This window comes from Pseudophryne corroboree, chromosome 4 (genome assembly GCF_028390025.1).
Source record: "Pseudophryne corroboree isolate aPseCor3 chromosome 4, aPseCor3.hap2, whole genome shotgun sequence".
NCBI classification, from domain to species: domain Eukaryota; kingdom Metazoa; phylum Chordata; class Amphibia; order Anura; family Myobatrachidae; genus Pseudophryne; species Pseudophryne corroboree.
Genome location: NC_086447.1, coordinates 294,769,787 through 294,913,965, shown reverse-complemented (window position 1 = coordinate 294,913,965; position 144,179 = coordinate 294,769,787). Strand labels below are relative to the sequence as shown.

The window sequence follows — 144,179 nt, the reverse complement described above, 5'->3', positions numbered from 1 at the left end:
GGTTATGCTTTGGAGGGGGGACCCCACGCCATTTTTTTTTATGATTTCACCGTTCCAGCATAAAAAAAAAAAAAAAAAAAAATATTTTAAAAAAATATATAAATAATATTTGTGCCTCCAAAAAAAAAAAAAAAAAAAAGTACCTAATCCCTTCTAATATAAATAGATCTGCTATTCCCCCCCAAAAAAACACAAAAAAAAATACATGTTTAAAAATGTTTTATTTGTTTTCACCCTCCAAAGTGTGGCGGATTGAAAATGACGAATTTGCTGTCTAAAAGCACTGCTGTCGAATTTCCAAACTTGAATTGAATATGCTTTGGTCGAATTGCAGCACTTGTATCATTGCAGAAAAGTCGAATTTGCAAAAAGTCGAATTTCAAAAAGTCGAATTTTGAAAGTCCGTTTTTTGGTCGGAAAGCACTGAATTGCATAGGCGATTTTTTTTTTTGGTCGAAAATGACCCGAAATTCGACAATTTCGGGAATTCGACCGCAATTGCATATACCCCATGAGCTCAGGGGCAAGCTACTACTTGCAGTGCTACACAAGCATGCAGTATCATTTAACAATTTTACCATAGCACCAACAGGCAGATATAAAAGGCAGGGGGTTCCAGTACTACTGATCATTGGGCCAGTAAACTCTGGCACTATCATTTTTTTTTTTTTTTTTGACTCCCACAGTAAAGGACTGGGCCCGATGCAGAGTAGGCTGGCCTATTAGAAATTAGTACATGAACACAATCACCCCACTACATAAGTAGCCCCCACAGTCATCCCATCAAATAGGCTATGCTCAATCCCCCCAGTAACACTAAGGCTGGGTACATATCAGACGATCGTGGTCAACAGGACGACAGATTTAACATCGGTTGCCTGTATACACAGAACGATATATAGTGTATAACGCTCGGTGGCCACATCCAGGACCATGCGTCGGATTGACACATCTGATGTGCAGAACATCAGACATGGCGATGATGAAGTCGGCAGGTGGGAGTGTGCAATCACAGGTACATATCATGCAATGTGTACAACATGTTGCTCCGATCCGTGGGATCGAACGACATATCGCCTGATGTGTACCCACCATAAGGGCTCTACCACACTTACCTTTTTCCTGACTCCTGAGCTGCATCCTGTAGGAAGCACTTTCCTACCTGCCTGCCTTACAGTTCTTTACACAAGAAGTGATAGCATGTATAGTGGAAAAAAGAAAGGTAAGGTGGGCGCTCAAAAATAGTATGGATACAGCTGCTGGTTTTGCAAATATGTTATTTAATTAATAAAAAAGTATTTTTCAATATCCGTATAATATCAATGTAAAATCAATACATACAATACAATGTAGGAACATTAAAATATTAGGCAGTACTGTCTTTTCAAAACCCGGACTCACTGGGTTTTTTTTTATGCAATGAATATTTGAAGCATATGTGAGCCGGCTATTAGTAACAACACGTGTGATAACAGCAAAGGCAGAGTTCGTTAGTAGTATTAGTATAACAGTCTCTGTTTAGTAAATAATAAGAATTTACTTACCGATAATTCTATTTCTCGGAGTCCGTAGTGGATGCTGGGGTTCCTGAAAGGACCATGGGGAATAGCGGCTCCGCAGGAGACAGGGCACAAAAGTAAAGCTTTCCGATCAGGTGGTGTGCACTGGCTCCTCCCCCTATGACCCTCCTCCAAGCCAGTTAGGTACTGTGCCCGGACGAGCGTACACAATAAGGGAGGAATTTTGAATCCCGGGTAAGACTCATACCAGCCACACCAATCACACCGTACAACTTGTGATCTAAACCCAGTTAACAGTATGATAACAGCGGAGCCTCTGAAAAGATGGCTCACAACAATAATAACCCGATTTTTGTAACTATGTACAAGTATTGCAGATAATCCGCACTTGGGATGGGCGCCCAGCATCCACTACGGACTCCGAGAAATAGAATTATCGGTAAGTAAATTCTTATTTTCTCTATCGTCCTAGTGGATGCTGGGGTTCCTGAAAGGACCATGGGGATTATACCAAAGCTCCCAAACGGGCGGGAGAGTGCGGATGACTCTGCAGCACTGAATGAGAGAACTCCAGGTCCTCCTTAGTCAGGGTATCAAATTTGTAGAATTTAGCAAACGTGTTTGCCCCTGACCAAGTAGCTGCTCGGCAAAGTTGTAAAGCCGAGACCCCTCGGGCAGCCGCCCAAGATGAGCCCACCTTCCTTGTGGAATGGGCATTTACATATTTTGGCTGTGGCAGGCCTGCCACAGAATGTGCAAGCTGAATTGTATTACACATCCAACTAGCAATAGTCTGCTTAGAAGCAAGAGCACCCAGTTTGTTGGGTGCCTACAGGATAACAGCAAGTCAGTTTTCCTGACTCCAGCCGTCCTGGAACATATTTTCAGGGCCCTGACAACATCTAGCAACTTGGAGTCCTCCAAGTCCCTAGTAGGTGCAAGGCACCACAATAAGCTGGTTCAGGTGAAACACTGACACCACCTTAGGGAGAGAACTGGGGACGAGTCCCAGCTCTGCCCTGTCCGAATGGACAAACAGATATGGGCTTTTTTGAGAAAAAACCACCAATTTGACACTCGCCTGGTCCAGGCCAGGGCCAAGAGCATGGTCACTTTTCATGTGAGATGCTTCAAATCCACAGATTTGACTGGTTTTAAACCAATGTGATTTGAGGAATCCCAGAACTACGTTGAGATCCCACAGTGCCACTGGAGGCACAAAAGGGGGTTGTATATGCAATACTCCCTTGACAAACTTCTGGACTTCAGGAACTGAAGCCAATTCTTTCTGGAAGAAAATCGACAGGGCCGAAATTTGAACCTTAATGGACCCCAATTTGAGGCCCATAGACACTCCTGTTTGCAGGAAATGCAGGAAACGACCGAGTTGAAATTTCTTTGTGGGGCCTTCCTGGCCTCACACCACGCAACATATTTTCGCCACATGTGGTGATAATGTTGTGCGGTCACCTCCTTTCTGGCTTTGACCAGGGTAGGAATGACCTCTTCCGGAATGCCTTTTTCCCTTAGGATCCGGCTTTCCACCGCCATGCCGACAAACGCAGCTGCGGTAAGTCTTGGAACAGACATGGTACTTGCTGAAGCAAGTCCCTTCTTAGCGGCAGAGGCCATAAGACCTCTGTAAGCATCTCTTGAAGTTCCGGGTACCAAGTCCTTCTTGGCCAATCCGGAGCCATGAGTATAGTTCTTACTCCTCTACGTCTTATAATTCTCAGCACCTTAGGTATGAGAAGCAGAGGAGGGAACACATACACCGACTGGTACACCCACGGTGTTACCAGAACGTCCACAGCTATTGCCTGAGGGTCTCTTGACCTGGCGCAATACCTGTCCCGTTTTTTGTTCAGACGGGACGGCATCATGTCCATCTTTGGTATTTCCCAACGGTTTACAATCATGTGGAAAAAAAAACTTCCCGATGAAGTTTCCACTCTCCCGGGTGGAGGTCGTGCCTGCTGAGGAAGTCTGCTTCCCAGTTTCCATTCCCGGGATGAAACACTGCTGACAGTGCTATCACATGATTTTCCGCCCAGCGAAAAGTCCTTGCAGTTTTTGCCATTGCCCTCCTGCTTCTTGTGTCGCCCTGTCTGTTTACGTGGGCGACTGCCGTGATGTTTTTCCCACTGGATCAATACCGGCTGACCTTGAAGCAGAGGTCTTGCTAAGCTTAGAGCATTATAAATTTACCCTTAGCTCCAGTATATTTATGTGGAGAAAAGTCTCCAGACTTGATCACACTCCCTGGAAATTTTTTCCTTGTGTGACTGCTCCCCAGCCTCTCGGGCTGGGCTCCGTGGTCACCAGCATCCAATCCTGAATGCCAAATCTGCGGCCCTCTAGAAGATGAGCACTCTATAACCACCACAGGAGAGACACCCTTGTCCTTGGATATAGGGTTATCCGCTGATGCATCTGAAGAAGCGATCCGGACCATTTGTCCAGCAGATCCCACTGAAAAGTTCTTGCGTGAAATCTGCCGAATGGAATTGCTTCGTAGGAAGCCACCATTTTTACCAGGACCCTTGTGCAATGATGCACTGTTTTTAGGAGGTTCCTGACTAGCTCGGATAACTCCCTGGCTTTCTCTTCCGGGAGAAACACCTTTTTCTGGACTGTGTCCAGAATCATCCCTAGGCACAGCAGACGTGTCGTCGGGATCAGCTGCGATTTTGGAATATTTAGAATCCACCCTTGCTGTTGTAGCAGTATCCTAGATAGTGCTACTCCGACCTCCAACTGTTCCCTGGACTATGCCCTTATCAGGAGATCGTCCAAGTAAGGGATAATTAAGACGCCTTTTCTTCGAAGAAGAATCATCATTTCGGCCATTACCTTGGTAAAGACCCGGGGTGCCGTGGACAATCCAAACGGCAGCGTCTGAAACTGATAGTGACAGTTCTGCACCACGAACCTGAGGTACCCTTAGTGAGAAGGGCAAATTTGGGACATAGAGGTAAGCATCCCTGATGTCCCAGGACACTATATAGTCCCCTTCTTCCTGGTTCGTTATCACTGCTCTGAGTGACTCCATCTTGATTTGAACCTTTGTAAGTGTTCAAAAAATTTTTTAGAATAAGTCTCACCTAGCCTTCTGGCTTCAGTACCACAATATAGTGTGGAATAATACCCCTTTTCTTGTAGTAGGAGGGGTAATTTAATTATCACCTGCTGGGAATACAGCTTGTGAATTTTTTCCCATACTGCCTCCTTGTCGGAGGGAGACCTTGGTAAAGCAGACTTCAGAAGCCTGCGAAGGGGAAACGTCTCGACATTCCAATCTGTACCCCTGGGATACTACTTGTAGGATCCAGGGGTCCTGTACGGTCTCAGCGCCATGCTGAGAACTTGTCAGAAGCGGTGGAACGCTTCTGTTCCTGGGAATGGGCTGCCTGCTGCAGTCTTCTTCCCTTTCCTCTATCCCTGGGCAGATATGATCTTATAGGGACGAAAGGACCGAGGCTGAAAAGACGGTGTCTTTTTCTGCAGAGATGTGACTTAGGGTAAAAACGGTGGATTTTCCAGCAGTTGCCGTGGCCACCAGGTCCGATGGACCGACCCCAAATAACTCCTCTTCCTTTATACGGCAATACACCTTTGTGCCGTTTGGAATCTGCATCACCTGACCACTGTCGTGTCCATAACATCTTCTGGCAGTTATGGACATCGCATTTACTCTTGATGCCAGAGTGCAAATATCCCTCTGTGTATCTCGCATATATAGAAATGCATCCTTTAAATGCTCTATAGTCAATAAAATACTGTCCCTGTCAAGGGTATCAATATTTTTAGTCAGGGAATCCGACCAAGCCACCCCAGCTCTGCACATCCAGGCTGAGGCGATCGCTAGTCGCAGTATAACACCAGTATGTGTGTATATACTTTTTATGATATTTTCCAGCCTCCCGTCAGCTGGTCCTTGAGGACGGCCCTATCTATAGACGGTACCGCCACTTGTTTTGATAAGCGTGTGAGCGCCTTATCCACCCTAAGGGGTGTTTCCCAACGCGCCCTAACTTCTGGCGGGAAAGGGTATACCGCCCATAATTTTCTATCGGGGGGAACCCACGCATCATCACACACTTTATTTAATTTATCTGATTCAGGAAAAACTATGGTAGTTTTTTCACATCCCACATAATACCCTCTTTTGTGGTACTTGTAGTATCAGAAATATGTAACACCTCCTTCATTGCCTTTAACGTGTGGCCCTAATAAGGAATACGTTTGTTTATTCACCGTCGACACTGGATTCAGTGTCCCTGTCTGTGTCTGTGTCGACCGACTAAAGTAAACGGGCGTTTTAAAACCCCTGACGGTGTTTTTGAGACGTCTGGACCGGTACTAATTGTTTGTCGGCCGTCTCATGTCGTCAACCGACCTTGCAGCGTGTTGACATTATCACGTAATTCCCTAAATAAGCCATCCATTCCGGTGTCGACTCCCTAGAGAGTGACATCACCATTACAGGCAATTGCTCCGCCTCCTCACCAACATCGTCCTCCTACATGTCGACACACACGTACCGACACACAGCACACACACAGGGAATGCTCTGATAGAGGACAGGACCCACTAGCCCTTTGGAGAGACAGAGGGAGAGTTTGCCAGCACACACCAAAAACGCTATAATTATATAGGGACAACCTTATATAAGTGTTTTCCCTTATAGCATCTTTTTTATATATTTCTAACGCCAAATTAGTGCCCCCCCTCTATGTTTTAACCCTGTTTCTGTAGTGCAGTGCAGGGGAGAGCCTGGGAGCCTTCCCTCCAGCCTTTCTGTGAGGGAAAATGGCGCTGTGTGCTGAGGAGATAGGCCCCGCCCCTTTTTCGGCGGCCTCGTCTCCCGCTCTTAACGGATTCTGGCAGGGGTTAAATATCTCCATATAGCCTCCGGAGGCTATATGTGAGGTATTTTTAGCCAAAATAGGTATTCATTTGCCTCCCAGGGCGCCCCCCTCCCAGCGCCCTGCACCCTCAGTGACTGCCGTGTGAAGTGTGCTGAGAGGAAAATGGCGCACAGCTGCAGTGCTGTGCGCTACCTTTAGAAGACTGAGGAGTCTTCTGCCGCCGATTCTGGACCTCTTCTTACTTCAGCATCTGCAAGGGGGCCGGCGGCAAGGCTCCGGTGACCATCCAGGCTGTACCTGTGATCGTCCCTCTGGAGCTGATGTCCAGTAGCCAAGAAGCCAATCCATCCTGCACGCAGGTGAGTTCACTTCTTCTCCCCTAAGTCCCTCGTTGCAGTGATCCTGTTGCCAGCAGGACTCACTGTAAAATAAAAAAACCTAAGCTAAACTTTTCTAAGCAGCTCTTTAGGAGAGCCACCTAGATTGCACCCTTCTCGGCCGGGCACAAAAATCTAACTGGCTTGGAGGAGGGTCATAGGGGGAGGAGCCAGTGCACACCACCTGATCGGAAAGCTTTACTTTTGTGCCCTGTCTCCTGCGGAGCCGCTATTCCCCATGGTCCTTTCAGGAACCCCAGCATCCACTAGGACGATAGAGAAATAAACAATACTTCACCACATTGCAGAATGCAGATGTTGGAATATCCTGCTGGAGAGATACTAATATAAGGTTTTGCTCATAAGAATTCACTGCCACCATGAGCTTTTTAGCCGTATGCTTTGATCTTTAGGTTAGACAGTCCCCACACTTCTATCAACGCGGTTGGCTTTCCCGCGCTGCGGTGGCTTCACACGGCCCAACAGTACCTTAGAGCTGGAAGGCAGGGTCCAATGGAATAAGTGGCACTGTGCATGGCCGTGTGCCGCGGCTGGAGGCTGTAGCTCAGTGTCCAGAGTAGCAGGGAACACTGGTTATGGTCGCGTATCGTGACTTCCGGGTTTGGGGCTTCTGGTTGCGTTTCACGGTTGTAATTCCGGTCTCTGGCGCGTTTCTCCGCCTATTGCAGTGGCGGTTTTGTCAGAGGTATAAGTATTGTTTATATTTACTAAACAGAGACTGTTATACTAATACTACTAGCCAACACTGCCTTTGCTGCTATAACACGTGTTATTAACAGCCGGCTCACATGCTTCAAATATTCATTGCATAAAAAAAAATCAGCGAGTCCACATTTTGAAAAGACAGTACTGTCTAGTATTTTAACGTTCCTACGTTGTATTGTATGTATTGATTTTAAAGTGATATTATACTGATATTGAAATACTTTTTTTTGTTAATTAAATAACATATTTGCTAAACCAGCAGCTGTATCCATACGCTGTTTGAGCGTCCACATTACCTTTATTTTTTCTAGTCATATTGGTGTATTTCCAGATCCCCTCTGTGTGGGCTGCCATTAGAAGTTTTATATAAAGATATTCATTACACATACTATAGTAGCGCCCACTGTTTTGTTTCTTGTTATAGTGGAAAGAGAGAGGGCTAAAGAGGGGCAGTCACACGCGGAGGGGAGACAGAAGGGATGCTGTCACATGCAGAGGTGAAAGAGGGGAACCGTACCAATGACCTATACAGTGGCATTAAGATTATTTTTTTCCAAGACTTGCAATCTGCACTTGTGAAGGCTGCGTTCTAAGGATGTCATTCCAAGAACAGAGTTAGAACTGGAGTTTCAAATGGATTTGGACTTCTGACTACTGTAGAACACTGCAGCTCAGGATCAGTATGTGCTATTACTTTATTTTCTCAAATGTGTCCTCACTCATGGTTACTTATGTCACCTTGATTATTTGGTTGGCACCATGTACTTCAGAGAGGGGCAGTCTTGTTCCGCGGCCCAGTCGCACTCAAACTGCTGGATGCGACAAGGCTGCACACTCAAGCAAGGGAGACGCTAGGCTTGTTGCAGTTAACGCCATTATTTTTTTTAACCTTTACCATAGTTTGTAGTAGTGCTGTCACCGCTGTTTCCTGCCTCTCTACTTTTCTTTCTTCCCCTACCACCTGAATGTAATACTTCTGCTAACTGTACACCCTGCCAGATGTAATCTACGCAGTGTGCCCCACATGGATGGTTCTTTCTTAAGCAGGATGCAGAACACATGAATCTATCCATTCTGTGCACATCATATTGCACGTTTCAGTCACCCCATATATATCTTTGTTTCTTGTATGGTTTATCTCACACATTGTAACCTTTGTAGTGCACCCAAGATAGCTGCATCACCTGGTACACCCGTGGGTGGGATGAAAAATACTTGGAACTGATCGTTATCTAAGGGTGCTGCTTCTAGCTTTAGTTCACTGCAACTTTCCCATTTTGTGTTCTCTCTGCTAGACACTGTTACACCCAGGGTAACCTATGTAGTGTGCCCAAAATGGCTGCCTCTCCTGGTACCTTTCATGGGTGGGTTATGTAAACTGTTATTTATTATTTAAAATGGTTGCACCAATCCTGCATTAAGTTCATTATGTAAATTATGTTCATTGTTTTTCGGTTTGTTTTCCTCTTGCTGTAATATTGAACCTCTGTGCTATGTTTTATGTTTTGCTTGTAAAGAGACTCCTGCTGGAAAAATAGGATTTTAATACCTACCGGTAAATCCTTTTCTCTTAGTCCGTAGAGGATATTGGGGTCACATCAAGAACCATGGGGTATAGACGGGATCCGCAGGAGACATGGGCACTTTAAGACTTTCAAATTGTGTGACCTCGCTCCTCCCTCTATGCCCCTCCTCCAGACTCCAGTTTAAGGAACTGTGTCCAGAGAGACGGACATTTCGAGGTAAGGATTTATTGTTAAACCACGGTGAGCATCTTACCAGCTCACACGTCAAGCATGCCGCAGAACATGGCATTCAACAGAACACAAGCCAACGGCATGAAGAATTTGCAGCAAAATTCTGACAAAAATTGTAACACAACCTGTGTGTAACCACAGCCAATAACTGCAGATACAGTACGCACTGGGACAGGCGCCCAGCATCCTTTACGGACTAAGAGAAAGGTAGGTATTAAAATCCTATTTTCTCATACGTCCTAGAGGATGCTGGGGTCACATCAAGAACCATGGGGTTTATACCAAAGCTCTAGAACGGGCGGGAGAGTGCGGATGACTCTGCAGCACCGATTGACCAAACATGAGGTCCTCATTAGCCAGGGTATCAAACTTGTAGAACTTCGCAAAGGTGTTTGAACCCGACCAAGTAGCTGCTCGGCAAAGTTGTAATGCCGAGACCCCCCGGGCAGCCGCCCAGGACGAGCCCACCTTCCTGGTAGAATGGGCCTTCACCGATTTCAGTAACGGCAATCCAGCCGTAGAATGAGCCTACTGAATCGTATGACAGATCCAGCGCGCAATAGACTGCTTGGAAGCAGGAGCCCCAATTTTATTGTGAGCATACAAGACAAACAGAACCTCTGTTTTCCTAAACCGAGTCGTCCTGGCGACATAAAACTTCAAAGCTCATACTACATCGAGAGGCTTTGATTTCAGCAAGGCGTCAGTAGCCACAGGTACCACAATAGTTTGGTTCAAGTGGAACGATGAAACCACTTTTGGCAGAAAACTGTTGACGAGTCCTCAATTCTGCTCTATCTTCATGGAAGATCAAATAAGGGCTCTTGTGAGACAAGGCCGCCAATTCAGACACCCACCGTGCGGATGCCAAAGCCAACAGCATGACCACTTTCCAAGTAAGGAATTTCAACTCTACCTCCTGTAAAGGTTCAAACCAATGAGATTGAAGGAACTGCAACACCACGTTAAGATCCCATGGTGCCACAGGGGGCACAAAAGGAGGTTGGATGTGCAATACGCCTTTCACGACGGTCTGAACTTCTGGAAGTGAGGCCAATTGTTTTGGAAGAAAACTGATCAAGCCGAAATTTTAACTTTTAATTGAGCCCAACTGTAGGCCCGCATCCACACCGGCTTGTAGTAAATGGAGAAAACGTCCTAACTGAAATTCTTCCATAGGAGTTTTCTTGGATTTACACCAAGACACGTATTTTCTCCAAATACGGTGGTAATGTTTAGACGTTACTCCTTTTCTGGCCTGAATAAGAGTAGGAATGACTTCCTTGGGATTACCCTTTCGGGCTAGGATCCGGCGTTCAACCTCCAAGCCGTCAAACTAAGTCGCGGTAAGTCTTGGAACACGCACGGCCCCTACTGTAACAGATCCTCCCTCAGAGGAAGAGGCCAGGGATCTCCTATGAGTAATTCCTGAAGATCTGGATACTAAGCCCTCCTTGGCCAATCTGAAACAATGAGGATCGCTTGAACCTTTGTTCTTCTTGTGATCTTTATCATTTTTGGAATGAGTGGAAGCATCGACCGAAATACCCATGGTGTCACTAGGGCATCCACTGCTATTGCTTGAGGGTCTCTCGACCTGGAACAATATCTCTGAAGCTTCTTGTTGAGACGAGACGCCATCATGTCTATTTGAGGAATTCCCCAAAGTCTTGTCACTTCTGTGAAGACCTCTTGATGGAGGCTCCATTCTCCTGGATGGAGATCGTGTCTGCTGAGGAAGTCTGCTTCCCCGTTGTCCACACTTGGAACGAACCTCGCTGACAGAGCGCTTGTATGTTTTTCCCCCCCAGCGGAAAATCCTTGTGGCTTCTGCCATTACTGCTCTGTGTTTTGTTTGTAGAAAACCGTTGTAAACGGCCCTTAACTCTAGACCGTTTATGTGGTGACAAGTTTCCTAACTTGACCATCTTCCTTGGAAGTTTTTCCCCCTGTGTGACTGCTCCCCAGCCTCGGAGGCATGCATCCGTGGTCACTAGGATCCAGTCCTGGATCCCAAACCTGCGCCCCTCTAGGAGGTGAGAATTGCGCAGCCACCCCAGGAGTGAGATTCTGGTCTTGGAAGACAGGATTATCCTCTGGTGTATGTGTAGGCGGGAGCCAGACCACTTGTCCAACAGGTCCCACTAGAACACCCTTGCATGGAACCTGCCAACTGAATGGCCTCTTAGGCCGCAACCATCTTTTCCAGCAACCGAATGTATTGATGGATTGACACTCTTGCTTGTCTGACCAGACTATGGATCTTCAGAGCCTTTTCCACCGGAAGAAAAAAAACTCTCTGTAGTTCTGTATCTAATATTATTCCCAAAACCGACAACCGCGTCGTTGGGACCGACAGTGGTTCTGGCAAGTTCATGAGCCAACCATGTTGTTGAAGAACTATCAGGGAGAGTGCCACATTTTGCACCAACTGATTTCTTGATCTCGCCGTTATCAGGAGACCGTCCCAGTACGGGATAATTGTGACTCCTTACTAGCGAAGGAGAACCATCATTACCGTCATCACCCTGGTGAAATTGGTAATGACAATCCTGAATTGTAAACTTCAGGTAAGCCTAATGCGGAGGAAAACCCGTAATTAGACCTCCTTTATCCTTTTTCCAGATTGGAGATCACTGCCCTGAGAGATTCCATCTTGGATTTAAATTTCTTTAAGTAGAATGAGGGATTTCAGATTTAGGATTGGTTTGACCAATCCGTCTTGTTTCGGGAGCACGAAGAGGCTTGAACAACAGCCTTCTCCCTATTGTGACAGGGGAAACCAGGACAATGACCTGATCCTGACACAACCCTTGTATTGCGTCGCACACTACCTCCCTGTCCGGAGGAGAATCGGTAAGGCCGATTTGAATAATCGGTGAGGGGAAACGTCTGGAAAACTCCAGTATGTACCCTTGGGACACTATTCTTAAAACCCACGGGTCCAAGTCCGTTCCAGGACTGACTGAAGAGTTTTAGACATGTCCCCACCTGTGTGGGCTCCCGCAAGAGAGTCCCAGCGTCATGCGGTGGATGTGGCAGAAACAGAGGATGATTTCTGCTCCTGTGATCTTGAAGAGGCTGCTGACCTCTTCCCGTTTCTCCTATCTCCACCTGGCCCGAAATGACTGCATCCGACAATGATGCGTCATCATCCGTTGTGAGGGAACATAGGGCAAGAAGGTAGACTTACCAGCAGCATCTGCCAAGATCGAATTAACTAGGCCATCACCAAACCAGGCTTCACCTTCATAGGGAAGAGACTCCATTTTTTCTCTGAGTCAGCATCAGCATTACATTGGTGAATCCACAACGCCCTCCTAGCCGAGACCGCCATGGAATTGGCCCGCGAACCCAAGTGTCTTATATCCCTTGCAGTTGCACGAAAGTATGCTGCAGTGTCCTTGATATGGCCCAACGTAAGGAGTATCCCATCTCTCCCCAGGGTATCTATATCGGATGACAAGGTAACCGACCATTTTTGAATACTACTACTCCCCCATGCGTATGTAATGGCAGGTCTAACTAACATACGTGTGGACACACAACTAGAATATAACGTAGTTTCTTGCATACGATACGTTGGCTTTGTAACAGGGCCCCGTGCAGAACAGGGGGTGACTCACATTTTATTCTATCCGCGACGGGAAAAGGATAAACAATCTGAATCATTTTGAGGATTTGAAATCATCTTGTCAGGGCTGACCCCGACTTTCTCAAACAGAGCGCTCAGCACATGAGAAGGAGGAACGTTACCTCAGCTTTCATTATAATTGATATATATATATATATATATATATATATATATACACACACACACACATACATACAAACCCTCATATATAGACCCTTTTGTCAGGAACAGCAGGGTCCTTAGTGACGTTAATACATTCTTCATGTACTGAATGCTATATATTTTTTTTTTTGTTATCTAATCAGGAAACATTACGATCGACAGAGGAAACAGTATCCGTGTCGATATCAGGGAGTAGCAACTGTGCAAAATAACCTTTTTTACGATCCCGAGGGAAATATAGCTATGAACATGACATCCTCCATATATATTTTTACGTCTGTGTCTGGGACACAGATTTATGCAACCTTACTAATTTATATATATATATATATATATATATATATATATATATATATATATATATATATATATATATATATATATATATATATATATATATATATATATTATATAGCCCTTATATGCAAATTTTTACCCAGTCAGATATTGGTTGTGCCGCCAGGGCCACCCACACATGTCTGTGTCCCCGCATACAGTTTTTTTTCTTGGGAAAAACATTAATCTACCGACATGTTGACACACATGTACCAAGTACCATCAGGAGTCGGCGTTGCCGGCTTTGTGGGAAGAGCACTCAGCCTCAGACCTGCCGACACACGTGTACCAAACACCCACCGACATTACACTGGGCAATAGGGGACATACCCACAGTAAAGTCTGTCAGGGAGACACAGAGGGAGTTTGCCAGCTCACAACCCAGTGCTCAATCCCGGTTCTGAAAACCTTATATAATGCCTCAGACCTGTAGCGCTTTTATAATTAACTTATATTGCACCAAACCAACTGTGCCCCCCCCCCCCCCCCCGTTTTTCACCCTGTTATATATACAGTAGTGTGAGGAAGGACCAGCTTCTCCACAGCTCTGAGGAGAGAAAATGGCACTGATGTGAGCTGAGGGCGCGCTTCAGCACCTCTATTTTTTTAATTATCTATACTGGCGGGGTCTGGAATTAAAACTCCCTGCCAGTCTGATATGAGGTCTATATGCAGGCCAGGGCGCCGCCGCCCCCCCCCCCCCCCCCCTGTGCCCTGCACCCTGTAGTGCCGCTGTGTGTGGGAGCATGGCGCGCAGCTTGCGATCGCTGTGCGGTACCTCAAACCCGTCACTGAACTCTTCTGATCTTCATCTACTCACCTGTCTTCTGACTTCTGGCTCTGCAAGGGGGGTGACGGCGGGCTCTGGGAATGAACCCCTAGGCGTACCTAGTGTTCCAAACCCTCAGGAGCTAATGGTGTCCTGTAGCCAAAGAAGCAGAGCCTTTAAACTCACAGAAGTAGGTCTGACTTCTCTCCCCTAAGTCCCACGAAGCAGGGAGACTGTTGCCAGCAGTTCTCTCTGAAAATAAAAAACCTAACATAAGTCTTTTCCGAGAAACTCAGTAGAGCTCCTCAGTGTGCATCTAGTCTGCCTGGGCACAGATTCTAAACTGGAGTCTGGAGGAGGGGCATAGAGGGAGGAGCCAGGTCACACCATTTGAAAGTCTTAAAGTGCCCATGTCTCCTGCGGATCCCGTCTATACCCCATGGTTCTTGATGTGACCCCAGCATCCTCTAGGACATATGAGAAATATACGTTATGGTAATAACTTACCGTTGATAACTGTATTTCTCCTAAATCCACAGGTTCCACAGGATAACAATGGGATATGATGAAGCGACAGCGGATTGGCACTAAACGATCACAAGCTTTCAGTCCTCCCAGGATGCAACGGGCCCGTCCATATATCCCCGCCCACTGGCTCAGGCAAATCAGTTGGATTCCAAAGCATTTAGGCAGGAGCATCATGTAGAGCCCTAATCAGGCGAGAAGAACACACATGCACACCCTTCCGTACAAGAAGGAATAGGTTTAGCGAGTAGAAAGATCCTCAAATCAGGTGCGTCAGGGTGGGATCCCTGTGGAACCTGTGGACTTATGAGAACAATGGGATTTCCCAAAGCAATTTAGTGGTGGGAACGCTCCTGATTAGACAGGAGAACCTTTCGCCCGAATTCAGAAACATGAGGCAAAATTTTCCAAGGAATAATGTCTAATGAATGTGTTAATGGAAGACCATGTGGCTGCCTTACATATCTGTTCTGCTGAAGCACCATTTTCTGCTGCCCATGAAGGACCTACTTTACGAGTAGAGTGAGCAGAGACATTATCCGGAACAGGGAGATCAGCTTGAGAATATGCTTCTGAAATCGTCATTCGAAGCCAACCTGCCAGCGTCTGTTTAGTAGCAGGCCATCCTCTCTTGTGAAATCCGTAGAGAATGAAGAGAATCTGTCTTTCTGATGGCACTGGTACGATCCACGTAGATCCTTAATGCCCGGACTACATCCAGCGACGCATCTCCCGCAGAAAGTCCCGATACCTGAAAAGTCTGGACTACAATTTCTTCATTAAGGAGGAATTTAGACACCACCTTCGGGAGATACCCAGATCTAGTTCTTAGAACTGCTTTATCTGGATAAAAAGTCAGAAAAGGAGAATGACAAGACAGCGCTCCTAAATCTGACACTCTTCTAGCTGATGCCATAGTCAGTAGAAAGAGAACTTCAGCTGTCAACCATTTAAGATCCACTTTATTAAGTGCTTCAAATGGAGCAACTTGAAGGGCTTTCAGGACTAAATTTAAGTCCCAAGGCAACAAAGGGAGGTTGAATGCGCAGCATTCCCTGGAAGAAAGTACGCACATCCTGTAAATTGGCAATTTTCTTTTGGAACCATACAGTCAATGCTGATACATGTACTCTCAAGAAAGCCACCTTCAAACCTTTATCCATTCCTGCCTGAAGGAAATCTAAGACTCTAGAAATTTGGAAAGATTTCGGGTCCATATTTCTTTCACTGCACCATGAATATAGGCCTACCATATTTGGTGATAAATGCGAGCCGAGGAGGGTTTCCTTGCTCTGAGCATTGTTTGAACTACCTGTTGTGAGAATCCTCTTGACTTCAAGATAGAGGTTTCAAGAGCCACGCCGTCAACTATAGTCGATCCAGATGCCTGTGGTAACAAGGACCCTGCATTAGTAGATCTGGACGTTTAGGGAGCAGAAGTGGAGCATCCATCGACATTTTCTGCAGATCTGTGTACCAATGCCTTCTGGGCCAAGCCGGAGCTATTACAATCACGGCACCCTTTGCTTCTTTTATCTTCCTCACCACCCTGGATAGCAGGATGATCGGAGGAAACAGATACGCTAGATGAAAATCCCATTTCACCGACAGGGCGTCCACATAGATCGCTCCGGGATCCTTTGTTCTTGACCCGTACACGGGTACTTTGTTGTTCAGACGGGACGCCATGAGATCTCGCTCTAGCAAACCCCACTTGTATACTAGAGTCTGAAAGACTTCCGGATGTAGAGCCCATTCGCTTGCTTGAATGGTGTGTCGACTGAGAAAGTCTGCTTCCCAGTTTAGGACTCCCAGAATGAATACTGCGGACAATGCTGGAAGATGGAGTTCTGCCCATTTTAGTATGTGCCTTGCCTCCTTCATTGCTGTTTTGACTGTGTGTTCCTCCCTGATGGTTGAGGTAAGCTACCGCTGTTACATTGTCCGAGCGGATCTGGACTGGTCTTCCTTGAAGAGTGTCCTTTGCCTGAATCAGTGCCATGTATATGGCCCAAAGTTCTAACAGATTTATTGGCAGGCAACTTTCTTCTGTGGTCCATTGTCCCTGGAACCATAATCTTCCGGACACCGCTCCCCAGCCCTGTTGTCAGGATCTCCCAATCTGATATCCAAAAGGGTCTCCCCTTGTCTAGATGGGATGTCTGTAGCCACCAGGCTAATGACGGTCTTACCTTGTGTTTCTTTATTGTCGGATGTATTCCATTCCATCTGGCCAGAATCAGACGCTGCAGAGGTCTTGAGTGGAATTGTGCATACTCCACCATGTCAAATGTTGACACCATCAAACCCATCAGTCGCATCGCTGCGTGGATTGAGATTGTTTGACTGTGTAACAACTCCTGAGTCCTTGACTTTACCTTGGCTATCTTCTGCCAAGGTAAAAATATTTTCTGCAGACTTGAATCCAGTACAACCCCCAAGTGAGTCATCCGTTGTGACGGAACTAAAGACGATTTTGCCCAATTTATGAGCCATCCGTGCCTCTGCAGACATGTTATTGTCTATTGGAGATGGTCCAAGAGCAATTCCTGTGCTAGAATTAACAGGTCGTCGAGGTACGGAAAAATTCTTATCCCCTGCTTGCGAAGATAAGCTGCCATAACCACCATGATCTTGGTAAACACTCTGGGTGCCATGGCTAACCCAAAAGGTAATGCCTGGAACTTAAGATGCTGCTGGAGGGTAGCGAACCTGAGAAAGCACTGATGGGACAGTGCTATAGGAACATGTAGGGAAGCATCCTGAATATCCAGGGATACCATATAATCCCCTGGTTCCATGGTCAAAACTATGGAGCGTAACGTCTCCATATGAAACCAAGGTACCCAAATGTATTTGTTCAGCATTTTGAGATTGAGAGTTGGCAGGAATGACCTATTTGGCTTCTGAACCAAAAACTGGTTGGAGTAAAACCCCTGTCCCCGCTGTGCAGGGGGTACTGGAATGATTACTCCTGACTGAAGCAAATTCTGAACTGCTTCTTGCAAAGCCCTGGCCTTCGTCTCTACCCGAGATGGGCTGGTGCAGAAGAACCTTGTAGGAGGATGCTTCTTGAACGGAAAAACATAACCCAGAGATACCACTTCTTGCACCCAGGCATCTGTTGTAGACTGCTGCCATATCTGTGCAAACTGAAGAAGTCGGCCCCCCACCATAGGGTCCCCCAGGAAGAGGCACGCACCATCAAACTGATGGCTTATTCTCTGGTTTTGAGGCTGGCATTCCCCATTGCTTTTTCACCTTACCAAATTTATTATACTGGGGCTGCTTACCATCACTTTTTCCTTTTGCTTTACCGTGTGACCCAAAGGGCCGAAAAGCGGGACCCTTACGTTTGGGGTTATATGTAAAAGGAAAATTTACCTTGTGCAGTGTTTCTCAGTGCTCTCTACCTGGTGCAAGTTTTCTCAGTGCTCTCTACCTGGTGCAGTGTGTCTCAGTGCTCTCTACCTGGTGCAGTGTGTATAACGTGTCCTGCCTGGCGCAAAGTGTAGAATGTGCTCTATCTGGCGCAATATGTATAACATGCTCTACCTGTCTCAGTGTGTATAGGAGGTTCTACCTGGTGCAGTGTGTATTAGATGCACTACTGTGTGGTGTAATGTGAATTGCCACTATTATGTGGCCATGCCCCTTCCCCACGAAAATTCCCCATGCCGGTCCTCACCACCTGGTACTATGGAGCCTTATTAAAGATGGATAATATGATGTGCTCCCTTAGATCTGGTGGATATAGTGGGGTACCTGCACGGCCACAGTGTCCACACCAGCGGCGCTGTCTGTCTCTGGAGACAGCAACGCGATTTAATGGCGGGTCCCACTCAGTGGACCCTCTTACCTCCTCCCTGAGTAGCAGCCACGATCTGCGGTGGTGTGCCTAGGAACTGGAGCGCCTCCACCGCAAGAACCCGGGAACAGAACCAGCGGGAGTATGCGACGCCGCTGGGGAGGTGATGGAGCCGCAGCACAGTATGTGACACCGACATATTAAGTGCTGAAGCCCTTGAAGCCTTCTAAAAAGCTTTTCAGGGCTGCTCCCTGTTAAGTAACCTGCTTATGCAGGCACCAACTCTAAAACTGAGATCACAGTGCCTGGAGGCGGGGTTATATAGAGGAGGCCCCGCAATGAATCCTGGGACAGTCTAAAGCTTTAGCCTGTTGGTGCCTCTGGATCAAAATCCATCTCTACACCCCAATGTTTTCCCTGTGCCTTCCTCATTGCTTTGTTACATAGCTTACCAGCCTATAAGTCAACTGGTAAAGTGACACCTAGATCCCATTTCCTCCTTAGTAGTTTCCATTATAGTGCCATTAATACTATTTTTCACCTTTGGGTTTTTGAGACCCAAGTGCATGATTTTGCATTTTTTTTATAATAATAATACATAATTATTATTACATTACAAAATATAAAGAAACCTGCTAATACATAATAAGCTTACCAATGAAGTAATCAACTCTGTGTCCCATCATGTTAGTTGATTTCGATGGACAATTGAAACGTAGGTACTTCGCAATTGCCTTTTCATCTTTGGTTGGCTCACCTACCTCCTGTGGGAGAACACAAAGACTCTAAGCATGTACATTTAGTTTTAAAGTCATACATTTCACCTTCAAATTGGCCTCAATTACCTGTATTAGCACATAGGAATGAGTGCTATGGTTAACATTGAAGAGGAGAAACCCATACAAGAAATATTTTATGAAGTCCAAGTAAAGAAACCAAAACTTACTTCTGGCTAACTGTAATACAACAAATAAAAAGCAATACTTTTACTAAAGTAAGCCTCAAATGGTGATTTCCATTATTAGAGCAACACAACACTCCTCACTTAACATTTAAAATTAGAATGGACAAGAAAAAATAAGATTTTACTTACCGATAAATCTATTTCTCGTAGTCCGTAGTGGATGCTGGGGACTCCGTCAGGACCATGGGGATTAGCGGCTCCGCAGGAGACAGGGCACAAAAGTAAAAGCTTTAGGATCAGGTGGTGTGCACTGGCTCCTCCCCCTATGACCCTCCTCCAAGCCTCAGTTAGGATACTGTGCCCGGACGAGCGTACACAATAAGGAAGGATTTTGAATCCCGGGTAAGACTCATACCAGCCACACCAATCACACTGTACAACCTGTGATCTGAACCCAGTTAACAGCATGATAACAGCGGAGCCTCTGAAAGATGGCTCACAACAATAATAACCCGATTTTTGTAACAATAACTATGTACAAGTATTGCAGACAATCCGCACTTGGGATGGGCGCCCAGCATCCACTACGGACTACGAGAAATAGATTTATCGGTAAGTAAAATCTTATTTTCTCTGACGTCCTAGTGGATGCTGGGGACTCCGTCAGGACCATGGGGATTATACCAAAGCTCCCAAACGGGCGGGAGAGTGCGGATGACTCTGCAGCACCGAATGAGAGAACTCCAGGTCCTCTTTAGCCAGGGTATCAAATTTGTAGAATTTTACAAACGTGTTCTCCCCCGACCACGTAGCTGCTCGGCAGAGTTGTAATGCCGAGACCCCTCGGGCAGCCGCCCAGGATGAGCCCACCTTCCTTGTGGAATGGGCCTTGACAGATTTAGGCTGTGGCAGGCCTGCCACAGAATGTGCAAGTTGAAATGTGCTACAAATCCAACGAGCAATCGTCTGCTTAGAAGCAAGAGCACCCAGTTTGTTGGGTGCATACAGGATAACAGCGAGTCAGTTTTCCTGACTCCAGCCGTCCTGGAAACCTATATTTTCAGGGCCCTGACAACATCTAGCAACTTGGAGTCCTCCAAGTCCCTAGTAGCCGCAGGTACCACAATAAGCTGGTTCAGGTGAAACGCTGACACCACCTTAGGAAGAAACTGGGGACGAGTCCGCAGCTCTGCCCTGTCCGAATGGACAATCAGATATGGCTTTTGTGAGACAAAGCCGCCAATTCTGACACTCGCCTGGCCGAGGCCAGGGCCAACAGCATGGTCACTTTTAATGTGAGATATTTCAAATCCACAGATTTGAGCGGTTTAAAATGTGATTTGAGGAATCCCAGAACTACGTTGAGATCCCACAGTGCCACTGGAGGCACAAAAAGGGGGTTGTATATGCAATACTCCCTTGACAAACTTCTGGACTTCAGGAACTGAAGCCAATTCTTTCTGGAAGAAAATTGACAGGGCCGAAATTTGAACCTTAATGGACCCCAATTTGAGGCCCATAGACACTCCTGTTTGCAGGAAATGCAGGAATCGACCGAGTTGAAATTTCTTCGTGGGGCCTTCCTGGCCTCACACCACGCAACATATTTTCGCCACATGTGGTGATAATGTTTTGCGGTCACCTCCTTCCTGGCTTTGACCAGGGTAGGAATGACCTCTTCCAGAATGCCTTTTTCCCTTAGGATCTGGCGTTCCACCGCCATGCCGTCAAACGCAGCCGCGGTAAGTCTTGGAACAGACCTGGTACTTGCTGAAGCAAGTCCCTTCTTAGCGGCAGAGGCCATGAGTCCTCTGTGAGCATTTCTGGAAGTTCCGGGTGCCACGTCCTTCTTGGCCAATCCGGAGCCACGAGTATAGTAGTGTTCACTCTAGGAATTTTTTAGGGCAGGGTGCTGATCACGGGTAGGGCACATTTTTCATTCGGGAGGGCACATTTTTCGTTCGGGAGGGCACATTTTTCAATTAGAAGGGCAAAATTAGGTACATACTATAATGCTTGGTCCTCCCATTCCCACATGATAAAGAATGGGCAGTGCGCGCCAAAGGCGAAAATTTAGGGGCGTTGTTTTTCGTGGGGTTAGGGGCATGGCCACATAATAGTGGCAATTCACATTACACCACACAATAGTGCAGCTAATACACACTGCACCAGGTAGAACCTCCTATACACACTGCGACAGGTAGAGCACGTTATACATATTGCGCCAGGCAGAGCACATTCTACACTTTGCGCCAGGCAGAGCACGTTATACACATTGCGCCAGGTAGAGAGCACTGAGACACACTGCACCAGGTAGAGAGCACTGAGACACACTGCACCAGGTAGAGAGCACTGAGACACACTGCACCAGGTAGAGAGCACTGAGACACACTGCACCAGGTAGAGAGCACCGAGAAACATTGCACCAGGTAGAGAGCACTGAGAAACATTGCACCAGGTAGAGAGCACCGAGAAACATTGCACCAGGTAGAGAGCACTGAGAAACATTGCACCAGGTAGAGAGCACCGAGAAACATTGCACCAGGTAGAGAGCACCGAGAAACATTGCACCAGGTAGAGAGCACCGAGAAACATTGCACCAGGTAGAGAGCACCGAGAAACATTGCACCAGGTAGAGAGCACTGAGAAACATTGCACCAGGTAGACAGCACCGAGAAACATTGCACCAGGTAGAGAGCACCGAGAAACATTGCACCAGGTAGAGAGCACCGAGAAACATTGCACCAGGTAGAGAGCACCGAGAAACATTGCACCAGGTAGAGAGCACCGAGAAACATTGCACCAGGTAGAGAGCACCGAGAAACATTGCACCAGGTAGAGAGCACCGAGAAACATTGCACCAGGTAGAGAGCACCGAGAAACATTGCACCAGGTAGAGAGCACCGAGAAACATTGCACCAGGTAGAGAGCACCGAGAAACATTGCACCAGGTAGAAAGCACTGAGACACATTGGAGGAGGAGGGGGGGGGGGTAGATGGTTCCGCACACACATAAGACAAGGGGTAGTGGGGCCACACACACAGGGGGTTGGGGGGGGCAGGAGGGCACAAGGTGTCACACACACGGGGGGGGCGCACAAACCAGGGTGAGGGGGGTAAAGTGTGCCACACACAAAGGCTGGGGGTAAATGGGGTCACATGCAGGGGGTGGGGGCAGGATATGGCAATGCATTAAAATACATGTTCATTACTTTGTGTGTATCTACTTACTCACACTCTGGCAGCTGAGGGTCACACTCCGGTAGATGGGTACGCTGGCCAGTGGCACTGGCTGGTGGGAGATGGGGGCTGCCCGCGGGTGTCTGGCCATGCACACAGAGAGGAGGGAGGGCTGGGTTTGCCTCGGCGGGAGAGGCAAACCCAGCCCTCCTGTCTCTCGCAGAGGAGGGGAGATGCGGCGGCTGACAACTAAGGACGGACGAGGTGGGCGGGCGGGACGGACGAGGTGGGCGGGACAGATGGGGCGGTACAGACGGGGCGGGCCGCGGAGGTCTCTGTCTCTCATGCAGGGAGACAGTGTGACTGTGATTAAGCACACTGGATTACTGCAGTAATGTGTCCGGTGGCTTGGCGGGGTCCGGCGGGCAGCAAAGTGCGGGGCGGGAGGGCGCACACAAATGGGCAGGGCGGCATTCAGGTGTCTAAAAAAGGGGCAGGGCGCAGCGCCCTGTGAAAGACACCTAGAGTGAACACTAGTATAGTTCTTACTCCTCTACGTCTTATAATTCTCAGTACCTTGGTTATGAGAAGCAGAGGAGGGACCACATACACCGACTGGTACACCCACGGTGTTACCAGAACGTCCACAGATATTGCTTGAGGGTCTCTTGACCTGGCGCAATACCTGTCCAGTTTTTTGTTCAGGCGGGACGCCATCATGTCCACCTTTGGTCTTTCCCAACGGTTCACAATCATGTGGAATACTTCCCGATGAAGTCCCCACTCTCCCGGGTGGAGGTCGTGCCTGCTGAGGAAGTCTGCTTCCCAGTTGTCCACTCCCGGAATGAACACTGCTGACAGTGCTATCACATGATTTTTCGCCCAGCGAAGAATCCTTGCAGTTTCTGCCATTGCCCTCCTGCTTCTTGTGCCGCCCTGTCTGTTTACGTGGGCGACTGCCGTGATGTTGTCCCACTGGATCAATACCGGCTGACCTTGAAGCAGAGGTCTTGCTAAGCTTAGAACATTGTAAATTGCCCTTAGCTCCAGTATATTTATGTGGAGAGAAGTCTCCAGACTTGATCACACTCCCTGGAAATTTTTTCCCTGTGTGACTGCTCCCCAGCCTCTCAGGCTGGCATCCGTGGTCACCAGGACCCAGTCCTGAATGCCGAATCTGCGGCCCTTTAGTAGATGAGCACTCTGCAGCCACCGCAGAAGAAACACCCTTGTCCTTGGAGACAGGGTTATCCGCTGATGCATCTGAAGATGCGATCCGGACCATTTTTCCAGCAGATCCCACTGAAAAGTTCTTGCGTGAAATCTACCGAATGGAATCGCTTCGTAAGAAGCCACCATTTTTCCCAGGACCCTTGTGCAATGATGCACTGACACTTTTCCTGGTTTTAGGAGGTTCCTGACTAGCTCGGATAACTCCCTGGCTTTCTTCTCCGGGAGAAACACCTTTTTCTGGACTGTGTCCAGAATCATCCCTGGGAACAGCAGACGTGTCGTCGGAAACAGCTGCGGTTTTGGAATATTTAGAATCCACCCGTGCTGTCGTAGAACTACTTGAGATAGTGCTACTCCGACCTCCAACTGTTCTCTGGACCTTGCCCCTATCAGGAGATCGTCCATTTTCTTTGAAGAAGAATCATCATTTCGGCCATTACCTTGGTAAGGACCCGGGGTGCCGTGGACAATCCAACCGGCAGCGTCTGAAACTGATAGTGACAGTTCTGTACCACGAACCTGAGGTACCCTTGGTGAGAAGGGCAAATTGGGACATGGAGGTAAGTATCCCTGATGTCCCGGGACACCATATAGTCCCCTTCTTCCTGGTTCGCTATCACTGCTCTGAGTGACTCCATCTTGATTTGAACCTTTGTATGTAAGTGTTCAACTATTTCAGATTTAGAATAGGTCTCACCGAGCCGTCGGGCTTCAGTACCACAATATATTGTGGAATAATACCCCTTTCCTTGTTGTAGGAGGGGTACTTTGATTATCACCTGCTGGGAATACAGCTTGTGAATTGTTTCCACTACTGCCTCCCTGTCGGAGGGAGACGTTGGTAAAGCTGACTTCAGGAACCTGCGAGGGGGAGACGTCTCGAATTTCCAATCTGTACCCCTGGGATACTACTTGTAGGATCCAGGGGTCCACTTGCGAGTGAGCCCACTGCGTGCTGAAACTCTTGAGACGACCCCCCCCACCGCACCCGAGTCCGCTTGTAAGGCCCCAGCGTCATGCTGAGGACTTGGCAGAAGCGGTGGAGGGCTTCTGTTTCTGGGAATGGGCTGCCTGCTGCAGTCTTCTTCCCTTTCCTCTATCCCATGGCAGATATGACTGGCCTTTTGCCCGCTTGCCCTTATGGGGACGAAAGGACTGAGGCTGAAAAGACGTTGTCTTTTTCTCCTTTATACGGCAATACTTCCATGTGCCGTTTGGAATCTGCATCACCTGACCACTGTCGTGTCCATAAACAACTTCTGGCAGATATGGACATCGCACTTACTCTTGATGCCAGAGTGCAAATATCCCTCTGTGCATCTCGCATATATAGAAATGCATCCTTTAAATGCTCTATAGTCAATAAAATACTGTCCCTGTCAAGGGTATCAATATTTTCAGTCAGGGAATCCGACCAAGCCACCCCAGCGCTGCACATCCAGGCTGAGGCGATCGCTGGTCGCAGTATAACACCAGTATGTGTGTATATACTTTTTAGGATATTTTCCAGCCTCCTATCAGCTGGCTCCTTGAGGGCGGCCCTACCTGGAGACGGTACCGCCACTTGTTTTGATAAGCGTGTGAGCGCCTTATCCACCCTAAGGGGTGTTTCCCAACGCGCCCTAACTTCTGGCGGGAAAGGGTATACCGCCAATAATTTTCTATCGGGGGAAACCCACGCATCATCACACACTTCATTTAATTTATCTGATTCAGGAAAAACTACAGGTAGTTTTTTCACACTCCACATAATACAAGTACCACAAAAAAGGGTATTATCAGAAATATGTAACACCTCCTTCATTGCCCTTAACAAGTAACGTGTGGCCCTAAAGGAAAATACGTTTGTTTCTTCACCGTCGACACTGGAGTCAGTGTCCGTGTCTGTGTCGACCGACTGAGGTAAAAGGACGTTTTAACGCCCCTGACGGTGTTTGAGACGCCTGGACAGGTACTAATTGGTTTGCCGGCCGTCTCATGTCGTCAACCGACCTTGCAGCGTGTTGACATTATCACGTAATTCCTTAAATAAGCCATCCATTCCGGTGTCGACTCCCTAGAGAGTGACATCACCATTACAGGCAATTGCTCCGCCTCCTCACCAACATCGTCCTCATACATGTCGACACACACGTACCGACACACAGCACACACACAGGGAATGCTCTGATAGAGGACAGGACCCCACTAGCCCTTTGGGGAGACAGAGGGAGAGTTTGCCAGCACACACCAAAAACGCTATAATTATACAGGGACAACCTTTATATAAGTGTTTTTCCCTTATAGCATTTTAATATATATAGTCATATCGCCAAATAAGTGCCCCCCCTCTCTGTTTTAACCCTGTTTCTGTAGTGCAGTGCAGGGGAGAGCCTGGGAGCCTTCCCACCAGCATTTCTGTGAGGGAAAATGGCGCTGTGTGCTGAGGAGAATAGGCCCCGCCCCCTTTTCGACGGGCTTCTTCTCCCGTTTTTCTGAGACCTGGCAGGGGTTAAATACATCCATATAGCCCCCAGGGGCTATATGTGATGTATTTTTAGCCAGAATAAGGTACTATCATTGCTGCCCAGGGCGCCCCCCCCCAGCGCCCTGCACCCTCAGTGACCGCTGCTATGAAGTGTGCTGACAACAATGGCGCACAGCTGCAGTGCTGTGCGCTACCTTATGAAGACTGAAAAGTCTTCTGCCGCCGGTTTCTGGACCTCTTCACTTTTCGGCATCTGCAAGGGGGTCGGCGGCGCGGCTCCGGGACGAACCCCAGGGTGAGACCTGTGTTCCGACTCCCTCTGGAGCTAATGGTGTCCAGTAGCCTAAGAAGCCAATCCATCCTGCACGCAGGTGAGTTCACTTCTCTCCCCTAAGTCCCTCGATGCAGTGAGCCTGTTGCCAGCAGGACTCACTGAAAATAAAAAACCTAACAAAACTTTTACTCTAAGCAGCTCTTTAGGAGAGCCACCTAGATTGCACCCTTCTCGGCCGGGCACAAAAATCTAACTGAGGCTTGGAGGAGGGTCATAGGGGGAGGAGCCAGTGCACACCACCTGATCCTAAAGCTTTTACTTTTGTGCCCTGTCTCCTGCGGAGCCGCTAATCCCCATGGTCCTGACGGAGTCCCCAGCATCCACTAGGACGTCAGAGAAAATCAGGGTCTCGCTATTGACAAAACTTTCTTTCCAGGATTTCTTTTCGTTTTACTTTTGTAGTGATGTATAAACCAGACTGTCTTGGTTTACCATAAGCCTTAAGATGTGGTTTTAACTGCCCCCCACCCCCTTTTATTTTAATAGGTTCTTGTTTTTCAAACGTTGATTAGTCGAACTGTTTTCAACAGACTAAATATAATGAAATGTTGATTAAAAATACACTGTTCGCTAATAGATGGATGCATACACTGTACACTCAATGTAAATGGTGCCATAGAAATCAATTTGTATTATTTTATTATGCATCCAAAGAACTCTAACAACGCATAAATGCAAAATCACCCTTAGGCTGGAGAAGCCATTACTGATGCCAGAGATCGCGTTAATGTCTCAGAAAACAGTTAGCCAAGCTACATACCAGCACTTGACTAATAGGCCCTACACACATGCCGATTTTCTGAAAGATATGAACGATCTCGTTCATAAATGAACGAGAACTCGTTCATATCTTTCAGTGTGGAGACTCCAGCGATGAACGATGCGCGGCCCCGCGCTCGTTCATCGCTGGTCTCCCGTCGGCTGTGCATGCAGGCCAATATGGACGATATTTGCCTGCACTTCAATGCAGCCGCGTGACGGGGGGAGTGAAGAAACTTCACTCTCCCCGTCACTGCCCCCCCCCGCCGCCGGGTCGCTCGTCGGCCGTATCCGCCGTCGGGCAGCTCGACGGCGGGTCGGCCAGTGAGTAGGGCCCTTGAGATCTACAGTAGGCAGACAAGGACAATATATGCAAACAAACACTCAGCAAAGTAAGCAATGAGTTGTCCAAAATAAGATTATTAATAAAAACAAAACGCCATGTATACTATAGGAAGGAGCATTTATAAAACACTGTGAGGAGATCAGGATAGGAGTGCCCTCTCCTTGGGTATATGGACACCTCAAAACAAATAGCAGCCAGAAAAACAGCACACCAGTCCAGTGTTTTCGTGCAATCTAGCCGTGGCTAGTTTTATTGTGCAGTACAAAAACAAAACCTAAAAATACATCCTAGCCTGTCTGGGTACTAACTAAACATCACAGATTCCCTCTCTAAAAGTGGCAGGACCTAATGCCCCTACCATAAACATATGCACAGTACTCGGTCAGTAAATCACAGGCCTGCTGCCTGTTTCTCCAGGTAGTGAGACCGTGAGCAAAGCCCTGACCCAGCTAATATCGGCCTCTTACAGGTGCAGGCACTAATTAGCCGGCTCTCAGGCTGAAGGACTGAAACCCCAAATTGGCTTTGTAGGTGGTGGAGCCCTGCTTTCTCTCACACACTCATACCCCCAGTACCCCTTATCCGGCTTGTCATAAAAGCCTCATCTCTAATCAAGCAGAACAGACAATTCCTGGGGGTTTAAATCACATAGGTCAAAAACCTGGGACAAACATATCTCTTGTGTATCACTTTACCAGTGCTTTTATCACGAACATGCACATAAATACACACAAAAACAGAGTAACCGAAAGTTAAAGGGCGACAAAGACCAGAATTTATAAACCCTGCATGGCTGCAAGTGCTATTTCTTTTTTTTTTCAAATGACACACTGTTGTCCATCCGTAAGGTGCTCCTCTTCTTCCAGTCAGAATCAGGAATGGAGCTGTGCTGAGTGGCATCATTATGAAATAATTATTTTGCAATACACAATTATAAAGGCTCTAAAGGTGTACTGCAAGACAATGACATAATAAATCTCTTCTCGTACAAAAGTACTACTGCGTGTGGGTTGAACATGTTATGTCGAAATTGCCCATATTGAAATGCCCAAATGAAATGTCAATATGTTAGAATATCGACATATAACCGTGGTGGCCCAGCAATGACTTGCCAGCTCCCAATGGCTGCATCGGTGTCTTCTATATCCTGGCTGTCATGTGTCTGCGACTTCTGGGTCAGACCTCCGATCCTCTGGTATTTCTCCCCTATCCCTAACACTTCCTCTGGTGCTTAAACCTAACCCCAACCACTCCCTGCAGCCTATCCCTAACCCTCCCACCCACAACTTAACCCTAGTGTCAATATTTCATCTGTCGACATTGCAGGAAAGTCAACACGTGTATGTTGACGTTTTAACATTGTCAACATTGTGTCATCATTGTGGTGCCCACGTTATTACTGTCGACCTTAAAACTACATCTCGTGTCTTAAGGTGGGTACACACGGAGAGATCCGTGCTTAATTTCTAAGCAATCGAGTCAAATTGCTTAGAAATTAAGCACAGATCTCTCGGTGTGTATGCCCCATAACGATAGCAATGTGTGGCCCAGCGTGTCACTATCACAGGTTCTAGATTGGCCTGCAAGTGGGCCACCTAATTAGATCGTTCACTTCACCGATGGGTGAAGGGAGCATCGTCGCACCCCCCTCCCACCCACACACACACACACACTCGCTCAGCGCAAACATCTCTGCCCGTGTGTACCCCCTCTTTACTATAGACAAGCACAAAGCATCAGTGGTCAAACAAACATGAAACAAAATGATTAAAAATGGTGTTTTCAAAATTTTTTACTGAGATTCTAATTTATAGCTTGAACTGTAAGGTTTTGTTTTTTATTTCAATTAGAATTTGACCTTGTTCAACTTCACATTCTGGTATTAAAAAATAAAATAAAATAAAAGGAAAACAAAAAAGGAAAATTATAAGGGAAATTACTCCGTTACAGCACCTGGTGTTTAATCTATGAAGTACACAAGTGTGATTGACATATCAGAGACCATGCTGCACAGGAAAGATTATGGCATATTTACTTCTTTCCTCTGTAGCAATGAAGCGCCATTCAAAGCAGAGTTATGTTTTTACTGCTCTATAATCCAAAAAAATTATCCAATCAACCAGAAACAACTGGTTTGTGTACTAAACCAGGAATTACTGGACCACTAACAGAGGAATGGTCTACCATTAAAGTTTTATTAGTTCTTTGTATTTACCTCCGCTGTGCTCCCTTAAAAAGTTGGAGTACTACAAAGCTCAGTGCTAGGTCCTCTGCTCTTCTGTATCTAAACCACTTCACTTGGAAAACCAATAGCAAACGACTTCAGCATCATTGCTATGCAGAGGATATCCACGTTTACTTATCCTCACACTCTGTGTAAGTTCATGTGTTACCGACCGCCTTTCTGCTATATTATCTTGCTGTCCTCCCACCACCTCAAGCTCAATATTTAATAAAAAACGAGCTAATAATACTCCCACCACTCAAAGAAATTACCGCTTACATCTCTACAATAGACCCTACCCCTCAAGCCTATTGCCTTTGTACATGTGCTTATCTACTTTTTCAATTTCCTTTCTGGAAGAAGCCCGGAGAGGAGATGATGCTGCCCACTACAGGGCGCAGGCCGGGCTCTCACATCATTAGAACAGGTCCACGGGGAGGGTTATTTAGCGAGACTCCATGTGATTATTTCCCAATCCCGCCCTCTTCGCTAGGAAGCAGGTTGGATGCAAGATGATATCTACCTACTCTTACGGGGGACTACCCAAAATTTTTTTAAATTAAATAGGAGTCTCTTGCAACTTCTGGGAGAGTAGAGCCTAGGTGTCATCCATGAATCTGAACAGTTCTTTACTTCTCACATTCAATCTTTCTCCAAATATGAACATATCTCACACAAAACAACGCAAAACATCAACTCATGCACTTATTATATCCATCATTGACTATTGCAATGGGATGCCGTCAGCATCCGGGCTGGCTGGATGCCAGCGGTCTAGTGGCCGACGCCGGAACACCGACTGCCGACATCCCGATGGTAACTATTGGGGTGAGGGTTAGGACTCGGGACTGTGGGGGGTGTTAGGGTTAAGCACTAGAAGGGGGTAGCCTTTGCCACCACCCCCCCCTGAGTCTTTGCCCTAGCAACCACTCTAGGCAGGTTAGTGTAGGGGGCAGGTAAATTAATTACCCAGCGTCCTGTCGTCATTCTAAAAGTCGGGGTGACGTGCCGGCATTGGATATCACACCCATTACAATAGCCTCCATACTGGTCTTCCCCTAAAAAGACTTACCACTAGAATCTATTTTGAATGCAGCTGCCAGACTGATTTTACTTGCAAAACGTTCTTCTGCTGCTACTCCGCTCTGTCGTTTCTTACATTGGCTGTCGGTAGCTTACCGAATCACTTGTACCCAGTCCCAGGAAGGGGATGCCCTTCCCTGCACAATATTCCTTTAGCCTCCAAATGTTATACAGCTCATTTCTAGCTGCATGATACCAGCACCCATCACTTATTTATACATTACTTCTTGGCCAGCTGGTGTCATGTATTCATACCAAAGTTGCCCCAGCTGGGATTATCAAATATATCCAAAGAGATGAAAACTCATGCTGATCATAATTACCTGAAGTCTCTATTGCTCCGCCATATCTGCCCCGACACAGGCTGTCTGGACGAAGTGGATGTGGAAGCGGAGCTTGTAAACAGGCATGTGCAGACACACTGCTTGTTCTCTGGGCATTTGGTTGTAGAAGACAACAAGCATAGCACACATAAAGTGACTTAATTTACATATATCATACAGTGCCCTGTAATTGGAGATACATATATCATACCTATACCGTGCACTGCCTTATGATAGGAGATTGGCTGCCGGCATCTTGTAGCAACCAATATCACACATTTTCTCTTACACTGAACAGATATGATGCGTGTAGATGGGATACCCCGAATCATTACCAAGAATTTAACTGCCCCCATAGGGACAGCAGCACTTTTACATGTTTGGCATTGAAAATAGAATTTAATTACCTACCGGTAAAATCCTTTTCTCGTAGAGGATACTGGGGTCCATTTAGTACCATGGGGTATAGACGGGTCCACTAGGAGCCATGGGCACTAAGTATTTGATAGTGTGGGCTGGCTCCTCCCTCTATGCCCCTCCTACCAGACTCAGTCTAGGAAACTGTTCTCGAGGAGACGGACACACTTCGAGAGAAGAATAGATAAGAATAGTGGTGAGATTCTGAACCAACACACACACACACACACACACACACACACACACACACCAAAAAGAAAGCCAGGCTAACCAAACTTGAAATAGGAACAGCAATGGCTGAACAAACATTTCTTAACCAAGTAACAGTGCAGGAAGAACGAAGCACTGGGTGAGCGCCCAGCATCCTCTACAGACCACAAGAAAAGGATTTACCGTAAGGTAATTAAAATCCAATTTCCTCTTACGTCCTAGAGGATACCGGGGTTCATTTAGTACCATGGGGATGTACCAAAGCTCCCAATCCGGGTGGGAGAGTGCAGAGGTTCCTGCAGAACTTGACCAAACTGAGGGTCCTCAGAGGCCAAAGTATCGAACTTGTAGAACTTAGCAAACGTGTTCGAACCTGACCAAGTAGCTGCTCGGCAGAGCTGTAAAGCCGAGACACCCCGGGCAGCCGCCCAGGAAGAACCCACCGACCTAGTAGAGTGGGACTGAACAGATTTTGGACACGGCAAACTTGCTGTGGAATAAGCATGCTGGATAGTAAGTCCGATCCAGCGTGCAATTGTCTGCTTTGAAGCAGGACACCCAATCTTACTGGGATCATAAAGAACAAATAGCGAGTCCGTCTTTCTGTGACGAGCTGTTCTTTTCACATACACCTTCAAAGCCCTCACAACATCCAAAGACTGAAGTAGCAGAGGTGTCGGTGACAACCGGAACCACAATAGGTTGGTTGATGTGAAACGCAGACACCACTTTAGGAAGAATTTGCTGACGAGTTCTGAGTTCAGCTCTGTCCTCATGGAAAATTAAATAGGGACTCTTGTGAGACAAAGCACCCATCTCCGACACACGTCTTGCTGAAGCCAAGGCCAACAGTGTGACGGTCTTCCACATAAGATATTTTACGTCCACCTCCTGTAACGGTTCAAACCAGTCCAATTGGAGGAACTGCAGCACCACATTGAGATCCCAAGGCACCGTGGGAGGCACAAAGGGAGGTTGGATGTGAAGAACACATTTCAAGAATGTCGGGACCTCAGGAAGAGAAGCCAACTGTTTCGGAAAGAAAATGGACAAGGTCGAAATTTGGACTTTTATGGAGCCCAGACGCAGGCCCACATCCACGCCTGCCTGCAGAAAAAGCAGGAAACATCCCAGATGAATTCCACCGCAGAATAATTTCTGCTCTCACACCAAGAGACGTATTTCTTCCAAATACGATGGTAATGCTTAGACGTTACCCCCTTCCTGGCTTGGAGCATAGTCAGGATAACCTTGTTAGGGATCCCTCTCCTGGCTAGAATCAGCCGTTCAACTTCTATGCCGTCAAACGTAGCCGTGGTAAGTCCTGATAGACGAATGGGCCCTACTGCAGAAGATACTCGCGAAGAGGTAGACGCCATGGATCTTCAAGGAGCATCTCCAGAAGGTCCACATACCAGGCCCTTCTTGGCCAGTACGGAGCAATGAGTGTTGCTTGAACCTTTTCTCTTTATATTCGTTTTAGAATTCTTGAGATCGGTGGAAGTGGAGGAAACACGTACACCATCTCATACACCCATGGAGTCGTCAGGGCGTCTATCACCACCGCCTATGGGTCTCTCGACCTGGAACAATACCGCCTGAGCATCTTGTTGAGACGAGAGGCCATCATGTCGATCTGTGGATATCCCCATCGACTTGTCAAGCACCTGAACACTTCCGGGTGGAGGCCCCACTCCCCCGGGTGCAGGTCGTGTCTGCTGAGGAAGTCTGCTTCCCAGTTGTCTACTCCCGGAATGAAGACCGCTGACAACGCCACAGCGTTTCCTTCTGCCCAGAGGAGAATTCTTGACACCTCTGACATTGATGCTCTGCTTTTCGTCTGCTGTCGGTTTATGTACGTTACTGCCGTCAAATTGTCCGACTGGACCTGAATTGCCCGATCTTGATGAAGATGCGAGGCCTGCAGAAGGGCGTTGTATATGGCCCTGAGTTCCAGAATGTTGATTGGAAGGATGACTTCCTGACTTGACCATTTTCCCTGAAACTGCACCCCCTGAGTGACTGCTGCTCAACCTCTGAGGCTTGAGTCTGTGGTTAACAGAATCCAGTTCTGAATTCCGAACCTCCATCCTGCGACGAAGTGAGAAGTCTGTAGCAACCCCAGAAGGGAGATCCTGGCCTTTGGCGACAGACGGATCCTCTGGTGCATGTGAAGATGCGATCCGGACCATTTGTCCAACAGATCGAGCTGGAAGGGTCTTGCGTGAAACCTTCTGTACTGAAGTGCGTCGTAAGAGGCCACCATTTTCCCCAGAAGACGAATGCACACATGCACAGACACCCGGGTTGGCTTCAGGACATCCCGAACCATCGATGGATTACCAATGCCTTTTCCAACGGAAGGAACACCTTTTGGGACTCAGTGTCCAGTATCATTCCCAGGAATGGAAGCCTCCATGTTGGCTCAAAGTGAGATTTCGGAAGGTTCCGAATCCACCGGTGATCCTGGAGGAGTTTGGTTGAGAGAGCAATGCTGTGCAGCAACATCTCCCTGGACGGCGCTTTTATCAGATCGTCCAGGTACGGAATTATATTCACTCCCTGTTTGCGGAGTAGAAACATCATCACTGCCATCACCTTGGTGAACACCCTCGGTGCCGTGGAGAGACCAAATGGCAGGGCCCGGAACTGGTACTGACAGTCCTGTAGTGCAAACCGGCGATTAGCCTGATGAGGTGGCCAGATCGGAATATGAAGGTACGCATCCTTGATATCCAGAGACACTAGGAATTCACCCTCCTCCAGACCTGATATCACTGTTCTCAGACTCCATCTTGAATTTGAACACCCGTAAGTATGGGTTCAAATATTTGAGGTTCAGAATAGGTCTTACTGAACCGTCCGGCTTCAGTACTACGAACAAGTTGGAATAGTATCCCTTGTTTAGTAGATGAGATGGAACTGGAACAATGACCTGAGTCTGTACCAGTTTTTGGATGGCTTGCTGTAAAGTTATACTTGTCTCTTGTGAAACTGGCAAGCCTTATTTGAAGAATCTGTGAGGTGGGAGTTTTTGGAACTCCAGTCTGTAACCCTGGGAAATAAGATTTATGACCCAGGAATCCTGGCACGAATTTGACCAGATCTGACTGAAGAATTGTAGTCGGGCTCCCACCTGACAGCCTTCCAGGCATTGAGGTCCACCGTTATGCTAAAATATTTGAGGAAGCAGAGCCTGAGCTCTGTTCCTGAGCACCTGCTGTTGCTGGTTTGCGTGGTTTACCTCTTGCGCCGCTGGAGGACGTAGAAGCACCTCTGGATTTGCCCTTGAATTAGCCGTCCAAAACGACTAACTTAGAAGCTGAGTAAGTATTCTTGGTTGGGGGGCTGAGGAAGGAAGATACGTAGACTTACCCGCAGTAGCTGTGGAGAACCATTTGTCTAATTCATCTCCAAACAAGGCATCTCCAGTGAATGGTAGGCCTTCCACGACCTTCCTGGAGTCCGCGTCAGCAGTCCACTGGCATAGCCACAAGCCCCTGCGTACAGACATTGCCATAGCGGTGGTGTGTGCGTTAAGCACGCCTATTTTCTTTATGGCTTCCACCATAAAGTTTGCAGAGTTCTGTATATGCTGCAGGAGTAAGACAACATCCCCCCCTTGATAAGTAATCTAACCCCTCAATTAGGTTACCTGACCATATAGCAATGGCTTTACTGATCCACGCACATGCAATAGTGGGTCTTTGAGCCACCCCCGCAGCAGTGTACAATGACTTGAGTGTAGTCTCAATTTTACGATCAGCCGTGTCTTTCAGGGAGCCTGCACCAGGAACAGGCAATACAATTTTACGTGACAGACTAGAGACTGATGCATCCACTATTGGTGGATTTTCCCATTTTTTCCTATCCTCCAGAGGAAAAGGAAAAGATGAGAGCAACCTTTTAGGCATTTGAAACTTCTTATCAGGATTAACCAATGGTTCTTCAAACAGGGTATTCAATTCCTTTGACACAGGAAAAGTGACTGAGGACTTCTTTTTTACATTAAAATAAGATTCCTCACACTCTTCAGACCTTATCGGGAATATGCAGAACATCTCTGATAGCCTCTTTAAGAGCCTCTATTCCCTGTGACAGAGCTGCATCCTCCCCCCTCGAGTTCACCTCCCCCTCCTCCATGTCTGACCTGTCAGAGTCAGATTGCAGGATATGGGCCAGAGATCGCTTTTGCGGACAAATAGGAGAGGATTGAGACGCTGTTTTGGGGACTGAGTCTCTGCTCATAAACTCATCCACAGTCTGTTTTAAGTATTGCGTCTCTCTCTCATTGCGGGACAATTTTGTAGAAAGAGTTGAGATCATTCCCTTAAGACAGGCATGTCCAAACTGCGGCCCTCCAGCTGTTGTGAAACTACATATCCCAGCATGCCCTGACACAGTTTTGCTGTCAGAGAATGCTAAAGCTGTGTCAGGGCATGCTGGGATGTGTAGTTTCTCAACAGCTGGAGGGCCGCAGTTTGGACATGCCTGCCTTAAGAGAATTAACCCATTCCGGTTCAGCCCTGTTAGTCTGTGAGCCCCAGGTGAAGAGGAACACTCTGTGGTACAAGAGAGACACTCTTTGCCTGACATAATGTAATGTGACAGCGCACACACACACACACACACACACACACACACACACACACAGGAAAGGTAAAGCCCAACTAACCCACAAAGAGTCCTTCAAGGAGAGTTGTTTGGAGTCAGCCCCCACTGCGCCCTTATCGCTAATGCCAAGCTTAGCCGGGTTGCAGACTAAATACTCGGGGACTTAGTACACTAATAGTCGCTCCCCCTCCCCTGCTATGACTCCCTGGTACCGCTGAGGTAATCTGGAGTCACACTGGTGGAGCTGCGCGTCCCTGTCAGTCAGCTTCTGTGTCCACTGCAGCGGGAAAATGGCGCTGGTGAGCTGCTGGATCCTCTCATAGTAAAGCCCTACCCCTTCAATGGCACGCTGTCTTCACACTTTTTTTATACTGGCTGAGAAATCTGGTGCTTAAGATGGAGAGAAAACCGTTTTAAGGCTGTTGTGCCAGTATGGGTACTGTGTACAGTGTACTGGGACGCAGTTTTGTACTGTGTCCGGAGACGCATTCCGCCCCGTGTAGAAGCTGTGCGTCTCCGTACCCTCATGCCACCATAATGGCCGGCAGCCCGCTAGCTGGGACGCCGGCTCAGTACTCACCACTCTTCATTCTTCTGGCTCTGTTAGGGGTGGCGACGTGCTGCGGGAATGTACGCTTGCCGTGGTGGGGCTTGCGAATAGTTCCCTGAGGAGCTCAGTGTCCTGTCAGCGGGGAACCCTTCAAGAGGTTGCCCCCCCTCCTAAGTCCCACGAAGCAGGCAGGCTGGTGCCAACCAGCCCTGCCTGAAAATAACAAACATAGAAAATAAATGCAGAAAACTCTTCAGGAGCTTCCTTCAGCGTGGGATAAGATAGAAAAAAAAAATGGATTCTCAAAATTAAATATTATGCCTACTCTCTAACCAACTGCATAGACAGAATGGAACGATCTGTTCAGTACGTTCCATCCTTCATTACCCTGCATGGCACAGCAAACGATATCTTCAGATTGACATGCATGTACGACCAACCTGAAGATGCGACATATGGCCCACGCGCTAGTGCGTGCATACTGGACAATGAGGACAATTTATTTTTCTAATCTGTAAGAAATCAACAAATTGCCCAAAATATCATCTAGTGTGTACCCAAGCTTCAGTCTATTTTTTTTTATTTTAACTAACAGGAAAACCAAGAATAAGGTTAATGTCATGTTTTCCATTACAAAGAGGAGTTTCAAAATTGGTACAACACTAAAAGTGAATGTATAATAACCAACCTAACTTTAAAAAACAATTAGCGTTTGATCGCAGCTTCGCTCGCGTGGATATCTGCTATTGCAAAGCGGAACTAATTTTACAAAGACCGTAGTGCCATCTAATATTGTATTATAATATTTTATATTGTACACGTTGACCACAAAATGTCTTTGCAAACAATATTTGTAGTTTTTCCTTCAGGGATCAACACAAAAATATGCTTGGGGCTACTAACTCGTGAACTGCCCATGGGAGAAGCAGCTGGTCTATATCTACAGCCCTGAACGTTTGCCCCTGCAACTTGTTGATCGTCATAACGAAGCAGACACTTACAGGAAACTGCAGGCACTTGAATTAAAAAGGAAAAATGTTGGGGTTAAGGGGAATACGTGGTATAAACACAGTCTCACCTGGACCACATCCTGCCTCAATTAGATTCCTCTGTAGAGCAGTCACTTTAAGGCGCCCTACACATTAGGCGATGTGCCGCCGAGGTGCCCGACGGCCGACCCGGCAGCAGGGGGGGGGGGGGGCAGTGACGGGGGGGGGAGTGAAGTTTCTTCACTCCCCCCGTCACCCGGCTACATAGACGTGCAGGCAAATATGGACGATCCCGGCTCCATAGACGTGCAGGCAAATATGGACGATTGCATGCACAGCCGACATTAATGAACGAGATCGTTCATATCGTGCAGTGATATCGGCATGTGTGTAGGGCCTATAAGTTGGGTTCTGATGCATAACTTGGCCAGAGTCAAGTTCCGCAGAAGCATGATCAGAACACCAACTTTCAAAGTGCTGTGTGTCAAGCTGTTTTTTCCATTATTGCTCCTCTCCTTAATGTCACATTGAGATCATATATACCTCAGTTTCTGTGTAGGCCACCAGGCTATACAGGATGTGGTCAAGTGACCGCTGCTCAGGATCCCGGCGGTCATCATGCAGACGCAGGGATCCCAAGCAATTAAATTGCCGGCAGACAGAATGCTGACCCACAGATTTCCACTTGTGGGTATCCACGACACCCATAAAGTGGGAATAGCACCTGTGGCGGGTTTGCTGTGCTCGCCATGCTGCGGACTCAGTGGCTCGCTGCAGGTTCTATTTCCACTCTGTGGGTGTCGTGGACACCCACGAGTGCGAATAGACCCTGTTAGCCAGGATTCTGGCTGGCAGCATTGTCAGTCATTGGGATTCCAGCGTTGGCATCCTGACCGCCAGGATCCCGATTGCAGGCAATGTAACAACATCCTACTGAGAGTGGTCATGGACCATGTGTAGCACAATGCTTGTAAAAACCATCCATCCGCTGAATGACCAGTTTTACTCATAACATTCACAGTTATAACAGGATATGATGTGGCGTTTCCAGTAGCAGAAGACTATTTACTCTTAGCACACTGTTATCGATGACGTCTGGGCAGTTCATAAACCAAGAGTAAACAAATGACAGCGAAACACAAATTTTAAACACATACGTCTCATGATTCTTTTCATGATCTAAATAACAAATTTCTACAGCACTACAGAAATTGGTTGCACTACATAAACATAAAATAATCAATGACTGACAATGGCTCAGAAAGTGAGGAACATTTTTAAAATGTACTGTACATCTGTTTTTAGAGTACATTTGTATATATATCGACTCGTACACACTTAAATATTTAAAGTAGCGCCTACAGTATACAGTATTTACATTTTAGCCACAAAAACCAGGTCCATATAATTATATCTATCACAATACCGCAGTAAATCATAAACTCTGGCACTATAAATTATTCCCAGTACACTATGGTGTATTTCTAGCACAGATATATATGTGAGGTAACATATTTCAGAACAAGGTAGCAGATTATACTGGGACACACAGGCACACACATGCAGATTATACTGGGACACACAGACACACACATGCTGCCATATATGTGTGGCATTCCCCATGCCCCTGCGATGTGTGCACACGCCTGCCAGTGGCTATCACCACCAGCAGCAGAGACCAGGCTGTAACATAAGTGTGTCTGAACCCACCACCCCCCAGCTGCCAGCACCCCGGGCACCGCACTGCCCCCTCTCCCCGCATCCTCCTCCAACAGGCAGCACACACACGCACACCGCACGGAGGGGGTGACAGCTGTTCCCAGGCACTGACCGGCACTCACCTCCCCCCATGCCACAGGGCAGCTGCAGCCATCCCTCCCCGGCCTCAGCACCGGATGCTCCGCGCAGCCACACAGGGGGAATCCCAGATCATGACCGGGGCCTCCTGCTCAGCCGTCCGCCATGGTGATAGGGGCAGCAGACATCTATACACTGCTTATAGGCCAGCCAGCCCCGCGTATACATGTCTCCGCTGCCCGTCCGGGGCTGTGACACGGGCGATCCCAGAGAGATACCCCCTTCTCCGAATCATAATTACCTGAATCCGCTTCTTCACTCTCCTCCGCTCCGCCATGTCTGCCCCGAGCCCGGCTGTCTGGTGACGTGGATGGGCGGGGCTAGCAGGCGGGCACGTGGCTGGAGGCTCGCATACCACACTGCACACACACACACACACAGACGCGCGCTCCCGGGGACTGGTGTTGTGTATCTGTACTGTAGTGTCCGGCTACAGGAGGGCTTAGGTACTCATCATCACATCATCTCACAGTTAAGGCTGGGGTACCACATATAGCCAGTGTATGTAGTATACTGTACATAATATACTGTAACACGTATCATACAAATCCCTGTGACTGGAGACACTTGTCAGGCAATGGCATATACAGTGCTCTGTAACTTGCGTTACATGTGTCACACGCATATATCAGAGAGTTAAAGGAATTAACAGTACAATATCAAAATAGGCCCTCATCATGACGAGTCCACATGGTAAGCCATAAAATCACAAGTAGTGTAATCGTATTTTCTCTTACGTCCTAGAGGATGCTGGGGTCCACATTAGTACCATGGGGTATAGACGGGTCTACTAGGTGCAACTGGCACTTAAAGAGTTTGAGAGTGTGGGCTGTCTCCTCCCTCTATGCCCCTCCTACCAGACTCAGTTTAGAATATGTGCCCGGAGGAGCCGGTAACAGCTAGAGGAGCTCCTAGAGCTTCTTTGGTTTTATTTTTTTATAAGAGTTAGTATAGGCACAGGGAGGCTGCTGGCAACAGCCTCCCTGCTTAATGAGACAGTTACCCCTTTTCCACTTACGAGCACGGGTCGCAGCCGGGAGCCTGACACGGGAGCTGCCCCCTGCTGCGACCCGTGCTCGGCCCCTTTCCCATCAGCAGTCACAACCCGGCATATGCCGGGTTGGTGACGCTTCTAGTGACGCGGCAGGGGCGGCGCAGGGAGATCACATGATCTCCCAGCGCCGCCCTTCCATACAGTGTAAACGGGAGCCGTGTCGCATCGACACGGCTCCCGTTTACACTACAACCCTACCCGGATCATTCCTGTGTCCTACCCAGGTAAATAGCCGGGTAGGATTCACGGATCACTTGATCCGGGTTTACCCTTTTCCACTTGCAAAAAACACGGGTAAATGCGCGCCCCCGTGCATTTACCTGTGTTTTTTGAGCTAGTGGAAAAGCGGGGTTTTGAGCCACTATCTCTGCTGACAGGATGCTGAGCTCCTTAGGGTGCTGATCGTTAGCCGCCCCAGGCGGCCGCTCACTCCCGCAGCATGCCGCCACCCCTTTACAGAGCCAGAAGATTCCGGTGGCGAGTGAGTCACCGGCCCCCTTGCAAGCGGGGAGCCGGTGTGAAGCTGGCGGCAACAGGGTGGGAGCGCAGTACTAACTGCGCTCCGTGGCTCAGCGGTACATAGTGCGGCACTTTGAGGGGCGCCCATAGCCAGCGCCTTTACCCTACACTGGTCGCATGGCTGTCAGGGAGCTCGGTAACACTGCCAGCGATAATCCTCAGGCCAGTATAAAGAAAGTGAAGAGCGGGAAGCAGCACCATGTTCAGGGGCGGAGCTTCTCAGAGCGGATCCAGCAGCATTCAGCGCCATTTTCCTGCCTGCAGTTCCTGTACACAGACGCTGACAGGGAGAGCTGTCCCTCCAAGAAACTCCAGCTATCCTGTGCGGTACCAGGGGGTTGTAGAAGGCGGAGGGGGGGCTGTGAAAATTCTGTGTAGTCTATTAAGGTACACAGTAAGCGCTGGGTAGTTGTGTTATATCTACTCAGGAAGCGCTGTGTGTGGGTTGGCTCCAATCTCTGTGTCTCTCTGTGGCATACTTGGGGAAACTGTCTGACATTTCCCTGTGTGTGTGGGTGTTTACTATCTCCCATAGCCATGTCTAGGGACTCTGGGGGTCATTCTGACCCGTTCGCTCGCGGCTTTTTATCGCAGCCGAGCGAACGGGTACCCACTGCGCCGTCGCCATAGTGCGCCGGCGCATGCCAGACGGCCGAAGGCCATAGCTGGGCTGCGATCCCCAGGCAGAGGTGGTCGCTGGGCGGGAGGGGGCGAGGCCGCCGTTTCGTGGGCGCGGTCCAGCCAACGCAGGCGTGGCCGGACCGTGCAGGGAGCGGCCAACAGCAGTTGCGTGACGTCATACGCAGCCGATGCGGGCCGGGGAGCGACGAGTAGCTCCCGGCCAGCACGCTAAAGCTGCGCTGGTCGGTAGCTACTCTTGAAGTGCAAAGGCATCGCGACTGTGCACTGCCTTTGCACTTCTGCTATGGCGGCACTGACATGCGGGGCGGACTAGCCCTGTGCTGGGCATCCCCCCGCATGTCAGTGTGACTGATTGTAGCTGTGCTAAATTTAGCACAGCTACGATCATCTCGGAATGTGGGCCTCTGTGTCATATGTTGCAGGGTATATTTCCTCTAAGGAAGAATCCATTCCATGTACACAGGAATGTAATGTCTTGTCTCAGATCCCTATTGTTAAGCCTGAGTGGTTAACCTCCATTAAGGGAATGATCTCTCAAATTTCTAATAGGGTAGCACATACTGAGACTGAAACTCAGGTGTTAAAGAAATCTATGGTAGTTTGGTCAGGTTCTGTTCCTATTCCGGCAAAATCCCTTAGCATGTTCCCACAGAAACGTGCACTTGCCCAGATTATGCAAGATGACACGGTTACCGACTCTGATACTGCAGACGGTGATGGGGACGTGCTAAGGGGGGCGGCATCCCTTGCAAAGGTGGTGCAGCTCATGATTGAGGCCATTAGAGATGTGTTAAACATTACTGACCCGCCACCTGAGCAGGTTGAGGAGGCTTACTTCACTGACAATAAGAAAGCCTTGCTGACCTTCCCTGCGTCTAAAGAATTTATACGTTATAAATACGTTATATTTGAAAAATCCTGGGAAAACCCGACGCAAAAATTCCAGATCACCAAAAGGGTTCTGGTTGCTTTTCCCTTCCCTGAGGAGGATAGAAAAAAATAGGAAAGCCCACCCATAGTTGACACATCAGTCTCCAGACTGTCAAAAAGGTGGTTTTACCTGCCCCTGGATCTACCGCGTTAAAAGAACCGGCTGATCGTAAGATTGACACTACGCTCAAATCCATATACACTGCTTCAGGTGTGGCGTTAAGGCCCACTATTGCCTGTGCATGGATTTCTAAAGCCATAGTAAAGTGGTCAGGCACATTACTAGAGGATTTGGATACAATGGATAGAAGTGACATTGAATTGTTTTTACGTAACATACAGGATTCTGCAGGGTTCATGGTGGAATCCATGAAGGACTTGGGTATGCTGACTGCACGGATATCTTCCATGTTGGTCGCAGCTCGCAGGGGACTCTGGCTACGCCAATGGTCTGCAGACGCGGAATCCAGGAGAAGTGTGGAGAACCTACCCTACACAGGTCAGGCTTTATTTGGATTTCCACGGCAACCGCGGGTAGGTCTCCTTTCCTTCCCTTTGCTACACCTTACATGAAGAAACCATTTTCTTCATCTGCGTCGCAGGCCTTTCAGACCACTAAGACAAAAAAGTTCAAGCCTACTACCACCTTCTTTAGAGGTGGTCGTGCAAAATCCAAAAAGCCTGCACCCGCAAGCTCCCAGGACCAGAAACCTGCTTCTGGTTCCTCAAAAACCTCAGCATGACGGTGGACCACACAGCCTGGAGGACAGCCTGGTGGGTGCGAGACTCAAAAGTTTCAGCCAAGTCTGAGTGTCGTCCGGCCTGGATCCCTGGGTACAGGATATTGTATCCCAGGGGTGCAGACTCGAGTTTCAAGAAATTCCACCTCACCGTTTCCTTGAATCAGGCTTGCCAGCTTTGCTGACAAACAGGGCTATCCTACAGGAAGCCATCCTAAAATTGGAAAAGTCACAGGTCATTGTCCCAGTTCCACCTCATATGCAAAACAAGGGTTATTATTCAAACCTTTTCGTGGTACCCTAACCGGATGGTTCGGTCAGACCGATTTTGAACTTGAAATCAATGAACCCTTACCTGAGGGTGTTCAAATTCAAAATGGAGTCTTTCAGAGCAGTGATTTCAGGTCTGGAAAAGGGAGAGTTTCTTGTATCCCTGGATATCAAGGATGCGTACCTCCACATTCCGATTTGGCCGCCACACCAGGCTTATCTCTGATTTGCACAGTTAGACAGTCACTATCAATTTCAGCCACTGCCTTTCGACCTCTCCACAGCACCGAGGGTGTTCACCAAGGTGATGGCTGAGATGATGGTTCTCCTCCGCAGGCAGGAGGTGAACATAATCCCATATCTGGACGATCTACTGATAAAGGCGTCGTCCAGGGAGACGCTGTTACAGTCCATTGTTCTCACGACTCTTCTGCTCAGGGAACACGGTTGGATTCTGAACCTTCCAAAGTCCCATTTGGAGCTGACAAGGAGATTGTCTTTTCTGGGGATGATCCTCGACACGGAAGTGCAGAGGGTGTTTCTGCTGCGGGGGTACACTGGGCTCCACAAGGATTAACATTGGGGTTTAGAGTAGGATCTTGATCCGAGGCACCAACAGGCTCAGAGCTTTGACTGTTCCCAAGATGCACAGCGCCGCCTCCTCTATAACCCCGCCTCCATGCACAGGAGTTCAGTTTGTAAGTTGGTGCCATGCAGTAAGCAGGCAATAAACGGGGGTCTGCCTTTGCAGCCCATATTATAGCTTAAAAAGAAGAAAGAAAACTTTCAAGACTTCAAGGACTGCAGCTTTTTTGTATGTCATAAGACATACTCTGCTGCAGCTCCATCACTCCCCCAGCGGCGCTGTATACTCCCGCACCCTGGTTGCCGGGTTACTACAGCGGAGGCTCCGGTGTCCTTCTTGTTAGTCACACACACCCACCGCTGCCCTCCAGGATCGCATGGCCGCAGGTACAAGGGGAGGTAAGGGGTCTCTTGGGCCGCTGTTGACCGCGATCTGGTGCGGCCATGGGAGGCGGGCCGTGCGCTGGCGTGGATACTGTTACTGGGCAGCCGCTCCACTAGTTGCCGGGACACTGGGCACAGGTGGGGGTTTTGCCTAGTGTCCCGGCGACTAGTTTTTAATAGCCCGCAGCGCCCGGTGGGGAAGATAGCAGGGAGAGAAGGCCTAACCTGTAGCCCCTCCCCCCAGCCCCAGGGCGCCATTTCAGTGAATGTTCCCGCCCTGGAGCTGCATATCTCTCCCTCACTCTCTGTCCGCAGCCATCACAACAGAGCTGAGCTGTTCCAGGGACTGCTGGGGCAAATCCTCCTCTGGAAAGCCACCTGATCGCCAGCGCTGTGCATTTTACAGGACACTTAAGTATTCTACCTGTCACTGGGACAGTGTTAGTTAAGTGCATACATTCAGGGTTGAGGGGTATAAACACCCTGTGATATACATCCAGTATCTACTGTGCTTTGTTATATTTATTGTGAACTAAATAACTTATAGCTAAACTGAGTATTACTTTGTATTGCTAGTCCAGTGCAGTTTTATGGTGCATAATTTCTGCATGGTACGCTTGTGACTATATATGTGTGTGTGCATGTAGCTGCTGCGTGGCTGCCCTATCGGGTATTTCACTCAGCGTGCTACTCCTATATTCCATAACCTGAGAGAGCTAAGTGTATCAGGTTTTCTGTATAATATAGGTTTCTCTTACGTCCTAGAGGATGCTGGGGACTCCGTAAGGACCATGGGGTATAGACGGGCTCCGCACGAGACATGGGCACTATAAAGAACTTTAGATGGGTGTGCACTGGCTCCTCCCTCTATGCCCCTCCTCCAGACCTCAGTTAGATCCTGTGCCCAGAGGAGACTGGGTGCATTACAGGGGAGCTCTCCTGAGTTTCTCTGAAAAAGACTTTTGTTAGGTTTTTATTTTCAGGGAGCACTGCTGGCAACAGGCTCCCTGCATCGTGGGACTGAGGGGAGAGAAGCAGACCTACTTAAATGATAGGCTCTGCTTCTTAGGCTACTGGACACCATTAGCTCCAGAGGGTCGGAACGCAGTTCTCACCCTCGCCGTTCGTCCCGGAGCCGCGCCGCCGTCCCCCTCACAGAGCCAGAAGATAGAAGCCGGGTGAGTATCAGAAGAAAGAAGACTTCAAAGGCGGCTGAAGACTTCAGATCTACTCTGAGGTAACGCGCAGCGGTAACGCTGCGCGCTTTTGCTCACGCACACACACACACACACACACACACACACACACACACACCTGGCACTGAAGGGTGCAGGGCGCAGGGGGGGCGCCCTGGGCAGCAATATTAAACCTCTTGGGACTGGCTAAAGTATATAGATATACTGGGGAGGCAGTATATAAAATAATGCCCCGCCAGTATTGTGAATTTGAGCGGGACCGAAGCCCGCCGCTGAGGGGGGCGGGGCTTGATCCTCCAGCACTAACCAGCGCCATTTTCTCCACAGCACACTGCAGAGAAGCTGGCTCCCCAGACTCTCCCCTGCTGAACACGGTGACAGAGGGCAAAAAAGAGGGGAGGGGGGGGCACATTTAATTGGTGCAGTGAGTGTATATACATATATTGGTATAAAAGCGCTGTTTAACTGGGAATTCTGTTTCCAGAGTCAGGTGGCGCTGGGTGTGTGCTGGCATACTCTCTCTCTGTCTCTCCAAAGGGCCTTAGTGGGGAATTGTCTCCATATAAATATATCCCTGAGTGTGTGGGGGTGTCAGTACATGTGTGTCGGCATGTCTGAAGCGGAAGGCTCATCTAAGGAGGAGGTGGAGCAAATTATTGTGGTGTCGCCATCGACAATGCCGACACCGGATTGGTTGGACATGTGGAATGTTTTAAATGCAAATGTGTCTTTATTACATAAGAGATTGGACAAAGCAGAGTCCAGGGATAGAACAGGGAGTCAATCCATGGTTTTGACTGTGTCACAGGGCCCTTCAGGGTCTCAGAAACGTCCCCTGTCCCAAGTAGCAGACACTGATACCGACACGGATTTTGACTCCAGTGTCGACTACGATGATGCGAGGTTACACCCAAGGGTGGCCAAAAGTATTCATTACATGATTATTGCAATAAAGGATGTTTTACATATCACAGATGACCCCTCTGTCCCTGACACGAGGGTCTGCATGTTTAAGGAAAAGAAACCTGAGGTAACCTTTCCCCCATCTCATGAGCTGAACGCGTTATTTGAAAAGGCTTGGGAAACTCCAGACAAGAAACTGCAGATACCCAAAAGAATTCTTATGGCGTATCCTTTCCCTGCGCAGGACAGGTTATGGTGGGAATCCTCGCCCAGAGTGGACAAGGCGTTAACGTGCTTGTCAAAAAAGGTGGCGCTACCGTCTCCAGACACAGCAACCCTCAAGGATCCTGCTGATCGCAGACAGGAAACTACCTTAAAATCAATTTATACACATACGGGTGCTTTGCTCAGACCGGCAATAGCATCGGCTTGGGTTTATAGTGCGGTAGCAGCTTGAACAGATACCTTGTCAGCTGACATTGATACCCTAGATAGGGATATCATTTTATTGACCTTAGGTCATATTAAAGACGCAGTCTTATATATGAGGGACGCTCAGAGAGACGTTGGGCTACTAGGTTCAAGAGCCAACGCCATGGCGAAATCTGCTAGGCGAGCTCTGTGGACCCGCCAATGGACGGGTGATGTCGACTCAAAGAAGCATATGGAAGTTTCACCTTACAAAGGTGAGGATTTATTTGGGGAAGGTCTCGTGGACCTGGTTTCCACAGCTACCGCGGGCAAATCTACTTTTTTACCTTATGTTTCCCCACAGCAAAAGAAAACGATGCAATATCAGATGCAGTCCTTTCGGTCGCATAAGTCCAGAAGAGGTCGGGGCTCTTCCTTCCTTGCCAGAGGTAAGGGTAGAGGGAAAAAAACTGCCGGCTACGGCTAGTTCCCAGGAGCAGAAGTCCTCCCCGGCTTCTACTAAATCCACCACATGACGCTGGGGCTCCACTGAGGGAGTCTGCGACGGTGGGGGCACGTCTTCGACTCTTCAGCCACGTCTGGGTTCAGTCAGACGTGGATCCTTGGGCAATGGAAATTGTATCCCAGGGTTACAAGCTGGAATTCGAAGACGTGCCTCCTCGCCGGTTTTTCAAATCGGCTTTACCAGCTTCTTCCCCAGAAAGGGAGATAGTTTTAGCTGCAATTCAATAATTGTGTCAACAGCAAGTGGTTGTCGAGGTTCCACGGGTTCAACAGGGAAAACCCTATTTGTGGTCCCGAAACCGGATGGCTCGGTCAGACCCATTCTAAATTTAAAATCCCTAAACCTGTACTTGAAAAAGTTCAAATTCAAGATGGAATCGCTCTGGGCAGTAATCTCCAGCCTGGAAGGGGGGGATTTTATGGTGTCACTGGACATAAAGGATGCATACCTTCATGTCCCCATATATCCCCCTCATCAGGCGTACCTGAGATTCGCTGTACAGGACTGTCATTACCAGTTTCAGACTTTGCCGTTTGGGCTTTCCACGGCCCCGAGGATTTTCACCAAGGTAATGGCGGAAATGATGGTGCTCCTGCGCCGGCAGGGAGTCACAATTATCCCGTACTTGGATGATCTCCTGGTAAAAGCGAGATCAAGAGATCAGTTGCTGAAAAGCGTGGCGCTCTCCCTGGGAGGGCTGCAGCAACATGGCTGGATTCTAAATCTACCAAAGTCACAGTTGGTTCCAACAACTCGGCTATCGTTCTTAGGCATGATTCTGGACACGGAACAAAAGAGGGTTTTTCTCCCAACGGAAAAAGCCCAGGAACTCCAGAACATGGTCAGAGACCTGTTAAAACCGAAAAGAGTGTCGGTCCATCAATGCACTCGAGTACTGGGGAAAATGGTGGCGACCTACGAGACCATCTCCTTCGGCAGGTTTCATGCGAGGACGTTTCAGTGGGACCTTCTGGACAAGTGGTCCGGGTCCCATCTCCAAATTCATCAGAAAATAAGCCTGTACCCCAGGGCCAGGGTGTCTCTCCTGTGGTGGCTGCAGAGTACTCATCTTCCAGAGGGTCGCAGGTTCGGCATTCAAGACTGGGTTCTGGTGACCACGGACGCGAGCCTCCGAGGTTGGGGAGCAGTCACACAAGGAAGAAACTTTCAGGGGATATGGTCAAGCCAGGAGGCTTGTCTACACATCAACGTACTGGAATTGAGGGCCATATACAACGGCCTACGTCAAGCGGATAATCTTCTTCGCGACCTACCGGTTCTGATTCAATCAGACAACGTCACAGCCGTGGCTCATGTAAACCGCCAAGGCGGAACAAGGAGCAGAGTGGCAATGGCGGTAGCCACCAGGATTCTGCGCTGGACGGAAAATCACATAAGCGCTTTGGCAGCAGTCTTAATTCCGGGAGTGGACAACTGGGTAGCAGACTTCCTCAGCAGACACGATCTCCATCCAGGAGAGTGGGGACTTCAACAAGAAGTTTTTGCAGAGATAACAAGTCATTGGGGACTTCCTCAAATAGACATGATGGCTTCACGTCTCAACAAGAAGCTTCGGAGGTATTGTGCCAGGTCAAGGGACCCTTAGGCAGTAGCAGTGGACGCCCTGGTGACACCGTGGGTGTCTCAGTCAGTCTATGTGTTCCCTCCTCTTCCACTCATCTCAAAGATATTGAGAATCATAAGACGAAAAAGAGTGCAGACAATACTCATTGTTCCAGATTGTCCTCGAAGGGCCTGGTATTCAGATCTTTAGGAAATGCTCACAGAAGATCCGTGGCCTCATCCTCTCAGAGAGGACCTGTTGCAACAGGGGCCCTGCGTGTTCCAAGACTTACCGCGGTTCCATTTGACGGCATGGCGGTTGAACACCGAATCCTAGCTGGGAAAGGCATTCCGGAAGAAGTCATCCCTACTCTGATAAAGGCTAGGAAGGAAGTGACGGCGAAATATTATCACCGTATCTGGAGAAAGTATGTATCTTGGTGTGAATCCAAGAATGCTTCTACGGAAGATTTCCATCTGGGCCGTTTTCTCCACTTTCTACAGACAGGAGTGGATATGGGCCTGAAATTAGGCTCCATTAAGGTACAGATTTCGGCCCTATCAATTTTCTTTCAGAAGGAATTGGCTTCTCTCCCAGAAGTCCAGACTTTTGTAAAGGGAGTGCTGCACATACAGCCTCTTTTTGTGCCTCCATTGGCACCATGGGACCTTATCGTGGTGTTACAGTTCCTAAAATCTCACTGGTTTGAACCTCTTCAAACTGTTGAGTTAAGATTTCTCACTTGGAAGGTGGTCATGTTGTTGGCCTTGGCATCTGCAAGGCGGGTGTCCGAATTGGCGGCTTTGTCGCACAAAAGCCCCTAGCTGATTTTTCATGTGGATAGAGCAGAATTAAGGACTCGTCCTCAATTTTTGCCTAAGTTGGTTTCATCGTTTCACATGAACCAACCTATTGTGGTACCTGTGGCTACGAATGACTTGGAGGATTCCAAGTCCCTGGATGTAGTCAGGGCCTTAAAAATTTATGTAGCCAGGACGGCTCGAATTAGGAAAACAGAGGCACTGTTTGTCCTGTATGCAGCCAACAAGGTTGGCGCTCCTGCTTCTAAGCAGACTATTGCTCGCTGGATCTGTAACACGATTCAGCAAGCTCATTCTACGGCTGGATTGCCGTTACCAAATTCGGTAAAGGCCCATTCCACTAGGAAGGTGGGCTCTTCTTGGGCGGCTGCCCGAGGCGTCTCGGCGTTACAGCTTTGCCGAGCGGCGACTTGGTCGGGTTCAAACACTTTTGCAAAGTTTGATACCCTGGCTGATGAGGACCTTATGTTTGCTCAATCGGTGTTGCAGAGTCATCCGCACTCTCCCGCCCGATCTGGAGCTTTGGCATAATCCCCATGGTCCTTACGGAGTCCCCAGCATCCTCTAGGACGTAAGAGAAAATAAGATTTTAAACCTACCGGTAAATCTTTTTCTCCTAGTCCGTAGAGGATGCTGGGCGCCCATCCCAGTGCGGACATTTTTCTGCAAGACTTGTATATAGTTATTGCTTACATAAGGGTTATGTTACAGTTGAGATCAGTCTTTGGCTGATGCTGTTTTGTTCATACTGTTAACTGGTTACGTATATTCCATGTTATACGGTGTGGATGGTGTGGGCTGGTATGAATTTTGCCCTTAGATTAACAAAAATCCTTTCCTCGTACTGTCCGTCTCCTCTGGGCACAGTTCTCTAGCTGAGGTCTGGAGGAGGGTCATAGAGGGAGGAGCCAGTGCACACCCATCTAAAGTTCTTTATAGTGCCCATGTCTCCTGCGGAGCCCGTCTATACCCCATGGTCCTTACGGAATCCCCAGCATCCTCTACGGACTAGGAGAAAAAGATTTACCGGTAGGTTTAAAATCTTATTTTCTCTTATTTCCTAGAGGATGCTGGGGTCCATTTTAGTACCGTGGGGTACAGATGGTTCCGCAGGAGCCTTCGGCACTTTAAGACATCTCAACAGTGTGAACTGGCTCCTCCCTCTATGCCCCTCCTCCAGACCTCAGTTTAGAAAATGTGCCCAGGAGACTGGATGCACACTAGTGGAGCTCTACAGAGCTTTGCTGGTAAAAGACTTTGTTAGGTTTTTTATTTTACAGGGAAGCTGCTGGCAACAGCTTCCCTGCTTCGTGGGACTTAGGGGAGGAAGTAGGAACCAACTTCTCAATTAGTTAATGGTTCTGCTTCCGCTGACAGGACACCATTAGCTCCTGAAGGATACTGAACACAGAACAAGCCTGGCCAGCGTTCACTCCCACAGCACTGCCGCCACCCCCTAACAGAGCCAGAAGTCAGAAGGCTGGTGAGTATATTACCAGAGTCCTATAGAGAGGGGATCCTCCGGTCATCGTTGGCGGCATACAGGTACATGCGCAGTGGCGGGATGCTGCGCCATGTCTCTCAGCACAAGGGTGCAGAGCGCGGGGGGGGGGGGGGGGCGCGCTCTGAGGGCATGTTTTAAAACCTTACTCTCACTGGCAAAAAGGGTACATACATGTACAGCCGCTGATGTGCCATCCCCAGCCAGTATAAATATTATATTGCTGAGGCTGAATCTCGCCATTACAGGGGTCGGGGCTTCTCCAAAGACTTGCCAGAACACTCAAAGGGCGCCATTTTCTCCTGCAGAAACGCCAGTGTAAAACTCCTGAACGCTGTTTCTCCTCATGACAACACTGATACAAGTACAGGGTGTTATAGAAGGGGCAGAGAGTGTTCATTATAATTAGGTCTGTGATACAAGTACAGGGTGTTATAGAAGGGGCAGAGAGTGTTCATTATAATTAGGTCTGTGGACCTATTATTGGTATATGCGCTGTAAGTGGGTAATATTTCCACAATTCATATAAGGCGCAGTGTGTGGACTGGCAAATCTCTCTGTGTTTCTCTGACAGACATTGGTGTGGGTCTGTTCCCCAATAGCTCCCCTGTGTGATAGGGGTGTGTGTGTGTGTGTGTGTGTGTGTGTGTGTGTGTGTGTGTGTGTGTGTACAAGTGTGTAACATGTCAGACATTGGGGAGGGTTCTTCCCAGGAAGAACCCATTTTAGATGCACAAGGGGGTAATGTGGTGGCCCTTCCCTCTCAGAAGGAGCCGGAGTGGGTGAGAATGTTGCAAAAGAATATGTCAATGCTTGCAAAGAAATTCTCTGAGTCTGAACAACAGACTAAATATTGGAGACAGTCTGTGGAGGATGCACTGTTTACTAACTCCTCCATATCATCCACTAGGGTCCCATCCATTTCCCAGAAAAGGTCTCTGGCCCAGATAATGCAAGGGGACACAGACACAGATTCCGACTCTGACGTCGACACTGGGGATTTGAGAGGGGTAGACCCCAAATAAGCCAAAAGCATACAATGTATGATTGTTGTATAAAGGAAGTGTTGGAGTTTCCTGAAACAACACTGGTCCCAGAGGAAAAGGATTATTTTAAATTAAATAAAAAGCAGGTTGTGACTTTTCCTCCTTCAAAGGATTTGAATGCGTTCTTTGAAGAATCCTGGGCTAACCCTGAGAAGAAATTTACCCTTCCCAGAAGGATACGTGTAGCGTACCCTTTCCCTGATGAAGACAGGCACAAATGGGAGATACCCCCAATGATAGACACCTCAGTTTCTCAGCTGTCTAAGAAAATTGTTTTGCCTGCCCTTGGTTCAGCCTCCTTAAAAGATCCAGCTGACCGTAAATTAGAATCAACCCTGAAATCCATATATACAGCTAACAGAACGGTGCTTAGGCCCACCATTGCTTGTGCGTTAGTGGGTAACGCTGTGGGAAAATGGTCAGACAACTTGCTTGTTAACATAAACACAGTTGACAGGGATGAAATAGTCCTAACTCTCGGCCATATCAAAGATGCTGCAGGTTACTTAGTTGAAGCTATGAAGGATATTGGGTTGCTGAGTTCAAGATCCTCCGCTATGGCAATTTCAACCCGCAGGGCGCTGTGGATCCGCCAATGGAATGCTGATGCGGAATCAAAAAAGACTATTGAGGTGCTCCCTTACAATGAGGAAGCCCTCTTTGGAGACAAGCTGGATGCCATGATTTCAACAACAACATCAGGCAAGTCAGCATTTCTGCCTTCTGCAGCTGCTCCACCTAGGAAAGGATATCATTCTCATACGATGCAGTCCTTTCGGCCCAACAAGTCCAAAAAGGCAAAGGGTACCCCCTTCTTCGCAGGAAGAGGGCGAGGAAGAGGTAAAAAATCTACAACACCATCAGGCTCGCAGGAGCAGAAGTCAACAGCTACTTCTGCTAAAACCTCAGCATGACGCTGGGGCTCCCCTGCGGGAGTACGATCGGGTGGGGGTACGTCTACTGTTTTTCAGCCAGGTCTGGATTCACTCAGATCTGGATCCTTGGGTATTACAGATAGTATCCCAAGGGTACAAATTGGAATTTCAAGACCTTCCCCCATGCCGATTTTTCAAATCAGCCTTACTAGCTTCTGTTCAGAACAGAACAAAGGTGCTGAACGCAATACAGAAATTATGTCAAGACAACGTAATTTCCTTAGTTTCTGTGTCACAACACAAAAAAGGTTTTAATTCAAGCCTTTTTGTAGTGCCGAAACCGGATGGCTCGGTCAGACCGATTTTAAACCTATTAAACCCAAAGACTCTGAACCTCTATTTGAAAAGGTTCAAATTCAAGATGGAATCCTTGAGAGCGGTGATCTCCAGCTTGGAGGAAAAGGAATTTCTGGTGTCAGTGGACATCAAAAATGCTTATTTACATGTTCCCATCTACCCTCCGCATCAGGCATACCTGAGGTTTGCGGTGCAGGACTGCCACTACCAGTTCCAAACATTGCCTTTCTGGCTCTCCACGTCTCCGAGAATATTCACCAAGGTGATGGCAGAGATGATGGTTCTTCTTTGCAAGAAAGGAGTCAATGTAATCCCATACTTGGATGATCTCCTCATAAAAGCGAGATCCAGGGAGAAACTAGTGCAGAACATTGCGCTTTCCCTGATGGTGCTTCAACAGCACGGTTGGATCATAAACCTTCCAAAATCACAATTGGAACCCACAATGAGGTTATCATTTCTGGGAAATATTGGACACGGAAGCACAGAAAGTATTCCTACCGGTGGAAAAGGCTCTGGAGATCCAGAAGATGGTCAAACAAGTGTTGAAACCAGCACGCGTATCAATTCATCAGTGCATCCGCTCTACAATTTGGCCGATTCCACGCCAGGGTGTTCCAATGGGACCTACTGGACAAGTGGTCAGGATCGCACCTACACATGCACCGGAGGATAATTCTGTCGACAAAAGTTCTCACCTCCTGGAGGGACGCAGGTTCGGGTTCAGGCTTGGATCCTGGTGACCACAGATGCAAGCCACCGAGGTTGGGGAGCAGTCACGCAAGGGAAAAGCTTCCAAGGAAGATGGTCAAGTCAAGAAGTATTCCTTCACATAAACATTCTGGAATTGAGAGCTGTGTACAACAGCCTTCATCAAGCGGCACACCTTCTTCAAGGTCGTCCCATACAGATCCAGTCAGACAATGTAACGGCAGTAGCTTACATAAACCGTCAGGGCGGAACAAAAAGCAGAGCGGCAATGGCAGAGGTGACAAAAATTCTCCTCTGGGCAGAAAGATATGCAAAAGCTCTGTCAGCATTTTTCATTCCGGGAGTGAACAACTGGGATGCGGACTTCCTCAGCAGACACGATCTCCATCCAGGAGAATGGGGCCTCCACCCAGAAGTCTTTGCAGAGGTAGCAGATCGTTGGGGCGTTCCTCAAGTAGATATGATGGCATCACGTCTCAACAAGAAGCTTCAGAAATATTGTTCCAGGTCGAGAGACCCACAAGCAATAGCAGTAGGAGCACTGGTGACCCAGTGGGTGTTTCAGTCGGTGTATCTGTCCCTCCACTTCCACTATTACCAAAAGTTCTCAAGATCGTCAGAAGAACAAGGGTTCGAGCAATTCTCATTGCTCCAGACTGGCCAAGGAGGGCTTGGTATCCGGATCTTCAGGAGTTACTACTGGAAGAACCTCTTCCTCTTCGCGAGGACCTGCTTCAGCAGGGGCTGTTAGTTTTTCAAGACTTACCGCGGCTACGTTTGAAGTCATGGCTGTTGAATGCTAGATCCTAGCCCGTAAGGGTATTCCCAATGAAGTAATTCCCACACTTATTCTGGCCAGGAAAGGGGTAACATCCAAGCATTACTATCGTATTTGGAGAAAATATGTATCTTGGTGTGAATCCAAGAAGTCTCCTGCGGTGGAGTTTCAATTAGGACGTCTTCTCCTATTTCTATAGGCGGGTGTGGATGCTGGCTTGAGATTAGGGTCTATCAAGGTCCAAATTTCGGCTTTGTTCATTTTCTTTCAGAAACAGTTGGCTTCCCTTCCTGAGGTCCAGACGTTCGTGAAGGGGTTTCTGCGCATCCAACCTCCTTTTGTGCCTCCTGCGGCGCGATGGGATCTTAATGTGGTGTTGCAGTTCCTTAAATCGGACTGGTTTGAACCTCTGCAAGAGGTGGAGTTGAAATTTCTCACTTGGAAAGTGGTCATGCTGTTGACCTTGGATTCAGGCAGACGAGTGTCTGAATTAGGGGCTCTGTCACACAAGATTTTTCATGAAGACAGAGCTGAACTGCGGACGCATCAGCATTTTCTTCCAAAGGTTGTGTCTTCTTTCCATATCAACCAACCTGTGGTGGTGCCAGTGGCTTCTGACACCTCAGCCGTTTCAAAGTCCTTGGATGTCGTCAGAGCGTTGAGGACTTATGTTGCGAGAACGGCTCGGATAAGGAAAACAGAATCTTTGTTTGTCCTCTATGACCCCAACAAGATTGGGGGTCCTGCTTCTAAGCAGACTATTGCACGCTGGATCAGAGGTACCATTCAGCACGCTTATTCCATGGCAGGATTGCCGTTACCGAGTTCGGTAAAGGCCCACTCTACAAGGAAAGTGGATTCTTCCTGGGCGGCTGCCCGGGATGTCTCGGCGTTGCAAATTTGCCGAGCAGCTACTTGGTCAGGGGCAAACACGTTTGCTAGGTTTTACAAGTTTGACACCTTGGCTGCTGACAACCTTCGGTTTGGTCAGTCAATTCTACAGGAACATTAGCACTTTCCCGCCCGTACTGGGAGCTTTGGTACATCCCCATGGTACTAAAATGGACCCCAGCATCCTCTAGGACGTAAGAGAAAATAGGATTTTAATTACCTACCGGTAAATCGGTAAAGCCCAGTGCTCATTTTTCCTGCAGAATTACGTTTGTCTTTTACACAGGTTCTCATGTGTTAAGATGTTCACAGCTGTTGCTGTTGCGTTATGCATGCACGTTGGCATGGGTTATGTTGAAGGCCATGTTAGACGGCATGTTGGGTAAGGTGTGAGCTGGTGTGAATCTCGCCGCTAGTTTAAAGTAAATTCTTCTCTCGAAGTTGTCCGTCTCCTCGGGCACAGTTCCTATACTGGGGTCTGGAGGAGGGGCATAGAGGGAGGAACCAGTTCACACTGTTGAAAAGTCTTAAAGTGCCGAAGGCTCCTGCGGAACCGTCTATACCCCATGGTACTAAAATGGACCCCAGCATCCTCTACGGACTACGAGAAAAGGATTTACCGGTAGGCAATTAAAATCTTATTTTTCACAAGATATACTTGCTGTGTATTTTTCCTTGTGATTTATAGTCACCATATATCTCTTGGATTCCCGGTTTGTGCTGACACAGTCACACTACACTGGGAATTCTTGCTAGGTATATCGCTGCTAAGAATTGTACCAGGTTGCCCAATATTGGCCCTCATTCCGAGTTGTTCGCTCGCAAGCTGCTTTTAGCAGCATTGCACACGCTAAGCCGCCGCCTACTGGGAGTGAATCTTAGCTTAGCAAAATTGCGAACGAAGTATTCGCAATATTGCGAAAAGATTTATCTGTGCAGTTTCTGAGTAGCTCGAGACTTACTCTTCCAGTGCGATCAGTTCAGTGCTTGTCGTTCCTAGTTTGACGTCACAAACACACCCAGCGTTCGCCCAGCCACTCCCCCGTTTCTCCAGCCACTCCCGTGTTTTTCCCAGAAACGGCAGCGTTTTTCACACACACCCATAAAACGGCCAGTTTCCGCCCAGAAACACCCACTTCCTGTCAATAACCATACGATCACCAGAACGAAGAAAAAACCTCGTAATGCTGTGAGTAAAATACCAAACTTCTTAGCAAATTTACTTGGCGCAGTCGCAGTGCGAACATTGCGCATGCGCAGTTTGCGGAAAATCGCTGCGATGCGATGAAAAAGAACGAGCGAACAACTCGGAATGAGTGCCCTTGTGCTTCTTGTTATGTCAGCTACACGAGGCAACGTAGCTGGGGCCTCTCCCACATTACGCGGTGGTGATGCCACAGACATTTTGTAGGAAAATTTGGCAGCAGAGAGTTCAGGTTCAGGAGGTTCCTTACCCCCCAGTGAGTCTGTAGCACCGGGGGCAACAAATTACCCAACTTGAGCTACCTTTTCCATGCTGTTAAACACGCTTGTAACTAAATTGGCTCCCCCTGTGGTACCACCTGTGCCAATGCAGCAGTTTATGGTCCCTGCTGTTAATCCGCCACGGGCAGATCAAATCTCCACTCAGTTACAGCAATTGAATTGGTCACTGCCTAAATCTAAGTGTCACTCTCGCCCGCCTAAGACTAAGACGTCTTCTAAACGGGCCATAACCTCCTCACAATCCACTGATATCCCAGACACGTCCTCTGAGGAGGATGGTGCATATACTGAGCCCACAGACACTGACTCAGATGCTTCTGATGGGGAAGGGAAGTCAATGGTGGATGTCCCTGATTTGATTGAGGCAATTAGGCTCATTCTTCAGGTCTATGATGATCCTGAGCCTGAAGCTGTCTCTAAAAAGCCGGACAGATTTAAACGTAAGAAGGTGGTTAAACAAGTTTACCTCATTCTCAACACCTGGCTGACATACGTCAGGAGTCCTGGGAAAATCCAGGGACGAAATTCACACCGAACAAGAGACTGTTGGCTCGCTATCCTCTCTCCGTGGAGCTATGTAAAAATTGGGAAGCTCCTCCGCCTGTAGATTCTCATGTGGCGTGCATGGTAGTTTCCTCTGCTCTGCCAGTAACTACCGTCACCTCTCTGAAGGAACCGACGGATAGACGTGTGGAGGGTTGTTTGAAAGCAATTTACACCCTAATGGGGGTGGTGCATAGGCCAACCATTGCAGCAACTTGGGCTACTGAAGCTGTTGAGGCGTGGGCTCAGGAGCTAGAGGCGGAGTTACCTTCTAATGCATCTGAGCATGCTCGACAATGTCTCTCGTATATTACCACGGCTTCTCTGTACCTTAAGGAGGCGGCCTCCGATGCAGGGGTGCTGGTGGCCAAGGCTGCTACTACATCCGTCTTGGCCAGGCATGTCCTTTGGTTGAGATCCTGGTCGGTGGATATGGATTCAAAGGAAACTCTGGAGGTACTTCCTTTCAAAGGAGACATTCTCTTTGGAGAGGACCTCAATAAGATTGTGGCTGATCTGGCTACTGCTAAAACAGCTTGCCTAGCTAGTATGGCTCCTTCCGCACAGAAGGCTAAAAGTACTTTCCCTCGGCCCTTTCGTCCTCCAGGTAAAGTAAAAGGTCAGGCGTACCCAAAGCAAGCTCGTGCTTCCAGACCTGCAAAGCCCAGAACGAAGCGAGCCTGGGTTGCCCGTCAGCCTGCTTCCAAAACTGACAAGCCTGCCGCATGACGGGGCGGTCCTCTCTCTGGGGGATCCCAGGGTGGGGGGCTGACTTCTACGTTTTGCCCAGGAATGGTTGAAGACCACTTCAGATACCTGGGTAAGTGAAGTCGTCACTCGAGGTTACGCCGTATCCTTCAAGAATCGTCCCTCTCATCATTTTTGCTTAACAGATGTTCCTCTGGACCCGACAAAGGCAAACACTCTACATTCAGTGGTACATTCCCTCCTGTCCACAGGAGTGGTCGTACAGGTGCCTCTGGCTCAGAGAGGCAAGGGGTACTATTCACCGCTGTTCCTAGTCCCGAAACCGAATGGGTCCTCGCGGCCCATTCTCAGTCTGTAGTGCTTGAACAAGTATGTGCAGGTCTCCAAGTTTCGTATGGAAACTCTGCGCTCTATTGTTCTGGCCATGGAGCCTGGGGACTATATGGTCTCCCTGGACATACAGGATGCCTACCTGCATATTCCTATTGCAGTGTCTCATCAGCAGTACCTCAGGTTTGCGGTGGGCAATCTTCATTGCCAATTTCGGGAGTTACCCTTTGGTTTGACAACGGCTCCCCCCGTTTTCACCAAAGTAATGGCGGTCATGACGGCTACACTCCGCAGTCAAGGGGTTAGGATCCTACCGTGCTTGGACGATTTGTTGATCCTGGCAAATTCCCCAGAACTTCTCCTGTGTCATCTCAATCTGACGGTCCAGTGCATGAAAGCCCACGGGTGGCTGATCAACTGAAAGAAAACCTCCCTGGTTCCTGCTCGGAGCATGGTTCACCTGAGAGAGTTATTGCACACTCACAACCAACGGTTTTTTTTGTCTCAGGAGAAAGTCCTGAAGCTTCAGGACCGGATTTGATGCTTCCTATCTCGTCCGCAAGTGTCGATACATTCGGCAATGCAAGTGCTAGGTCTCATGGTGTCGACTTTCGACATGGTGGAGCATGCTCAATTCCATTCTCGCCCTCTGCAGAAGTTGATTCTGACCAAGTGGGACGGCCTGCCTCACCGGATCAGATCTCACATGATCTCCTTGTCTCCGGAGGTCCGCCTATCACTGAGCTGGTGGCTGCAGGACCATCGATTGAGCAGGGGCCGTCCCTTCTGGATATCCAACTGGGTCCTGCTGATGACGGATGCCAATCTGAGAGGTTGGGGCGCAGTGTTGGAACAACACTCTCTCAAGGGTCGGTGGACCGAGGAAGAGTCTCTACTCCCAATAAACATTCTGGAACTGCGGACAGTGTTCAATGCATTGACAGTGGTCCAGCATCTGATACAGAACAGACCTGTTCATGTACAATCGGACAACGCCACCACGGTGGCATACATCAATCATCAAGGCGGCACTCGAAGCCGCATGGCAATGAGGGAAGTATCAAAGATTCTTCAGTGGGCAGAACGCCATCTGCCGGCCATATCAGCAGTGTTCATTCCGGGCGTTCTGAACTTGAAAGCGGACTATCTCAGTCGTCAGGACATGCACGCCGGAGAATGGAGCCTACATCCAGAAGTGTTTCAACTTCTCGTGGACAAGTGGGGCCTTCCAGATGTGGACCTGATGGCGTCTCGACACAATCACAAGGTTCCGGTCTTCGGAGCAAGGACAAGGGATCCTCAAGCAGCGTTTGTGGATGCTCTGGCAATTCCATGGAACTTTCGGCTGCTGTATGTGTTCCCTCCGGTGTCACTCCTGCCCAGAGTAATACGGAAGTTCAAGCAAGAAGGAGGAAACCTACTTCTGGTCGCTCCAGCAGGGCCCAGGCGGCACTGGTTCTCCGATCTACAGGGCCTCTTGTTGGATCGTCCCCTTCTACTTCCACAACGTCCAGATCTCCTCGTTCAGGGCCCTTGTGTTTACCAGGATTTGGCCCGTCTGGCTTAGATGGCGTGGCTCTTGAAGCTTCCGTCCTGAGGGCGAAAGGTTTTTCTGACGCGGCCGTTCAAACTGTGTTGAAGGCCCGTAAGCCGGCTTCTTCTTGGATCTACCATAGGGTCTGGAATGCTTACTTTACTTGGTGTGCGTCTCACAATCATGACGTTTTCAAGTTTAGTACGGCCAAACTATTGGCCTTTCTACAACAGGGCCTGGACTTAGGCCTGCGTCTGGCCTCCCTCAAGGTTCACATCTCTGCCTTGTCGGTCTGGTTTCAGAGAAAGATTGCTGCCCTACCTGATGTCCATACATTCACTCAGGGCGTGTTGCAAATTCAGCCTCCTTATGTGCCACCTGTAGCCCTTTGGGATCTGTCAGTGGTTTTGGAGGCCTTGCAAGAGTCTCCGTTTGAACTTCTTGCATCTGCTGACCTTAAGTGGCTTTCCCTTAAGGTGCTGTTTTTGCTGGCTATTGCGTCAGCTTGAAGGGTCTCGGACTTGGGGGCCTTATCCTGTAAGTCTCCCCATCTGATTTTTCACAGTGACCAGGCGGTTCTTAGAACGCGGACAGGTTATTTACCCAAGGTGGTGTCTTCCTTCCACCTTAACCAGGAGCAGTGGCGGATTTAGGGGGGGGGGCACCAAGGCACGTGCCCCCCCTGTCATTTTTAGTGCAGACTGACATGCGGACGAGCGTCCGCATGTCAGTCTGCGGTCTCGTTTCCTCCCCTGCTGTTAGGAGGGACACGGAGGGCACAGTGCGCGCCTCTCCTGTGTCCCTCCTGGGTCTCCGGCGGCCGCTGGTCTCATGAAGGAAGTGCCGTTCGTGAGCACTTCCTTTATTACAGTGACCCGCGGCCGCCGGAGACACAGGAGGGACACATGAGAGGCGTGCACTGTGCCCTCCGTGTCCCTCCTAACAGCAGGGGAGCGGGGGGAGCAGCGGCGGCGGAGGAAGGGGGGGAGGACGCACTGGGGGGGAATATCTGGCACTGGGGGCATATTTGGCAGGGAGGGGGGGGGGAGAATATCTGACACTGGGGACATATATGGCACTGGGGGGAATATCTGGCACTGGGGGCATATATGGCACTGGGGAGGGAATATCTGGCACTGGGGGCATATTTGGCAGGGAGGGGGGGGGGGGAGAATATCTGGCACTGGGGACATATATGGCACTGGGGGGAATATCTGGCCCTGGGGGCATATATGGCACTGGGGGGGAATATCTGGCACTGGGTGCATATGTGGCACTGGGGGGGGGGGGGATATCTGGCACTGGGGGCATATGTGGCACTGGGGGGGGAATATCTGGCACTGGGGCATATGTGGCACTGGGGGCATATATAGCACTGGGGGGGGCGATATCTGGCACTGGGGGCATATGTGGCACTGTCGGGGAATATCTGGCACTGGGGGTATATGTGTACCTGGCACACATGGGGGGGGGCTATATTTGGCACTGGGGGCATGTGAGTACCTGGCACCGTGGGGGAATATCTGGCACTGGGGACATATGTGGCACTGGGAGCACAGCCCTAGCAACAAGGACTACCTCCTAGCAACGAGCATGACACCCAGTGCATGAAACCCCTGGCAACGAGCATGACACCCTGAGCATGAAAACCCCTGGCACCGTGCATGGAACCAAGAGCATGAAACCCCTGGCAACGAGCATGACACCCAGTGCATGAAACCCCTGACAACGAGCAGGTATTTGAAAAGTAATTAGAAGCCTTACTGTAGGACTTAATGTGTAATGGGCATTACGGTGTGTGGCATAATGTATCACGGACATTGCGGTGTGTGTCATAATGTGTCACAGGCATTACGGTGTATGGTATACTATATCGCTGGCATTGTGATATGTGGTATAATGTCTCAGGGTCATTGCAGTGTGTGGCATAATGTATCACCGACATTGCGGTGTGTGTCATAATGTGTCAGGCATTACGGTGTGTGGTATACTATATCACGGGCATTGTGGTATGTGGTATAATGTCTCAGGGTCATTGCAGTGTGGCATAATATATAACGGGCATTGCGGTGTGTGGCATAGGGTATAACGGGCATTGCGGTATGTGTCACAGGCATTACGGTGTATGGTATACTATATCACGGGCATTGTGGTATAATGTCTCAAGGTCATTGCAGTGTGTGGCATAATGTGTCACAGACATTGTATGTGCTATAATGTATCAGGGGCAGTGCAGTGTGTAGCATAATGTATAACGGGCATTGCGATTCCTGTCATAATGTGTCACAGGCATTACGGTGTGTGGCATAATGTGTCTGGGGCATTACAGTGTGTGCATATTGTGTCATGTGCATTATTGTGTGTGGAATAATGTCTAAGGGCCATTGCAGTATGTGGAATAATGTATACTGGGCATTACTATAAGGAGGAAAAATGACAAATAATGTAAGGGGCATGAATCAGGATTATTTTTCTTTCCTGTGGTGGCCAACGTCTGGGCGTGCAGGTTGCAAAACTGGGGTATAAGGTAGTCTTTTCCTGCAATACCACGCCCATTCAAACAAAGCCACGCCCATTCAAACAAAACCACGCCCCTTATGGTGCCCCCCCTGTAATTTTTTTCTGGATCCGCCCCTGACCAGGAGATTGTGGTTCCGACCTTTAATTCTCCTGAGTTGTCTACCAAAGAGCGGTCTTTGGATGTGGTACGGGCTCTCCGTATCTATGTGAAGAGAACATCCTCCATTAGGAAATCTGATTCTCTTTTTGTTTTGTTTGATTTTCACAAACGTGGCCAGACACTGGCCAGATGGATTAGAATGGTGATTGCATATGCTTATGTACAGGCTGGTCGTCTGGTTCCTGCTACCATCACAGCCCATTCTTCTCGGTCGATTGGACCTTCTTGGGCGGCCCACCGTGGTGTGACCCTTGAACAATTGTGCAAGGCGGCTACGTGGTCCTCAGGGAACACGTTCATTAGGTTCTATGCCTTCGATACTTCTGCCTCCCAGGATGCTTCCTTTGGACGCCGGGTTCTTGTGCCCGCTTCAGTGCGTCCCGTCCCATAAGGAACTGCTTTAGGACATCCCCGATGTTAATCCTTGTGGAGCCCAGTGTGCCCCGCAGCAGAAAACAAGATTTATGGTAAGAACTTACCGTTGTTAAATCTCTTTCTGCGAGGTACACTGGGCTCCACAAGGCGCCCACCCTGACGCACTTAGCTTCTTTGGGTTGATATGGCATAGCCGCTGACACCCTCTCCTGTGGTGAGTGTGTGGTGTAATTGGCTATGAGCAATTGTCGTCTCTGGTACCTGCTACTGCATTGGGCTGGTTAATGAAACTGAGCTCCTGTGCACGGAGGCTGGGTTATAGAGAGGCGGCGCTGTGCATCTTGGGAACAGTCAAAGCTTTGAGCCTGTTGGTGCCTTGGATCACGATCCTGCTCTACACCCCCTGATGTTAATCCTAGTGGAGCCCAGTGTACCTCGCAGAAAGAGATTTAACTACGGTAAGTTCTTACCATAAATTTAGTTTTTTACACATGGGCTTTCAGCCTGCCATCCACAGCCCACGGATAGCAGGTACAGCCCCGGGCTTCATCCCTGGCCCTTGGGTGCCAGACGGGGACTCCTTTTAAGGGGGTAGGTCCCCACTCCCCCAGGGAACCTCAGTTAGGGGTGACTAGTTGGGGGGTAATGCCACGGCCGCAGGGACCAATATAAATGTGTCCCTCTGCTGTGGGATTATCTCCTTGGCTAGTGGATCCCGGTGCTGGTTTAAATTTACCCCATTGAGTTAGGAACAAATAAAGAAGGATCCATTTTGTCTTGGATAAATGGTTGGTTGAAACGATTATTGTTAAGTATATGCTAACAAACAATATTTGGGCAAACGCAAAAAGCATTCCTCCCCAGCTGGTTTTGTTTTCCAACACAGTTGATTTGACAGGTCTCCAACCAGGTTTCATTCAAATATTTAAAGTGTATTGGAAGGTAAGCAATTTTCTCTTCCATTAAATGATTTTGACATCCCAAAAATAGGTGGATACAGACCACTGCTGCTTGCCCTAAACTCAGGGGAGATCAATGTCAGACCCAAATATACCGGATCAATTAATTATTGCTCCAGTGTCAGGACAACTCCTCTGAAAATCAGCTAAATGAACTCCTAATACTGCTGATAGTAGCAGCAAAACTTTTAGGGGGTATGTACTAGCCAGTCAGCTCCGAACTGCCATGTTACAGGCTGTGTTGTTTTTAGTTTATCTCTCTCCAGTTTATCACTCTCCAAAGCTTAGTACATCTTCCCCTTAGTCACCACGAAGGCAGAAGGAGGCAGAGGGATCTGCAAAATCCCTCTTCGCAATCCAGATGTTCTTCCTATAGTGCCCACTGCCTGATGGCACTCTCCAAGGCTTAGTACATCTTCCCCTTAGTCATCACGAAGGCAGAAGGAGGCAGAGGGATCTGCAAAATCCCTCTCCGCAATCCAGATGTTCTTCCTATAGTGCCCACTGCCTGATGGCCATTTTCCAAATTGCCCTGTGTACTATTGAGTGCCCATTTCTGTATTGCCATGTCTCAGGTGTTGGAAGGATTTGCTCAGCCTCAGCACTCAGCTCAGCCTCAGCACAACACAATATAAGCACAATATACAGGGTTGTTTTTTGTTTGTTTTTTAACTCAGATACATTATTATTGAAAAATGAATACAGCTAATATAGGCAGTTCTACAACAAACAATGAATAAAAACAATAAGAAAAATAAAACACAGGGAAAATCATAAGAACAAATCGAAAAGGGATATGGGATAAGGGAGTGTCCGGAAACAATGTTACAATTCAAATATACAGGAATAAATACATAAATAAATAAATAAATAAATAGACCATTGGCATTGGGTTAAGGAAAACATAACAAAAGGGAGGACAGAAAAGACTGAAATAAACCAATTCTACTGCCATAAACAACAAAGTGTCACAGACATCCAGTGACATCCGGTGAGGTCATGGTTACAGGATAGTGGGCAGACCGCAGTCTCCACTTCATGAAAGGTGAGGAGAATGAAGAGGAATATTTGAAACCAAGTATCTCACATCATAGTTCCTTTGAACATTAGTAATAATCTTAGAGAGGGAGGGAGGGTCTGGATTCTTCCAGTACCGGGCAATAGCTGTCCTACTGGCAATAAATATACAGTATGTCCTGTTACATATCCACAGTGTAGTTGGAGATAGGGTAATGGTGGAGAAAAGTGATCTCAGGTAGTAAAGGAAGGTGCATCCCTGTAACACCGGAAAGAAAACTGAAGACTTCCGTCCACAAATTCTGAATTACAGAGCAGAACCAAACAATATGGAGGACACTGCCAACCTCACCGCAGTTTCTCCAACAGAACCAAGGGACGTCAGGCTAAATCTTATTGAGCTGTTCAGGCGTAAGGTATAAGCGATGCATCATTTTAACAAGCATTTCTGTATGATTAAAATATCTGGACATTTTATAAATATTAAAAATCCTCCCCCATTTCTCATCTGACAAAAATAATGCAGATCCTCCTCCTTTTTGGTTTGAACCACTTGCTTAGATTCCTCAATGGGAGACAGGAGAGACTTATACCACATTAAAAAAATTATGCTTTAAAGTTTTGGAGGATAGCTTAGAAATAACAAAGGAGGGAGATGGGAGAAGGAACAGGGAGCCAACCTTGAGTGAATGAAATCAATGTCTGACACATAAAAATCATGTTCTTGCACCCATACTGAGATTGCAACCGGACAAATGATTTGAGACCAAAATTCTCCAATAAGTTTTGACAAGTGACAATTCCTAAATATAGCGAGTTGAACAGGAACAAATCAGGGATTAAGTTAGATACTGTTCTTAAGGAAAGCTGAGCTAAACGAAGTGTAATATACCCAGAGGCTTTTACCAGCATGTTCCAAGTGGATAGGGAGTCAACAGTGCTTTTAAAAATTAAGTGGGACACCAGTCTTTGTTGAAGATCCAACCAAAGGAGATCCTCCAAAGCAAAGTGCGGAGACAAGCATAGCTCAATGGCCACCCAGGGTTTAGTGAAGGTGAAATTAAACCAGTCAGAAAGTTACACTAATAGGCTAGCAATTTGGTAAAACTCCAATTTGGTAAAACTCCAGTTACTCAAAACCCAGAATTCTGTTGATTATGCCTGTATTATTAAAGCAGCAATGATGGGCAGACTCGCCAGAATTCCTGCACAGGCTGCAGCTCGCAGGCTATTTCATAAGCCCCCCACTATTTTTAGAAATTCTAGGACGCTTCCCCTTCCACTAAAAGGATGAGCATACAGATTAAAATTGTTTTAGGAGTGAACGAGGGAGTAGGACTGGAATGGATCGAAAAAAATAAAGGATCTTTGGGAGGAGCATCATCTTGACTGCAGCCAACCTACCTAACCATGAAATCTCATAATTGACCCATGATTTAGTTATATTAATGAATTGTTTTAAAAGGGTAGTGTAATTACAACCAATAGAGTAATTGCAATCAGTTAGAGGGAATCTGGATACAAAGGTAACCAAGAGAGGTATTCTGCCAGGTGTAAGGATAGTTTTAAGTACATGAGGGAAGTTTGGTTTATAAGCAAGGCCTCAGATTTTAAGGCATTCAGCTTATAATAGAAGGCTTCAGCGAATCCCTGGAGTACTGTATGGATGGCCGGAAAGGAAGGCTCAGGGTTGGTGACAAATAGCAACACATTGTCTGCGAATAGGCATATTTTATGTTGACACGGAACATGTTACTAAGAGTTTCAGCCAAGGATGGACAATTTTGACAGCTATGCACCTCAGCACTTGTCGTTCCCACTGTGTGAGCTTATGTGTTCTTTCTCTTCATAGCTGAACTTTTGTTGTTAGACATTTCCCACTTATACTGTAGTTGACCAATGCAGCACTAGCTGAGCAAAAAATTAGGAACTGAGTTGTTGAAAAGGAGGCAGCTTATGACTCATTTTTTTTGCTGTGTTTCCTGGATGGGTAGATAGATGCAAGAGCTGGTTAATGGGGACCTAAGGACAGGTGGTAAAAGAGTTAGAGATGGCCGAGGTAGGAGGGTGGGGTGAACTACGTGGTGACATGATTATGTGGTGGTACACTTTGATGAACCGGTGTGTTTTCAGTGCCCGTTTGAAACTCTGCATGGTCGGGGAGAGTATGAAAATGTGAGGGAGCGCATTCCAATGTAGGGGTGCAGCACAGGAGAACTCATGGATTAAAGTGTGCGATGCAGCAACAAGAGTAGAGGAGAGGTGACGATCATTGGCCAACCAGAGACAGCAGGAGGGAGTATGCAGGAAGATGATTGGAGTGCAAGGCCATGAGTAAAGGATTTGTACAGTAAGAGATTAATGATCATACTCATTTTCATTCACTTTGTGAACTGGTGAAGGATGATTTAGCTCTCAGTGAGTTATGTGTGTGGGGTGGGGCGAGGGGGCGGCCACATAGGGAAAAGCCAATTCCAGGAATCCCAGGATTGACCATTTTTCAATCCCGATACCCGGGATTGAAAAAAATGGCCCAGGATTGGCCTCCTTAAGTGCAAGGCCATGGGTAAAGGATTTGTACAGTAAGAAATTAATGATAATACTCATCTTCAGTCACCTTGTGCATCTGTGAAGGATGATTTAGCTCTCAGTGAGTTTGCTGTTACTGTAAATTCTTCCTGACCTGCATACTTTATCATTATATCCATTTTTTTACTTTTCCAACAGTGACTGGCAATGTGAGAGCTTTCTTCACCAAATATAAGACATTCTGGAGCCGATTCAGGTGAATACTATCCGAAGTGTTGATATCCGAACATATGTCAAGGTGTATGCATCTGTTAGTCTTCATCATCCTGATCCATCTGTATGCAATCTCACAATTTCCAATTCCTTACACACACCTTCACTTAGCCTTACTGCAAGTAAAAAAGCCCTGTTACCACCATTTGCATCCATTCATCCGCAAGTGGAGTTGCCAGTGAGATACGTATGCTTATAATTTGATTATAGATGTGTATGCTCAGCTATGAAGCATATGCAGTGCTTTGTGCAATGATGTACTGTATACAATGTTATCTTGTCTCCAGTTGTGCTGCCCACCTGGAAATATGAGGAACATCTGTTGCTGAACGGTTTTTACTCTGAACACATGTCTACAACACAGAAGATTTACAGTTGGGCATATGATAGAAACATATTACTAGAACATACTCCTAGGAGGTAGTTCAATTAAAAAATTATATTGGACCACGACATGTGGCTGTGCACATCATTGATACAGTAGCTCAACATCGCTCATTTTATCCAAATGGAGGTGCAAGATTCCAATGGCACATTGTCAGCACCACTCAACGTTGAATTGTCTACCTCCCCTGTACTACAAAGTATTCTACATATGGACATATAAGCAACAGATATCTAAAGTTGAAATACCTTGACCATTGCCAGTAGCACTAACTATATTGTACTTTTTGGAGAAAGATTGAGTTGCAGAGATGGGGTGCTGAGGAAGCAACCCACTTTGGTGGTATACCTGTCCATCTTGGATACGAATGTTTTTAAAGAAATGTAATTACGTGACGGACCTAAATACTAGCAATGTTTGACCAATTGCAGACTGGTCCAAGAAGCCATTTATAGGGTGATGAAATACTGCAACCATCTGCAAAGAAATCAGGACGGGTATTTGATACAAATCTTTCCATAGCTTCCATAGGTAGAACAGAAATTGTTCTTCCTCTGCCGCTGGGTGGAGTAAAGCATCTGTGTGGAGGTACACTCCGATTGGATCTGCTGCTAATCCATGAGGTCTCATTGAAGGTAGTGGGTCACAAATGCCTGAGAATTCAGAGAGGGCCAGTGTGTAGGTGTGTCTGATTATTTGGCTGAAGTCAGTCTACTAGGATTGCAGCCGGGGAATACAGAGCATCTTCTTTCTGTCACATCCCCGTGGTCAGTGTTTGGGATTTAGGGGGTCATTCAGACCTGATCGCTCGCTAGCAGTTTTTTGCAGCGCTGCGATAAGATAGTCGCCGCCTACAGGGGAGTGTATTTTAGCTGTGCAAGTGTGCGATCGCATTTGCAGCCGAGCTGTACAAAAAGAGTTTGTGCAGTTTCAGAGTTGCCCAGAACTTACTCAGCCGCTGCGATCACTTCAGCCTGTCCTGTGCTGGAATTGACGTCAGACACCCGCCCTGCAAACACTTGGGCACGCCTGCGTTTTTCCAACCACTCCCAGAAAACGGTCAGCTGACACCCACAAACGCCTTCTTTCTGTCAATCTCCTTGCGATTGGCCGTGCGATGGGATTCTTTGTAAAACCCATCGCACAGCAACGATCCGCTTTGTACCCGTGCGACACACCTGCGCATTGCGGTGCATACGCTTGAGCAGTTCTGACCTGATCGCAGCTCTGCAAAAAACGCTAGCAAGCGATCGGGTCTGAATTACCCCCTATGTATTGATTCAGATCAAAGCTGTACAATGGAAAGGGAAACTGCCCATTAGATAGATAGACAGGTAGATAGAGTAGACTAGATACTGATGTTTATGATAGACATAGAGAATGTACATCATCGAGTCTTACACCATAATTTGCTGTGACCTGTGTTTTATATGAAGAGGGAAGAAAATCTGCCAGCAGTGAACCCAAAGAGGTGCCAGTGCTGCATGTCCCATGCAGCTACCCGGGTAGGATTCCCGTATCATTTGATCCGGGAATTTGCAGGGGGACCCATTTCCACTAGGGGAAAACATGGGTAAATGTGCGCCCCCGCGCATTTACCCATGTTTTAAGGACAAAGTGGAAAAAGGGTATTAGCAAACCAAAAATCACACTAATGGGCAAAACCATATAGCACTGCAGGGGGGGGGCAGATACAACATGGGCAGAGAGAGAGAGATTTGGGTGGGGTATGTTCAAACTGAAATCTAAATTGCAGTGTAAAAATAAAGCAGCCAGTATTTACCCTGCACAGAAACAATATAACCCACCCAAATCTAACTCTCTCTGCAAATGTTATATCTGCCCCACCTGAGGTGCACATGGTTTTGCCCATTAGTGTGATTTTTGGTTTGCTAACAAAACTGAATAACCCCCTTGGATCTTGACCATTTAGTGTACACACTTCATGGTAATGGAGCTATTGCAACAGGTACAGGACAAGGGTACACTGTGTGTCAGCTCCTGAGACAAAGAAATATACATTTTTAATTTATGTGTGACCTGTTAATTGCAGCAGTTAGATTATGAATGCAGTGGAGTTTCATAAAATGGTACAGATGTGTCCATACATTATTGCTGCAGTCTCGCCAAACATCCCCTCTCTGTGTACCAGGTTCGGCTGCCTTTTTTGCATCTCTTTGCTCAAAAATGTGTCTTATTCTATGCGACATTGTCTGTGATGGGGCCCCCAGATTTGCATACACACTTGCCGATGTCTGCTGCGACTGGGGGTAGGAGCGGGGCCATGCTGCATTTGGCAGCATGGCTCTCATAAGCAATATCACATGTCGGACCTGCATGCACTGGGTAACTAGCGCCACATGGCTTATTGAAGAAAGTTGTATGAGGACACATCTGCATGTGGTATAAAAGCCCCCTTTAAAGCTCTGTTTTTCAGTAGACAATGGTGAGATAGTGGTGGCTGGCTACAGAAGCTGCAGCAGTAGGAATGAGTTTCCTTTTGCTTGGCCAACTATTAGCTGTGTGCAGGTCATTAGCTGTGAGGCCAGTAAGGAAGATCTTATTTGCATTAGTAAATAAAGTGGGTAATATAGGAGCAGAACATTTTGTACTAGTTTGTAGTTGTGATTTGGAGCGTTAGAAACTAGAACAATTCTTAAAATATATTGCAGTAGAAATTGCATTCATATTCTATTTAAAATATGTGAAACATTTACAGATAAAGCATTTGTTTAAAAAAAAAAAAGGCTTTTAGTTACGGTAAAGGGCTGCAACTTGAAGCTATATAAGAAGCTAAGTGGAAACTATCATTATGGTCAGACTAATACTAATTGTGGTAGGAAAGAAAGCCATCTGATAGAGGAAACAGTTTACCACGAAGTCACACCTGATCATCCATTATAGTTAATACATTTTATTTTTTTATTTTGAAAATGACTGAGGCAGGTCTTCCGGTTTAGCACAGTGTCTTTTACAGTCATCAGAGACTGTGCACATAGCATACACAGGCTTGGGCCTGGTCACACAGGTATAAACAGAAAATAAGCAAACAAACATAAAAAGTCCTAGCACTCCTTGTGCTCTATAGTTAGTCTGCTGCAGTGGCTTGCAGCCACACATGCCATGCTCTCCTGGCACGGCCAATGTCCACAGTCCCTTGCACTACAAACTGTTCCCTACTTACTGCCTTCTAACAGGCATCAGCGACCTGTGTAGTGGGTGAATGATGGACCTCTGTTTCTCCATCTGCAGCTGTGCAATCAAGATAACCCAGAGTTATAAACCTCCATTACAGGTGCAGAATGTGCAGGTCTTGTTTTCTTCTCCCCTGGAGGGTGTTGATCCCACAACTGCCCACCAGAGTGTGGGCAATTGTGGGCAACTTATTGGTTCACGGATGTCACGTGTTTTGGATAGCCAATAATAAAAATCCGGATACAACCGAACTGGCATTAATTCTGGCGTTACGTCCGAACCCGCTCATCTGTAATATATATATATATATATATATATACACACACACACACACACACACACACACACGTTTATTTGTTTTTTAAATCATCACATTTACAATTAACACCAACTAGATTTTTCTTCATACAGATAGATGTTAAATATAATGTGAATGGAATACCAACATTGTTTCGTCTAATTCATCATTTTGCAAACAATATTAATATTAATACACTTTTCTCTGACGTCCTAGTGGATGCTGGGACTTCCGTAAGGACCATGGGGAATAGCGGCTCCGCAGGAGACTGGGCACAAAAGTAAAAGCTTTAGACTAGCTGGTGTGCACTGGCTCCTCCCCCTATGACCCTCCTCCAAGCCTCAGTTAGATTTTTGTGCCCGAACGAGAAGGGTGCATGCTAGGTGGCTCTCCTGAGCTGCTTAGAAGTAAAAGTTTAAATAGGTTTTTTATTTTCAGTGAGTCCTGCTGGCAACAGGCTCACTGCATCGTGGGACTAAGGGGAGAAGAAGCGAACTCACCTGCGTGCAGAGTGGATTGGGCTTCTTGGCTACTGGACATTAGCTCCAGAGGGACGATCACAGGTTCAGCCTGGATGGGTCCCGGAGCCGCGCCGCCGGCCCCCTTACAGAGCCAGAAGAGCGAAGAGGTCCGGAGAAATCGGCGGCAGAAGACGTTCCTGTCTTCAAATAAGGTAGCGCACAGCACTGCAGCTGTGCGCCATTGCTCTCAGCACACTTCACACTCCGGTCACTGAGGGTGCAGGGCGCTGGGGGGGAGCGCCCTGAGACGCAATAAAACACTGTAAAAACCTTATATGGCTAAAGAAATGCATCACATATAGCTCCTGGGCTATATGGATGCATTTAACCCCTGCCAGTTTTCCTGAAAAAAGCGGGAGAAAAGGCCGCCGTGAAGGGGGCGGAGCCTTTCTCCTCAGCACACAAGCGCCATTTTCTTTCACAGCTCCGCTGGAAGGACGGCTCCCTGACTCTCCCCTACAGAAACAGGGTAAAACAGAGAGGGGGGGCACTATTGGCAGCTAATATATAAATACAGCAGCTATAACAGGGAGTAACACTTATATAAGGTTATCCCTGTATATATATAGCGCTCTGGTGTGTGCTGGCAAACTCTCCCTCTGTCTCCCCAAAGGGCTAGTGGGGTCCTGTCCTCTATCAGAGCATTCCCTGTGTGTGTGCTGGGTGTCGGTACGATTGTGTCGACATGTATGAGGAGGAAAATGATGTGGAAGCAGAGCAATTGCCTGTGTTAGTGATGTCACCCCCTAGGGAGTCGACACCTGACTGGATGGTCGTATTTAAAGAATTACGTGACAATGTCAGCACTTTGCAAAAAACTGTTGACGACATGAGACAGCCGGCAAATCAGTTAGTGCCTGTTCAGGCGTCTCAGACACCGTCAGGGGCGCTAAAACGCCCGTTACCTCAGATGGTCGACACAGACCCAGACACGGATACTGAATCCAGTGTCGACGGTGAGGAGACAAACGTAATGTCCAGTAGGGCCACACGTTACATGATCACGGCAATGAAGGAGGCATTGAACATTTCTGACACTACAAGTACCACAAAAAAGGGTATTATGTGGGGTGTGAAAAAACTACCAGTAGTTTTTCCTGAATCAGAGGAATTAAATGAGGTGTGTGATAAAGCGTGGGTTTCCCCCGATAAAAAACTGCTGATTTCTAACAAATTATTGGCACTATACCCTTTCCCGCCAGAGGTTAGGGCACGTTGGGAAACACCCCCTAGGGTAGATAAGGCGCTCACACGCTTATCAAAACAAGTGGCGTTACCGTCTCCTGATACGGCCGCCCTTAAGGAACCAGCTGATAGAAGGCTGGAAAATATCCTAAAAGGTATATACACACATACTGGTGTTATACTGCGACCAGCAATCGCCTCAGCCTGGATGTGCAGTGCTGGAGTGGCTTGGTCGGATTCCCTGACTGAAAATATTGATACCCTGGATAGGGACAGTATTTTATTAACTATAGAGCATTTAAAGGATGCATTACTATATATGCGAGATGCACAGAGGGATATTTGCACCCTGGCATCAAGAGTGAGTGCGATGTCCATTTCTGCCAGAAGGGCGTTATGGACGCGACAGTGGTCAGGGGATGCAGATTCCAAACGACATATGGAAGTATTGCCGTATAAAGGGGAGGAGTTATTTGGGGTCGGTCTATCAGACCTGGTGGCCACGGCAACGGCTGGAAAGTCCACCTTTTTACCCCAGGTCACCTCTCAGCAGAAAAAGACACCGTCTTTTCAAACTCAGTCCTTTCGTTCCTATAAGAACAAGCGGGCAAAAGGCCACTCATTTCTGCCCCGGAAAAAGACTGCACCAGGCAGCCTCTTCCCAGGAGCAGAAGCCCTCCCCCGCTTCTGCCAAGTCTTCAGCATGACGCTGGGGCTTTACAAGCGGACTCAGGCACGGTGGGGGCCCGTCTCAAAAATTTCAACGCGCAGTGGGCTCACTCGCAAGTGGACCCCTGGATCCTGCAGGTAGTATCACAGGGGTACAAATTGGAATTCGAGACGTCTCCCCCTCGCCGATTCCTGAAGTCTGCTCTTCCAACGTCTCCCTCCGACAGGGAGGCAGTATTGGAAGCTATTCACAAGCTGTATTCCCAGCAGGTGATAATCAAGGTACCCCTTCTACAACAGGGAAAGGGGTATTATTCCACGCTGTTTGTGGTACCGAAGCCGGACGGCTCGGTGAGACCAATTTTAAATCTAAAATCCTTGAACACTTACATAAAAAGGTTCAAATTCAAGATGGAATCACTCAGAGCAGTGATAGCGAACCTGGAAGAAGGGGACTATATGGTATCTCTGGACATCAAAGATGCTTATCTCCATGTCCCAATCTTCCCTTCTCACCAGGGGTACCTCAGGTTTGTGGTTCAAAACTGTCATTATCAGTTTCAGACGCTGCCGTTTGGATTGTCCACAGCACCCCGGGTCTTTACCAAGGTAATGGCCGAAATGATGATTCTTCTTAGAAGAAAAGGCGTCTTAATTATCCCTTACTTGGACGATCTCCTGATAAGGGCAAGATCCAGGAAACAGTTAGAGTTCGGAGTAGCACTGTCTCAGGTAGTGCTCTGTCAGCACGGGTGGATTCTAAATATCCCAAAATCACAGCTGATTCCAAAAACACGTCTACTGTTCCTGGGGATGATTCTGGACACAGTCCAGAAAAAGGTGTTTCTCCCGGAGGAGAAGGCCAGGGAGTTATCCGAGCTAGTCAGGAACCTCCTAAAACCAGGCCAAGTGTCAGTGCATCAATGCACGAGAGTCCTGGGAAAAATGGTGGCTTCTTACGAAGCAATTCCATTCGGAAGATTCCATGCAAGAACTTTTCAGTGGGATCTGCTGGACAAATGGTCCGGATCGCATCTTCAGATGCATCAGCGGATAACCCTATCTCCAAGGACAAGGGTGTCTCTCCTGTGGTGGTTACAGAGTGCTCATCTTCTAGAGGGCCGCAGATTCGGCATTCAGGATTGGATGCTGGTGACCACGGATGCCAGTCTGAGAGGCTGGGGAGCAGTCACACAGGGAAGAAATTTCCAGGGCTTGTGGTCAAGCATGGAAACGTCTCTTCACATAAATATTCTGGAACTAAGGGCCATTTACAATGCCCTAAGTCAAGCAAGGCCTCTGCTTCAGGGTCAGTCGGTATTGATCCAATCGGACAACATCACTGCAGTCGCCCACGTCAACAGACAGGGCGGCACAAGAAGCAGGAGGGCAATGGCAGAAGCTGCAAGGATTCTCCGCTGGGCGGAAAATCATGTGGTGGCACTGTCAGCAGTGTTCATTCCGGGAGTGGACAACTGGGAAGCAGACTTCCTCAGCAGACACGACCTCCACCCGGGGGAGTGGGGACTTCACCCAGAAGTCTTCCAAGTGATTGTAAACCGTTGGGAAAAACCGAAGGTGGACATGATGGCGTCCCGTCTCAACAAAAAACTGGACAGATATTGTGCCAGGTCAAGGGACCCTCAGGCAATAGCGGTGGACGCTCTGGTAACACCGTGGGTGTACCAGTCGGTGTATGTGTTCCCTCCTCTGCCTCTCATACCCAAAGTACTGAGAATCATAAGAAGGAGAGGAGTAAGAACTATACTCGTGGCTCCGGATTGGCCAAGAAGAACTTGGTACCCGGAACTGCAAGAGATGCTCACGGAGGACCCGTGGCCTCTACCTCTAAGAAAGGACCTGCTCCAGCAGGGACCTTGTCTGTTCCAAGACTTACCGCGGCTGCGTTTGACGGCATGGCGGTTGAACGCCGGATCCTGATGGAAAGAACTGGCTTCAGTGCCTGAAGTTCAGACGTTTGTCAAGGGGGTACTGCATATACAGCCTCCTTTTGTGCCACCAGTGGCACCTTGGGATCTCAATGTAGTTTTAGGGTTCCTAAAATCACATTGGTTTGAACCACTCACCACTGTGGAATTAAGATATCTCACATGGAAGGTGGTCATGCTGTTAGCTCTGGCGTCAGCCAGGCGTGTCTCAGAATTGGCGGTTTTGTCATATAAAAGCCCTTACCTAATTTTTCATTCAGACAGGGCAGAATTGAGGACTCGTCCTCAATTTCTCCCTAAGGTGGTTTCAGCGTTTCACATGAACCAACCTATTGTGGTGCCTGCGGCTACTAGGGACTTGGAGGACTCCAAGTTGTTGGACGTAGTCAGGGCCCTGAAAATATATGTTTCCAGGACGGCTGGAGTCAGAAAATCTGACTTGCTGTTTATCCTGTATGCACCCAACAAGCTGGGTGCTCCTGCTTCTAAGCAGACGATTGCTCGTTGGATTTGTAGTACAATTCAGCTTGCACATTCTGTGGCAGGACTGCCACAGCCAAAATCTGTTAAAGCCCATTCCACAAGGAAAGTGGGCTCATCTTGGGCGGCTGCCCGAGGGGTCTCGGTTTTACAACTTTGCCGAGCAGCTACTTGGTCAGGGGCAAACACGTTTGCAAAATTTTACAAATTCGATACCCTGGCTGAGGAGGACCTGGAGTTCTCTCATTCGGTGCTGCAGAGTCATCTGCACTCTCCCGCCCGTTTGGGAGCTTTGGTATAATCCCCATGGTCCTTACGGAAGTCCCAGCATCCACTAGGACGTCAGAGAAAATAAGAATTTACTTACCGATAATTCTATTTCTCGTAGTCCGTAGTGGATGCTGGGCGCCTGCAATACTTGTATATAGTTATTGTTACAAAAAAATCGGGTTGTTTATTGTTGTGAGCCATCTTTTCAGAGGCTCCTACGTTTATCATACTGTTAACTGGGTTCAGATCACAGGTTGTACGGTGTGATTGGTGTGGCTGGTATGAGTCTTACCCGGGATTCAAAATCCTTCCTTATTATGTACGCTCGTCCGGGCACAGTATCCTAACTGAGGCTTGGAGGAGGGTCATAGGGGGAGGAGCCAGTGCACACCAGCTAGTCTAAAGCTTTTACTTTTGTGCCCAGTCTCCTGCGGAGCCGCTATTCCCCATGGTCCTTACGGAAGTCCCAGCATCCACTACGGACTACGAGAAATAGAATTATCGGTAAGTAAATTCTTATTTTTTGTTTTACAACCTATATTTGAAGTGATTCATAATCACAATCAACTTTTTAGTAAATTAATTTGAAAATCATTTTGTAACAAAGACAAATCACTTGGATTCTCTTTATTTTCAGGTGCCAGTAATTCGGTAGCTTTTAATGTGTCAGAATCATGAGCACATGGACTTGGTGCTGTGTTGCTGTTGTTATTGCACGTGGAGGGTGACATCACTTCAGGCGGCTGGTCTGAGGTCACTGGAGCCGTAGATGACACAGAGCCAGGTAAAGATAAGCTTGACATGTGAAACATGTTACCCAAGCAACAGCAAATCTAGGAATAGAGGAAATCAGATTAATCGTCACTAGGGGGAAGTGCATTTTTTTTAGAAGTGGAGTTGTTGCCCATAGCAACCAATCATATTCTAGCTATTATCTTCTAGAAGGTGCTAGATAAATGATAAGTAGAATCTGATTGGTTGCTATGGGCAACATCTTCACTTATAAAATTGTGTACTTTAGTAAATATACCCTTAGTAGTCTAAGTAAATTTACCCATAGATGGGACGTGCACATTTTTCTTCTTAGCTTTTTTCTATCCTCGCTTTCCTCAGCATTTGCATTACAATTACATGAGATTGGAGGACTTTTGAAAAACATTGCAAATCTTAGCAGAGGCTGCATAAGAGCATAGTACACTTTCTTGGGAACATCAGATTTCCTTGCATAGGCGTGCGCAGCACATTTTATTAGGGGGTGCACCATCGGAGGGGTGTGTCTAGCACCGCCTTATGGGCGTGTCTAGCACCATCTATTGACAGTCAACGCAATATAAAATATCCACCCTTGTACCAATCCTAATAAAGCAGATACATTGTCAGATGTTGTGGTGTGCACCAAACAAACACCCCTGATGGCACTCACTGCAATTACAGTGCTCCTCCTCAGCCTGGTCTGGCTCCCCCTCTCTTTCCCCTGCAAGCTGCAGCAGCTTACTTACAAGTCACTCACTCACTGACACTGACAGTCGCAGACTAGTACTGCTGCTGCTGGTAAAAACGAGTGACGTGTCAATGCTGCTGCTAACCGCCTGCCAGTATTGAATTTGTCTTCCTAAGAGGAAAGCTGGCTGCATGCTGATCCTCATCAGTGGCTGGTGTTGGCATAGCATAGAAGGAGAGAGGTGGGCATGTAGCGGGTGTGGCAGGTGGGCGTGCGAGCATGTTTTTGTACATGGAGTTTGAAAGCCGGTGGCAGTGATACCCTTGATTAACCCAGGCATCCGGTCAGTAATGCAATCCTGACAGGGTGCAGCACAGAGGGGACAGTAATCAGCATGTTCGCGATCGCTGCATCAGGCATGTGAGATCGGGGTGCCGGACATTAGGGGGTGCCTGTGCGCACCAGGAACCCCCCCTGCGCACACCTATGTTTCCTTGATTCTTTTATTACAAATTGTACTTTTATGTGTCATAGGGGCATATTTATTAACTATCGGAAAAACATCCAGATATTAATACTTTATCATTGCTTATCATGGCAGTAAGAAGTTAAGGATCACTGGGATGTACAGTAACAAAAATCACATCGCAGGACAAGGGCTCAGATCGGATCTCAAACTTCTGAATTCGAGACCAGTGACGATACTGTGCATGCACTGTCATCAGACCACACATGTCCGAGTGGAGAGTGACATAGATTCCTCTCCCAGAAACCTTGGCATTTGAAGATGGCATTTGCCAATGGAACCAAGATTTGTAATACTTGAGTAAACTTGGCGTTTTATAGAACTGTTTTTTAGAGATGAGCGGGTTCGGTTTTACTCGGTTCTCAAAACGGCATCTTATTGGCTCACGGGTGTCACGTGTTTTGGATAGCCAATAGAAAAAATCCGGATAAAACCGAACTGGCGTTAATTCTGGTGTTAAATCCGAACCCGCTCATCTCTACTGTTTTTGCATTAAATAATGGGGCATCACAACAGATATCTGCTGATGTCCCCTGTGTATACATTCTGGTGAGGCTTAATATTTGCAGATAGCCAATGAAAATGTCTCTTTTTGGGTATATTACACACACACACACACACACACACACACACACACACACACACACATACATAATTTTATTTTATGTTTTTTAATAAATTTGCCCTTTTCTCATTGGGGACAAGCCCACCTAGAATTGCACTGCACCAGTGTCATTGTATGATAATACACAATCTCCATTAGCTCAGGAGTTTTGCATACTATAATGTTAAAACACAAAGGGGGATAGTCAATTGTTTGAAAAGTCGGTTGGGTGTCTGTTTTTTTCCTGTCTCTTAGATATGTCGAAGTAAAAAATATTACATACACACAACATACAAACTCCAAACAGAGAGGTCTCTGTTCGTGCGCATACACGCAGCGTGCCCAGGCTATACGGTAGCATACGCATTCACACAGAGAAGCCGCAAAGACATATTCAACACATTCATACGACACATAGACAAAAAACAAACATGTCTAGCACCATTTTGTGTTAAATTGTATTTATATAATAGAGTGTAACATCAGATATATATGTATTATTGGAACGGAACAAGTTAATCATATCATGCTTAGTGTCAAAATAATCAGGAGAATGTGTGGATTAATTTGATAGCTATGGGTAAATTGTAGCACATTGCAACGATTAGTTATGACCAAATGTATGAATACAAAGGACTTCCTGAGACTTGAAACTGCATTCACAGCATGGCCCTGAGGGCAAACACATGTGCCTGCAACATAGGACAAAAGCCCTCACAGTGACCTATGAGCCGTCGAGTTCTTGAGAGGTCTAGCCACTGGACCAATGGAAGAAGATGAAACTCACTGTTGTACTGTATACACCCATTATTTTACTGTATAAAAAGAGGGACCCAGAATCAGGCAGGACACATACATTCTCATTTACTCTCACACACACACACACACACACACACACACACACCCTTATCAGAAGTCTCCTACCTGATGACTGGCTGCCTGATTCCAGTGAAACTAAGCGTATGTATATTGGCTGTAACTGATTCTTATGTAACTGCAACTGCTTCTTTTATAACTGTAACTCTATAACCATATTTATATATGTTATTTTGTATGCATAACTTTTTATATCAAATATATATATCTCTGAGCGTTGGACCTCAGTATACCATATGTGTGCGACTACTTGCTTTCTCTTAAGGGACATAGTGCTGCAACATTCAGTGCACTTTTATTGTATATGATAATAACATGCACCTTGCGTCTGCAGTATATATTAACGCTGGCATTTGAAATGTTTATTTAAAATAATTAGAAATTCACAGATAAGAAAAAATAGACACCCAACTGACTTTTCAAACAATTGAATACCCCCCCCAAAGAGTCATGAGTAGGTAAGTCTGGAGATTTCAGTGTGATTATGTGTGGTGACTCACTAGGAGCATTTTGATTGTCTAACTGCAGCTTACAGTGCAGACAGCTTCGGTTTTCACTGTCCATGATAGATGCAGTTCCCTTGAACAGTGGGTCTGTTTGCTGCCTGGTTCTGACTTTGCCTGGAAACTGATTGCTCTGGATTTCCACCTGCCCTGATCTTTTGTCTAAGCACTGACCATTCTCAGGTCTGGATGGCCACATGCCCTGACATTTAGATTGCACCTTGATCATTCCCTTCATTGCCACCTGCCCTAATCTTTTGCATGAATTATGACCATTCTTTGGATAGCCACCTGCCGTTTCCCCTGATCCTAGTCCTTCGTTGGATTGTCACCTGTCATGAGCTTTGCTTAAAGAGTGGACAGAATTCAACGAATGGTACCAGACTAAGATTATGCTATTGTGTGAGTTGGTGCTCTTTGTAATTAGAGATGAGCGGATTCGGTTTTACTCGGATTTACTCGGTTCTCAAAACGGCATCTGATTGGCTATCCAAAACACGTGACATCCGTGAGCCAATAAGATGCCATTTTGAGAACCGAGTAAATCCGAGTAAAACCGAATCCGCTCATCTCTATTTGTAATTGGTGTTTACATTTTTTTTTCTTGTAAAGTTCTCTTTCTAACTCTCTGTGTAGCACCATTGACCATTTAGTGTAGGATTCATTTTCTCCATTCTACCATTGCTGACTTCATTGTATAATAGTAGTTGATCAGTAAAGGTGATGTTGCCAAACATTGAAATTTTGGATTGAAATCTGCTGTCTCTGTTGTTTATTTAGCCTGTATGTGTAGTTACATAACCTTTACCACGTCATGCATCCCAAAACATGGTTCTGTCCCCGCTGTGAGCTGAGTATTGCACATTGCTATTGCAGATTGAAGTGTTTAAAAACAAAATTATCTTTCAATACTTTACATTTTTTTATCATAGTGCAATTAGCAAAATTATTAATTTTACAATGTCTTCGTGTGTTTATTTGCACATTTGACCAATAATTCAGAGCTTCAGTAACATCATGAACATGCTTGTCAGTGTTCTTCCATAGTCATATTTCAGGGTGTAAATTGTAGCTACTATATAATGTTTGCTACTAATAGTTTTATTTCCGAATATTACATCTAGATTCTAAAAGTGGAGTGTATATGACATGATGAGGTAATAGGAAACATATTAAACAAGCTGGATGTTCTGTTGTGCATGCAATGTGGCTAGACTGCGGGAGGGGCTGCAAAGTAATTACAGTGAGTTGTGTGATTCAGACTGCATGACTGAGAGATTCCAAAATGTGAAAAATGCTGCCTCACAAACCAGTTAATACAAGAAGTGAGACATATATGAGGATGGAAAATATAAAATTAATGTGAAGACATTACAGTTATAGGTAAACAATATAATGCTGAGGCAGGCAACTTGTGGGCATCTGTATGGGGTTCCCCTGCATCATTCACCATCCTTTGTTTAACTAATAGGCCCTACACACTGGGCGATATGAGTGAAAGATATGAACGATCTCGTTCATTAATGAACAAGATACCATTCATATCATTCAGTGTGGAGGCACCAGTGATGAACGATGCGCGGCCCCGCGCTCGTTCATCGCTGGTGCCCCATCGCTTGTGCATGCAGGCCAATATGGACGATCTCATCCATATTTGCCTGCACTGCTATGGAGCCGGGTGACGGGGGGAGTGAAGAAACTTCACTCCCCCGTCACTGCCCCCCGCTGCCGGGTTGCCAGTCGGCCGTATCCGCCGTTGGGCAGCTCGGCGGCGGATTCCGCAGTGTGTAGGGTCCATAAGGTTTACCATCGCCAGTGTTACAGAACGACTGCTGAAAGTGTAATCCATACCTTCTACATTCTCCACACATTTCTCTCACAGTGCCACATACTGGGCCTGATTCAACAGCAATTGCAAACGTGTGAACGCATGCAATGAGCGATTATCGACACACTGCACACGTGCACCAAACAGAAAAGAGTCAATGCACACGGGCAAACTGTTGCCAGCCTGGTGAAGTGCGTTGGGTAAAACAATCGCTATAAGAAAAGAACACTCTGCGCTATTTATGAGGAAGCTCCAGTGACGAGCGAAACTAGTCAGAGGCAAGAAGGGACATCTGATGACAATACCATTCATTGCGGTTATCACCTAAGAATCACTGCACCACGCCGGACGCCAGCGAAATTACATTAGCGGCTTCACTTGGGACTGCAGCGGCATTTCATACGTTGAGGGCCGGAGACGTCCGGAGCTCCCTAGCCGCACCTGACCAGCAGTGCAGTGTATCTCCAGCTGGATCCGTCTACGTGTAAGACGGAGGGTGAGAACTTTTACCATTTAGCCAGCCTGATTAGGCAATCAGGAACTGTTACTATTATCTATGCAAAAGAAATTGCTTGAGACTTTGTAACAACGAGTGTTCAGTGTAAAAACACAAGGAGACGTTTTAAGACTTTGTAACAACAAGCGGTGATTACTACATCTGATTATTCCGTCTCTCTACAAGCAGTTAGTGGACAATCTGAGAATACTGATTTGCACATCAATTAATAAGTATATCCCCTATTGCACATATTGTGGTTATTATATACGCATGAGAGCTGATCCATATTTTATTTTAGGTGCATATAGAAAGCCAGCTTTTGAAAATAAGAATTAATTAGAGTTGTTAAATTTATATATGCATATGATAGCTTTTTTATTAGATTAAGAATTTTATGTGGTTCCATCTACTAATTAGAGATTTATGTGATTTATCTAATCCGGAATAAAAAGGTGTTTTTATGTATACAAGTGAATTCACTTTATTTGGAGTCTGGAAGGTTCTTAAATAGCGCAGAGTGTTCTTTTCTTATATTGTTTAGCTGGTAATCCCCCTTTCTTAAAGGGGAACCACTGATTTTGTGCTTACACTAGCACAATTAACATTCAGCAGCTGATTAATATCTGTATTCCTATTAACTATTAAGGTTTGTTTTAGAATAAATATAAAATTTAAAATTTAGTATTAGCGCCGTGAGACATTCTTGTATAAAACAATCGCTATGTCATTACTACAGAACAGCAAATAAGGGGAGTGTTTTGGGCATGACTATCGGCAGCATACACAACTTCTGCGTTTAAGGGCATGACAGGGGCGTGTAGTGGGTGTTGCATTCACAAAATTGCGAACCTACACTTTATAAGTAACAGTCACCAGCGACAGTTTTTCTGAGTAGCTGAAAAGTCACGTAGATCATGTTACTAAAGATGAGCACAGGGGTTGGGATTGTTTTGCCAGCGGTTGGAAACCCGGTGATCAGTTTACCGACCACGGGATCCCAGCCGCCAGATTGCCAGCAGGACAGGGCGCGCTCAACGGAGCCCCTTGCGGGCTCACTGCACTCGCCACAGATTCTATTCCCACTCTGTGGGTGTTGTGGACACCCACAAGGGGGAATAGCCCCTGTGTGTTGGCATGCCGACCGACGGCATTTTGATGGTACAGATAATGGCACCTAAAGACACACCGGATGAAAATTTTGCATCTTAAGATGTTGTGAATGGATGTCACAGTTCTTGCACATTGAGGCACATGCATGAACACAAGGCAAGGGATTTGCAACTGCATTAGCATAAAGACACAGACGTGACTGCAGCAAAAGACGCAGTTTTTCAGCCGCAGCTGAATCAGCCCCTTACATTTACCTGTGATCGGATTTTGAGTGCAGGTCCAAGCTTCAACCCCATAGTATCCAATAGGTGGTCTTCAGTGAGTAAAGGTAGGGTTAATCCATCAATATCATGGTCTTTAAAAACCTAGAATGAAAAGATCCATTGCTGTCCAAGCTTTCCTTCATAGTGCACATGTAATGTAACAAATAGTTGTGGGCCAGTTCCTGTTCATTATTAATGTTTAACTATGAGGTTTACTTGTTTGATAACTACACTAGCATTAGCCCTCTCTGTGGTCTACCATGTGATTATCAATATTTGGCTATATTCCGCATTAATAGAGTTATGAACCAAAGGTATGCCTTCCTCATAGTTACATCAGAACATGGCCATTATCTGTTCTTCAAACAAAGCACACACTCTGATCCTTACTTCTCCACACCCCAAGTGTGCATTGTAAATCAGAATGTGATGGAAAACATTTTGGCATCAGGTTTTATGATTGTCTGATGAAATTACTTAATTACTTAGGCTCTAACATATTGGATACGACCGCAGCTAGAAAGGCGTTACCTGACCAGGTCGTATCTGTGACCACCAACATCATTCTGGAAATTGCGCCCCAGAATGCCCCTGACCCACGCTCCACTGCGCTGTGCATGTTGGGGGAGAGGGGGTATACTGTATGCACATGGTCTTGGAGGGTAATCTAGTATCAATTTGGAAGGGGTTACATACAGTAGAGCCATATGAGGTTGGAGGGGGAGGACTGTGGGGGGAGGGGTGAAATAATAAAAAAACATACTGGTCACATGGTAGGAGGAGGGGGGTGCAGGAAAAAAAACAAACAGTTTTATTGGAGGGGAGAGCAAACCAATAAAAATGAAGGGGCGAAAAATGCAAACCCGCTTTCTCAGGGAGAGCTACGGAAAGATCTCCTTGGTCCGCAGGAGTAACCCATTCTTTCAAATGAGGGTGCAGGTCAGGTAGAGCTAAGCCCCCCTCCCCTCTGGGCCCACAGAGTATCTTATGGACTCTCTTGTTTGCCCACACAAAAGTGGTAATATACCTAGTAATAACCTCAAACTGGGAAAGAGGAACATAAACTGCAAAATATATAGACATTTGGGTAGCATGACCATCTTGATAAGATTGACACAACCAGTGACTGAAAGAGGTAGTTTCCGCACCTGAGATTTAAACTTCAAATATTAATTTTTGGGGGGGGGGCATTAAAGGATATAAAATCAGTAATTGAGTGGGAAATCTGAATGCCCAGATATTTAAATTGTGTACACCATTCATGAGAGAAATCAAAGGCAGACAGATGGAGGGTGGTGGATAGGGGAGGAAAAGCCACAGATTAGTCCCAGTTGATGCGAATACCAGAATATATTTTATATTTCTCATCCATCGAGAAGGGCAAGGAGGAGGTGCTCATGTGAGTAACATAATAATGTAATCGACATATAAACCGGTTTTATCCTCCTTATTGACATCGGTCACGCCAGAGATCACCGGGGAGGCCCTAATTGTGCATGCCAAAGGCTTGACAGCAAGGGGCAAATAACAAGGGGGACAGCGGGCAACCCTGCCACGTCCCAGGGCCGGACTGCCCATCTGGCACTTCTGGTAAATGCCAGATTGGCTGGTGGGCCAGTCCGGTTGCACAGAGAGCCAGGAAGGCCGCACGCAGCACAGCTTCCGGCTCTCTGATCTGGCCACTTCTCCGCATCCCCACCCATCTCCATAAAAATGGAGGCTTGCCGCGAGTTCATGCTCCCCCCTGACTCGCGGCACACCCCTGTGTGCGACGTGTTGCACGCCCCCACCCATTTCCATGGAAATGGGGGCGTACCGCGAGTCCACGCTCCCCTAATGCATGGCACGCCCCTGCCTTTAGTGCATGCACGACCCCGTTCACGGCATGCGTGCCCCTGGCCAGTGCTGATTTTGGCCACCAGTCCATCCCTGCACGTCCCCCTTCCAAGTAAGAGTCAATAATGAAGCCATTCACACTGATCCTGGCGGCAGGACAAGAATATAAAAGCTTAACCCATGCCAGGAAGTTGAGCCCGACACCAAATCTAACAAGCACCTCCCAAAGGAAGGACCAGTCCACTGAACTGAATGTGCGAGCCACATCCAAAGACACAACCTTCGCATCCTCCCCCATTGCGTTACCAGCCACTTGTAAGTATGTAAATAGTCATCTAAGGTTAATAGTAGTGGATCTCCCCGGCATACAGCCTGTTTGATTGGGATGAATAATTACCATATTAAGCCATAATTTTTGTAAAAATGTTAATATCTGTGGACAGTAACGAGATGAGACGGTATGAATCAGGCAGATCTTTACCCAGTTTCAGAATTAGGACAATCAGAGCCTCATCCATAGATGGAGGAAGAGAATCAACTTCCAACAGTACCTGAAATATTTCCAGCAATTTAGGAGCTTAAAACCCTAAGTGAGTTTTATATAGTTCAATGGGAACATCACCTACACCAGTGGCCTTAGCATTGAGTTTTTTAATATTTAAAAAAATTTTTTTTCTCTTACGTCCTAGAGGATGCTGGGGTCCAATTTAGTACCATGGGGTATAGACGGGTCCTTTGGGAGCCACTGGCATTTTAAGAGTTTAATATTGTGGGCTGGCCCCTCCCTCTATGCTCCTCCTACCAGACTCGGTTTAGAAAATGTGCCCGGAGGAGCCGGTCACAGCTAGGGGAGCTCCTAGGAGTTTTCTTAGTTTATTTTTCTTTTAGAGTTAGTTAGGTTACAGGGAGGCTGCTGGCAACAGCCTCCCTGCTCTGTGGGACTTAGGGGGGGAGTAGGAACCAACTTCCTAAAGAGTTAATGTTTCTCTACTCCGCTGACAGGACACTGAGCTCCAGATTTCGGCCTTGTCCACTTTCTTTCAGAAACAATTGGCTGCTATCCCTGAGGTTCAGACTTTCTTGAAAGGAGTTCTACACATCCAACCACCCTTTGTGCCTCCTACAGCACCTTGGAATCTTAATGTGGTGCTGCAGTTCCTGCAATCAGATTGGTTTGAACCTTTACAGGAGGTGGACGTAAAGTTTCTTACTTGAAAGGCGGTCACACTGTTGGCGTTGGCATCTGCAAGACGTTTGTCGGAATTGGGGGCATTGTCGCACAAGAGCCCCTACTTGATTTTCCTTGAGGATAGAGCTGAGCTCAGAACGCGTCAGCAATTTCTTCCAAAGGTGGTGTTGGCTTTTCATATCAACCAACCTATTGTGGTGCCAGTGGCTACGGACACCTCACTTACCTCAAAGTCCTTGGATGTTGTGCGGGCTTTGAAGATATGTGAAGAGAACTTCTCGTCACAGGAAATCGGACACTCTATTTGTCCTTTATGATCCCAACAAGATTGGGTGTCCTGCTTCTAGGCAGATGATTTCTCACTGGATCAGGCTTACTATCCAGCATGCATATTCTACGGCAGGATTGCCGATTCCAAATTCAGTTAAGGCCCACTCTACTCGTAAGGTGGGTTCTTCCTGGGCGGCTGCTCGGGTTGTCTCGGCTTGTCAGCTTTGCCAAGCAGCTACTTGGTCAGGGTCAAACACATTTGCTAAGTTCTACAAGTTTGATACTTTGGCCTCTGAGGACCTAAAGTTTGGTCAATCAGTTCTGCAGGAACCTCGGCACTATCCCTCCCGTACTGGGAGCTTTGGTACATCCCCATGGTACTAAATTGGACCCCAGCATTTTGCATATCATGCCTGATCAGTGAAATATCAACATGGACCTCTGCCACCTTATCCGCCAGTTTCTTCTCAGAATCTGTAAAAGCTTGCAGTAGTTGAACCATAGGAACTTCAGAGGTGGTGGCCACAGCAGGGGGCGAGGAAGGAGAGCTCGAGGCAGGGGAGATGGCACTTCAGCCATATTAGAGGCAGGATTTCCGTGGGCAAACTTAGCCAACTAAGCAGCAGCTTAAGAGTGCAACCTCTGCACCATCATGCACACAAAACAGTCACAAAATAAGGTCCAGAGAAGGGAGGGATCAAGTACACGGCAGCAGTAGTCCAGCAATTATACTAGTTCAGAGAATTAAAATAACAGTGGATTGCAATAAGGTAGTTAAATTATTGTACTCACTGCAGACTAGCAAGCACAGCGCTCAGTATATAGCTGCAGAAGCCTAGGGCTGACAGAAGACAAGCCTTATACTACTTATGGGGAGAAATCAGTTACAGAGAGTCTGGGATGCTAGTGTGGGAATCCAGGGCCACAATGCAAAAGAAGATTGGTTGGGCGCCACAGCTCCGCACACTCACCCCTGCTCAGACACCAGCCAACACATCAGGAACAAAGCAGGTCACCAACCACCTCCAGGACACCTACTAGGGCTCTCAGATGGCAATATTCAGATTGGGAATGCACAGAAGACTGGAGAGAGCTACCACATTGTAGTGGTACCAGATCCAAAATGGCACCTCAGCGTGCAGCAGGACACGGAGCCCGAAATAGACTTGCGCCTACATACAGGTCAGGAGGCAGACATAGGAGGTCAGGCCCCTACCACCAGGGCCACTATGCCATCCAGCAGCAGGAGGAGGCAAAGGAGACTGGGATCAGCCACAGGGAAGCCGGTGTTACGATTTTCCCAAGAGTGTAACAAAACTACAAAGTCCAGGTGGTTGCAGTGAAAACAAGAAGTTAATTTTGGGTGACCACAGGTGGCAGGAAATGCAGATAAACTAAGGGTGCAGATAATTAGGTACAGATGAACATAAACAAGGCAGGCATTCACAGATGTATGGTAAAGGGTTTTTGAGGACTGCGCTTTCACCTGGTTTATAAGGAGTAGCTGCTATGGAGAGAGATAAGGTTGCCACAGACCTCAGATAAAATACTATAAGAAAAAAGTTACTCCCATTGCTTGCTCAGGATAACACATATACGGCTTGAATTTTTTTAAAATAAAATATATGTTTATTTTGGAAAATACAGATACTTATAAATAAATATGTAAATAAAAAATGACGTATAAAATAGAACTTAATACCGGTATACGTATACAGGCCCTCATTCCGAGTTGATCGGTCGCAAGGCGAATTTAGCAGAGTTACACACGCTAAGCCGCCGCCTACTGGGAGTGTATCTTAGCTTCTTAAAATTGCGACCGATGTATTCGCAATATTGCGATTACTAACTACTTAGCAGTTTCAGAGTAGCTCCAGACTTACTCTGCCTGTGCGATCATTTCAGTGCTTGTCGTTCCTGGTTGACGTCACAAACACACCCAGCGTTCGCCCAGGCACTCCCACCGTTTCCCCGGCCACTCCTGCGTTTTTTCCGGAAACGGTAGCGTTTTCAGCCACACGCCCCTGAAACGCCGTGTTTCCGCCCAGTAACACCCATTTCCTGTCAATCACATTACGATCGCCGGAGCGAAGAAAAAGCCGTGAGTAAAAATACTTTCTTCATAGTAAAGTTACTTGGCGCAGTCGCAGTGCGAACATTGCGCATGCGTACTAAGCGGATTTTCACTGCGATGCGATGAAAAATACCGAGCGAACAACTCGGAATGAGGGCCACAGTCAATACAGATAGTGAGAAAAGAAGACTGAAGGTGTATGAAAAAAAGGAGAATAAGATACCAGATAAGAAAACAGTAGTTTGTTTAAAAGTGGGTAGACACGCTAGTGTGCGTTTTACTCTATCCACCAAGTGTGTGTATTAGTCTTGTTTTTATACGTTAGATGACTTCCAAAAATCAATTTGTTATGGGTTTATTTTGTATCCCTTGTACAGTCAACTGATATTGTGTCCTAAAAGATGTAACAATGTTGTTACAAAGTCTCCGTCTTGCTTAGTTCCTTTGCAGGGAGATACAGAGTCCATTCAAAACAGATGATTTTTACTCACAGAATCTCCGTAGTGAGAAATGCTTTGTCCGCATTAGTCCAGGGAACCCTCTACGTCTGGCTGGATGCCGTTGTTGTGACGTGCTGGAGGTATTTACCTGCACTCATCCAGGAGGTTCTCTGTATTCAGCTTAAGCGCTGGTCCGAGGTGCGGGTATGGAGTGCGTCGTCTGCCGGCAGACTGGATGGAGCTTGTGCCGCGGGAGGACAGTATCTTCGTCCAGACCCGTGGCCGATCTACGCGTTTCACCTGTGGTCTCAGGCTTCGTCAGGATGTCCATTCATTCGCGCTCAGTTCCTTTAACCTCTGGTTTGCCCTTTCGCGTGGGCTATGTGTGTTAGGTCATTTCCGCCCTTACTTGGTGCCTCTCCGTATAGTGTAAATTTATATAGATTGATTTTTGTTTATTTTATATATATATAGGCGTACCCAGTTTTTTCCTAAAGGTACCAATCCTAAAATATATATATATATATATATAGAAATAAAGAAAAAGAAAAGTAACACCACAAGTGTGCTGGGAAAAAAACATATGAAATCTATTATCATCTATATAGTAATAAATGTTGCAGTTAGACATATGCTTTGTCAAAAGATATATATATATATATATATATATATATTATCATGTATGATAATGAGAATAAATATATAAAAATATAAAAAAATTATAATAAATAAATATGAATAAATAATAAATGATGATAAAAAATATATATATATATGAAAAGAATGATGAAAACAATGAATAAATAATGAAATCATGCATAGAACTGAGAGTAGTTAAAAAAAACTTATATAGATTACAGATAATAATATGTCAGGAGTAAATCATTATAAAGAGAAATTGATAAAATGAATGATGATAGATTAATTTAATTGGTTTATTGTTTGATTAAGGGGACATGTCTGGATGCATGAGAAGTTTTTCTTTCTTTGGTAACAAAAACATATATACTTTAATAAACCTATATACTCTTAATGCATGCGATACGGTGAGAGACTAGTATTGCAACAGCCTCTCTCATTCCATGGAACTTTTATGCTCTTAGAAAGGGGTGTAGTTCAAAGTCTGCGTTGAGGCCTTCTGGTATCAAGGTTGCAAGTTCATAAATAAGTTTTGATTCCTCCTTTAGTAAATTTTGGTCCCAATCCCCGCCTCTCCAGGGTTTCTTTACGTGTTTGAGACCTATATATTTTAGTACTGATGGGTTGCTTCCGTATGCTTGTTTGAAATGTTTTGGGATACTGTGGTTGTCCTTCTCATTTTTAATATTGTTCAAATGTTCGTTGATTCGGATATATAGTTTGCGAGTGGTTTTTCCTATGTATTGCAAACCGCATGGACAAAAAAGAAGATAAATGACTCATGTGGTATTGCAGGTGATCTTGTCTTTGATTTTGAATTCTTTGTTGTTACTTCTTGCAAAAATACTTTTTGTTGGTTTTGTTGTTGTAGTTGTAGTTTTCTTACACGCTATACAGTTGTTACATCTGGAGAAGCCTGGTTCTCCATGTTTTAGCCACATGCTGTCTATTTTTGGTTCTGATTTTAAATGATTCTTTACTAGATCTCTTCCTATGGTTGGAGCACGTCTGTAAATTATTTTTGGTTTTGCTGGAAGTATGCTTTTTAGTTCTTTATCTGTTGTAAGAATATGTCAATGTTTCTTTAGGCTTGTCTCTATCAGTTTCCTTTGTCCAGAGTAATTGGTGATAAACAATAATTCTTTGTTCGTTTCTTCTTTTTTATTGTTGTAATGCAGGAGATCAGATCTGTTGATATTTTCTATTTCGCCTCTATCTTTTTCTAATTTTTCCTTTTTGTAATTCTTTATTTCAAATTGATTCATAAGTTTGGAGGTCTGGTAGTCACAATCTTCCTTCCTTGAACAATTTCTTTTAGATCCTTCTCATTTGTCCTTTGGGAATATTGGAAAGCCATTGGGGATGATGATTGCTTTTAGCATCCAAATAGTTGTTACAATCTACCGATTTCGTGTACGTTTTGGTCTCGATGTTATTATTGTGGATGAAGATGGTTAGATCTAAGAAGTTTATACTGTTTCTACTTATTTCATGTGTAAATATTAGATTGTCCGTATTTAAGTTGATCTCTCTTAGGAATTCTTGCAGAATTTCTTCTTCTCCATCCCATACTATTACCACATCGTCTATGTATCTTGCCCATACTTTCAGGTTGGGGAGGTTTTCATTGTTGGTCCAAATCCTTTCGTTTTCCCAATGAGCAAGAAACAAATTTGCATACGACGGTGCGAAATTCGTACCCATCGCTGTCCCCTGTGTTTGAATAAAGAATTGTTCCCCAAACCAAAATAATTATGGGTCAAGATGAATCTGATTCCTTGTATGTTGAAGGCGATTTGTTCTTCTTTTAGGCCTGATTCTTCTTGCAAAATTCGTTCAACATTTTTACAGCCATCATCGTGTCTGATACTGGTGTATAAAGATTTTATGTCACACGTTGCCAAGATGTAGGAGTCCTTCCAGGTTAGATCAGCTACTAAACTAAGAACTTGTGTGGTGTCTTTTAAGTAGCTGCATTGTTGTGCCACTAGGGGTTTTAGAAAGTGATCTATGTAACAGGAAAGATTTGAAGTCAGAGAATCAATTCCTGATACTATTGGTCTCCCAGGTGGATTTTGTTGATCTTTATGCACCTTGGGTAGGTGGTAAAACACGGGGATTATAGGATGTTTTGGTTTCAAGAAATTATGTTCCTCTTTTGTTATAATTTTCTCTTCCATAGCCCTTTTTAATATTTCCGACAGTTCTTCATGAAATTCTGGTGTGGGGTCCTTCTTTAAGGGTTGGTAAGTTTGGACATCTTCTAGGAGTTTCCATGCTTCTTTTTCGTATTTTTCTCGATCCATAATAACCACACCTCCACCTTTGTCCGCTTGTTTAATAGTTATTTCAGTATTTTTTCTTCAATTTCTTTAAAGCAGCTTTTTCCTTCTTCGTTAGATTCTGTATGTGTTTGGATCCTATATTATCAGGAATTTTCTTAATGTCATCCTCCACTAACTTTTGAAAAGTGGTTAGTAAATGGCCTTTGAGGTGTTGAGGGTAGAAAGTCGATTTATCTTTAAACTTTGTGTGCGTAAAACTGACTTCTTTTTCCTTCTCTTCCTTGTCCTTTCCTAAATTGTCTACTTTATTGAAGAACTTCTTTAATGTTATTTTTCTAAGGAATTTATGGAGGTCGATAAATGTATCAAATTTATTTAGACAGTTCGTCGGGGCGAATTTTAAGCCCTTCTTTAGAACTGAAGTTTCTGTATCACTTTACTTATGCTTACTCAGGTTGAATATCCTTTTCTCAGTTGTTTCTTTTGGTTTTTCTTCTGTTTTTTTCTTTTGGCCTATTCTTTGCTCCCCCTCGCTTTCCTCGTTGGTGGAACTTGGGCTTCTTTTTCTTCTCCTCCTCTTTCTTCTTTCTTCCTCTGAGCCTATGGTTTTTGGAATTGTTCCCGTGCTTCTGAATGAGTGATTTTTCTGTGCCAGCTCTAAAAAAGCATCCAGAAACTGCTCGGTTTCATCCTGTTCTTCTTGTGTCTGTACGTTCTCTTCCTTATTAGGATGAGGTTTGGTTGTTCTTCTGTTCAATCTATCCATCAATGTACGTGCAGAGGTGTCTAAAATTCTTTGGTGGTCTTCTTTACCTTGGTTAAAACTCCTTGTCAGGGTATTTGCTGAGGGGTACTTTGTTCTAGATTCTTCTTGAGCCTGTCTATCCACATGTCTCATCCTAGTATCTCTTCTCCTATTATCCATGTCTCTTTCTGGTGAGTATCCTTTATTCTTTCTTCGTGCTTCATACCTCATATTTTGTTGAAATTCTGTCTCTCCATATGTTATATATGGTCTTGGGTATATTTTCTGTTGGTCCTGCTGTCTCCATTGTCTTCTTGGGTGATGGTGTTCTCTATCGTATGAGGGAATGGGTCTTTCTGAAAATCTTCTTGTGGGATGGTCTTCTCTTGACGTTCTTACCCAATTATAATGATCTCCCTTTAGTCTTCAATATCCCTTCTAAAAAATTTTTGTTTTTGTTCAACAACTTCCTCTTCTAGCTTCCTTAGTTTGTTCTTTGTGAGACTCTCAAGATTCTTAAAGTCTGCTAGATCTTCCAAAGGTTCTAATTTCTTTCTAATAATTTTGATGTCTTCTTCTGTTTGTTTCAACATATCTTCTCTTTCTTCAACAATTAGTTGCATTAATTTAAGTGAGCATGAATCTAGAGCATCTCGCCATCTGCTCTCAAAATTTTTATCTTGTGAAGTAAAGGATGTTTTTTTATTTAGTCTCAGACCACGTGGGACCATCCTTTTCTCTATGTATTTGGTAAGAGTGGTGCTTTCCCACCATTGTTTTATTTCTTTCATTTCTAGCTTTTCTAATTTATTATATAACTCACAGAAGGTTTCTTCAAGTATTGTTGTTTCTCTTTGTTTTGTCATATTTGATGATGGGATTAATTCTTCTAATAATTTTAAACGTTACTCTCTATTGTAAGCCATAATGGTGATGAGCTGTGGTCCTCGGTGTGGAAAAATGGGACAATATGGTAAAGGGTTTTTGAGGACTGCGCTTTCACCTGGTTTATAAGGAGTAGCTGCTATGGAGAGAGATAAGGTTGCCACAGACCTCAAATAAAATACTATAAGAAAAAAGTTACTCCCAGCGCTTGCTCAGTATAACACATACGGCTTGACATTTTTTTTTATAAAACATATGTTTATTTTGGAAATACAGATACTTATAAATAAATATGTAAATAAAAAATGACGTATAAAATAGAACTTAATACCGGTATACGTATACAGTCAATACAGATAGTGAGAAAAGAAGACTGAAGGTGTGTGAAAAAAAGGAGAATAAGATACCAGATAAGAAAACAGTTGTTTGTTTAAAAGTGGGTAGACACGCTAGTGTGCGTTTTACTCTATCCACCAAGTGTGTGTATTAGTCTTGTTTTTATACGTTAGATGACTTCCAAAAATCAATTTGTTATGGGTTTATTTTGTATCCCTTGTACAGTCAACTGATATTGTGTCCTAAAAGATGTAACAATGTTGTTACAAAGTATCCGTCTTGCTTAGTTCCTTTGCAGGAAGATACAGAGTCCATTCAAAACAGATGATTTTTACTCACAGAATCTCCGTAGTCAGAAATGCTTTGTCCGCATTAGTCCAGGGAACCCTCTACGTCTGGCTGGATGCCGTTGTTGTGACGTGCTGGAGGTATTTACCTGCACTCATCCAGGAGGTTCTCTGTATTCAGCTTAGGCGCTGGTCCGAGGTGCGGGTATGGAGTGCGTCGTTGTCTGCCGGCAGACTGGATGGAGCCGTATGTGTTATACTGAGCAAGCGCTGGGAGTAACTTTTTTCTTATAGTATTTACAGATGTATCATGATGAATTGCAAAAATGATATTACCAAAGACAACTGAAGAGGCTGGGCAGCAAGCAATAAACTGAACTTGGATATGCAATGACAAGTGAACCAGGATGAAATGGCAGAAAATGGAGTCCAGAAATCAGATAAGTATATAGTAAATAATGACAGGTTCCAGGCACAGAGAAACAGGACTGGTATGAGACTCACTCCCTTGCTGCAGTACTGAATATGGCAAGATACATGACATTTGTAGACCCAGGAACAAAGATAGCAGACGAGACCAGTAACTTATTCCTCCAAGACAAGAAAACATTAATAACCAGCACTGAGTTCTGGAACCTAGCAATCTAAATAAGTAGATGTCAGCTGTTGTTCATGTTGGTAATTATTGATTGATGAATTAATTAATTAACAAACTAACAGCTGACCACAACACAGAGTCAGGAGGGCCACACCTCAAGTCAGACTAGTACTACAGTCAAACAAAAGAGGCCTGATGACCTCTAGTGGCATGGAAGCATACCACAGGAGAACATGTCAAAACATAAACTCGTAACAGCTGGAGCCTCGGATCCAAGACAGCAGGTCACATCCACAGCAGGATACACACTGCCACTGGAGGATCCAAACACTTGCCCAGGTCTCAGGGAGACGTCAGGCACCCTTAGATGGTCCTCTAATCAACAACAGAATGTACGTTACAGGATGAGCAGGCTGGAGAGCTCAGGGACCCACGCCATACTCCATGCCTAACTAGGCCACGCCCCTTTCAAAGGCAGATTTACTGGCCTCAGCTACGGAGGTGAGATGGCCATTCTGAGAAGCCTTAGGTTTATTTAGATGGACGATGATGCGTCTGATGGTCACTATCAGCGGCGGCTGCTGCCCCTTGTCTGCAGTGCAACCCAAAGGCTGCAGGGGAGAACTGGCCAGAACATATGAACATATATGGGAAGTTGTATGTAACATATGTCCTGCCTTCCTTTCCCGGGAATCAGCAGCCGCTGCAGCATACCACACACTGCTCAGCCTGTCAAATGTCATTTAGCCCGCCACCGTACTTCCATTGACAGGAGTCCGGGGGCGGGCTAATTGACAGACTGAGCAGTGTGTGGCATGCTGCGACAGGTGCTGATTCCTAGGGATGGATGCCAGGACATATGTTACATACAACTTCACATGTATGTTCATATGTCTTGGCCAGCTCCCCCCTGCAGCCTTTAGATGGTGCTGCAGTCCAGGGGCAGCAGCCGCTGGTGGTCACAATGGTGATCCGATGCTGTGTCTTTCGGATGCAGCACTCAGATATGCAGTGCGGCAGTAGGCTTCTTTTGCCCTCAGATGCCTCCTGCGGCATTAGCATATATTCGCATGCAAATACCGCACAATTGTAAATCACCCCAGCAGAGAACAGACTGGGAGACAGGAAGAGGTGGCTGAAAGGTTGAGAAGAGAGAGGAAAATTAAATAAAGTGGTAAGATAAGCACACAAACAGTAGTAAAAAGGGAAGAGGGGGGTCCTTATGTCCTTTACAGGTCCTGCTTTCTAAATGTATAACACTGAGTCACCAGGCCTCCTTGGTATTGGCATTTTGCCCTTGATTTATTTGGGGAGGTTGGTTTGGACCATGATGTTCAGCTTTGGTTCAGTAGTGCCTTTCCTGAGCTGGGCATTCTCTGATCAGAGAACTTTTAATTATCATATAGTTATAGTATTTTCAAGATAGGTCAGTGATCCTCCTCCCTATTTGCCCATTCCTCCTTTAAAATTATGCTTCTTAGGTTGACGTCCACTATAAATCAGTGAAGTGAGGTGAGATCAATGGCTGGGGAGGCACTGACTAGTATCAGAGGTTTAGAATAATACAAAGATTATATGAATAATACAAAGATTATATTTATTCTAATCATTTTTATAGACAAAACTCTGGAGTATACTGGATTATGACATGTGAGGGTCTGCCTCCTCTCCCTACCCTGACCACACATCACTACTACAGTTGTCTTTCTCCTTTATTGTGACCTCAGTTCCAGATTCTTGCCGGATGCTTTCCATCTGTTTCATTGTAAATGTAGATTTCTTCCCTCTCTCTTAGGATCATTGGGCCCAGATTTTGGGCTCTATTAGTTATACGTCCCCAGGTGTCTGGTACCAACAAATACACTACTTTATACTCCATTGATCAGAGATTTTCAACCTTTTACAACTTGCGGCACACTGAACAAGATTTAAATATTGCCAAGGCACACTCAAATATAATGGTGATGTATGGTGCAGTTGCGTGTCCTAAGATGTCATGTTGCAGCTTCTCCATAGGTAACGCATGAGCCACATCTGAGAAAGCCAGAGGAGCCCAACACTGCCCGGGTCCAAAATTAGAACTGGCTCTGCAACCACTAAACCCACCAGTATTGATTGTTCCAGGGCCTCAGTAGCGGCAAGACACTGATGGGCCTGGCTGTGCTTCTAAGGCGGCACACCTGGAGACTGTTCAGGGCACACTAGTGTGCCACAGCACAGTGGTTGAAAAACACTGCCATAGATCTTAACACACTCCTGTCAGCCTTAGATGGGAGTACTGCTTCTACTAATTTCCCCAAATGTCATATCCCTAAATGGGAGTTTTGGCACCTGCTCTGTGCCTGCCCCAGTGTTCATGAGTTTTGGTCCAAGGTTTGGGCTGATATTAGCTCTATTGCCTCAATGCTACCTCCTGCTTATTCCTGGCGGTACCTATTTGAAGAGCTTTTTTAATGGCACTATTTTCAGATAGGTCCTGGGTTAGTCCACTGTGTACTGTCCACACTAGCTAAGGTTATTATGGCCAGATCTTCGCTGTGGATCCCTCAGATATTTATAAATAGTGAGCACTTGTGAATGACACTATCAACCATGAGTGCTATGTGCATGCTAATAGGAAGAATTTAGTTTAACCCTTATATGCATACTGGGCCTGATTCAAGTCCCGTTGTAGTAGCGGCGCATGCAGCAAAATACCGATTTTCGGTACATTGTCCATGAGCTGGACAACAATTGTGCATGCGCAGTACACATCTGTAACATAACAAGCAGATCAGCATCAGCCTGTCAGTGAAGGTGGAGAGGGGGCGGCGATGGGCATGTTGTCGCCATTGTGGTGAAGCGTCAAGGCCAGGATCTGCATCCAGGGAGACACGGCACTTATAGGGATTTTGGGGGTAATTCCAAGTTGATCGCAGCAGGAATTTTGTTAGCAGTTGGGCAAAACCATGTGCACTGCAGGGGAGGCAGATTTAACATGTGCAGAGAGAGTTAGATTTGGGTGTGGTGTGTTCAATCTGCAATCTAATTTGCAGTGTAAAAATAAAGCAGCCAGTATTTACCCTGCACAGAAACAAAATAACCCACCCAAATCTAACTCTTTCTGCACGTTATATCTGCCTCCCCTGCAGTGGACATGGTTTTGCCCAACTGCTAAAAAAATTCCTGCTGCGATCAACTTGGAATTACCCCCTTTGTTTCTCCTACCTCCAGTTCCAGTTATCGAGGATAATTGAATTACACCCGGGATCAATTAGCCACGGAAATTTACAGCGGTTAATTTCATTCCCCCTTAGTGAAGGAGTATCTAGTAGCTGTGATTAGATAGTATTCAGCAGATGCAGTTCTCTTTGATCTAAGAAGTCTCCTAGACATATTAATTGATGTTGTAAGTACATCTGGTGCACCACCGGACTGTAAATCAGCAATGTGCTCTTTTCAGCTCAGTGACAGAACTGAGAGCTACTGAATTCAGCTTGTTTCTCTGCACTCTGCCTGAATGTAAAGTAGTGTGACAAGTGCAAAATGTTTTGACTTGCCTTTAAAGGAACATTAATATCTAATTTGTTCTTTTAGTGATTATGTACATTTAGATGAAATGATGAGGCAAGGTGCACCAGGAATGGCTACCATACATGATATTTTCACTATGCTAAAGACATAGCTTACAGTATATTTCTCTAACGTCCTAGTGGATGCTGGGGACTCCGTCAGGACCATGGGGAATAGCGGGCTCCGCAGGAGACAGGGCACATCTAAAAAGCTTTTTAGGTCACATGGTGTGTACTGGCTCCTCCCCCTATGACCCTCCTCCAAGCCTCAGTTAGGTTTTTGTGCCCGTCCGAGAAGGGTGCAAACTGGATGGCTCTCTTAAGGAGCTGTTTAGTAAAGTTTTTTTTTAGGTTTCTAATCAGTGATTCCTGCTGGCGACAGGATCACTGCAACGAGGGACTTAGGGGAGAGACTTGCAACTCACCTGCGTGCAGGAGGATTGAAGTTTTAGGCTACTGGACACTGAGCTCCAGAGGGAGTCGGAACACAGGTCAGCCTGGGGTTCGTCCCGGAGCCGCGCCGCCGATCCCCCTTACAGACGCTGAAGAAAGACGGCGGAACGGAGGTCCGGAAACAGGCGGCAGAAGACTTCACAGTCTTCAGAGAGGTAGCGCACAGCACTGCAGCTGTGCGCCATTGTTGCTACACGGCTCACTGACACGGTCACGGAGGGTGCAGGGCGCTGCTGGGGGCGCCCTGGGCAGCAATATAAATACCTATTTGGCAAATAAATACATCACATATAGCCATTAAGGCTATATGTATGTATTTAACCCAGGCCAGTTTTCCTAATAACCGGGAGAAAAGCCCGCCGTGAAAGGGGCGGAGCTTATTCTCCTCAGCACTCAGCGCCATTTTCCTGACCAGCTCCGCTGGTGAGGAAGGCTCCCACTCTCCCCTGCACTACAGAAACAGGGTTAAAGAGAAGGGGGGCATAAATTGGCGATATAATTATATATTAAGAGCCCATATATAGAAACAACACCTTCTAGGGTTGTTATATACATTATGGCGCTTTTGGTGTGTGCTGGCAAACTCTCCCTCTGTCTCCCCAAAGGGCTAGTGGGTCCTGTCCTCTATCAGAGCATTCCCTGTATGTGTGTGCTGTAGGTCGGTACGTGTGTGTCGACATGTATGAGGAAAATGTTGGTGAGGAGACGGAGAAAATTGCCTGTAACGGTGATGTCACTCTCTAGGGAGTCGACACCAGAATGGATGGCTTACTTATGGAATTACGTTATAATGTCAACACGCTGCAAGCCGGTTGACGACATGAGACAGCCGGCGGACAAATTAGTATCGGTCCAGGCGTCTCAGACACCGTCAGGGGCTTGTAAAAACGCCCATTTACCTCAGTCGGTCGACAGACACTGACACGGACACTGACCCCAGTGTCGACGGTGAAGAAACAAACGTATTTTTCCTTTAGGGCCACAAGTTACATGTTAAGGGCAATGAAGGAGGTGTTACGTATTTCTGATACCACAAGTACCACAAATAAGGGTATTTTGTAGGGTGGGAAAAAAACTACTTGTAGTTTTGCCTAAATCAGATAAATTAAATGAAGTGTGTGATGATACGTGGGGTTCCTCCGACAGAAAGTTATGGGCGGTATACCCTTTTTCCCGCCAGTAGTAAGGGCGAGTTGGAAAACACACCTTAGGGTGGACAAGGCGCTCACACGCTTATAAAAAACATGGCGTTACCGTTTCCAGATACGGCCGCCCTCAAGGAGCCAGCTGATAGGAAGCTGGAAAATATCATAACAGTATATACACACATACTGGTGTTATACTACGACCAGCAATCGCCTCAGCCTGGATGTGCAGCGCTGAGGGGGCTTGGTCGGATTTCCTGACTGAAAATTTTGATACCCTTGACAGGGACAGGATTTTATTGTCTATAGAGCATTTTAAGGATGCATTTCTATATATGTGTGATGCGCAGAGGCATATTTGCATTCTGGCATCAAGAGTAAATGTGATGTACATATCTGCCAGACGAAGACACGACAGTGGTCAGGTGAGGCAGATTCCAGACGGCATATGGAAGTATTGCCGTATAAAGGGGCGGTCCATTGGACCTGGTGGCCATGGCAACAGCTGAAAAATCCACCTTTTATTACCCCGAGTCACATATTGGCAGAAAAGGACACAGTCTTTTCAGTCTCAGTCCTTTCGTCCCCATACGGGCAGGCGGGCGAAGGCCAGTCATATCTGCCCAGGGGGAGAGGAAAGGGAAGAAGACTGCAGCAAGCAGCTCATTCCCAGGAACAGAAGCTCCTCACGGCTTCTGCCAAGTCCGCAGCATAACGCTGGGGCCGTACAAGCGGACTCAGGTGCGGTAGGGGGTCATCTCAAGAGTTTCAGCAACACTCGCAAGGGAACTCCGGGATCCTACATGTAATATCCCAGGTGTACATTGGAAATTCGAGACGTCTCCCCCTCACACAATTCACAGGCTGTATTCCCAGCAGGTGATAATCAAAGTACCCTTCTTACAACAAGGAAGGGGGTAGTATTCCACACTATATTGTGGTACTGAAGCCAACCGGCTCGGTGAGATCTGAAATATTTGAACACTTACATACAAGCGTTCAAATCAAGATGGAGTCACTCGGAGCAGTGATAGCGAACCAGGAAGAAGGGGACGATATGATGTCACTGGATATCAGGGACGTTTACCTACAGGTCCAAATTTGCCCTTCTCACCAAGGGTACTTCAGGTTCCTGGTACAGAACTGTCACTATCAGTTCAGACGCTGCCGTTTGGATGGTCCACGGCGCCCCGGGTCTTTACCAAGGTAATGGCCGGAATGATGATTTTTCTTAAAAGAAACATGGACGCTTTCCTGATAAGGGCAAGGTCCAGAGAACAGTTGGAGGTCGGAGTAGCACTATCTTAAGTAGTTCTACGACAGCACGAGTGGATTCTAAATATTCCAAAATCGCAGCTTTTTCCGACGACACGTCTACTGTTCCTAGGGAAGATTCTGGACACAGTCCAGAAAAACGTGTTTCTCCCAGTGGAGAAAACCAGGGAGTTATCCGAGCTAATCGGGATCCTCCTAAAACCAGGAAAAGTGTCAGTGCATCATTGCACAAGAGTCCTGGTAAAAATGGTGGCTTATTACGAAGCAATTCCATTCGGCAGATTTCCCGCAAGAACTCTTCAGTGGGATCTGCTGGACAAATGGTCCGGATCGCATCCTCAGATGCATCAGCGGATAACCCTATATCCAAGGAAAAGGGTGTCTCTCCTGTGGTGATTACAGAGTGCTCATCTTCTAGAGGGCCGCAGATTCGGCATTCAGGATTGGATGCCGGTGACCACGGAGGCCAGCCTGAGAGGCTGGGGAACAGTCACACAGGGAAAAAATTTCCAGGGAAGTGTGATTAAGTCTGGAGAATTCTCTCCGCATAAATAAGCTTAGAGCAAATTTATAATGCTCTAAACTTAGCTAGACCTCTGCTTCAAGGTCAGCCGGTATTGATCCAGTGGGATAACATCACGGCAGTCGCCCACGTAAACAGAAGGGCGGCACAAGAAGCAGGAGGGCAGTGAAAACTGCAAGGATTTTTCGCTAGGCGGAAAATCATGTGATAGCACTGTCAGCAGTGTTCTTTCCGGGAGTGGACGACTGGGAAGCAGACTTCCTCAGCAGGCATGACCTCCACCCGGGAGAGTGGAAACTTCATAGGGAAGTTTTTCAACATGATTGTGGACCGTTGGCAAAGACCAAAGGTGGACATGATGGCGTCCCGCCCGAACAAAAACGGGACAGGTATTCCGCCAGGTCATGAGACCTTCAGGCGATAGCTGTGGATGTTCTGGTAACACCGTGGGTGTACCAGTCTGTGTATGTGTTCCCTCCTCTGTTTCTCATAACCAGGGTATTGAGAATTATAAGACATAGGGGAGTATGAACTATACTAGTGGCTCCGGATTGGCCAAGAGGGACTTGGTACCCGGAACTTCAAGAAATGCTCACAGAGGACTAAGGGCCTGGGGAGCTAAGAAGGGACTTGATTCAGCAAGTACCATGTCTATTCCAAGACTTACCGCGGCTGCGTTTGACGGCATGGCGGTTGAATGCCGGATCCTGAGGGGAAAAGGCATTCCATAAGAGGTCATACCTACCCTGGTCAAAGCCAGGAAGGAGGTGACCGCACAACGTCATCACCACATGTGGTGAAAATATGTTGCGTGGGTGAGGCCAGGAAGGCTCCACGACGGAAATTCAACTAGGTCGATTTCTACACTTCCTGAAAACAGGAGTGTTTTGGACCTCAAATTGGGGTTCATTAACATTTAAATTTCGGCCCTGTAGATTTTCTTCCAGAAAGAATTGACTTCTGTTCCTGAAGTCCAGATTGTAAAGGATGTATTGCATATACAGCTTTTTTGTGCCCCTAGGGGCACCGTGAGATCTCAACATAGTGTTGGGATTTCTTAAAATCATATTGGTTTGAACCGCTCAAATCTGTGGATTTGAAATATCTCACATGGAAAGTGACCATGCTGTTGACAAATATCTCACATGGGAAGTGACCATGTTGTTAGCCCTGGCCTCGGCCAGGCGATTGTCAGAATGGGCGGCTTTGTCTTACAAAAGCCCATATTAAAATTTTCCATTTGAACAGGACAGAACTGGGACTCGTCTCCAGTTTCTTCATGAAGGGGTGTCAGCGTTTTCACCTGAAACAACCTCTTGTGGTGCCTGCGGCTACTAGGGACTTGGAGGACTCCAAGTTACTAGACGTGGTCAGGGCCCTAAAAATATATATATATATATATAGTTAGGACGGCTGGAGTCAGAAAGTCTGACTTGCTGTTTATACTGTATACACCCAACAAGCTGGGTGCTCATGCTTCTAAGCAGTCTATTGCACGCTGGATTTGTAGTACAATTCAGCTTGCACATTCTGTGGCAGGCCTGCCACAGACGAAATATGTAGATGCCCATTCCACAAGGAAGGTGGGCTCATCCTGGGCGGCTGCCCGAGGAGTCTCGGCATTACAACTTTGCCGAGCAGCTACGTGGTCAGGGGAGAACACGTTTGTAAAATTTTACAAATTTTGATACTCTGGCTAAGGAGGACCTGGAGTTCTCTCATTCGGTGCTGCAGAGTCATCCGCACTCTCCCGCCCGTTTGGGAGCTTTGGTATAATCCCCATGGTCCTGACGGAGTCCCCAGCATCCACTAGGACGTTAGAGAAAATAAGAATTTACTTACCGATAATTCTATTTCTCGTAGTCCGTAGTGGATGCTGGGCGCCCATCCCAAGTGCGGATTGTCTGCAATGCTTGTACATAGTTATTGTTACAAAAATCGGGTTATTACTATTGTTGTGAGCCATCTTTTCGGAGGCTACTTCGTTTTGTTATCATACTGTTAACTGGGTTCAGATCACAAGTTGTACGGTGTGATTGGTGTGGCTGGTATGAGTCTTACCCGGGATTCAAGATCCTTCCTTATTGTGTACGCTCGTCCGGGCACAGTACCTAACTGAGGCTTGGAGGAGGGTCATAGGGGGAGGAGCCAGTACACACCATGTGACCTAAAAAGCTTTTTAGATGTGCCCTGTCTCCTGCGGAGCCCGCTATTCCCCATGGTCCTGACGGAGTCCCCAGCATCCACTACGGACTACGAGAAATAGAATTATCGGTAAGTAAATTCTTATTTTAAGTGTTATGCACACCAGTGCCTGCAGGAAAGTACTGGTGTCAGAACTGTTATGCACTCCAGTGCCTGCAGGAATGTACTGGTGTTTGAACTGTTATGCAAAACAAATGGACTCACAGACAGACTGGGGAATATGACATAACGTACACAGAAGGTGATAGGGTAACAAAATACACACAAAGTGAACAGAGAAGCCCAGAGGCTAAGGAACTGGGTATCTCCCTTGTATTAGAAATGCTCAGATGGGAAAAGCAAGATGTTGTGTTTTAATACGTAGAGAACCCGAAATGCTGTTGCTAAGGGCAACAGCAAAACCCTAAAGGGTTACCAACGGGTGTGGCAGTAAACTCCTTGGTCAGAGATGGAATGATAGACACAAGGAGAGTCTCCACAATCCTAATTCTCACTTGCAGTGCACAGGTTCAGCTTACTGCCACTAAACTGACCCCTGACACCTAGCACAGTGAGACAGGATTAGACAGGCAAGTCTTAGAATACAGCCGCAAACTTGCTAAGTTCACAGAGTAGTAACAGAACCCCAGCAAGCTAAACGACTGACTCCAGTCTTACTGCTAGGTCTGGATTGGCAGAGTGTAATACCAAATCCCCAGGCCTATTTGCAGTAAGCAACAAACAAATACAAAGCTACACAGTACTGGTTAACTTTCAGGAACTGACTAACCAACAAAGATTCAGCAGCATCTGCTTACCCTGAGAAGAGGCCTTATAAAGCAGGTGCTGTCCACGCCCCACTCAGACCTCACAGACTGTGAGCACAAAAACCAGCACCGGATCCCCTGCCGTGCACAGAGCCTATAACCACTGCACAGCAAAAGACCCGAACCGGAGTATCAGCTGCGCTCAGGTTACTCCGCTAGCACTTGTCTCCCGGTTGCCATGACGACGTGGCAGCACAGGACAGGAGACCCTAACAGTACCCCCCCTCTGACGAGGGGTCAAAGAACCCCTGCCACCGGGTTTATCGGGGAACTGCGAGAAGAAAGAGCGTATCAGTCTGGGAGCATGAAGATCACAACTGCGCACCCACGACCGCTCCTCCGGGCCATACCCCTTCCAGTGCACCAAAAATGACAGCCGACCCCGAACCACCTTGGAGTCAAGAATCCTTTCAACAACAAACTCCCTCTGGCCACGTATCAGAAGAGGGGAAGGTCTTCCACTGGAAGAAGGATTACTAATCGCCTGTTTTAAAAGGGAACAATGAAATGTTTTATTGATACCCAAAGAACGGGGTGGATCTAACTGAAATGCCACCGGATTGATAACCCTGGTGATCTTATAAGGGCCGATGAACCGGGGGCCTAACTTATGAGATGGCTGTCTCAACTTCAAATTCTTGGTAGACAACCAGACGAAGTCTCCTAATTTGAAGCTGCAGGGTCTTTTCCGCTTATCAAAAACCCTTTTGGTCACTAATGACACAGACACAAGGGCTTTCTTCACTTTCCGCCAAATACCTCTAAGGACCGAAACCACAGAGGAACCACCAGGCGTGGAGTCCAGGGGTCAAAAGAATTGGCCTTAGGATGATGCCCATACACACAAAGGAAGGGAGAGATCCCTGTAGCAGAGTGAGCCGCGTTGTTATAGGCAAACTCCGCCATGGACAGATGAGCAACCCAGTCAGTCTGACACTTGGAGACATAACACCTGAGGAACTGCTCCAAGGACTGGTTCACCCTTTCAGTCTGCCCATTAGACTGTGGATGGTAGCCTGACGACAAGCTGACAGAAATCTGGAGATCGGAACAAAATGCCCTCCAGAATTTGGCCACAAACTGGGATCCGCGGTCAGAGACCACATCAAGTGGCAACCCGTGGAGACGCACAACATGCAGCATAAATAATTCAGACAGGCGTCTGGCCGACGGCAGCCCAACCAGTGGAACGAAGTGCGCCATCTTCGAAAACCTGTCAACGACAACCCAGATGGCTGTCATCCCCGAGGATTTGGGCAAGTCCACCACAAAATCCATTGAAATGTGGGTCCATGGCTTAGATGGGATAGAGAGTGGATGTAATGGGCCAACAGGAACCCCTCTAGGAGTCTTATTTCGGGCACAGATGTCACATGCCCGAACCCACTGATCCACATCCTTAGCCACCGAGGGCCACCACACCGCCCTAGATAGCAACTCCCGAGTTCTGGCAATACCCGGGTGACCTGCCGACTTCTTGGCATGGAATTCCAGGAACACTCGCTGTCTTAACCTAGGAGGCACAAACAAAAGACCTACCGGAAGGTCTGGAGGAGCCTGCTCCTGTGCTCTAAGGACTAATGATAAGAGGTCCTGGGTAATGCCCACTTTAATACATGATGGGGAAACAATGGGCAACGGCTCCTCGGTGGTCTCCTGGATTGGAGCAAAACTCCGCGAGAGCGCATCAGCCTTGATGTTTTTTGACCCAGGGCGATATGTTATGCACACCAGTGCCTGCAGGAAAGTACTGGTGTCAGAACTGTTATGCACTCCAGTGCCTGCAGGAATGTACTGGTGTTTGAACTGTTATGCAAAACAAATGGACTCACAGACAGACTGGGGAATATGACATAACGTACACAGAAGGTGATAGGGTAACAAAATACACACAAAGTGAACAGAGAAGCCCAGAGGCTAAGGAACTGGGTATCTCCCTTGTATTAGAAATGCTCAGATGGGAAAAGCAAGATGTTGTGTTTTAATACGTAGAGAACCCGAAATGCTGTTGCTAAGGGCAACAGCAAAACCCTAAAGGGTTACCAACGGGTGTGGCAGTAAACTCCTTGGTCAGAGATGGAATGATAGACACAAGGAGAGTCTCCACAATCCTAATTCTCACTTGCAGTGCACAGGTTCAGCTTACTGCCACTAAACTGACCCCTGACACCTAGCGCAGTGAGACAGGATTAGACAGGCAAGTCTTAGAATACAGCCGCAAACTTGCTAAGTTCACAGAGTAGTAACAGAACCCCAGCAAGCTAAACGACTGACTCCAGTCTTACTGCTAGGTCTGGATTGGCAGAGTGTAATACCAAATCCCCAGGCCTATTTGCAGTAAGCAACAAACAAATACAAAGCTACACAGTACTGGTTAACTTTCAGGAACTGACTAACCAACAAAGATTCAGCAGCATCTGCTTACCCTGAGAAGAGGCCTTATAAAGCAGGTGCTGTCCACGCCCCACTCAGACCTCACAGACTGTGAGCACAAAAACCAGCACCGGATCCCCTGCCGTGCACAGAGCCTATAACCACTGCACAGCAAAAGACCCGAACCGGAGTATCAGCTGCGCTCAGGTTACTCCGCTAGCACTTGTCTCCCGGTTGCCATGACGACGTGGCAGCACAGGGCAGGAGACCCTAACATTAAGGTTGCCTCGATATGGTGAGAACAGCCATTTTGTGGGATGAATCACTATTCATGAGAGAACAGCCTATCAATTTGTCTAAAAAACTTCATATGGTATATTTGATTTGTCTTTAAAATTATTGCCGCTTTAAACCTAGCTACTAAATCAATTAAATATCACCGCTGCCTGCAACTCAGAGGCTATTATAGTTACCCCATCTTATGCGTTGGGTACGAAATCCTTGCAGTCGGGATCCCGATAGTCATACTATCGGGACCAACAATGGGATCACGACGGGCAGAATGCCGGCACAACCTGGTAAGTTTTTTCTCCCTACACCTACCCTTAATCCTACTCATAACCCTAACCCACCCCTCTCATAGCTTAACCCTGATCTCCCCCTCCCGCAAAGTAAACCTAGCCCCCCCTCCCCCTTCACCTGACCTTAACCTTCCCCACCCATCACCTGTGCTGAAGTGGAACAACCTGGCAAGCTGGAGACGAAGTTATAAACATCCTGAGAAGTCCATTTATGAATATCTTGAACAGTTGGATTATCTTCTCTGTTCAGGAAGAGGCTGTGTGCTCCTGTCAAAATATGATAAAATATGCATAAATGTTATGTAAAAACCAAAATGGCAAACATTTCATTATTATTATGTACTAGATATAACATCTACTATTCCTGTAAAAATACGTACACTTTTTCTAACATTATCAAGCAATGACATTTTCATCAATGATGAATTACAGTGCTGTAACTGGGATGTAGCTGGCATCCCGGCGCTCAGGATGCCGGTAGATGGAAGACCGCATTGGAAACCCGACACCTGTCAGAATACCGATGCCGGAATCCCAACAGCCGATAGCCCGAACGTATGTATCAGGAGTAGTTTAGAGTTAGGCTGCGAGAAGATTAGGGTTAGGCTGTAGGAGGGGAGGTAAGGTTTAGGCAGCAGGAGGGAAGGTTAGGGTTAGGCTGCACAAGGGGAGGTTAGGTTTAGGCTGCAAGAAGGGAGGGTCAGGTTTAAGCAGCAGGAAAGGGTTAGGGTGAGGGAGGGGAAAAGGTTACAATACTTACTCTTTCGGGATCATGGCCATCAAGATGCCGGGGTCGGTATTCTGACCTCCAGCATTCTCAGTGTCAGGATTCCATACCCAACCCCTGTTACTTACCTATGGAATTATACAATTGGGAAAGTATAAGTTGGAGGGTCACAGAAAAGTTCCACAAGGCAACATCCAACAGGCAAGATGGATTTGGATAGCTCTGTTTTCCAACCACTTTATTTCTGCAGCGGGGTACACTGGGCTCCACAAGGATAGACATTGGGGTGTAGAGTAGGATCTTGATCCGAGGCACCAACAGGCTCAAAAGCTTTGACTGTTCCCAAGATGCATAGCGCCGCCTCCTCTATAACCCCGCCTCCCTGCACAGGAGCTCAGTTTTGTAGTTGGTGCCGCAGATAGCAGGCACGTAACAGAGGGGCTGCTCCAGGCAGCTCTAAGAAGAGCTTTTTATGAAGAAAAGTGAAGACTTCAAGGGCTGCAGCAGTGTGTAGATGTCAGGAGACATTCACTGCTGCAGCTCCATCTCTCCCTAGCGGCGCTGTACACTCCCGCGCCCTGGTTGCCGGGTAACTACAGCGGGAGGCTCCGGTTTTCTTCCTGTCAGGCACACATGACTGGGACTCTCCGGGATCGCGTGGCCGCTCTTCGGGAGGTGGTGAGTGGGTCCCGCTCGCGGGACCCGTACTGTATCGCGATCCGGCGCGGCCGGTAGACACTGTGGCAGTACAGGCGATCCCACTAGATCACCAGGGCATGGGTGCAGGTCAGGTTTTCTCTCCAAATCTTTTTATATGTAGCCCGCAGTACCAGGTGGTTTTGCCAGGAGAGGGGATAAGGCTTAGACCTGGAGCCCCTCCCCCAGCCACAGGGCGCCATTTACAGTAAATGTTCCCGTTCTGGAGCTGCATATCTGTCTCTCCATCACTCCCAGTCAGTGTTTGGGCGCCATTTCTCTCAGCTACAATGTTCCTGGGACTGCTTGGGCAAATCCTCCTTTGTAAAGCCACCTGGTAGTCAGCGCTGTGACTTAAGTATTCTACATGTCCTTTAGACAGTGATAGTTAAGAAAAAGTGCATTTAGTCAGGGTTCTCTGGTACAAGTACCCTGTGATATACATCCAGTCTTTACTGTGCAGTGTTATATCTATTGACTACATAGCTATATATATAAGCTAGTCCAGTGCAGTATTATTGTTTGTAATAACCTCTGCATTGTACAACTGTGACTATATGTGTGTGCATTAGCTTGCTGGGTTATTTTAATTTCGTGTCTTTCACTCAACTTGCTATCCCCCAGTGCTCCTTGCCCCCAGTGGGACTGTGGCAACGGGGGTCCATAATGACCCGCCGTGGGCTACTGTCTCCACACTTCTGAATACGCTAGTTACTAAACTAATGCCCCCTATGGGACCTCCTATGCCGGTTCAACCAGTGGCGTAAGTTCATCACAGTCGCCCGGAGGCAAGATAAATATTGGTGCCCCCCTATTTCCTATATTAAGATAAATATATGTATGTATGTGTGCGTGTATGTATTATATATATATATATATATATGTGTGTGTGTGTGTGTGTGTGTGTGTGTGTATGGAGTGTTCTGAAAACAATTTATATACTGTATTTATACATTTAATTGTATTTTATTTTAAATCACACATTTCTTAGCAGTCATACCCAGGATTAGAACCCATGACCTGTTACACTAACAGCAGACACTTTACTGATGGCGATATTTACTCCTGTAGAGGAAGCATGAGAATTCTAACTATATGAAGTTACGTGTAATTGTCAGAGAAGTAACTTCATATAGTTAAAATTCTCATATTTCCTATACAGGAGCAAATAGCTTCATCAGTAAGGTGTCTGCTTCCAGTGTAATAGGTTATGGTTTCTAATCCTGGGTGTGATATTTGTAAAATGAGTATTCAGTATAATAAAGAGGGTGTGATTTGTAAAGTGCAGGGACCAGTGAGGAAGTCGGCCACTGAAAAAACAGCGACAGCTATCAGTTAACTTAATTCAATTCAGATAACTTGTCTGCTCAACTGAAGAAATTAAACCAGTCTTTGACTACTAAAAAGTCTGACCCTCGCTCGCCTAAGACCAAGGGGTCCTCTAAGTGTGCTCTTACCTCCTCACAATCCACTGCTGTCACTGACACCTCGTCTGATGAAGATGGCGTGTCACGATCCGGGTATCTGGACGCCATTACTTACCCTTCAGATGCCTCCTAAGGCTGGCTCAGCGTTCCAGGACCGGATCCCGCTGTTCCTGAGTTTCCACATGCAGAATGTCAGAGTGGTGATTTCATCAGCCGCGGCCTCCGCTGTGCCCGCGTGGTTAAATGTGCGCTTGTCAGTCTGGCGTCTCCTGTCTCCTGTGGCCGGCGTCGCCATTACTGTTTCAATTCTCACATGGATTACAAACCAAACTTCCCTCCAAGTGTCTGCATGGGCGCAGCCATCTTGGATTTTGTCATCTGATTATTTCCACCAATCTGCTGTCTGTATTGTTGATTTGCATAATTGCCTAGCCAACCCCTTCCTTGCTGCAGGTATAAGTATGCTGTGCCTGAGCAAGGAAGGCGTCAGTGCTTTGGTTGTCTAACCTAGTTCCAGTTTGTCTCTCTCCTGTGGTTGTCTTCCAGGTTCCAGCTCCTGTCTCCAGACTTCTGCTATAGAGACCCGCACCAGCATTCCATCTGCGGTGTAGCCTGACTCTCCGATCCATTCTGGACTCACCTGTTTCCAGCTACAACAATCACCTGCTTCCAGCAGTGTACAGCTTCTCTTAAAGGGCCGGTGTCCTTTCTGCAGTTTACCACTCTCCACCGGTATTATTATTTCACCGCTCTCAAACAATCACCTGCTTCCAGCCCAGCTTCCAGCAGTGTATAGCTTCTCTTAAAGGGCCGGTGTCCTTTTCTGCAGTTTACCACTCTCCACCGGTATTATTATTTCACCGCTCTCAAACTCCAAACTTCATTATTATTTCTTCGCTCTCAAGTTCGTTTATTATTTAACTGGTTCCAGCCAGTATCCACTCCGTACCAACAACAGTCTGGTTCCAGCCAGTATCCACAGCAGCCGTTTTACCTTCAGCAGCCCAGCCTTTCCTGGAACATCAGCTGGTACGATCCTGGGTTCTCTCCATTGCTACAGTCAGGCCTGGTAAGGACTTTCCAACTAGAAGATTATAAGAACTGTCTCACACTACCAGTGCCTGTGGCCCTTGCCACCCTGTAGTACCCAGGAATTGTATTTATCCTCTGTTGACTTTTATGTTTCCTTTTACTGCTGCTGTGTTACGGAGTTTGTCATAATAAACATCATTGACTTTTATCCTGGTTGTCGTGGTCACGCCTTCGGGCAGTTATTCTACATGTTACTTACATGTCTAGGGGTCTGATACAACCTCCCAGGTTCCGTTACATCTCAGCCCCTACAACTGAGGCTGCCTCCCGTCAGCTCAGGCCCTCAGTTGTGACATGGCGCTTACACTGACCCCACAGATTCTGACACAGTTCACATGTGGATATTCCTGATCTTTTGGAGGCTATTAAGTTGATTCTACAGATTACGGATGATCCCGGGCCATCCGTCCCTCCTAAGAAACCAGATAGGTTCAAGCGTCAGAAGGTGGTTAAGCAAGTTTTACCTCATTCTGATCACCTGGTGGATATACGTCAGGAACCCTGGGAAAATCCTGGGAAGAAGTTTGTGCCTCAAAAGAAGATGCTGGCTCGCTATCCCCTCGCGCCAGAGCTGTCTAAAAATTGGGAAACGCCTCCTCCAGTGGACTCGCATGTGGCTAGGATGGCGGTTTCCTCAGCTCTACCTGTCACTACCGTCACGTCTCTGAAAGAGCCTACGGATAAACGTGTGGAGGGTTGTCTGAAAGCGGTTTACACCCTCACGGGTGCTGCACAAAGGCCCACTATTGCAGCGACATGGGCTGCAGAGGCTATTGAAGCGTGGGCCCTAGAATTGGAAGCTGAAATCTCTTCTGACCATGCTAGACAGTGCTTGTCATATATTGTCACAGCTTCTCACTATATTAAAGAGGCAGCTTCTGATGCCGGTATTCTAGCAGCCAAGGCCTCTACTATGTCAGTCCTGGCTCGCCGGATATTGTGGCTGAGATCCTGGTCCGTGGATCTGGATTCTAGAAAAACCCTGGAGGTACTCCGTGTTTGGGGAGGACTTAAATAAGATAGTGGCTGATTTGGCTACTGCCAAAACTGCCTGTCTGCCAAGTACCGCTCCTTCTGTGCCGAAGGCTAAAGGTACTTCCTTTCACCCCTTTCGTCCTTCAGGTAAAGCAAAAGGTCAGGCGTACCACAAGCAGGCCCGCACTTCCAAACCTGGTAAGCCAAAGTCCAAAAGAGCCTGGGCTGCCCGTCAGCCAGCTTCCAAGACCGATAAGCCTGCCGCATGACGGGGCGGGCCTGCCCCTGGGGAATCCCAGGGTGGGGGGCCGGCTTCTAGGGTATACCCAGAATTGGTTGAAGTCGACTTCAGATGCCTGGGTACGGGAAGTCGTCACTCGAGGTTACGCCATAGCCTTCAAAAACCGGCCCCCTCATAGATTTTGCCTGACAGACGTCCCTTCGGACCAGACAAAGGCAAAACTCTACATTTGGTGGTACAGACCCTCCTGGACACAGGAGTGGTAGTACAGGTGCCTCTTGCTCAGAGAGGCCAGGGGTACTATTCTCCGCTATTTCTAGTCCCGAAACCGTATGGGTCCTCCCGGCCCATTCTCAACCTCAAGGCATTGAACAAGTTTGTGAGAGTCTCCAAGTTCCGTATGGAAACCCTTCGCTCTATCGTTCTGGCCTTGGAACCTGGGGATTATATGGTCTCCCTGGATATACAGGATGCTTACCTGCATATTCCTATAGCAGTGTCACATCAGCAATACCTGAGGTTTGCGATTGGCAACCTCCATTACCAGTTTCAGGCATTACCTTTTGGTTTAACCACGGCTCCGCGAGTCTTCACCAAAGTTATGACTGTGGTACTCCGCCGTCAAGGGGTCAGGATCCTACCGTATCTGGATGACTTGTTGATCCTGGCAAATTCCCCAGAAATTCTCCTACGTCACCTAGATCTGACGGTCCGGTTTCTGCAAGCCCACGGGTGGATCGTCAACTGGAAGAAGTCCTCCCTGGTCCCTGCTCAGAGCATGGTGCACCTGGGAGCGCTATTGGATACACACAACCAGCGGTTGTTCTTGTCTCAGGAGAAAGTCCTGAAGCTTCAGGACACGATTCGTTGCTTCCTCTCTCATCCGCAAATGTGTCGATACATTCGGCTATGCAGGTGCTGGGCCTCATGGTGTCAGCATTCGACATGGTAGAGTATGCTCAATTCCATTCTTTCCCCCTCCAGAGGCTGATTCTGGCCAAGTGGGACGGCCTGCCTCACCGGATCAGGTCTCACATGATCTCATTGACTCCGGAGGTACGTCTGTTGCTGTACTGGTGGCTCCAGGACCAACGATTGTGCACGGGCCATCCCTTCTGGATATCCGACTGGGTCCTGTTGATGACAGATGTCAGTCTAAGGGGTTGGGGCGCGGTGCTGGAGCAACACTCCCTTCAGGGTCGGTGGACCAAAGAGGAGTCTTGCCTTGCGATCAACATTCTGGAATTGCGGGCGGTCTTCAACTCATTGAACCTGGCCCAGCATTTAATTCAGAACCGTCCTGTTCAAGTACAGTCGGACAACACCACCACACATTCGAAGCCGCTTGGCAATGAAGGAAGTCTCACGGATTCTTCAATGGGCGGAACGCCATCTACCGGCCATATCGGCAATATTCATTCCGGGAGTCCTGAATTGGGAAGCGGACTTTCTCAGTCATCAGGACGTACACGCCGGAGAGTGGGGCCTCCATCCAGAAGTGTTTCAACTCCTAGTGGAAAGGTGGGGCCTTCCAGACGTGGATCTGATGGCGTCTCGACACAACCACAAGGTTCCGGTCTTCGGAGCAAGGACAAGGGATCTTCAAGCAGCATTCATGGATGCGCTGGCGGTGCCATGGAGGTTTCGGCTGCCGTACGTGTTCTCTCCGGTGTCACTCCTGCCCAGGGTAATTCGGAAGTTCAAGCAGGAAAGAGGAATCCTGCTTCTCATAGCTCCAGCGTGGCCCAGACGGCACTAGTTCTCAGACCTGCAGGGCCTCTCGTCAGAGCGTCCAATTCTACTTCCACAACGCCCAGACACCCTCGTTCAGGGCCCCTGTGTCTACCAAGACTTGGCCTGGCTGTCTTCGACGGCGTGGCTCTTGAAGCTTCCGTTTTGAGGGCTAAAGGGTTTTCTGAGGTGTTCATTCAAACTATGTTGCTGGCCCGGAAACCGGCTTCTGCTCGGATTTACCATAGGGTCAGGCATTCTTACTTTGTTTGGTGCGCATCTAACAATTATGACGCTTCCAAGTTTAGTACAGCCAAGTTGTTGGCTTGTCTTCAGCAGGGCCTGGACTTAGGCCTGCGTCTGGCCTCCCTCAAGGTTCACATTTCTGCCTTGTCAGTGTGGTTTCAGAGAAAAATTGCGACCTTACCTGATGTGCATACCTTTACTCAGGGTGTGTTGCGTATCCAACCTCCCTATGTCCAGCCTGTGGCTCCTTGGGACTTGTCGGTGGTTCTGGAGGCGTTACAAGAGCCTCCGTTTGAACCTCTTGGTTCAGCTGATCTTAAGTGGCTTTCCCTTAAGGTGGTGTTTCTGCTGGCTATTGCATCAGCTAGAAGAGTGTCAGATTTGGGTGCCTTGTCTTGTAGTTCCCGATATCTGATATTTCACCGTGACCGGGCGGTTCTTCGAACTCGTCCCGGATATTTACCTAAGGTGGTTTTTTTCGTTCCACCTTAATCAGGAGATTGTGGTTCCGGCACTTGTTTCTCCTGATCTGTCTCCCAAAGAGTGGTCTTTGGATGTGGTACGGGCTCTCCGTATCTATGTAAAGAGATCTGCTTCTATTAGGAAATCTGATTCTCTCTTTGTTCTGTGTGGATTTCACAAACGTGGCTGGCCTGCTCACAAGCAGACTTTGGCCAGATGGATTAGAATGGTGATTGCACAGGTTTATGTGAAGGCTGGTCTGTCAGCTCCTGCTCACATTACGGCCCATTCTACTCGGTCTGTTGGACCTTCTTGGGCGGCCTGCCGTGGTGCGACCCTTGAACAATTGTGCAAGGCGGCTACGTGGTCCTCAGTGAACACGTTCATAAGGTTCTATGCCTTCGATACTGCCGCTTCCCAGGATGCTTCCTTTGGACGCCAGGTTCTTGTGCCCGCTACAGTGCGTCCCCTCCCATAAGGAACTGCTTTAGGACATCCCTAATGTCTATCCTTGTGGAGCCCAGTGTACCCTGCAGCAGAAAATTAGTTTTATGGTAAGAACTTACCTTTGTTAAAACTCTTTCTGCGAGGTACACTGGGCTCCACAAGGTGCCCACCCTGACGCTCTTAGCTTCTTTGGGTTGATATGGCATTAGCCGCTGACACTTCTCCTGTTGTGAGAATGTGGTGTTTGTGGCTACTAACTGTTGTTGTCTCTTTTCCTGCTACTGCATTGGGCTGGTTAACTAAAAACTGAGCTCCTGTGCAGGGAGGAGGGGTTATAGAGGAGGCGGCGCTATGCATCTTGGGAACAGTCAAAGCTTTTGAGCCTGTTGGTGCCTCGGATCAAGATCCTACTCTACACCCCAATGTCTATCCTTGTGGAGCCCAGTGTACCTCGCAGAAAGAGTTTTAACAAAGGTAAGTTCTTACCATAATTTTCACTGTCTAATAATACTCATGGAGTTAAAATTGAAGAATTAAACATAATTAACTCATGAGGGGAGATGTATCAAGCCTTCTAAAGAGTAGACAAGTGGAGAAGTTGTGCATAAAAACCAATCAACTTCTACCTATAATTTATCAAGTACATTTTATAAAATGATTGGTAGAATCTGATTGGTTGCTATGGGCAACTTTTCCACTGGTCCACCTTCTCTTACGTCCTAGAGGATGTTGGGGTTCCTTTCAGTACCATGGGGTACAGACAGGTCCACCAGTAGCCATTGGCACTTTAAAAGTTTGAGAGTGTGGTCTGGCTCCTCCCTCTATGCCCCTCCTACCAGACTCAGTTTAGAAAATGTGCCCGGAGGAGCCGGTCACACCTAAGGGAGCTCCATAGGAGTTTCTCTAGTTGTATTAATTTAAATAGCGTTTTAGGCACAAGGAGGCTGCTGGCAACAGCCTGCCTGCAACGTGGGACCAAGGGGGAAGGGGGGGAATAGTGTCCGCCCTAAGGGGTCTGAGCCACTATCTCTGCAGACAGGACACTGAGCTCCTGAGGGGAATGATCGATCGCCGCCACAGGTGATTGCTCACCCCCGCAGCATGCCGCCACCCCCTTACAGAGCCAGAAGACTTCAGTGGCAAGTGAGTCACGACCCCCTGGCAAGCGGGGAGCCGTTGTGAAGATGGCGTCAACAGGGTAGGGAGCGCAGTACTAACTGCGCTCCGGGGCTCAGCGGTACATGGTGCGGCGCTGTAAGGGGAGCCCTGAGCCAGCGCCTACACCCTACACTGGTCGGCAAGCCTGTCGGGGACCCCAGATCACTGCCAGCACATACCTCAGGCCAGTATAATTCAAACGGTGAGCAGAAAGCAGTGCCATGAAAGGGGGCAGAGCTTCTCCTCAGAGCGGACCCAGCAGCGTTCAGCGCCATGTTCCTACATGCAGAGACGCTGACAGGGAGAGCTGTTCCTTCAAATCAACTCCAGCTATCTTGTATGGTACCAGGGAGATGTAGAAGGGGGGGGGGGTGGAAGCTGTGTAATATACTGTGTAACCTATTAAGGTGCAGTTAGCACTGGGTAGTAGGTTTCCTCTATCTTAAAAGCGCTGTGTGTGGGTTGGCTCCAATCTCTTTGTCTCTCTTGGCATTCTTGGGGGGGAACTGCTATTTCCCTGTGTGTGTGTGTGTGTGTGTGTGTGTGTGTGTGTGTGTGTGTGTGTGTGTGTTGTCTCACAAAAGCCATGTCTAGGGACTCTGTGTCATATGCTGCAGAGGATATGTCCTCTCAGGGTGATTCCATTCCATGTTATCAGGATTGCACTGTTTTAGCACAGATTCCGATAAAAGAGCCTGAGTGGTTAACCTCTATTAAAGGTATGATCTCTCAGATTTCTACTAGGGTAGCACAGACTGAGACTGCAACTCAGGTTTTACAGAACTCTATGGCAGTTTGGTCCGGTTCGGTCCCTTCAGGGCCCCCTGGCATTCACTCTCAAAAGCGTGCTCTTGCCCAGATTATGCAAGTTGACACGGATACCGATTCTGACATGGCAGACGGTGATGGGGATGTGCTGCGGGGGGTGGCATCTCTTGCAAAAGGGGTGCAGTTGATGATTGAAGCCATTAGAGATGTGTTGAATATTGCTGACGCAATACCTGAGCAGGTTGAGGAGGCTTACTTCACGAATAATAAGAAAGCCTCTCTAATCTTCCCTGCGTCTAAGGAGTTAAACGCTATATTTGAAAAATCCTGGGAAAACCCGGAGAAAAAATTCCAGATTCCCAGAAAGGTTCTGGTTGCTTTCCCCTTCCCTGAGGAGGATAGAAAGAAATGGGAAAACCCACCCATAGTTGACGCATCAGTGTCCAGACTGTCAAAGAAGGTGGTTTTACCTGTCCCGGGATCTGCCGCGTTGAAAGAACCGGCGGATCACATAATTGACACTACGCTCAAATCCATATACACGGCTTCAGGGGCGATATTACGGCCTACTATTGCCTGTGCATGGATCTCTAAAGCTATAGTAAAGTGGTCTGGCATGTTACTTGAGGAATTGGATATAAAAGTGACGTTGAATTGTTTTTACGTAACATACAGGATTCTGCAGGATTTATGGTGCAATCCATGAAAGACCTGGGTTCGATGGCTGCAGGGATATCTTCCATGTCTGTCTCAACTCGTAAAGGACTCTGGCTGAGCTAATGGTCTGCCGACACAGAATCCAGGAGAGGTATGGAGAACCTACCCTACACAGGTCAGGCTCTATTTGGGGTAGCGCTAGATGCGTGGATTTCCACGCAAACTGCGGGTAAGTCACCTTTTCTTCCTTCAGCTGTGCCTGCTACGAAGAAACCTTTTTCTTCAGCTACGTCACAGTCCTTTTGGACTCCTAAAACAAGAAAGAACAAGCCGCCTAACACCTTCTTTAGAGGAGGTCGGGCAAAATCCAAAAAACCTGCTACTGCAGGCTCCCAAGACCAGAAGCCTGCTTCTGGTACATCAAAATCCTCAGCATGACGGTGGACCACACGGCCTTGGAGGAAGGACTGGTGGAGGCGAGACTCAGAAGGTTCAGCCACGTTTGGGTGGCGTCCGGCCTGGACGCCTGGGTGCGGGATATTGTGTCCCAGGGGTACAGGCTAGAGTTTCAAGAACTCCCGCCTCACCAATTCTTCAAATCAGGCTTACCAGCTTTGCTGGCAGACAGGGCTATCCTACAGGAAGCCATCCAAAAGTTGGAAGGGTCACAGGTCATTGTACCAGTTCCACCTCAGATGCAAAACAAGGGTTACTACTCAAACCTTTTTGTGGTACTGAAACCAGATGGTTCGGTCAGGCCAAATTTGAATTTGAAAATGTTGAACCCCTATCTGCGGGAGTTCAAATTCAAAATGGAGTCTCTGAGAGGGGTGATCTTAGGTCTGGAAGAGGGGGAATTTCTGGTATCCCTGGATATCAAGGATGCGTACCTCCATATTCCGATTTGGCTGCCGCATCAGGCTTATCTCCGTTTCGCACTGTTAGACAGTCACTATCAGTTCCAGGCACTGCCTATTGGTCTCTCCACAGCACCGAGGGTGTTCACCAAAGCGCTGGCAGAGATGAAGGTTCTCCTCCGCAGGCAGGGAGTGAACATAATTCCATACCTGGATGATCTGCTGATAAAGGCAGCGTCCAGGGAGAAGTTGCTGCAGTCCAGTGCTCTCACGACTCATCTGCTGAGGAATCAAGGTTGGATCCTGAACCTTCCAAAATCACAATTGGAGCCGACAAGGAAATTGTCTTTCCTGGTGATGATCCTCGACACGGAAGTGCAGAGGGTGTTTCTACTGATGGAGAAAGCGTTGGTGATACAATCAATGGTCCGGGATGTCTTGAAGTCTGCCCGGGTATCGGATCATCAGGGCATTCGCCTTCTGGGAAAGATGGTTGCCTCCTACGAGGCTCTACAGTACGGAAGATTCCATGCTCGACCCTTCCAGCTGGATCTCCTAGACAAATGATCAGGATCTCATCTGCACATGCACCAGAGGATACGTCTCTCTCCGAAGGCAAGGATCTCGTTCCCCTGGTGGCTGCAAAGTCCTCATTTTCTGGAGGGCCGAAGGTTCGGAATTCAGAGCTGGACCCTTCTGACCACGGATGCAAGTCTCAGAGGTTGGGGAGCGGTCACCCAGGGGGAAACCTTCCAAGGAAGATGGTCAAATCAGGAAACCATTCTTCCAATAAACATTCTGGAATTAAGAGCCGTGTACAACGGTCTTCTTCAAGTGGTACATCTTCTACAAGATCGGGCTATTCAAGTACAGTCGGACAATGTAACGATGGTAGCCTACATAAACCGACAGGGAGGAACAAAGAGCAAAGCTGCAATGTCAGAGGTAACAAGAATCCTCCTCTGGGCAGAAAGACACGCACTGGCACTGTCTGCGATCTTCCTTCCAGGAGTGGACAACTGGGAAGCGGACTTCCTCAGCAGACACGATCTCCATACAGGAGAATGGGGCCTCCATCCGGAGGTGTTCACAGACGTGACCAGTCGTTGGGGAATGCCTCAAATAGACATGATGGCCTCACGTCTCAACAAAAAGCTTCGGAGGTACTGTTCCAGTTCGAGAGACCCACAAGCAGTGGCGGTGGATACCATGGTAACTCCATGGGTGTTCAAGTCAGTGTATGTGTTCCCTCCACTTCCACTCATTCCAAGAATTCTAAAGCTCATAAAGAGAACAAAGGTCCAGGCAATTCTCATTGCTCCGGACTGGCCAAGGCGAGCTTGTTACGTGGATCTTCTGGATCTACTGCTGGAAGATCCGAGGCCTCTTCCTCTTCGCGAGGACCTTCTGCAACAAGGGCCGTTCACTTATTAAGACTTACCGCGGCTACATTTGACGGCATGGAGGTTGAACGCCAGATTTTAGCCCAGAAGGGTATTCCGAGCAGGTTTTTTTTACCCTGATACAGGCTAGGAAAGGGGTAACGTCTAAGCATTACCATCGCATTTGGAAAAAATATGTGTCTTGGTGTGAGTCCAAGAAGTTTCCTACGGTGGAGTTTCAACTGGGACGATATCTCCTCTTCCTGCAAGCAGGTGTGGATATGGGCCTGCATTTGGGATCCATAAAGGTCCAGATTTCAGCTTTATCCATTTTCTTCCAGAAACAATTGGCTGCCCTCCCTGAGGTTCAGACCTTTCTGAAAGGGGTTCTGTACATCCAGCCTCCCTTTGTGGTGCCAACGGCACACTGGGATCTTAAAATGGTGTTGCATTTCCTGTAGTCGGATTGGTTTGAGCCTTTACAGGAGGCTGAGGTCAATTTTCTCACTTGGAAGGCTGTCACTTGGTTGGCCTTAGCTTCTGCTCGACGTGTGCCGGAATTGGGGGCTTTGTCCTGTAAGAGCCCCTACTTAATCTTCCATGAAGATAGAGCTGAGCTCAGGACGCGTCAGCAGTTCCTTGCAAAGGTTGTGTCGGCTTTTCATATCAACCAACCTATTGTGGTGCCAGTAGCTACTGACTCCTCAATTACATCAAAATCTTTGGATGTTGTGAGGGCTTTGAGGATCTATGTGAAGATGACTGCTTGTTACAGAAAATCGGACTCTGTTTGTCCTGTATGATCCCAAGTAAATTGGGTGTCCTGCTTCTAAGCAGACGATTTCTCGCTGGATCAGGTTCACGATTCAGCATGCATATTCTACGGCAGGATTGCTGTGTCCAAAAGGTCCACTCTACTCGTAAGGTGGGTTGTTCCTGGGCGGCTGCCCAGGGTGTCTCGGTTTTACAGCTTTGCTGAGCAGCTACTTGGTACCGAAAGGAACCCCAGCATCCTCTAGGACGTAAGAGAAAATAGGATTTTAATTACCTACTGGTAAATCCTTGTCTCGTAGTCCGTAGAGGATGCTGGGCGCCTGCCCAGCGCTTCGTGATCCTGCAGTGGTTATCTAGTTCAGTACAACTTTGTTATTAGTTAGGTACTGCCTGGTTACTTGGTTAAGTAATGTTTCAGCTGTTGCTGAGTTTCAAGCTAGTTAGCTTAGTTTGCCTTATATGTGTGAGCTGGTGTGAATCTCGCCACTATCTGTGTATAATCCTTCTCTCGAAGATGTCCGTCTCCTTGGGCACAGTTTCTAGACTGAGTCTGGTAGGAGGGACATAGAGGGAGGAGCCAGCCACACTCTCAAACTCTTAAAGTGCCAATGGCTCCTGATGGACCCGTCTATACCCCATGGTACTGAAAGGAACCCCAGCATCCTCAACGGACTACGAGTAAAGGATTTACTGGTAGGTAATTAAAATCCTATTTTTTCACTCTTTAGAAGGCTAGATACACATCTCTCCCATAAAGTTATAAATGGACATTTAAAAGTAATAGCATATAAATGTCTATTGCAGAGGTTCCCAAACTGTGTGCCGTGGCTCCCTGGGGTGCCTCGGGACACTTGCAGGGGTGCCCTGGGTTGGTGGTCCAGGACCAATTCAAATTATTCATGGTCAATATAATAGGCAAAAGCAGTGCTGATGGCTGCTAATCATAAAATATGTGGCCAAACAGAAGCAAATCTTGTCCCTCACCACACAACTGACCCTAAGGATGACATATAAACGCGATCTACTTAATGTAATATTTCTTTCTAAATTTCTCAATAAAATTTTTTTGGCCTAGGGGTGCCGTGAAAAAAATTCTGATATTCTAGGGTGCCGTGATTTAAAGACGTTTGGAAACCACTGGTCTATGGGGCTAATTCAGACCTGATCGTAGAGGTGGTAAATTTAGCACATCTACGATCAGTCACACAGATATGCGGGGGGACACCCAGCACAGGGATAGTCCGCCCCGCATGTCAGTCCCTGCACCGTCGCACAAGTACAAAAGCATCGCACAGCGGCGATGCTTTTGTACTTCAGGAGTAGCTCCCAGCCAGTGCAGCTCCTGCGCGCTGGCAGGGAGCTACTCGTCGCTGCCTGGGTCGCAGCGGCTGCGTCCCCTCAACTCTCCGGCCAAACGCCGCTGGCCCGCACCTCCTGCCCAGCGACCGCCTCTGCCTGTCAATCAGGCAGAGGCAATCACAGGGCTACGACAGCCGTCGGCTGTCTGGCATGCGCCGGCGCACTGCGGCGCCGGCGCATGCGCAGTTCAGACCTGATTGCTGCTGTGCGAAAACGCACAGCACCGATCAGGTCTGAATCAGCCCCTATGTTAGGTACTTATGTGTTGACAAGGTTACATTTTTGTTACATACCATAATGTTTTGCAATATAAAGCAATATAAAGCAAACAAAACATTATGACTTTATTTCACGAATAAATGTATAGTACGGACCTGGAAGAAGTGATGGATTCATGGTTACTGGAAAACTGTATGGACTTGCTGAGAGATGAACAGGAGACTGGTACATGTATCTGTCCTCAAATGCTGTCCCAGGATTGTTAAGCTCTTTGTCAGCAGCTGTCCTGCCTCTGTTGGTCTCTGTTGGAGTGGAATGGTTTGTCTTCTCCTGCCTGTCTTGGATTTCCAACACATTCTTGTCCACTGCAGATTCAGTATTTGCTTTCACTTGGTCACATCTACTAATCGTCTCTGTTTCCTCTCCTTTTTTATCCTCCTCAGCAGTGATAGGGGAGGGATGAGATTTATTTTCTGCCTGGATCTTCGGCACACCTATGTTTTCTGCAATCTTTTGATTGCCAGCTCTTCGACCTGGTCTGCGGGCTCTTTCTCTTTGCAAACTGTTCATGGGAGGATAGGGGCTGGCAGTCTTTAATACTGTGCTACCATGAAGGATCTCCAAAGCGTTGCGATGGACAAACAAATCAGAGGGGAGCTGGCCTTCAGGCCCCATCTGCCTGCCTCTAAAAGCTACTGGGTTGGATGGCAATGTGTGGTAGAGAAATGGTGAATCTATATCCACATAGCTTTTCTTCTGGGCCCTGTCCACCTCTCTCTGGTGATATATAGCATTCATTTCCATGTCCATCCTGAAGGAGACCATAAATACGCAATTGAAAATATACCAGAAAATAAGGACCTTATACTGAGACGATAGTTGTTTTAAAACATGTTCTTTGTAAAACTATCCTTGATGATGAAAAGAAAAGTGCTGCAAAGTTTCACATATGCTTTACTAGAAAACCAGTGAATTATTTTAACACTTTTTCCATTATAATTTTCACCACTATAGGCACCATTTCATTGGCATCTCTTGTACCAAATGACCAGCCAAGAAAGTGGTCTGGCAGCTCCCATTTTTGTTAGTACAGGTTGAGTATCCCTTATCCAAAATGCTTGGGACCAGAGGTATTTTGGATATCGGATTTTTCAGTATTTTGGAATAATTGCATACCATAATGAGATATCATAGTGATGGGACCTAAATCTAAGTACAGAATGCATTTATGTTTCATATACACCTTATACACACAGCCTGAAGGTCATTTTAGCCAATATTTTTTATAACTTTGTACATTAAACAAAGTGTGTATACACTGACACAATTCAGTTATATTTCATATACACCTTATACACACAGCCTGAAGGTCATTTAATACAATATTTTTAATAACTTTGTGTATTAAACAAAGATTGTGTACATTGAGCCATCAAAAAACAAAGGTTTCACTATCTCACTCTCACTCAAAAAAGTCCGTATTTCGGAATATTCCGTATCTCCTATATAATAGCCCAGATCTGTGACTTTGTGCCTCATTTGCTAACGCTGAGTGGAGTCACAACATTGGGCGGAGTTAGTCAAATGAGTCACAGATCTGGGCAAATCTATAGGAGACTAGGAGGAGAAGCAGATGGTATGGGCATGGCACAGGCAGGGGTGCATACCTCCCAACTATCTTCAGGCAGACAGGGGTGCATACCTCCAAGCTTTCTTCAGGCAGAAGGAGGGACACACATGTGGCGAAAAGGGGGCATTTCCAACATAAGGGGCGTGACTTCACGGGAGGACCCACAATCGCGAGCCACGCCCCGTTTTCGTCAGTGAGGGGGCATGCCCAGCGCTCTGTGAGCTGCTGGCATGCCCCCAGCGGCGGATTATGAGTCCGGGGGGCCCAGGGCACTTGAGATAGGGGGGCCCTATCTCATTGCTGTGCCTGCTGTGGGTTTGGGGGCGTAGCCTAACCGCGGACCGCGTGGCCACGCCCCCTTATGCAAATTCCGGGAATTGTTGTTTTTTTTTAAATAGGATTTTGGCCCCTCAACTAGGGGTAAATCCAGAGGGGGTGGTCGCTCCCCCCTACACACCCGCACAGGCAGAAGAAAGCAGGGAGGCTGCTGCCTCCCTGCAACACCACAGACCTGCCAACACGCAGCAACGTGTGCTGTCTGTAGCACAATGCTGCTGCTTTTGCTGGCAGGACGGGGGAGCTTCAGAGCTGGTACAGAGCTACTCCAGCCAGGGGGCCCCCTAAAACTGTGGGGCCCACGGTACATACCCCCTGGGCCCCCATCCCCTTAATCCGGCTCTGCTGCCGGAACCCCCCCTTAATCCGTACCCCCTGATGTCCCCTTCTCCCTCCACAAAATAAACGCTGTGCACACTGTGTACTTGACCCCCCACATCAGCAAACTTAGCAGGGTCTCTCTGGCGCAGAGGAGCGTCACTTTATCTGTTATCTCCAGCCTCGGCAACCCCACCGCTAGCTGGTGCGGCCAGCTCCTTCACACACTTTAGCCGGCAGGCAGCGCTGCAGAAGTCCACGCTGCTTGCAGGGCCCGACCCCCTCCTCCCTCCAGCCGCAGCGTCTCCTGGGGGCTAACCAGTCACTCCCAGTCTCCTCTTACCACAGTGCCCGGCAGCCGCGAGGTCCACGCCGCGTGCATGCTATGACCCCCTCCTCCCTCCAGCCGCAGTGTCTCCTGGGGGCTAACCAGTCACTCCCAGTCTCCCCTTACCACAGTGCCCGGCAGCTGCGCGAGCTCCGCGGTGTGTGACTGAGGAGGGGGGGAGGGATGCGGACGGGCAGAGGAAGCAGGACTCCAGCCTGAGAGAGTCAGCCATGCCAAGTCTCCACCAGCAGCAGATCCCAACAGTTTGGAGTGGAACAGCAGCAGCCAGCATCAGTGACTCCGGTAAGACACATCTGTCTGTCACCACTGTTTTGACCCTAATACCAATCTCTCCCGTGCCCTGTGTTCTGTCATGTCCCTGTCACCCCTGGCCTTGCCCTGTCACCCTTATCCTGGCCCTTTCACCCTTATCCTGGCCCTGTCACCCTTATCCTGGCCCTGCCACCCCTATCCTGGCCCTGTCACCCCTGTGCTTGCCCTGTCAACTCTATCCTGGCCCCGTCACCCCTGTCCTGGCCCCGTCACCCCTGTCCTGGCCCCATCGCCCCTGTCCTGGCCCTGTCGCCCCCTGTCCTTGCCCCGTCGCCCCTGTCCTGGCCCCGTCGCCCCTGTTTTGACCCTGTCACCCCTGTTCTGACCCTGTCACCCCTGTCCTTGCCCCGTCACCCCTGTTCTGACCCTGTCACCCCTATCCTGGCCCTGTTACTGCATACCCTCCAACTACCTTTTTGGCAGGTACAGTACACGCAGCGCCTCCAGACCCCTCCCCAATGCACCACACCTCCACACCTTCCCCTCCACCACATGCGGCACTCCATTCCTCCCCCACACACTGTGCATCCAGACCCCCTACACCACCCGCGGCTCCCACTCCCCCGCCCCTCCACCACCCACAGCACCACCAGACCCCCTCCACCATCCACCCCCCATATATGTCTCCCCCCACACCTGCCCCCCCTCCACCCGCAGCATCTGCAGACACCCTCCTCCATCCGCTTCCCCCCCCTCATTCACCCCTCTCCCACCCACGGCACCCCCGCTTCTGCCCCTCCACCACCTGCAGCGCCTCCGGACCCCTTCCCCATCCACTGCACCAACCGCACCTGCCCCTCCCCCACTCGCGGCGCCTCCGGAACCCCTACCCCACCCCCGGCACCCCCGCCCCTTCCCAACCCACAGCACCTCCGGAACCCTTCACCCATCCGCAACATCCCTGCACCTGCCCCTCCCCTACCTGCAGTGCCTCCGGACCCCTCCCCCATCTGCAGCCCCCACTCCTCTGCCCCTCCCCCACCCGCAGCACCTCCCAACCCTTCCCCATCCAGGCCCCCCCCCGCATCCGCCCCCCTCCACACGCAGCATCTACAGACACCCTCCCCCATCCGCAGTTTCCCCCGCACCCGCTACATTCTGTACATCGTGCCCTTCAGGTGCTGTTCACGCCGAGGCAAGGGGCTGCGCCTCCTTCACCATCGCATGCCCTTTCATTGTGCAATATTTAACCACTAACAAAGGAATGCAGGTAATACTCCATATAATACAAATATTAAACCCCAGAAAGGCATGCAAGGGCTAAGGGGGCGTAGCCCCTTGCGACGGTGTGAAGAGCGCCCGTAGGGCGCGATGAAGCACCTAGTTTTGGAATATTTGGATATGGGATACTCAACCTGTAACTGCAAACATGAAGAGCACTGAGGAAAATAAGTTATTTTTACTTATACGTTTTTTGTTGCCATCCATTCTAGTTTCAATATTTGTTGTTATTTTTTTTCATGTACTTGCTATTGACATAAAAATACTATATGATGCAAACATATTTATCTTCTGTTCGGTTAAATCAATTCCATCAAGCAGTTATTTAATAACAATATTAGGTCAGGTCCATTATCATAGATTATCTATGTTCGGACAAGTTCCGGTATGAATGGTCGACCATGTTATGGTCGACAGTCATTAGGTCGACCACTATTGGTCGACATTGACATGGTCGACATGGACACATGGTCGACACATGAAAATGGTCGGCACATGAACGGTCGACACATGAAAAGGTCGACATGAGTTTTTTTTACTTTTTTTGGTGTCGTTTTTCGCGTGAAGTGACTGGGAACCCCAATTAGTGCACTGCGGCCCCTAGCATGGTGCCTTCGCTTTGCTCGGCACAGATTACCGTTCCAATCGTAGTCCATGTGGATCGTAAAGTATGGAAAAGTTCCCCAAAAGAAAAAAAAAGTTAAAAAACTCATGTCGTCATTTTCATGTGTCGACCAGTTTCATGTGTCAACCATGTGTCCATGTCGGCCATGTCAATGTCGACCAATAGTGGTCGACCTAATGACATGTCGACCATAACATGGTCGACTATGTGAACGGATACCGTTCGGACAAATCTGATGCTAAATATCAGAAATTTCAAATAAGCAAATATGAAGTAATGTTGGCAGGAAAAACTAATGGCCCCATAACGTCTCTCAGTCTCCTCTATCCAACTAAAGACAGCGCAAGGATCGCTCCATTTCTGGTGTGACATCCTTGTGAATCTACTGCACATATTGTATTTCCATGAGGAGACTTTGTGACCTGACTACTTTAGTACAGTATACTATTATCTGTTATTTCACTGATGAAGATCATTCATTCATGTACCTGCTCATATTTTGTTTCTGCAACAGTTCCTGTCTCCTGGCCACAAAATCCAAAGGCTCTGTGTGTAGAAAGTTGTTGTAACCTTAAATGTATAGAAATAGTTGTTCAGTTCATGGAGTGTGTGCATTTAATTCACCTGTGTCACCTGACCAATATGACCTTATTTTCACTTTCAGCAGTAAAAGATAATACTAATAATAATATTAATAATCATAATAATTATATTACCCAATCACACCCTTAGCTTACCTGGGCTTGAGAAAGCTCTGTTAGACATGACACTTGTATGAGCAGGACCCGGGGAACCAAAGTGTGAAGCCAAGTGCATTTGTCTTGTGTCATTGGAGAGGACCAGATCATTGGAGGGTAACATTTCTCCTCTAACAAAGAGAAATCACATCGGTGTTTGCTAATGTAAAAGAACTTGTGGTGGCACTACTGTTGTGTAAATAGTGGCCTGTGTCTAGACAGGAATTCATTGTCACTGGTCTGCCCATTAGGCTAAATGCTGACCAACTGTGTAATTTAACCAACTTGGACAAATATGTACCATATGCTGGTAGGATTTTCTACCATGGTCAAAAATGATCCAATCCGTTTGGATCTGATCACTCTTGTGCATTGTGTTTGTTTGTGTCCCTTTGGAAAATGGCAAATATTCTATTATTTTTGCCCTATGATTTCATCCAAGGAAATGTGTGTGTCTTATGGTGCCCATACACTTGTGCGATGCCCTGCGACGTGACATCGCGGGGCATCGCACCGGCAGTTCAGGTGCAATGAAATCGCACCTGAACTGCCAAAGTGATTACCATGCGGTCATGCGATAGATCGCATGGTAATCACGTGGTCGGAAACGTCACCGCTGAGTCGGAGCGGCCTCTGGCCGCTCCCGGCGGGGGACCATCGCACATTGCAGTGCGATATATCGCAGGTGGTTTAAAAACCACATGCGATCGCACTGCGATGCAAGAAATATTAGGTGTAGCACATAATATCTTGAGATGCAACATTCGAGCGGCGTGCCCGCGCATCGCATCTCAGTGTACCTAAAATGTGCATACAATCCTTCAATTTCTCTCACAGATGAGGTCGAAATCGAAGGCTAGCACCTAATATCTCACAAGTATATGGGCACCATAAAGCTGGGTATACACTGGCAGATATATCTGCAGTTCAGTTGATCTGCAGATATATCTGCCGATGGTGATTGTTCATACACACAGAAACGTGCTAATATGTCTGCAGATACATTGGCTATCTTCTTGCAAAGCAGATGCAAAATATCTCACAGACATATTGCTTGTACTCACCTGCAGATCAGCAAAAGATATATTGGCCGATCAATTGATTGGCCAATATATCTGCCAGTGTGTACCCAGCATTAGACGTATTAGCTGCTTCTTATGGACAAAAAGGAGCATATTCAGCGTGTTGTTTCTATGCAAAAAAGATGAAGTGTGCACTTTATTCATATATCTTCCTCTTTCTGGAACTGGTTATAAAAATTAAAAATTAGACCAAAAGAGAAATGGTTCCGGTACCTTGAGTACCACCACAAACATGCACTAAGCATATGTAATACACTACGGTTCAGAAAACTAAAAAACAAGACAAAAGGAAACATAGAATCAAGAAAGTTTTAACATATTATGGATTCAAAAATATGGTACATTCAACTAATTGTTTAAGATCATTTGTCTTTAGGCCTATGAGTCTGTATATGATTTACAATACAAACCCAATTTATTTAGCACAATGCAGTCTTTCATAGAATAACTCACCCTTATTTGCACCAAACTTCCCTAGGGGATTGAGTCACATTATGACAGGTTCACAGTATGACAGAAGACCCCACTCTGCAGTGAACTGCTCGGAATGGCACATCCTGGTGCTGGCTTTTGTGGGGGAGCCCATACAGTCAGAGCCGGCCACAGGCATAGGCAAACTAGGCAATTGCCTAGGGCATTTGATATGCCTAGGTTCATCATCAGCTTCTGCTGATTAAAATGATATGTGGCATGCCTATATTCTGTGTGTAACATTTCATAAGCAGATACAGCCACAGTCTCACACAGTATATTGGCATGCTGCATATCAGTTTTATCAGCAGAAGCTGCTTGTACATCCTAGCAACATAGCAATGCAAATAAGATGCATTTTCATAAAAAAAAAAGGTGCCCGACGTTAGCATTGATGCAAGATTTATGAGGACACATCTGTATCCAAGCAGAAGCAGAGGTCACAGTGTTAGTGGCAGTGTGAGTGCTGTGTGCATGTGAGTGGGTTGGTTGTGCAGTAGTGTTCAGGATATGTGTAAGGAGCATTATGTGTGTCATGTAAAAATGCATTAATAATGTGCAACATATGTGTAATTAGCCACTATGTGTGTCATTAAGTTTATAAGGGCATTAATAATGTGCGGCATATGTGTAACAGGGTACTACTGTATGTGTGTCATTATGTGTATAGGGGCACTAATAATGTGCAGCAAATGTGTAGGGGGCACAATGTGTGTCAATATGTGTATAAGGGCATTAGTATGCAAGAAGATGCCCCTTTTTGGGCTGTGCGTCAAATGTGCGAACTGTTCCTATTTAAAATGTAGGGGATACAAGGACTGCTATGGGTGAGGGGTGATGGTGCTGGGAAAGAGGTGCATGGTCAGAGGCAGAACCAGCGGTGGTGCCAGGGGGCACCAGCCAAAATCTTGCCTAGGGCATCATATTTGGTTAGGGCCGGCTCTGATGGCAGCACATGCACAGTCTGACGATAATCGCTCTATTGGGTGAACGTTGGCCACAGTGCACAAACATGAATTCGGCGAGAGATGAAGTGGAGAGAGATAAAATTACCAACCAATCCGTTCCTGTCATTTCTCAAACATAGGGGCAGATGTATTAACCTGGAGAAGGCATAAGGAAGTGATAAACCAGTGATATGTGCAAGGTGATACAGGCATCAGCCAATCAGATCCTAACTGTTAATTTACATATTAGAGCTGATTGGCTGGTGCCTTTATCACCTTGCACATATCACTGGTTTATCACTTCCTTATGCCTTCTCCAGGTTAATACATCTGCCCCGTAGCTTGTAATATGACAGGAGCTGATTGGTTGGTACTTTATCTATTTACACTTTATCTTTCTCCAAGCATTGATAAATATATATCCCCCAAAGAACGCAGAGTCATAACGGGTACAGCTAACTGCAACACATGAACAGAGCCGGCCATAGGAATAGGCAAACTAGGCAATTGCCTAGGGCATTTGATATGCCTAGGGGCATCAGCAGCTTCTACTGATTAAAATGATATGCGGCATGCCTATATTCTGTGTGTAGCATGTCATATGCAGAAATAGCCACAGTCTCACACAGTATATATTCATGTTGCATATCAGTTTAATCAGCAGAAGCTGATTGTGCATCCTAGCAACATAGCACTGCAAATAAGATGCATTTTCATTAAAACAAATGTGCCCGACTTTAGCATTGAGGCAAGATTTATGAGGACACATCTGTATTCAAGCAGAGGCAGAGGTCACAGTGTTAGCGTGAGTGTTGTGTGCATGTGAGTAGGTTGGTTGTGCTGTAGTGTTCAGAATATGTGTAAGCAGCATTATGTGTGTCATGTAAAAATGCATTACTAATGTGCAACATATGTGTAAGGGGCACTATGTGTGTCATTATGTGTATAAGGGCAATAATAATGTGCGGCATATGTGTAACAGGGTACTACTGTATGTGTGTCATTATGTGTATAGGGGCACTAATAATGTGCAGCAAATGTGTAGGGGGCATTATGTGTGTCATTATGTGTATAAGGGCATTAATAATGTGCAGCATATGTGTAACAGGGTACTACTGTATGTGTGTCATTATGTGTACAGGGGCACTAATAATGTGCAGCAAGTGTGTAGGGGGCACTATGTGTGTCATTATGTGTATAAGGGCATTAATAATGTGCAGCATATGTGTAAGGGACATTACGTATAAAAGGACATTAATAAAGGTTGTCATAATGTGTAAGGCGCATTATGTTTATAAGGACATTAATAATGTGTCTCATATGTGTAAGGGGCATTACTGTGTCGCATTATGTGTATAAGGTGCTCTACTATGTGGCGTTGCGTATAGAAAGGGCACTACTGTGTCATCGAATGTGAATAAAGAGCAATATGGTGTGGTGTAATGTGAATAAGGAGCAATTCAGTGTGATGTAATGTGAATAAGGGGCTCTACTGTGAGGAGTGACGTTTATAAGGTAAAGTGATACTACTGTGGGATGTAATATGAATTATGGACACTATCGCATGATCAAATGTGAATAAAGTTGCAGTACTGAGTGGTGTAATTGGAATTGGGGTTACTATTGTGTGGCCTTGCCCCTTGCCAGCAAAAACACACCCCTTTTTGGGCTGTGCGCCAAATGTGCAAACTGTTCCTATTTAAAATATAGGGGGTACAAACCCCAAAATAAGGACTGCTATGGATGAGGGGTGATGGTGCTGGGAAAGTGGTGCAAGGTCAGAGGCGGAACCAGCGGTGGTGCTAGGGGGCACCAGACAAAATCTTGCCTAGGGCATCATATTGATTAGGGCCGGCTCTGCATACAGTAGCTGCAGGAGCGTTTTAAGAGAGTAGGGGGCCCGTGTGCAGTCTCCATCCGGGCTTTCTCCTCTCTAGCCGGCAGCGCAGTAGACTCTGAGCACTAGGGTCACTACTAGTAGACCTTGCACTGTACTAGAGTCTAGTGCACATGCTCAGATCTTTGGGGACATGACGCAGCAGCCATTTTCCTATTGATTTGTGCAGTGCTGATGCTGGCAAAGCAGGACTCCAGAGGGGTAATTATTAAAAAAATGGGTGCAGGGTGTTCAGTGTGGCTCCCCTTGGACCCAGGGGCCAGTGTGCACGGCATTCTAGATACATCACTGATTAGCTATATATGAAGGTCATGCGTTTTGGTATAAAAATGTTAATGTAGATTTTTTTATAAACATTTTTTTAATTTTTTTATTTTTTTTAAACCAGTGAACAAAAAAGATATTCCTTCTAATAGGTATTTCTGGAGATGCACCTAATCACAATAGCCAATGACTCCAGGGGGAGTGTCATACGTTTGTGTGCACTTGCTTACTGTTAATCATTTCCACCCTATCTGTTCCAATCCACCTCTCTGGGTATAGGGGAACCATAAGTGAAATAGTTAAAACACATCTATACTGTTCAACAAGCAGAGGACTAGAGGCTTCAAATTTCTGCCTCACAATGAACACATATAGGGGTCTATTATTTACTAAGCTTTCAAGAGAGATAAATGTGAGAGAAAGAACCAGCCAACCAGCTCTTAACTGTCATTTTTCACACACAGCCAGGGACGGACCACATGAAAGGGGCGCACGCTCTGTGGTTGGGGGTGCGCGGACACGACCAATGGGGGCATGCCGCGAGTCAGGGAGATGTGGACTCGCGGCACCCCCCCATTTCCATGGAGACGGACAGGGGGTGCGCAACGCGACACACGGGGTCGTGAAGTGAGTCAGGGAGGGGTGGACTTTCCATGGAGACGGGCGGGGGAGCGGCCAGACCAGAGTGCCGGAGGCTGCCCTGCGTGTGACCTTCCCAGCTCTCTGTGTGACAGGACCGGCCAGAAGTGCCAGATGGGCAGTCTGACCCTGTACACAGCCTGTAACATGTCATTTAGGAGCTGATTGGCTGGCACTTTATCTCTCTACACTTTAACTTACTCCAAGGCTTACTACATTGATCCCTCAGTTCTCTACTGGGGCTCTGAGAGGGAGGGGAAGCTGAACTGACAAAACAACAATGGCCACCATGTAACATCTGGAGCAAAGGGTTAGTCAGCATGAGGAGGGTTTCTGTGAGCCACATATAGCGTAAATATTTACATCAGGTACACAGTACCTGGGCTTTTCTGGTGGTGGCCTGGTGAGAAGGGGCAGCTATGCCACCAAGATGGCCCATGCCCCATTGAACATGTAATGAAGGCTACAGTAATCACAATGCAGCATGGCAAAATGCCACTTGCTTGGCCAGGCCTTTATACTGGAGCCCATTTGATTTCTTCCCTTGCCATTAGTGATCACAGGGTGAGCTTTAAAGAGCTAAGCCCTTTCCGTTAATGAAAAAATTAACATTGGAACCTTTCTAACAATCGTGGTTCAAACTGAGTTGACATCATTGGCATCCTCTGCTGGTTTGGCACCACAACTTGAGGGTTGACAGGCATCATTTGATTTCTCATCATTATCATCTCTTGCCTCTGCCGCAATTCTACATATAAATAATTAGAAAAAAATATATAGTTTATATTTTAAACAATATAATATCAAAATTATCTGTTCTTGACATAGTCTTATCATTTTTGTAGTGCTCTATATTGTGTTTGCATTCATTTATTTATTCAGTGTATATCATTCAGGCACTTCTTCAGATTGTAGTGGTGTGGGTTGTATAGGGCTGGATGGAATTTAAAGGGTGATCATAATATTAATTTTGATTGGCCAGAAAACTCAGCAGAAGCGGCCAAGTGGGACATTATATAGCTTAAGAGAGCAGGCCAGAATTAGATTTGAGCGTTAAATGGCTCACGTCCAATTCTGGGTATATGCTCTGCTACTGCTGAGTATTTCAGCTAATTGCTATTCTACCAGGGTATATTTACCATTAATATATAATAAATAGGTTCTCTAAAGCTACAAATTGTTAGGAAGCTTACAGTCGTCATGCAGTATCTTCACCCATCACTGCTGTCTGTGTGTTGGCTAATTTGGCCATGCATATCAATCAAACAGAGTAGGCAAATTTGCCACTCTTAATCAATTGGCCACACATTGATCGTTGTTGTGTTGGACAAAATAATGGGGGTAATTCTGAGTTGATCGCAGCAGGATCTTTGTTAGCAGTTGGGCAAAACCATGTGCACTGCAGGGGAGGCAGATATAACATGTGCAGAGAAAGTTAGATTTGGGTGGGTTATTTTGTTTCTGTGCAGGGTAAATACTGGCTGCTTTATTTTACATTGCAATTTAGATTGCAGATTGAACACACACCACCCAAATCTAACTCTCTCTGCACATGTTATATCTGCCTCCCCTGCAGTGCACATGGTTTTGCCCAACTGCTAACAAAGATCCTGCTGCGATCAACTCAGAATTACCCCCAATATGTGAACACCATGACAATCTGGTTGCTTTTATTTTATTCACCATGCTGGGGAATCTTCATGCTAACTACAATCTCCATGTGTGTGTAGCAATAAATTCCAAAACTAATTTAGTTCAATATGATGTTGTTATTCAGTGCATATCAGCCCCATGCATTTAGGCCCTTATTAGCACTGTGTTGGTGGTTGTTGAGTATGAAATCCCAGTAGTCACTATCCCGGTGGTAAAAATGCTGACAGATACCGGTAAGTATTTTAACAATACCCCTAACCTTAATCCACCCCTCCAGCAGCCTAACCCTAAAGGCCGGTACACACTAGAAGACTTGAAAGATTAACAATTTGGAAGAAGAACTATTTCCTTTGAGTCCCTGACAAACGATATTGAGTGTACACACTGAGCTTTTTTTTTACAAACGACTGAACGACGAACGATCTGGCTGGGATTAAGGGGATTGAGCTGCATACATGTACGGCTGACAACCTGACATGGGTGTGCGCATCGTTCATCGTTTGCTGTGTACACACTAGAACGATCTAAACGATTTGAACATTCACAACTGTCGTTATCGCTCAAATCTATGGAAAAAATCTTCTAGTGTGTATGAACCTTAACTCCAACCCCCAGCCTAACCCTAACCCGACACCCTAGTACCTTTCGGGATACATCGGGATTCTTACTGTTGGGATCTCGACTGCTGGGATTCTTGCCATATCCCATTGGTGGGCCACAGTAAATTATATGGAGATATAAATAGTAATGATTTGGTGTGTTTCTCTATGGCAGCACATGGACTAGCTACTAAACAAGCTGTGTTTACATTCACCAGGACAATTACTTTTGAATTACTAACTCCAGATGTCATTACTGGAAGAATAAAGAAGACTGCTGAAGAATAAAAGATGTTATTCAGAACCACTTTTTATTTTACTTTTCAGTGCAGACTTCATTCAGAACACAGGTACAGACCACATTAGTCATATACAGTACTTGGTGAGATATTGTACGTTTATTAAGATCACATGTTCAGTCGCATGGCGAGTTCAGCGCAACACGTGCTATGCCTGTTTTTTACAGGCAAGGAGCACTTATTGTTGGATAGCGTGTTCTGTGGTTATTGTCTGCTCTTCTTTGAAATGTTATATCAATTGTTCTGATAATTCTATATGTATACAATTTATCAGGTGTCTCTACAAAAGTACATTATTTACCTGCTGCAGACATGCAGCCTGTGAGCTGGTAGAGATGTTTTGCCTCCAAGTTAGCCTGTTCACTGATCATTGACATCTCTTATAGAAATTCACATATGGCAAAAATAAATTTCTTTTCCTGTGGAATAAATAATAATAATTTGTTTCACTTTTTTTGCGAATTTTTATTTAGTATACTATTTTGCCATTTTTTTTTTTAACTATACAAAAATAGGTCACATTCCAGTATGCTAATATATGTCATATAAAAAAAGACAAAAAGTCTGCAATTCTGTTAGGAAGACTAGGAAATAAAAAGCTTATAGAGCTAGGCAGGTGTGATAACCCGAACAGGTGAGGAGAAAGATGGTGTGGAGTGGGTGCAAGCTGGAGTTACCTCTGCAGCAAAGCCATCTCCTCACTTATTCCTTCAGTGGCAACTCTAGGCTCAGACCATAGCTCGGCAGAAAGGCAAGGGTTCCCCAACCAAACACAACAATGGGGCAGATATATTAAGCCTGGAAAAGTCATAAAGTGGTGATAAAGAAGTGATATGTGGAAGGTTATAATGCACTAGCCAATCATTACATGTTTAAAAAATGTCAGTTAGGAGCTGATTGGCTGGTGCGTTATCACCTTCCACTTATCACTTCTTTATCACTTCTCCACACATTAGAATGGGTCACTTTACTTAAAGTGATGTTTTAAAATGCTTTCTTAGAATTAAAAGTTTATTAGTATACATAGAAGCAGTACTATGCAATATTCAGTACTCAATATTATGCAGTATATGAGTAGTCCTGCACAATCTATCTAAAACAGCAAAACTGGATTCAATAACTCAATTTCTCTATCGTCCTAAGTGGATGCTGGGGTTCCTGAAAGGACCATGGGGAATAGCGGCTCCGCAGGAGACAGGGCACAAAAAAGTAAAGCTTTACTAGGTCAGGTGGTGTGCACTGGCTCCTCCCCCTATGACCCTCCTCCAGACTCCAGTTAGATTTTGTGCCCGAACGAGAAGGGTGCAATCTAGGTGGCTCTCCTAAAGAGCTGCTTAGAGAAAGTTTAGTTTAGGTTTTTTTCTTTACAGTGAGTCCTGCTGGCAACAGGATCACTGCAACGTGGGACTTAGGGGGAAAGTAGTAAACTCACCTGCATGCAGAGTGGATTTGCTGCTTGGCTACTGGACACCATTAGCTCCAGAGGGATCGAACACAGGCCCAGCCGTGGAGTCCGGTCCCGGAGCCGCGCCGCCGACCCCCTTGCAGATGCTGAAGCGTGAAGAGGTCCGGAAACCGGCGGCTGAAGACTCCTCAGTCTTCATAAGGTAGCGCACAGCACTGCAGCTGTGCGCCATTTTCCTCTCAGCACACTTCACTGGGCAGTCACTGAGGGTGCAGAGCGCTGGGGGGGGGCGCTCTGAGAGGCAAATATAAACCTTATACAAGGCTAAAAATACCTCACATATAGCCCATAGGGGCTATATGGAGATATTTAACCCCTGCCTGACTGGAAAAATAGCGGGAGAAGAACCCGCCGAAAAAGGGGCGGGGCCTATCTCCTCAGCACACGGCGCCATTTTCTGTCACAGCTCCGCTGGTCAGAACGGCTCCCAGGTCTCTCCCCTGCACTGCACTACAGAAACAGGGTAAAACAGAGAGGGGGGGCACATTAATGGCTATATATATATATATATTAAAGCAGCTATAAGGGAGCACTTAATATAAGGATATCCCTTGTATATATAGCGCTTTGTGGTGTGTGCTGGCAGACTCTCCCTCTGTCTCCCCAAAAGGGCTAGTGGGTCCTGTCTTCATTAGAGCATTCCCTGTGAGTTTGCGGTGTGTGTCGGTACGTGGTGTCGACATGTATGAGGACGATATTGGTGTGGAGGCGGAGCAATTGCCAAATATGCAGATGTCACCCCCCAGGGGGTCGACACCAGAATGGATGCCTTTATTTGTGGAATTACGTGATGGTTTATCTTCCCTTAAACAGTCAGTTGAGGACATGAGGCGGCCGGACAATCAATTAATGCCTGTCCAGGCGCCTCAAACACCGTCAGGGGCTGTAAAACGCCCTTTGCCTCAGTCGGTCGACACAGACCCAGACACGGGCACTGATTCCAGTGACGACGGTAGAAATTCAAACGTATTTTCCAGTAGGGCCACACGTTATATGATTTTGGCAATGAAGGAGACGTTACATTTAGCTGATACTACAGATACCGTAAAACAGGGTATTATGTATGGTGTGAAAAAACTACAAACAGTTTTTCCTGAATCAGAAGAATTAAATGACGTGTGTGATGAAGCGTGGGTTGCTCCTGATAAAAAGTTGATAATTTCAAAAAAGTTATTGGCATTATACCCTTTCCCGCCAGAGGTTAGGGCGCGCTGGGAAACACCCCCTAAGGTGGACAAGGCGCTCACACGCTTATCCAAACAAGTGGCGTTACCCTCTCCTGAGACGGCCGCACTTAAGGATCCATCAGATAGAAAGATGGAAGTTATTCAAAAGAATATATACACACATGCAGGTGTTATACTACGACCAGCTATAGCAACTGCCTGGATGTGCAGTGCTGGAGTAGTTTGGTCAGAATCCCTGATTGAAAATATTGATACCCTAGATAGGGACAATGTTTTACTGTCGTTAGAACAAATAAAGGATGCATTTATCTATATGCGTGATGCACAGAGGGATATTTGCACACTGGCATCTCGGGTGAGTGCTATGTCCATTTCAGCCAGAAGAGCCTTATGGACACGACAGTGGACAGGCGATGCGGATTCAAAACGTCACATGGAGGTTTTGCCGTATAAAGGGGAGGAGTTATTTGGAATCACTCCCCAACAGAGAAAGGCACCGACCTTTCAACCGCAGCTTTTTCGCTCCTACAAAAATAAGAGAGCAAAGGGCTTGTCGTACCTGCCACGAGGCAGAGGAAGAGGGAAGAGACACCAACAGGCAGCTCCTTCCCAGGAACAGAAGCCCTCCCCGGCTCCTGCAAAAACCTCAGCATGACGCTGGGGCCTCTCAAGCGGACTCGGGGACAGTGGGGGGCCGTCTCAAAAATTACAGCGCGCAGTGGGCTCACTCGCAGGTAGACCCCTGGATCCTGCAGATAATATCTCAGGGGTACAGGTTGGAATTAGAGACGGATCCTCCTCATCGTTTCCTGAAGTCTGCCTTACCAACCGTCTCTTCCGAAAGGGAGAGGGTGTTGGAAGCCATTCACAAGCTGTACGCTCAGCAGGTGATAGTCAAAGTACCCCTATTACAACAAGGAAAGGGGTATTATTCCACTCTATTTGTGGTACCGAAGCCGGATGGCTCGGTAAGGCCTATTCTAAATCTGAAGTCCTTGAACCTCTACATAAAAAAGTTCAAGTTCAAGATGGAGTCACTCAGAGCAGTGATAGCGAACCTGGAAGAAGGGGACTTTATGGTATCCTTGGACATCAAGGATGCGTATCTACACGTTCCGATTTACCCCGCACACCAAGGGTACCTCAGGTTCATTGTTCAAAACTGTCACTATCAGTTTCAGACGCTGCCGTTCGGATTGTCCACGGCGCCTCGGGTCTTTACCAAGGTAATGGCCGAGATGATGATTCTTCTTCGAAGAAAAGGCGTATTAGTTATCCCATACTTGGACGATCTCCTAATAAGGGCAAGGTCCAGAGAACAGCTGGAGACAGCTTTAGCACTATCTCAAGAGGTGCTAAGACAACACGGGTGGATTCTGAATATTCCAAAATCCCATTTAATCCCGACAACTCGTCTGCTGTTCCTAGGAATGATTCTGGACACGGTTCAGAAAAAGGTTTTCCTTCCAGAGGAAAAAGCCAAGGAGTTATCCGATCTGGTCAGGAACCTCCTAAAACCAGGAAAAGTGTCAGTACATCAATGCACAAGAGTCCTGGGAAAAATGGTGGCTTCTTACGAAGCAATTCCATTCGGCAGATTCCATGCAAGAATATTCCAAAGGGATCTGTTGGACAAATGGTCAGGGTCGCATCTGCAGATGCACCTGCGAATAACCCTGTCACCAAAGACAAGGGTGTCACTTCTGTGGTGGTTGCAGAAGGCTCACCTATTAGAAGGCCGCAGATTCGGCATTCAGGATTGGATCCTGGTGACCACGGATGCCAGCCTGAGAGGCTGGGGAGCAGTCACACAAGGAAGAAACTTCCAGGGAGTATGGACGAGTCTGGAAAAGTCTCTTCACATAAACATTCTGGAACTAAGAGCAATCTACAATGCTCTAAGCCAGGCGGAACTTCTCCTGCAAGGAAAGCCGGTGTTGATTCAGTCGGACAACATCACGGCGGTCGCCCATGTAAACAGGCAGGGCGGCACAAGAAGCAGGAGTGCAATGGCAGAAGCTGCCAAGATTCTTCGCTGGGCGGAGAATCACGTGATAGCACTGTCAGCAGTGTTCATCCCGGGCGTGGACAACTGGGAAGCAGACTTCCTCAGCAGACACGATCTTCATCCGGGAGAGTGGGGTCTACATCCAGAAGTCTTCAACATGTTAATAGACCGTTGGGAAAGACCAATTGTAGACATGATGGCGTCTCGCCTCAACAAGAAACTGGACAAATATTGCGCCAGGTCAAGAGATCCACAGGCAATAGCTGTGGACGCACTGGTAACTCCTTGGGTGTACCAGTCAGTGTATGTGTTTCCTCCTCTGCCGCTCATACCAAAGGTATTGAAGATCATACGGCAAAGAAGAGTAAGAACAATACTAGTGGTTCCGGATTGGCCGAGAAGGACTTGGTATCCGGAACTTCAAGAGATGCTCACGGACGAACCGTGGCCTCTACCTCTGAGAAGGGACCTGCTACAGCAGGGTCCCTGTCTTTTTCAAGACTTACCGCGGCTGCGTTTGACGGCATGGCGGTTGAACGCCAGATCCTAAAAGGGAAAGGCATTCCAGAAGAAGTCATTCCTACCTTGATTAAGGCACGGAAGGAAGTCACCGTGAAACATTATCACCGCATTTGGCGAAAATATGTAGCGTGGTGCGAGGATCGGAGGGTTCCGACGGAGGAATTCCAACTGGGTCGTTTCCTACATTTCC

General features: G+C 47.0%; 2 protein-coding genes across 2 annotated transcripts in view; both read right to left on the bottom strand.

Annotated features, from left to right (window-relative positions):
* SEC62 (SEC62 homolog, preprotein translocation factor) overlaps positions 1–40,360 on the bottom strand; it is a 106,680-nt gene extending 66,320 nt beyond the window's left edge. The window contains exons 1-2 of the mRNA XM_063916212.1: positions 40,217–40,360; positions 19,141–19,249 (exon numbers count right to left, since the gene is read on the bottom strand). Coding sequence (XP_063772282.1) covers positions 19,141–19,249; positions 40,217–40,252 — 145 coding nt within the window. The 5' untranslated portion in view covers positions 40,253–40,360. The remainder of the gene's footprint in view (positions 1–19,140; positions 19,250–40,216) is intronic.
* A 38,267-nt stretch (positions 40,361–78,627) lies between these two features.
* SAMD7 (sterile alpha motif domain containing 7) lies at positions 78,628–139,220 on the bottom strand. Its single transcript, XM_063919600.1, has 8 exons — positions 139,109–139,220; positions 136,875–137,004; positions 130,957–131,087; positions 130,708–130,789; positions 125,584–126,239; positions 110,356–110,477; positions 85,706–85,816; positions 78,628–78,897 (listed from the first exon to the last, which is right to left on the bottom strand). Exons 1-8 carry the CDS (start codon positions 139,182–139,184, stop codon positions 78,628–78,630), a joined length of 1,578 nt encoding a protein of 525 aa, XP_063775670.1. The 5' UTR covers positions 139,185–139,220.
* Positions 139,221–144,179: the final 4,959 nt, after the last annotated feature.

Coding starts and splice junctions, on each gene's coding strand:
- SAMD7 (XM_063919600.1), bottom strand. CDS start 139,184: ATGTCAATGATCAGTGAACAGGCTAACTTGGAGGCAAAACATCTCTAC. Junction 131,088..136,874: donor GAACCACGATTGTTAGAAAG/GTTCCAATGTTA, acceptor TCTCTTTGTTAG/AGGAGAAATGTTACCCTCCA. Junction 130,790..130,956: donor CAGAGCTTTCTCAAGCCCAG/GTAAGCTAAGGG, acceptor TATACATTTAAG/GTTACAACAACTTTCTACAC.